Source organism: Lolium rigidum, chromosome 1, assembly GCF_022539505.1.
Source record: "Lolium rigidum isolate FL_2022 chromosome 1, APGP_CSIRO_Lrig_0.1, whole genome shotgun sequence".
Classification (NCBI taxonomy): domain Eukaryota; kingdom Viridiplantae; phylum Streptophyta; class Magnoliopsida; order Poales; family Poaceae; genus Lolium; species Lolium rigidum.
In genome coordinates, this window is record NC_061508.1 from 26,577,887 (window position 1) to 26,704,527 (window position 126,641).

At 47.5% G+C, this 126,641-nt stretch overlaps 6 protein-coding genes across 7 annotated transcripts; 2 read left to right on the top strand and 4 right to left on the bottom strand.

Annotated features, from left to right (window-relative positions):
* Positions 1-48,822: 48,822 nt before the first annotated feature.
* LOC124670032 (36.4 kDa proline-rich protein-like) lies at positions 48,823-49,614 on the bottom strand. The gene has a single exon (XM_047206549.1). It carries the CDS (start codon positions 49,612-49,614, stop codon positions 48,823-48,825), a length of 792 nt encoding a protein of 263 aa, XP_047062505.1.
* Positions 49,615-51,491: 1,877 nt separating this feature from the next.
* Positions 51,492-55,581, bottom strand: LOC124685109 (serine/threonine-protein kinase PBL36-like). Its single transcript, XM_047219419.1, has 7 exons — positions 55,428-55,581; positions 53,834-54,150; positions 53,619-53,754; positions 52,811-52,944; positions 52,607-52,730; positions 52,051-52,401; positions 51,492-51,883 (listed from the first exon to the last, which is right to left on the bottom strand). The coding sequence occupies exons 1-7, from the start codon at positions 55,579-55,581 to the stop codon at positions 51,867-51,869; spliced, it is 1,233 nt and encodes a 410-aa protein (XP_047075375.1). The 3' UTR covers positions 51,492-51,866.
* Positions 55,582-64,549: 8,968 nt separating this feature from the next.
* On the bottom strand, positions 64,550-68,177 carry LOC124685110 (zinc finger CCCH domain-containing protein 40). The gene is made up of 4 exons (XM_047219420.1): positions 68,041-68,177; positions 67,266-67,535; positions 66,640-66,863; positions 64,550-65,607 (listed from the first exon to the last, which is right to left on the bottom strand). The coding sequence occupies exons 1-4, from the start codon at positions 68,143-68,145 to the stop codon at positions 64,746-64,748; spliced, it is 1,461 nt and encodes a 486-aa protein (XP_047075376.1). The 5' UTR covers positions 68,146-68,177; the 3' UTR covers positions 64,550-64,745.
* Positions 68,178-68,408: 231 nt separating this feature from the next.
* LOC124685111 (adenylyltransferase and sulfurtransferase MOCS3-1) lies at positions 68,409-73,238 on the top strand. Of its 2 annotated transcripts, XR_006997297.1 has the most exons (12): positions 68,409-68,679; positions 68,765-68,857; positions 68,981-69,036; positions 69,349-69,413; positions 69,548-69,622; positions 69,711-69,789; positions 69,984-70,022; positions 70,107-70,215; positions 70,617-70,735; positions 71,401-71,571; positions 71,609-71,647; positions 72,171-72,654. XR_006997297.1 is itself a non-coding variant. In XM_047219421.1 (11 exons), exons 1-11 carry the CDS (start codon positions 68,409-68,411, stop codon positions 73,055-73,057), a joined length of 1,407 nt encoding a protein of 468 aa, XP_047075377.1. In that variant the 3' UTR covers positions 73,058-73,238. The 2 variants fall into 2 exon arrangements, 1 of the variants encoding a protein (XP_047075377.1); XM_047219421.1 differs by lacking the exons at positions 71,609-71,647; positions 72,171-72,654 and adding an exon at positions 72,677-73,238 and having other exon boundaries at positions 71,401-71,520.
* A 366-nt stretch (positions 73,239-73,604) lies between these two features.
* LOC124705925 (nicotianamine aminotransferase A) lies at positions 73,605-76,511 on the top strand. The gene is made up of 7 exons (XM_047237611.1): positions 73,605-74,008; positions 74,147-74,486; positions 74,575-74,793; positions 74,867-74,926; positions 75,322-75,477; positions 75,839-75,932; positions 76,381-76,511. Exons 1-7 carry the CDS (start codon positions 73,605-73,607, stop codon positions 76,509-76,511), a joined length of 1,404 nt encoding a protein of 467 aa, XP_047093567.1.
* A 4,774-nt stretch (positions 76,512-81,285) lies between these two features.
* LOC124705934 (WAT1-related protein At1g25270-like) lies at positions 81,286-114,679 on the bottom strand. Its single transcript, XM_047237618.1, has 7 exons — positions 114,456-114,679; positions 112,754-112,816; positions 82,667-82,783; positions 82,258-82,495; positions 82,005-82,163; positions 81,542-81,693; positions 81,286-81,391 (listed from the first exon to the last, which is right to left on the bottom strand). The coding sequence occupies exons 1-7, from the start codon at positions 114,677-114,679 to the stop codon at positions 81,286-81,288; spliced, it is 1,059 nt and encodes a 352-aa protein (XP_047093574.1).
* Between the last annotated feature and the right edge of the window lie 11,962 nt (positions 114,680-126,641).

A 126,641-nucleotide genomic window follows, 5' to 3' on the forward strand; every position in this document is an offset into this window, starting at 1 on the left:
CTATTCTTTGCCTTTGCAATATATAGCTCATGGGACAAATAGCCTTAAAAACTATTGTGGTGAAGAATATGTACTTATGTGTCTTATTTCTTAATAAGTTGCTTGTTGAGCGGTAACCATGTTTACGGGGACGCCATCAACTTATACCTTTGTTGAATATCATGTGAGTTGCTATGCATGTTCGTCTTGTCCGAAGTAAGGGCGATTTTCATGATCAAATGGTTTGAGTATGCATATTGTTAGAGAAGAACATTGGGCCGCTAACTAAAGCCATGATTCATGGTGGAAGTTTCAGTTTGGACAATTAATCCTCAATCTCTTATGAGAATATTAACTGTTGTTGAATGCTTATGCATTAAATAGGAGTCCATTATCTGTTGTCTATGTTGTCCCGGTATGGATGTCTAAGTTGAGAATAATCAAAAGCGAGAAATCCAATGCGAGCTTTCTCCTTAGACCTTTGTACAGGCGGCATAGAGGTACCCCTTTGTGACACTTGGTTGAAACATATGCTATGCAATGATAATCCATGTTAATCCAAGCTAATTTGGACAAGGTGCGAGCACTATTGGTATACTATGCATGAGGCTTGCAACTTATAGGATATCTTATACATAACACATATGATTTATTACTACCGTTGACAAAATTGTTTCTTGTTTTCAAAATGAAAAGCTCTAGCACAAATATAGTAATCCATGCTTTCCTCTGCGAAGGGCCATTCTTTTACTTTATTGTTGAGTCAGTTTACCTATTCTTTCTATCTCAGAAGCAAACACTTGTATCAACTGTGTGCATTGATTCTTACATGTTTACCTATTGCACTTGTTATATTACTTTGTGTTGATAATTATCCATAAGATATATATGTTGAAGTTGAAAGCAACTGCTGAAACTTATATCTTCCTTTGTGTTGCTTCAATGCCTCTACTTTGAATCTATTGCTTTATGAGTAACTCTTATGCAAGTCTTATTGATGCTTGTCTTGAAAGTATTATTCATGAAAAGTCTTTGCTATATGATTCATTTGTTTACTCATTGTCTTCACCATTGCTTCGAATCGCTGCATTCATCTCATATGCTTTACAATAGTATTGATCAAGATTATGATAGCATGTCACTTCAGAAATTATCTTAGTTATCGTTTACCTACTCGAGGGCGAGTAGGAACTAAGCTTGGGGATGCTTGATACGTCTCAAACGTATCTATAATTTCTTATGTTCCATGCTACTTTTATGATGATACTCACATGTTTTATACACATTATATGTCATTATTATGCATTTTCCGGCACTAACCTATTGACGAGATGCCGAAGAGCCGCTTGCTTGTTTTCTGCTGTTTTTGGTTTCAGAAATCCTACAAAGGAAATATTCTCGGAATTGGACGAAATCAACGCCCAGGGTCTTATTTTTCCACGAAGCTTCCAGAAGACCGAGGGAGATACGAAGTGGGGCGACGACACACTAGGGCGGGGCGGCCCAGGCCCTGGCCGCGCGGCCCTGTTGTGTGGGTCCCTCGTGACGCCCCTAAACCTACCCTTCCGCCTACTTAAAGCCTTCGTCGCGAAAACCCCAGTACCGAGAGCCACGATACGGAAAACCTTCCAGAGACGCCGCCGCCGCTAATCCCATCTCGGGGGATTCAGGAGATCGCCTCCGGCACCCTGCCGGAGAGGGGAATCATCTCCCGGAGGTCTCTTCATCGCCATGATCGCCTCCGGATCGATGTGTGAGTAGTCCACCCCTGGACTATGGGTCCATAGCAAGTAGCTAGATGGTTGTCTTCTCCTCATTGTGCTATCATGTTAGATCTTGTGAGCTGCCTATCATGATCAAGATCATCTATTTGTAATGCTACATGTGGTGTTTGTTGGGATCCGATGAATATTGAATACTATGTCAAGTTGATTATCAATCTATCATATATGTTATTTATGTTCTTGCATGCTCTCCGTTGCTAGTAGAGGCTCTGGCAAGTTGATACTTGTGACTCCAAGAGGGAGTATTTATGCTCGATAGTGGGTTCATGCCTCCATTAAATGCTGGGACGAGTGACGAGAAAGTTCTAAGGTTGTGGATGTGCTTGTTGCTACTAGGGATGAAACATCGATGCTTTGTCTAAGGATATTTGTGTTGATTACATTACGCACCATACTTAATGCAATTGTCCGTTGTTTACAACTTAATACCGGAGGGGGTTCGGATGATAACCTCGAAGGTGGACTTTTTAGGCATAGATGCATGCTGGATAGCGGTCTATGTACTTTGTCGTAATGCCTCGATTGAATCTCATAGTACTCATCATGATATATGTATGTGCATTGTTATGCCTTCTTTATTTGTCAATTGCCCAACCGTAATTTGTTCACCCAACATCCGTTTATCTTATGGGAGAGACACCACTAGTGATCCGTGGACCCCGGTCCTATTCTTTACATATGAAATACAAATCTACTCGCAATTGTTCTTTACTTGTTCTTCGCAAACAATCATCATCTTCCACACAATACGTTTAATCCTTTGTTACAGCAAGCCGGTGAGATTGACAACCTCACTGTTACGTTGGGGCAAAGTACTGTCATTGTGTTGTGCAGGTTCCACGTTGGCGCCGGAATCCCTGGTGTTGCGCCGCACTACACTCCGCCGCCATCAACCTTCAACGTGCTTCTTGGCTCCTACTGGTTCGATAAACCTTGGTTTCTTTCTGAGGGAAAACTTGCTATTGTACGCATCACACCTTCCTCTTGGGGTTCCCAACGGACGTGTGTTTCACGCGCAATCAATAGCAACCAATCTTTAGCTCTTCCTCTTAAGGAGAAAGGAAACAATTTCAGTTTTATAATGTCTTTCATCTACATCCTTATACTTTTGCGTTTCACAAAGTTCAACAAAATTATTAAGATGGGCAGCACCATCATCAGAACTAACACCAGAAAATTGCTCTCTCATAACAAGATTTAGTAAAGCAGGTTTAATTTCATAAAATTCTGCTGTAGTAGTAGGTGGAGCAATAGGAGTGCATATAAAATCATTATTATTGGTGCTAGTGAAATCACGCAACTTAGTGTTCTCAGGAGTATTCATTTTAACAGTAATAAAAATAAACTAAGCAAAACCGAATTAAGTAAAGTAAAACTAGTAACTAATTTTTTTTGTGTTTTTGATATAAAGAAAGCAAACAAGACAGAAAATAAAATAAAGTAAAAACAAGTAACTAATTTTTTTGTGTTTTCGATATAAGGAAAGCAAACAAAACAGAAAAAAATAAAGTAAAGCAAGACAATAAACAAAGTAAAGAGATTGGATGTGAGAGACTCCCCTTTGCAGCGTATCTTGATCTCCCCGGCAACGGCGCCAGAAATTTAGCTTGATAACGCTTGAAGCACACGTCCGTTGGGAACCCCAAGAGGAAGGTGTGATGCGTACAGCAGCAAGTTTCCCTCAGTAAGAAACCAAGGTTTATCGAACCAGTAGGAGATGAAGGCCACGTGAAGGTTGTTGGTGGAGGAGTGTAGTGCAGCGCAACACCAGGGATTCCGGCGCCAACGTGGAACCTGCACAACACAATCAAAGTACTTTGCCCCAACTTAACAGTGAGGTTGTCAATCTCACCGGCTTGCTGTAAACAAAGGATTAAACGTATAGTGTGGAGAATGATGTTTGTTTGCGAAGAACAACAGAGAACAGAGTTTGCAGTAGATTGTATTTCAGATGTAAAAGAAAGGAACGGGGTCCACAGTTCACTAGTGGTGTCTCTCCAATAAGATAAATAGCATGTTGGGTGAATAAATTACAGTTGGGCAATTGACAAATAGAGAGGGCATAACAATGCACATACATATCATGATGATTAATATGAGATTTACTTAGGGCATTACGACAAAGTACATAGACCGCTATCCAGCATGCATCTATGCCTAAAAGTCCACCTTCGGGTTAGCATCCGCACCCCTTCCAGATATTAAGTTGCAAACAACGAGACAATTGCATTAAGTATGGTGCGTAATGTAATCAACACAAATATCCTTAGACAAAGCATTGATGTTTTATCCCTAGTGGCAACAACACATCCACAACCTTAGAACTTTCTGTCACTGTCCTAGATTCAATGGAGGCATGAACCCACAATAAATACTCCCTCTTGGAGTCACAAGTATCAACTTGGCCAGAGCCTCTACTAGCAACGGAGAGCATGCAAGATCATAAACAACACATATATGATAGATCAATAATCAACTTGACATAGTATTCCATATTCATCGGATCCCAACAAACACAACATGTAGTATTACAAATAGACGATCTTGATAATGTTAGGCAGCTCACAAGATCTAAACATGATAGAACAAGAGGAGAAGACAACCATCTAGCTACTGCTATGGACCCATAGTCCAAGGATGAACTACTCACGCATCAATCCGGAGGCGAGCATGATGATGTAGAGTCCTCCGGTGATGATTCCCCTCTCCGGCAGGGTGCCGGAGGTGATCTCCTGAATCCCCCGAGATGGGATTGGCGGCGACGGCATCATAGTCTGTTTTCTCGTATCGTGGCTCTCGGTACTAGGATTTTCGCTACGGAGAGTTTATATAGGCGAAGGGGCAGAGTCGGGAGGCGGTCGAGGGGCCCACCCCATAGGCCGGCGCGCCCCCCTTACAGGCAGCGCCGCCCTAGGGGGTGGGGCCACCTTGGCCCCTCTCCGTCTCTCCTTCGGTGTTCTGGAAAGCTCCGTGGAAAATAAGACCGTGGGCTTTTGTTTCGTCCAATTTCGAGAATATTTCCTGTGTAAGATTTCGAAACCAAAAACAGCGAAAAACGAGAACCGGCGCTTCGGCATCTTGTTAATAGGTTAGTGCCGGAAAAGGCATCAAAATGATATAAAGTGTATATAAAACATGTGAGTATTGTCATAAAACTAGCATGGAACATAAGAAATTATAGATACGTTTGAGACGTATCAGTTGCTCGCACGTGAGCCACCCCCAGATAAGGCCCTCCTAGATAATACTCCCCCAGATAAGGCCCTCCTAGATAAGACTCCCCCAGATAAGGCCCTCCTAGATAATCCTCGTATCTTTTGTCCCGGTTTGAGCCCCCACCCGGGATGAAAGTTTCCCACGCCACTGCGTTCCCGCCTATTTTCTTTCCGTGCTTTCCACCGCTTCCCGCCTCCGTCTTCCTATTTTTTCACTATATATATGTAGGCTTGGCCTCCATTTACATATCACATATAGACTCATATCTGCAAACCTCATCACCCTCTCCCATGGCTTCGATCGTATCTCTAACACCCCGGGAGGCGGAGGCGCTTTGCGCCTCGAACTACCCCTGCCCGCCGGGCTACCGCGTCCCGGCCGGCTGGTTGCTGAGCGTCGGAGGCGTACCGGTCCCTCCTATCCCTCTAGGTGTGGCGCGCGAGATGGCCATCACGAACCACTACTACTTCTAGCTCACGCCAGAGCAGCGGAGGAATCCCCAGTGGCATCCCGACTACAGCCCGACTTGGGACAACTTCTTCATCAATCGGCGTGAGAGTGCGCTTGCCAGGTATTTGGAGGACGGCCCGCCTCGTTCGAACTTCAACGAGGCCGGCCGTCGGCTGTGGTGACGCGGCCGGACTCTCCAGAGCGTCATGGCCTACCGTGGCCCCCGCCTGCGCTACCCTCAGTCCCAGCCAACGCATGCTCACCCGCCGAGGTTCGACAACCGCGACCCCGATGCTAACGACGATGACGTCGGCGACTACGATGACTACAGTGGCGACGTTTATAGGGCTAGGCACGACTATGACTGAATGACTCCAACATTCGAATCTGGCCATGTATCTTAATTTTCAGTTGAGCTCTGTACTTTAATTCCAGTTAAATCGTAATAAAATTTCTCACAACGACTTTATTGAAAACAACCCACAACGTCTTTATTGAAATTACAATTAAAATAGATAAACGACTAGTCTAGTCTCTACTCGTCGTCGGAGGTTGTCTCCGTCCAAATGTCGTCCCACCGAGGGTCGTTTTCGGCCCAAGTTGTATTCGGGTTGTCGAGCTCGAACTCGGCGACGGCCCGACGGTGGCGCCTGTTGGACCTGCGTTGTGCCCTGAGGTCAGCGAAGAACGCGTCGGTGTTGTCGACGTCGTTGGGGAACTGCGCCCTCCACTGGCGCATCAACTGCTCGTCGTGGTCGGCGATGGCGATCCGGCGTTGCACCTGGCTGTGCCGGCGACGGTCCTCTTCGTCGACGAGGCATGGTGCTGGCGCCAGGAACTCCGCCTCCTCTAGCGATTCAACATCCGGGAAGTTCATGTCGCGCCGCCGCCGTGGCCGTCGAAATCTCCACGCCGCTGCATCGTAAGTGCGTGCCGCCAGCTCTGGCGTGTTGTACGTGCCGAGGGTGAGGCGGAAGCCACCGGCGCGTATCTCGGCGTAGAACCTACCGCTCGGACGCCACGGAAACCGGACGACCCGCGATAGCGTGGTGGCATCCCGGAGATGAATGAGCGGAGGCGGCGGCGACGTGTGGTTGCGCGCGCACGCGGCGCTTTATATAGCGCACGCGGGGCATGGCACATGTAAGCCGGGGCTACACGTCGCACGCCAGCGGCGGGGCGAGGCACGTGGAAGCGGCGGCGACACGTGGCACGGGGGGGGGGGAGGCACGTGGAAGGGTGAAACATACACGACTATCAACGTTTGATATGATGCGAGATGCAAATAGGTATATGGATGTCATATTCATGTTCATTAGCTTTTTCTGATCAATTTTCATATATAAAACATTTGTATTTGAGTTACTATTTAAAAGTTACTAGTTGAATGCCCGTGCGTTGCTACGGGCTCTTAGGAGAGATTGAACAATCATTATCCTAATTATTTTGATGATATTATTAGTGACAGATTCTACTTCTGCCATGGAGTTCTAAAATATCAAGTAAGATTCAAAAATAATAATCTCAGAAGGTTCAAAATTCCAAAGAAGGATTTAATTCACTTTCCTTTTTTCTGAATCATAGCATGAGAGTAAAGAGTTGTTCAGCTCATAATGAACCTCCTATCTCAGGATTAAACTAACCGGCAAAAATAACTGAGAATAAAAATTATCCCATGACTTAGGAGATTGCAACAATCAGCATCCCAGTTTAAACAACATTAATCGTGACGGTGCCTACTGCCGCCTCGGAGTTCGAAAATATCAGGCAATATTCTAAAATAATACCCTGGGGTCCTTTTATTTTCTTAATCATATCATGAGAGCCGAGAGTTGTTCAACTAATAAGAAACCTCCTATGTAGAGATTAAACTAACCCAGAAAAATAATGTAGCGCAAACAATAAATAAGAATCTAATCTTTTATGAAGAATTTTCAAGAAAGAGCTTAAGGCTCTTGATTTATATAGAAAACAAACAAGTACGGCCGGGAAACCCATCTTCGATTAATTGAAATTTGGAATTCACATAATTATGTCTTTGAAAGGATGAGAAGTAACAGAACATAAGACATCCTAAAAATAACAGTGTCTCATGGTTCAGATTTTTCCCCTCCCCAATAGGAATTTTCAAGTATCAGTTTATTACACTGAAATTCAATCAAGATTATGTTAAAGTTTGAATACCAAACTAAATAGGAAAGAATTTCTGACTTTAGAGTTTGTTCACTTTAACATATGGTTTTTGAACATGTATTAGCCATGAACTCACACAACTGATAGTTGTGTGGTATGCCAAAAACTTCACTCATGCTACAACATTCCCAAGAGTTTATCTCTACGAGCTACATACCTTAATTGATGCAAAATGCAGGTGTTCAGACTTCAGAGGATACATTGCAACGTACTATTAGCTATAAGCAGCAATACCATGGTTACAAACCTCGAGTGCGCGAACCAGTTATTTTACCTGGGCCACGAATGTCAACCTGCCGCTTCCGATACACGACGACGATAAGTCCAACCATATCCACTGCCAAGAAGAGAACGCGCCTAGTAGCACGCTAGACTTCTGACCGTCATGCATCTGCATCTCCGCACTATCGAACACCTTCTATTATCTTTACTATATTAGGAAGGTGACATACATGATACCCAATCTTGATGCAAGGAGGCATAAAATGAAGAAAGAACTGATCCATGATACTTTATGGTGATAAGTGATCGTGTCAAGTTTCTATATAATCAGAAGTAAGGAAGGATGAAACAAAGAAAATCCAATAGCATGTGTCTGCCCATTAATTAACATATCTACTATAAAAGAAGCAGAATCATTGCAGAAGAAAAATCAAGATCACAGAGAAACACAAAAAGCAAATGTGCAGCTATAATCTTGATTCTTAAAGTTGAAGTAGCGGTTATAGTTGGTGGAAATAAATTCATCTAATTAAGCATGTCTTCAATGTGCATTGTAGTGAATGAATTTGATTTCAAATTGGACGACCAAAGTTTTGTACCAGCAGTCCCATACTTCAGTTAGAGCTGTAATCTTAGGAATGAGCTTTTGAGGACCAAAATGGCGTGTTTATACATATCACACCATATATCTCTTAGCCAACATGTAATATTGCATAATAAGATCTTACCACGGTCCAAAACTTCATCTAGAGACCCTGTCATTTTCACAACCACAATAAACAATAAATATGAAGAAAGTGGTGTTTTGTGTGTGTAGAGTTTTTATAAATGATACCCTCAAGAATCAAAGTGAGGATAACATGAGAGTCATTATGTTACACAAGTCTACTGTAACCTATTAAAATTCCACAAGTTATTATATTTTTCTATTGGCCAACCCAATAATTTTATTTTAGTTGTGAAACATCAAAAACAAGTACCAAATGGTGGTCTACCGAGGAATATGAAAGATATCTATTATTAGAAGAGAATGAAATTAATCTTGCGATTTCCATTTCCTTCTTAATCTCTAGTGCCCATATCCTAGCAATGGAAAAGACTCTCATTACCGTACCAGCAAAAGCCATATGCGAGGCTGAAATAAAACCAAGATGAACATCAAGCAATTAATCCGGCATTTTTTCAAGAACTACATATTCAGTAGTTTATCTAATTATTCAAGAACCGCACATACACCAAATTTAACTTTGGTAGTTTTGAAGGTTAAAATAATTGAAAAAAGGCATAAGGTGTCGGAACATAAAAATAGACATAATTTAGCTAATTGTCCAATAATGATAATCAAAACAAACTTACAGTTATACATGAAATGCTGTGGTAGCGTGCTATCAGTATGGTCAGTGGCGGACCAAAAAATTTAGAGCCTGGGCACACTTTGATCTTCCAAAAAACACGCATATCACATATTTGTCTGTCTCAAGAAGACACGAGCAATCGAGCGATCCCATTTTACTTCTGCCTAGCTTTCTGTACGTGAGTAGTTGGTCAAGTATGTGGTGTAGAACACAATGGGACAAGTTGTGCTGCTAGGAAACATGCAAACATGTCCAAGTTAACATGCAAACATGTCCAAGTTAGCATAGTTGAAGTGACACACGCTTTTTTTTGAGCTGGCTCTCTTCTAAAACGAGAATTTTGAGCCGATTCTTGCCGCTCCAGCTATGTAGGCCGTCCAGGGAGCTCGCCGGAGTCCGCGCGTGTAGGCAGCGCCGCCGAGCCCGGGCACGTGCCCAGGGTGCCCGGGCGGTAAATCCGCCCCTGAGTATGGCACCCATGGAAATGGAAACTGGAATCCTCAGATTCTTGTAGATTTTTACATTTTTACAAAATTCAGAGTAGAGAACAACCAGAGTACACATTCGCGAAAAAAACCTAGAGTACAAAACGTAGTGGTACACTTGACTAACCACAAAAAAATCCAGATTCTTCAATTTATCTGCATATAGTTTCCTTCCAATTAATAGAAAGAGAATAATTTCCTGCCTTTTTTTCTCTTGGGAGATGCATGCGTTAATAAACAAGGAAAGGAAATTAAGTTCTGATTTTTTCTATGTGCATTGACATGGAAATGATCGATACACAATAAATATGTTTCTATTTTTCATAAGCGACGTGGAAACATTATTTCCAAGGACGTGGGAACAATATTTGATGGGCGTTTTTTGGGTGATCAACGGTTAGGATTGCTCCAATGTTTGACATCAAAGTGACACCATCCCCAACTCCAATTTAATAGTAAAGATGACCGTCATGAATCTGCATCTCCGCACTATCGAACACCTTCTATTATCTTTACTATATTAGGAAGGTGACATACATGATACCGAATCTTGATGCAAGGAGGCATAAAATGAAGAAAGAACTGATCCATGATACTTTATGGTGATAAGTGATCGTGTCAAGTTTCTATATAATCAGAAGTAAGGAAGGATGAAACAAAGAAAATCCAATAGCATGCGTCTGCCCATTAATTAACATATCTACTATAAAAGAAGCAGAATCATTGCAGAAGAAAAATCAAGATCACAGAGAAACACAAAAAGCAAATGTGCAGCTATAATCTTGATTCTTAAAGTTGAAGTAGCGGTTATAGTTGGTGGAAATAAATTCATCTAATTAAGCATGTCTTCAATGTGCATTGTAGTGAATGAATTTGATTTCAAATTGGACGACCAAAGTTTTGTACCAGCAGTCCCATACTTCAGTTAGAGCTGTAATCTTAGGAATGAGCTTTTGAGGACCAAAATGGCGTGTTTATACATATCACACCATATATCTCTTAGCCAACATGTAATATTGCATAATAAGATCTTACCACGGTCCAAAACTTCATCTAGAGACCCTGTCATTTTCACAACCACAATAAACAATAAATATGAAGAAAGTGGTGTTTTGTGTGTGTAGAGTTTTTATAAATGATACCCTCAAGAATCAAAGTGAGGATAACATGAGAGTCATTATGTTACACAAGTCTACTGTAACCTATTAAAATTCCACAAGTTATTATATTTTTCTATTGGCCAACCCAATAATTTTATTTTAGTTGTGAAACATCAAAAACAAGTACCAAATGGTGGTCTACCGAGGAATATGAAAGATATCTATTATTAGAAGAGAATGAAATTAATCTTGCGATTTCCATTTCCTTCTTAATCTCTAGTGCCCATATCCTAGCAATGGAAAAGACTCTCATTTACCGTACCAGCAAAAACCATATGCGAGGCTGAAACAAAACCAAGATGAACATTAAGCAATTAATCCGGCATTTTTTCAAGAACTACATATTCAGTAGTTTATCTAATTATTCAAGAACCGCACATACACCAAATTTAACTTTGGTAGTTTTGAAGGTTAAAATAATTGAAAAAAGGCATAAGGTGTCGGAACATAAAAATAGACATAATTTAGCTAATTGTCCAATAATGATAATCAAAACAAACTTACAGTTATACATGAAATGCTGTGGTAGCGTGCTATCAGTATGGTCAGTGGCGGACCAAAAAATTTAGAGCCTGGGCACACTTTGATCTTCCAAAAAACACGCATATCACATATTTGTCTGTCTCAAGAAGACACGAGCAATCGAGCGATCCCATTTTACTTCTGCCTAGCTTTCTGTACGTGAGTAGTTGGTCAAGTATGTGGTGTAGAACACAATGGGACAAGTTGTGCTGCTAGGAAACATGCAAACATGTCCAAGTTAACATGCAAACATGTCCAAGTTAGCATAGTTGAAGTGACACACGCTTTTTTTTGAGCTGGCTCTCTTCTAAAACGAGAATTTTGAGCCGATTCTTGCCGCTCCAGCTATGTAGGCCGTCCAGGGAGCTCGCCGGAGTCCGCGCGTGTAGGCAGCGCCGCCGAGCCCGGGCACGTGCCCAGGGTGCCCGGGCGGTAAATCCGCCCCTGAGTATGGCACCCATGGAAATGGAAACTGGAATCCTCAGATTCTTGTAGATTTTTACATTTTTACAAAATTCAGAGTAGAGAACAACCAGAGTACACATTCGCGAAAAAAACCTAGAGTACAAAACGTAGTGGTACACTTGACTAACCACAAAAAAATCCAGATTCTTCAATTTATCTGCATATAGTTTCCTTCCAATTAATAGAAAGAGAATAATTTCCTGCCTTTTTTTCTCTTGGGAGATGCATGCGTTAATAAACAAGGAAAGGAAATTAAGTTCTGATTTTTTCTATGTGCATTGACATGGAAATGATCGATACACAATAAATATGTTTCTATTTTTCATAAGCGACGTGGAAACATTATTTCCAAGGACGTGGGAACAATATTTGATGGGCGTTTTTTGGGTGATCAACGGTTAGGATTGCTCCAATGTTTGACATCAAAGTGACACCATCCCCAACTCCAATTTAATAGTAAAGATTAAAATAATAGTTTTGTTAATTTAAAATAGAAAACAGAAAAGGGTCTGAGAGGAAAAGGGCTGATCCGCGTCCAACGGCTCCAGGCCGTTGGATTCAAATGGCCGGAGCCGTTGGATGCAGTTCCCACGGATCAGCTCCTACCCCTTTTGTCGCGGGTGGTGGCTCGACCCGCGACAAAAGACCCAGCCTTTTGTCGCGGGTCGTGCCACCACCCGTGACAAAAGGGGGGCCTTTTGTCGCGGGTCTTGGCACCACCCGCGACAAAAGGGTGTCTCCTATATAACCTCCGCGTCGCGGGCGGAGCCACCACCCGCGACACTGGAGGCCAAATCCTAGCGAATTAGCGCCGCCAGGCTGCCGGATTTCACCGCGCCGCCGCCGCCGACGCCAAGCTCCACCGTGACCACCATTGGGACCGCCTCGTCGTCCTCGTTCACCCTGCAACAAGGAATCGACGCGGGAGGCTTCGAATCGCCGCCGCCATCGCCATTTCCGACCGCCACCAGCGGCCACATCGTCGCCGATTCGTCCGCCTGTAGGCCTCCTCCGGCCTTGCCGCCTACGTCCTCGCGCTCCTGGTGAGCAGACGGTGCTCAGGCCGCCGCCCCCTCGCTCCCCTCGCTCTACAGCGTCCCCGCGACGCGTGGCTCTGGCCGCCGCCATTAGGGCTCGTCGTCGGCCAAGCTCCGGCGACGCAAATAGAGCGGCGTCGCCTCCCAAACGCTCACCGCGAGCTCCTCTTCCCGACGCGCTACGTCGCGCTGCCCCTCGCGCCCTCCTCCGCCGCATCCGTGCGCGACCATAGGAAGATGCCGTTGGCTGACGTCATCATGACGTCATGCCGACGTCATTTCCCCTTTTTACAATTTCAGAAACTGTTTAATTCTTGCTTAAATTAGTATATGTATTTAGTATAGTTTTTAGTATATGTATATAGTATATCTATTTAGTTAGTAATTTAGTATATGTATTTAGTATATGTATTTATTATATGTATTTACTTAGTGAGTGTATAGTTAATTAGTATATGTATTAAGTTTCGTAATTTAGTTTCGTAATTTTCGAACCCGACGCCAAACCCTAACAGACGACTCCTCCACCGACGAACCCGACACTGACACCGGCCCTCTCCATCTCGCAAACACCCGTCGCTGACTCCCTCTCCCTCTCGCAAACACTCGTTGTCGACACCCTCTCCCTCTCGCAAACACCCATCGCCGACATCCTCCCCCTCTCGCAAACAACCGACGTCGACACCCTCTCCCTCTCGCAAACAACCGACACCCTCTCCCTCACGCGCCCTCTTCTCCCTGCTCCACGCCGCCTTCCCCTCCTTGAGCCTACCCCATCCGTGGTTACAGTTAGGGTTTGTTTAGTGTTTGGTTAGGGTTAGGGTTGGTTAGGGTTAGAACATGTACTTATCAATTTAATTTTTTGCAGTAACAATGGATCCATTAGAATTCAATCGAGACTTGGAACAGGAAGACCTAGTCGAGAACATAATCCTCGGCTCCGGTGATGGAGAAGACTGCGGATCCGGTGATGGAGAAGACCGCGGCTCCGGTGATGGAGAAGCCGAGTGCTCTGGTGATGGAGAAGCCGAGTGCTCCGGTGAAGGCGAGGTATACGATCACTAGAGGCATTAATGGAATTCTATATGTACATATGTATATAAATTAATTAATTTTTGTTCTCTTAGGCCTCCGAAGATAAGTTGGAGAAACGAGGCCCGACAAAGAAGTTGACCAAGAAAGACCACTTCACAATTGAAGCTATATCACCTAAAGGCAAACCGGTGGCACCCCAATTTGTCGCAACGAAATTCAAAAATCAGTGCGGAGTTCTGGTTAGGGATCGCATCCCGATCACTATTAAAGAATGGAACAAGACCAAGAAGGTGTCTGAAAGTGAGGTTGCCGATAGGTACAAAGACACGCTTTTTGACGACCTCATGGCACATTTTAGTTTGCCACAATTGGGATCGGAGACTGAGATGAAGAAGCAGAGGGCACTAGTGAAGAAATGGGCTCTTCAGAAGATGGGGGAACTTTTTCGGGAGTGGAAGAACCGGTTATGGGCAACTTATAAGGCCGAGAAGAAGCGTCCAGTATTCGAAGGCTATCAATCAAAGCAGGAGGACAACTGGGAAGAATTTGTGAAGTACAAGAGCTCAGAGGATGCTGTGGCATTGTCAAAGAAAAACAAGAAGAATGCAAGCGAAAAGTTATATCACCATCATACGGGGCGAGGGGGCCTAAGTGGGATGCACAAGAGGCTGAGATGAAGAGGAATGGGATCACTCCAGAACCCGAGCGAGAAGGATGGGACACTAGGGCTCGAAATTGGTTCCTTGGGCATGGCTGTGAGTATGACATGAAGACAGGGGACCTTGTTGAAAGTGATAGCAAGGTTAAGATACCCAGGGGAAATGGATTGAAGTGACGACAGATATTAAAGCGGGAAAACTGAAGTTTGCTCCCGATAGAGAGAAAGACTTGCTGACGCTTGTCCTCGGTAATCCTGAAAAGGGAGGACGAACAAGAGGCTTCGGCCCTAGTGTTCTGTGGGCGCTTGGGTTTCTGAACGACGCGGAGACTTATAGATGCCGAGCAAGAGCAAAAAAATGCGAGCTGGAGGTGCAGAATGACCGGATGACTGAGTTCCAACGCCAACTAGACCAGCAGAAGCGGGAGATTCATCAGCAGCAGCGGGAGATTAATGAACTTAAAGGACAGCGCGAGCCAGATAATACCGCCGGCATATCTCAGCGACAAGACTGCAGCGTGGCCGACTCGGAGGCCCCGCCTACACGGATGATAGATGGCGGTCCTGGCGACCCCGTGGATGGAATCAAGGAGAAAACACCTTGTGATCTCCATGAGGTGTTCAGGAACATGTTTGTTAAGGTGGCGGTCGACTATGTCTTACCTGCATTTGGACCTGAAGGTGAGCCGGCAACATGGCATGGCAATGAGATTCCAGCTGGCTATGCTCGTGTCGGGGTGGATACAGTTGTACCGACGTGGGAGTCATTGGAGCTCGTAATCGCCGGAGGTGATGGCCGGGATACACTCGGAGACGTATCGTGAGAAATCATTCTTTGGGAAAAGAAAAACATCAAGCTTCCGAGCATGGTAACCTCTACTAGTCGTCCCACCAGGTCACCATCACCTCCTCCAAATGATCGAAGGCCACCATCACCTCCTCCGACTGATCACATGTCGCCACCATCACCCCATGACTTTGACCACCACATCCCTACTCCATCTCCATCTCCTGCGCCGCCGCCTGCGCCCACTAAGATTCGGAATGCACCCAAGAGGAAGCGTGTGAAGAGTCCTGTCCGCAAAATGTTGCCCCTACCAAGAGTACCAAAGCTTCCCCCCCCCCCCCCGTGCTTACGATCTTACCGAAGAGGAAACTGAGGCCGCTGTCAAGAAACACAATTATGAACATTTTCATAAGGAGAAACCCAAGGCCCCAGCACCATACACAGAGAAGCAAAAAGCATATGCTCTTAGTTTTCTGAACACACCATCGTAATATGACTTACACGAGAAGAAGGATGACTATGCACGCACACTTGCGAAGGTAATTGAGGACAAGAAGGATAGTGCTGGTAAGAAGAAGGATAGTGCTAGCACGAGCAAATCATTAGCAAGAACTGTAGCCGGGAAGAAATCCAGTTCAACAAGTGCACCCCTCAAGGCCAAGCAAGCGACAGCAGGCAGAAAAGGAAAGGAAGTTTCCCAGCTCGGAGCACAGGCCAAACAATCGATCCCACCACTCAAAGTGTTGCAAGTTCCCTTGGCGTACCAGGAACTTGGTCCTTTCGATATGGACGAAGCTGCGACGCTAGCGGCTGATGACCCACAAGTATAGGGGGTGTATCGCAGTATCTTCGATAAGTAAGAATGTCGATCCCAACGAGGAGCAGAAGGTGTTGACAAGCAGTTTCGATGAAGGATTCACTCGTAAATGCTCACGGACAAGTATTCGGGGGTTTTGATGTAACGGATGAATAAAGTACGAGTAAGTAAAGTGCGAGAGTAATAATTGCAGCGAGTGGCCCAATCCTTTTTAGCACAAAGGACAAGCCGGTTTGTTTACTTATATTAACCAAACGTTCTCGAGGACACACGGGATTTTAGTCTAGTGCTTTCGCTACATACGGCTAATTAATCTTCATTGTTTTGATAAGTGTTGTGTGGGTGAACCTATGCTAATGTACCGCCCTTCCTAGGACTAATACATACTTGTGATTATACCCCTTGCAAGCATCCGCAACTACAAGAAAGTAATTAAGATAAATCTAACCACAGCCTTAAACTCGAGATACTGCTATCCCTCCCCGCATCGATATACCAACGGGGGCTCAGGTTTCGTCACTCCGGCAACCCCGCAATTGGCAAACGAGTACAAGATGCATTCCCCTAGGCCCATAAAGGTGAAGTGTCGTGTAGTCGACGTTCACACGACACCACTAGAAGAATAACACCACAACTTAAATATCATAACATTGAATATTACTCAACCATACTTCACTACTAACATTTAGACTTCACCCATGTCCTCAAGAACTAAACGAACTACTCACAAGACATCATATGGAACATGATCAGAGGTGATATGATAATGAATAACAATCTGAACATAAACCTTGGTTCAATGGTTTCACTCAATAGCATCAATAACAAGTAGAAATCAACACCGGGAGAGTTTCCCCTATCAAACAATCAAGATCAAACCCAAATTGCTACAGCGGTGACGAGGTGCAGCGGTGGAGACGGCGGTGATGATGATGAAGATGATGGTGATGGTGATGGAGATGATGTCCAGCTCGATGACGGTGACGATGGCGTCGATTTCCCCCTCCGGGAGGGAATTTCCCCGGCGGATTCCTGCCCGCCGGAGAGCTCTTTTCTCTCCGGTGATCTCCGCCCCGCGAGGCGGGCCGTGGCTCTTTCGACGTACCCCTCCGGCTTAGGTTTTCGGGACGAAGGCATACGCGAAGAAAAGGAGGCGAGAGGGGCCGTGGGCCTCCCTCCTCACAGGGCGGCGCGGCCGGGCCTTGGGCCGCGCCGGCCTATGGGGTGGGCCCACCTCGGGTCCCCTCTTCTCCCCTTCCGGCTCCCTTCGTCATCTGGAAAAATAGGATTTTTCATATAATTTCCATCAACTGTTGATCTTCCGAAATATTGCACTCTGACGGTGCTTTTTCCAGCAGAATCCTGGCTCCGGTGCGCGATCCTCCAATAATCATGAAACATGCAAAATAGATGAAATAACATAAGTATCATCTCCAAATATGAAATATATCAATGAATAACAACAAATTATGATATAAAATAGTGATGCAAATTGGACGTATCAACTCCCCCAAGCTTAGACTTCGCTTGTCCCCAAGCGAAACCGAACTCGGTAAACAGGACCACATGTTTATGGAGTGAAGAGTCGATAAATAAAATACGGACAAGAAGCATCATATTCATTCACACAAGACATTCTAGTAAACAACTTCCTCATATAATTCAACTTGAAACAAGTATAAGGTAATCACAAATAAAGGTGCATAAGAAATCATAGTTGGTGATGGCAAACTTCGTTCTTGGTCAGAGAACGATTAACAGATTATACTTATCTATTGAGCAGCGCTCTTATGTTAAAGCTTATGGTAAACTTGCATACTCAATCATAATGATCATTGATAACTTGCAAAGCTATATTCATTCAGATAAAACTTGTACTAAACAAGGAAGAGTAAAGACATGATGAAGCAAATCACAATATAATGGTTTTGATCACAACAACTCAAATGCTTGCTTGAGATGGAGGGGAATAGTTTTACCGACTCAACATAAAGTAAAAGACGAGGCCCTTCGCGAGAGGGAAGCAGGGATTAAATCATGTGCTAGAGCTTTTTCAGTTTTGAAATCATATAAAGAGAATAAAAGTAAAGTTTTGAGAGGTGTTTGTTGTTGTCAACGATCGGTAGCGGGTACTCTAACCCCCTTGCCAAACGAGACCTCCAAAGAGCGGCTCCCATGAAGGACGTTATCTCTACCAGCAAGGTAGATCATCCCTCTTCTCTTTTGTTTACACATGTACTTTAGTTTATTTAAGGATGACACTCCCCCCAACCTTTGCTTACACAAGCCATGGCTAACCGAATCCTCGGGTGCCTTCCAACAATCTCATACCATGGAGGAGTGTCTATTGCAAAATTAAGTTGCTTACCGATGAATCGGGGCAAAACATGTGAAGAGAATTATTAATGAGAGTTGATTAATTGGGGCTGGGAACCCCGTTGCCGGCTCTTTTCGCAAAATTATAGGATAAGTGGATGAAGCCACTAGTCCATTAGTGGAAGCTGCCTAACAAGGCTGAAAGATAAAACACCACATACTTCCTCATGAGCTATAAAACATTGACACAAATAAGAAGTAATAAATTTTGAATTGTTTAAAGGTAGCACATGAAGTATTTACTTGGAATGGCAGAAAATACCATGCGGTAGGTAGATATGGTGGACACAAATGGCATAGGTTTGGGTTCGAGTTTGGATGTACGAGAAGCATTCCCTCTCAGTACAGGTCTTTGGCTAGCAAGGCTAATTAGCAAGCATAAGAGTTGAGGGAAACAAACAAATATACATGTGATAGACATAATCATGCATCTTTCTTGCAAGCACAAACAATTTTAACTTCAGAATAATAAGCTATGAGCTAGCAAGAAAGGAAGACAATGAAACAACTATATGTATATTTCTCTTTTCTACTTAAACCTCAAGGTGTTGTTGCTATTGACCAATGCTAAGTTTGCCAAAACCAAATAGATTTACTCAATGCTCCCAAAGTGGTACCAAATACTAAAATCAAGATCAATCATATAATAGAAATTGCAAACTAAAATAAGGTGTGCAATATGTAAATGATGAGACTTCTCATTAATATTTCATAACGATAACTCACACCAAGGGATACATAGACAACCAACTAAAGGAGAGATACTTCCACACTGCAACCCATCTTATATGATAACTTCCCTACTCATGATATGACACTACTTGATAGAAAAAAGTAAAAGGTAGTGATCATGTGATACCGCGGCACTCCCCCAAGCTTGGAACAAACCAAGGGGATGCCAATACCGATGATGAATTACTCCTTTGGCGGTGGTGGTGATGAATTCCTCCCGCGCTTCTTACAGATCTCCTTCAGCTTCAGCTTCTCGACTTAGCAATTCCGCACTAAGACTCGAAGAGATTCATTGTTATCTGAAGTTGGCGGTGGCGACCTTGTGATGGGTATCGAGTAATATTCCAGCATTCTACGGAGTCGGTAATTCTCCTCCTGGAGTATCTCCACTTCTCTTCTTAGTGCCCGATATTGACCACAAAACTCATCAGTAGTCCGTAGAGCTTCTTCCAGCACAGGGAAAGAGTCAAGGCCAAGAGCAGGTGGTAAGGGTCCCTGCAAGTTATGAGAGAAAGAACGTCGAGTGTCAACGGATCCCACCAAGATTTGCTTACTCCCAACAGCTTGTTGCTCTTGTTTTGACGACACCCTTTTCACTTCTTCCTTCGAAGGCCCTTTGCCCTTGTTGTCGGAGGCCATGGTGCTATAGATCAAAGACAGGTCCTGGCAGAAACAGCTCAAAACAAAACACGTCGAGAAAACGATATACGGACCTCCAGGGGTCCGGGGGATTATATAGTAAAAATTTTCACAACAAACGGAAAGTACCAGGTCGAACCAGAGTCGGAGAGGGGCGACGAGGCGGTGTCCTCATAGGGCGGCGCGGCCGGGCGGGGCCCGCGCCGGCCTATGGGGGCACGCCCTCGTGCGTCTCCCCCACTCCGTTTCGATCTCATAGTTTTTCATATTTTCCAAAAACAGCAAAAACATTGTTCGGAAAGTAAATCGCGAACTTTTTATTACTTGTACTGTTACCTATTCACAGTCGAGTTACGGCGGATCGTCAATTTGACCTTTGATGAAAGCCTCCGGTGTTTCCACTCGAATAACATCAACATCTACATTATAAGAATCACCTGAGATATAATGCTTGAGTCTTTGTCCATTCACCACTTGTGTGGCATTGCCTTGGAGAGAACTAATTTTAATTGCTCCGGAACGATACACCTCCTCAACAACATATGGTCCTTCCCATTTCGAGAGTAATTTCCCTGCAAAGAATCTGAGACGAGACCGATATAATAGGACTTTATCCCCAATATTAAACTCTCTTTTGATAATCCTTCTATCATGCCGTTTCTTAACTTTCTCTTTAAAGAGTTTAGCATTTTCATAAGCTTCACTTCTCCATTCATCTAGAGAACTTAATTGCAGCAACCTCTTATTACCGGCTAGTTTAGGATCTTTATTTAGTTCTCTAACAGCCCAATAAGCTTTGTGCTCTAGTTCTAAAGGTAAATGACAAGCTTTTCCATAAACCATTTTATAAGGTGACATTCCCATGGGGTTTTTATAAGCAGTTCTATAAGCCCATAGTGCTTCCTTCAATTTACTAGCCCAATTCTTTCTAGTTTTATTAACAGTCTTTTGCAAGATAGATTTAATTTCTGTATTTGATAGTTCTACTTGCCCACTAGTTTGAGGATGATAAGCGGAAGCAATTCTATGATTAATACCATATTTAGCAATAGTTTTTCTAAAACCACCATGAATAAAATGAGAACCTCCATCTGTCATAATATATCTAGGAACTCCAAATCTAGGAAAAATAATATCTAAAAGCATTCTTAGAGAGGTCTCACCATCAGCACTTTTTGTAGGTATGGCTTCCACCCATTTAGTAACATAATCAACGAGCAACAAGTATATGAGTGTTACCTTCGAAGAGGGAAAAGGTCCCATGAAGTCAAATCCCCAACAATCAAACGGTTCAATAACAAGAGTATAATTCATAGGCATTTCATTGCGTACTGGAGATATTACCAACCCTTTGACATTCATCACAAGATAAAATAAACTTCCTTGCATCTTTGAAGAGAGTTGGCCAATAAAAACCTGATTGTAGAACCTTTTGCGCGGTTCTATCTCCGGCGTGATGTCCTCCATAAGCACTACCATGACATTTACTCAATATCTCTTGTTGTTCATATTCGGGGACACACCTTCGCAGAATACCATCCACTCCTTCTTTATATAAGTGTGGGTCATCCCAAAAATAATGCCTCAAGTCATAAAAGAATTTCCTCCTTTGCTGAGCTGAAAAGGTTGGAGGCAAGTACTTGGAAACAATAAAGTTAGCATAATCGGCATACCAAGGACTGTCTCGCGAGCTCACCTTTATTACAGCCAATTGTTCATTTGGAAAACTATCATTAACAGGAACGGGATCATAAGCAATATTTTCCAATCTAGACAAATTATCAGCAACCAGGATTATCAGCACCTTTCCTATCTACAATATGTAAATCAAATTCTTGCAAAAGAAGTACCCATCTAATAAGTCTCGGTTTAGCATCTTTCTTTGTCATAAGATATCTAATTGCGGCATGATCAGTATGAATTGTAACTTTTGAATCAAATATAAGATCTAAACTTACCACAAGCAAAAACTACAGCTAACAATTCTTTTTCAGTTGTAGCATAATTTCTTTGAGCAGCATCAAGAGTTTTACTAGCATAATGAATAACATTCAGTTTTTTATCTACTCGTTGTCCAAGAACGAGCGCCTACAACAAAATCACTAGCATCGCACATAATTTCAAATGGTAAGTTCCAATCGGGAGGTTCAACTATAGGAGCGAGTTGTTAAGGCTTTCTTTAGAGTTTTAAAAGCTTCCTTACAATCATCATCAAAAACAAAAGGTACATCTTTTTGAAGAAGATTAGTAAGAGGCTTTGAAATCTTAGAAAAATCTTTAATAAATCTCCTATAAAACCCAGCATGACCAAGAACACTACGAATACCTTTAACATCCCTAGGATAGGGCATCTTCTCAATTGCTTCAACTTTAGCTCTATCAACTTCAATACCTCTCTCGGAAATTTTATGTCCCAATACAATTCCTTCATTAACCATAAAGTGGCATTTCTCCCAATTAAGAACAAGGTTAGTTTCTTCACATCTCTGCAAAACTTTATCAAGATTCCGCAAGCAATTATCAAAAGAATTTCCATAGATGGAAAAATCGTCCATGAATACCTCTACAATACTCTCACAAAAGCCATGAAAAATAGCAGACATGCATCTTTGAAAAGTAGCAGGAGCATTACATAAACCAAAAGGCATACGCCTATAAGCATAAGTTCCATAGGGACAAGTGAAAGTGGTTTTCTCTTGATCTTTAGTTTTAACGACAATTTGTGAAAATCCGAATAACCATCAAGAAAGCAAAAATGAGTATTTTTAGATAACCTTTCTAACATTTGATCAATAAATGGTAAAGGGTAATGATCTTTCTTAGTAACCTTATTAACTTTTCGATAATCAATGCACATTCTATAACCTACAACTACTCTTTGAGGGATGAGCTCATCATTATCATTAGGCACAACAGTCATTCCTCCTTTCTTAGGAACACAATGCACAGGACTAACCCATCTACTATCGGCAATAGGATATATAATACCAGCTTCAAGGAGTCTTAATACCTCATTTCTTACCACATCCTTCATCTTAGGAATTAGACGACGTCGAGGTTCAACAACGAGGCTTCGCATCATCTTCCATATTAATGGCGTGTTGGCAAATAGAGGGAGAAATCCCCTTCAAGTCATCAAGAGTGTAGCCAATAGCACCTCGGTGTTTCTTGAATATTTCCAATAACCTTTCTTCTTCAAACTCTGAAAGCTTAGAACTAATAATAACAGGATATATTTTCTTATCATCAATATGAGTATATTTAAGATTATCGAGGCAATGGTTTTAAATCAAAGACGGGATCTTCCTTTGGTGGTGGTGTTGTACCCGGATCTTCCACTCAGGTAAATCATGCTTAAGAATAGGTTGACGAAGGAAAATTTCATCAAGTTCATCTCTTTCTTCCACGAAAACTTCACTCTCACTATTCTCCAAATGTTGTTGCAAAGGATTACTAGGAGCAAGAGCAATAGATGCACAGCTTGTTCAACTTTAAAATCACTATTAGGCGAATCAGTTTTATAAGGAGTTTTGGTAAATTTAGAGAAGTTAAACTCATAAGATTCTCCAGCAAATTTAGTCAAAATTTTCTCTTTCTTGCAATCTATAATAGCTCCACAAGTATTTAGAAAAAGGTCTACCAAAAATAATAGGACAATATTTACTAGCAGCAGAACCAAGTACCAAAAAGTCGGCAGGATATTTAATCTTACCACATAAAACTTCCACATCTCGAATAATACCAATTGGAGAGATAGTTTCTCTATTAGCCAGCCGAATAACCACATCAATATCTTCAAGTTCACAAGAACCAATTTCGTGCATAATCTCCGTGTAAAGCTCATAAGGAATAGCACTAATACTTGCACCAATATCACATAAACCATAATAACAATGATCACCAATTCTAACAAATAGCATAGGAACACTAGCTTCCCTAGACTTATTAGGATGCGAAACAATATTAGAGGCATCTTCACAGAAAATAATATGACCATCCTCCACATTTTCAGTCACAAGATCTTTAATAATTGCAACGGCGAGGTTCAACTTTTATTTGTTCTTCGGGTTCTATAGGTTTCTTTTCACTTTTATGAACCGCACTATTTATAACAGAGTACTCCTTCATTTTAGCGAGGAAAGGAGTTTTTTCAATATAAGCTTCGGGAATAACATGATCAACAGTTTCAACTACAACACATTTATTTATAGATGAATCAATTTTATCTTTATACGGTTCATGATACTTATCAAAGTTCTTCTTAGGCAATTCATAATGAGAAGCAAAAGCTTTATGAAGATTTGCGGCAACTTGAGAATCAAGACCATAAGTAGCACTCATATTACGAAATTTATCGGTATCCATAAAAGCTTCAATGCATTTATAATCATAATTTATACCGATTCTCTATCCTTGTCGTTCTCCCATCCTTCGGTATTTTCTTGGATCCGATTAAGAAGGTCCCTTTTAAACTCTTCCTTGTTGCGTGTTAATGATCCAGAACAAGAAGTATCCGGCAAGGTCTTGTCTTGAAAAGAAAGTCTTGCATAGAAATTATCAATAATAATATTACCGGGAAGCTCATGAATGGGGCATTTGAGCATTAAAGACTTCAATCTCCCCCATGCTTGGGCAATACTCTCTCCTTCATGAGGCCAAAAATTATATATGCGATTCCGATCTTTGTGAATCTCACTTGGAGGATAGAACTTAGAATAAAACCGGGGCACAATATCATTCCATTCAAGAGAATCCCCATTATCCAGTAATTTATACCAATGCGCCGCTTTACCAGACAGCGATACGGAGAATAGTTTCTTCCTCACTTCATCCATAGCAATACCTGCACACTTGAATAAACCGCATAATTCATGTAAGAACAGTAAATGATCTCCAGGGTGGACAGTTCCATCCCCTGTATAACGGTTACCCACTACACGTTCAATAATTTTCATAGGTATTTTGTATGGTATTTCTTCCTTACCTGGCGCCTCATCCACTACCTTTGCAGTAGTAGTATATTTCCCAAATAAACACTCAAGAGAAGATCTCTCCATAATGAATTATAGCGAGCGAGGCAGAAATAAAATCAGCACAAACGGTAGAAATTTCCCTTACCAATTCCACTTACCAATAGCGCTTCACTCCCCGGCAACGGCGCCGGAAAATAGTCTTGATGACCCACAAGTATAGGGGGTGTATCGCAGTATCTTCGATAAGTAAGAATGTCGATCCCAACGAGGAGCGAGAAGGTGTTGACAAGCGAGTTTCGATGAAGGATTCACTTGTAAATGCTCACGGACAAGTATTCGGGGGTTTTGATGTAACGAGATGAATAAAGTACGAGTAAGTAAAGTGTGAGAGTAATAATTGCAGCGAGTGGCCCAATCCTTTTTAGCACAAAGGACAAGCCGGTTTGTTTACTTATATTAACCAAACGTTCTCGAGGACACACGGGATTTTAGTCTAGTGCTTTCGCTACATACGGCTAATTAATCTTCATTGTTTTGATAAGTGTTGTGTGGGTGAACCTATGCTAATGTACCGCCCTTCCTAGGACTAATACATACTTGTGATTATACCCCTTGCAAGCATCCGCAACTACAAGAAAGTAATTAAGATAAATCTAACCACGGCCTTAAACTACGAGATCCTGCTATCCCTCCTGCATCGATATACCAACGGGGGCTCGGGTTTACGTCACTCCGGCAACCCCGCAATTGGCAAACGAGTACAAGATGCATTCCCCTAGGCCCATAAAGGTGAAGTGTCGTGTAGTCGACGTTCACACGACACCACTAGAAGAATAACACCACAACTTAAATATCATAACATTGAATATTACTCAACCATACTTCACTACTAACATTTAGACTTCACCCATGTCCTCAAGAACTAAACGAACTACTCACAAGACATCATATGGAACATGATCAGAGGTGATATGATAATGAATAACAATCTGAACATAAACCTTGGTTCAATGGTTTCACTCAATAGCATCAATAACAAGTAGAAATCAACACCGGGAGAGTTTCCCCTATCAAACAATCAAGATCAAACCCAAATTGCTACAGCGGTGACGAGGTGCAGCGGTGGAGACGGCGGTGATGATGATGAAGATGATGGTGATGGTGATGGAGATGATGTCCAGCTCGATGACGGTGACGATGGCGTCGATTTCCCCCTCCGGGAGGGAATTTCCCCGGCGGATTCTCGCCCGCCGGAGAGCTCTTTTCTCTCCGGTGATCTCCGCCCCGCGAGAGGCGGCTGTGGCTCTTTCGACGTACCCCTGCGGCTTAGGTTTTCGGGACGAAGGCATACGCGAAGAAAAGGAGGCGAGAGGGGCTGTGGGCCCCCTCCTCACGGGCGGCGCGGCCGAGGCCGTGGGCCGCGCCGGCCTATGGGGTGGGCCCACCTCGGGTCCCCTCTTCTCCCCCTTCGGCTCCCTTCGTCATCCGGAAAAATAGGATTTTTCATATAATTTCCATCAGCTGTTGATCTTCCGAAATATTGCACTCGACGGTGCTTTTTCCAGCGAGAATCCGGCTCCGGTGCGCGATCCTCCAATAATCATGAAACATGCAAAATAGATGAAATAACATAAGTATCATCTCCAAATATGAAATATATCAATGAATAACAGAAAATTATGATATAAAATAGTGATGCAAATTGGACGTATCAGCGGCTCAAATTGGCTGTACCGTGGAGGACATGATGTTCGCCGATGCATAGCTCGTAAATTTATCCGCGACTTGCAGGAGATTCTCTAGACGGATTTTCAATCATTGTCGCGCTATATCTTCCGTGAGATATCAATTAATCATCCACTCATTCTATCATTCTTTTGCCTGGCAGGGTTTGGACATCTTTCAAGGAGATTATTACGGGTAACTTTGCAGAACAGCTAACATTTACTATTGTACTGTGCGCCCAGCTGCCACATGGGACGAATCTATGTGGATACTACGTTTGCGAGTCCATTCGCATGTTAACCACTGAGAAGCACAACGATAATAGATTCAACGTAAGCAATAATATTCACAACTTTAATTTATTATCGTCAATATTTCGTTATCAAGATTGATATAATCATATTCATCTCATTTTCCTATATAGGTCGACTTCATGCGGGAGAACCTCCAACCACAGGAACACATGCTAGGAATTACGGAGGAACTGGCATCATTTCTGATGAGAGAAGTAATAGACGACAACGGCCGGTTTAGTCCAAATAGGCGCAACAAATGATCCACATGTATTAGTTCGAATAGACGACGGGCTTTTGTCCCGGTAGTAGTGAGCTCCATGTATGTATATATGTAAGGGGAATCTACGAAGAGACTTTTGCTTCCAATATTTGTTTGCTCGATCTATATATAATAAATGAACGTGTATAACTTGTAGTAGCTTATAAATATATGCAACTTTTATTTTAAAATGAAAAAATGAAACAAACGGGGGGCGGTGGCGATATGGGGGGGGTTTGTTCTCACCCCTCAAACCCTAAAACAAGAGCGCTCTGCGCGCGCCACGTAGAGGCCCTTTTGTCGCGGGTCGTCATACCGCCCGCCACAAAAGGGTGTACCCCTAGACGCCCCGTGCCTTCCACGTGGTGAAGCATATGTCGCGAGTGGTAAACGACCCGCGAGAAAAGGGTGCACCTTTTGTCCCGCCTCCGTTGTCGCGGGTGGCCACTATAGGTCTGTTCTCCACTAGTGTCTTCTTCCTCGTGGGACCTGAGTCCTGACCATGTCCTCTCCCCCAATATCCTCCGCCTACCTCCTCTGCCGTCGCGCGCCGCTCATGCCCCGGCGGAAGCTGCCCGTCGTCCCCCTCACCGGAGGTATCCCACAATCTCTCCCAATCTCCGCCGCCGCTGCGCGCTTGTATTTTGGAATTCTCCATGTTCCTCTTCTTCTGAGCGGTCGTGGCACTGCCGCCTCTCACGCCGCTCCTCCCTCCATCGTCTTCCACCTGCGCTTCTAACCAGAGGTATCCCTCTTCGAGCTTCGAACACCGCCATGCCTGCACTCATCTCTGGCTGCAGTCTCCCCCGTGGCCGGGATGAAAGCTCCCGTGCTCCGAACGGCTGTGCGCACTACCTCGAGGGCGGACGGCAGCACTGGGAGGAGGCCCCGCCGGCCGCATGCGCGAGTCAGCGTTCCACGAGATCTCTCCGTCTAGCATGGCAGATTCCAGGAAGGCTCCGCTGGCGCCAAATCTGGGCGTCGTGAGGGCATGAGTAGCACATTCCAGGCCGGCTTTGCCGGCACCAGATCCAGGGATCGTGAGGCCAGGAGCACCAAATGCTTGTGCCTTAGGTGGGAGAGCAACGACAGATTACAACATGAGGAGCTGCTGCAACTCAGTTGTGCGACGCTCCCATTCGAGACCATGGTGGTCCCAAGGCCTAGGCTCTTCCCATGGTGACCTTCCTGTGTGCACAAGCGAGGCGACCAGAAACAGCCGTCGCACCCCCGGAGCAGAGGCTCCAAACACGGGACCATCGAGACAAACATTCGATGTGTGCTTGCGCCTGGCACGACGGCCAGACGCCCGGACCACGCGGCGTGCGCGAGGTGAAGGCCCTGTTGAAGTTGTTCCTTTCAATTCTTCCCTTCTCTTCTGTTTGCATTATGATGTGCTGAATCCCTTTGTTTTGTTTATTTGCTTTGCAGAATTGCAGTACAAGACTGCTGCAGCTGGTGTCAACTGTCAAGTGTCAAATAGTTGTAGTGGTGTAGTACTCAAATTGGAGGCTTCTGATTTTTCCTGCTCTACCGGAGTGTCGGGGGGAAGACCCCGGGTAGGGCAATGGACGCGGAGCAGCCGGCCGAGGTTGGCCGGCTGGCGGCAAAGGCCGGCTGAGGAGCAGCCGGCTGGAGCCGTAGCCGGCTGACCCGGAAGCCGGCTGGCTCTAAGTCCTAGTCGGCCCGGCTACGGCCTTCAACGCTGTAGGCTGGGCCGGCTTCTACAAGCCATATCCGGCGGGGTTCACACCTCGGACCGACTCGAGGCTAGCGAGTCTTGCACGAGAAGGAGCTGAGCGGGTGGTCCGGGTTCAAAGGTCCACGCCGACCTCATCTCCCGTAAAGCGCGGGGCACTCGTGGAGCAACGGTGCCACGCGGCGGACAAGCCATCATGGCGTACGTCGGTCCGTACCGGCTACGGGGCATGATGGCGACGGAGACACCTCCTCGCCATACCGGCTGACTCCGGCGGGCGGATGGGACAGAGCCATGATGCCTCAACGGCTCCCTGACGTCAAAGCCTCGGGAAGGAGCGGAAGCCGGAGCCGGCCAAGCCGGCCACTAGACTATAGGGACTTCTATGTAAAGTGCCAGTGCCTATATAAGCTGGGCTACCCCCTCGTGCGGGGGACGATCGATCATTCTCACTTCATTCTAGTCTTAGCGCTACTCTGGGAGAGAGACCTTCGTCTACCTTAGCCTCCCCGAGCAGCCGGATACAGCTCAAAGAGCACCATTGTACTGTGTGATTACCATATACACTCATAGCAGGAGTAGAGGTGTTACCTCCATCGGAGGGCCTCGAACCTGGGTACGTCGACCGTGTCGCTCATCCCCATACCCGCATCCGGATACCGCCGTGAGACCATCTAGGAACCACCTTCGATTAGCCACCCTATGGCATATGCCGTGACGATACCACGACATTTGGCGCCCACCGTGGGGCTCTCAGCGTCCGCGGCCGGTGTCTTCATCCGGACGGGCCTCACCATCACCACCGGCGAGCGGGTCGCTTCGAGGCTTGATGCGGAGATTCGGCTCCCTCGGCTGCGTCGGCGACAACGCGGCTGCTTCGCCGACGAGGCCCTTCCCGGCCGGCGGCAGCGTCATCTCCTTCGGCGGCCACGACGTCTACGTCGCTACCGTCGCACCGCCGCGCTACCCGCGGCAGGTGCTGCGCTGCGCAAGCCCTCCTCCAGGAGCCGGCATCAGCAGCGCCCTCGCCGACCCCTGCATCGTGCAAGTCATGGCGACCGGCGACGAGCAGCCCACCAAGTCCACGCGCGTCCGTGGCCCGGACCTAGAGCGTACCGCCGCGGCCGGCGCGTCCGGCTTGGGCCCAAAGCCACCGCCACCACCATCCCGGCTGGACGAAGTTCGGGCAAAGCTGAGCACCCCGCTCACGACTGGCGCCGACGCCACCGCCATCGAGGCGGATTTGGAGGCGCACCGCCTGCTCCTCCTCAAGCAAGGCGAAGAGCGGCCGCTGCCAAGCGCCGGTGGGACATCACCCAGCGCGAGTACAACCGCGCCCACGGCCTCACTCCAGGCGGCGACGGCCCCAGCCGAGCCGGCCAGATCCGCCGCAGGGGCCGCGACCTAGGTGCCGAGCTCGACCGCGACGGCGTGGAAGCGCCGGCTCCGTCAACAGAGCTGCCCCTCTACAACACCCCCGACAAGAACATGCTCGCGGCCGAAGCCGCCGCAGAAGAACTGCACCGCCTCGAAGGCGAGGAGATACGCCGCCAAACCGCGCGGGTGACTGAGCTGCTGAAGGCTGCCAATCGGCAGTCAAAGGACCCCAGGTACGCCAACGCTCCCAGAGCTTCTCACGCTCGTGGTACCGCAGGCAACGCCAGGGAAGGTGCCAGGGACACGGCCGAGTCCGCCTCCCCAGCACCAAGCCGGCACCGTGACTCCCGGGCCACGCACGCTAGCTCAAGCCGGCCGAGCCACCAGCCGAGCGGCAGCAGCAGTCGCAGCCGGCCTCCACCAAGCCGGAACCATGAGCAAGACTCCGAGCCCCGCCACCAGCGCCGGCCGGCTCCAGAAGCAAGTGGCGCACGCTAGGCGGCACGATCCCGGCTGGGCCCGCGCATCGAGCCAACCGACGCCCGAGAACGCCTCGACCGGCTGGTCGAATCCCGCATTGCGGAAGAAGAGGCGCCAGCCGGCCCAAAGTGCTTCGGGCTCCGCATCGTCAATGAGCCCATGATCGACGACTTCCAGCTCCCGCGCGACACCCCCAAGTACGATGGCACCACCAAGCCGGAGGACTGGCTGCTGGACTATTCCACCGCAGTCGGCATCGCCAAAGGCAACAAGCGCTGGGCCGTGCGTTACTCCCCCCTCATGCTGCTCGGCTCCGCCCGCACATGGCTCAACAACCTGCCAGCCGGCAGCATAAACGGCTGGCTGGACTTCGAAGAGGCCTTCGTCAGCAACTTCACCGGCACCTACCGCCGGCCGGGTCGCCCCCAGCAACTAGAGATGTGCAAGCAGGGCCCGGACGAGACGGATCGCGCGTACCTGACGCGCTGGTGCGAAATGCGCAACTCCTGCGAGGGCGTGCACGAGGTCCAGGCCATCAGCTTCTTCATGGGAGGCTGCCGGCCCAACACCATGCTGTGGCACAAGCTACGCCGCAGCGACCCCAAGTCGATGGCCGCCTTGATGGCCATCGCCGACAAGTACGCGCCATGCTGAAGAAGCCGGCAAGGCTCCGGCTGAAATTTCGCCGGCCCCCGCCAGGCGGGACAACAACAAGCCGGCCGAGCACAAGCCGGCCGAGGGCGGCTCACATGGCAGCCGGCGGGACAACTACCGCGGCAATCGACACAGCGACCAGCTGGACCGCCGGTACGGTTCCACCCAGGTGGCAGCCGTGTCGGACCATGCGGCGGCTGGCGGAAGCCGGCGCCAGAAGCAAGACCGGCCCTGGAAGCCGAAGTACACCTTCGAGCAAATGCTTGACTCGCCGTGCAAGTACCACAGCGGCAAGAACCCCTCCAACCACACCACCCGCGACTGCCACTTCATGAAGCGGCTAACAAGCGGCGAGCCTCTCCCGCCCCCACCCCCGCCTCCACCAGCCGGCGGGCCGGGTGGCCAAGCCGGCGCAGAGAACGCCAACCTCGAGCACCACGAGGCTAACCATGTGCACCATGGCCGCTACTTGGCCGAGGATGCTACCTACATCATCTTCACCTCCGAGCCCGAGGACAAGACGAGCCAGCAGAGCCGTTCCCTCGAGGTTAATGCGGTCATACCGCCGGTCCCCCAGTACCTGAACTGGTCAGAGCAGGCCATCACTTTTGATCGCCGCGACACACCGGCTGTCCTATCGAAGCCGGGCAGCTACGCCATGGTCCTCGACCCCACCATCGGCACAACCCGGCGCAGCGTGCGCTTCTCGCGCGTCCTCATCGACGGGGGCAGCAGCATCAACATCCTCTACCGCGACACCGCCCGCAAGCTAGGCATTCAAGAAGCCGAGTTGCGCCCCACCCCCACCGTCTTCCATGTCATCGTGCCGGGCCACTGCTGCCAGCCGATCGGCCGGATCACGCTGGAGGTGATGTTCGGGAAGCCGGATAACTTCCGCACCGAAAGGATCGAGTTCGAGGTGGTGGACCTCGTGAGTCCCTACCACGCGCTCCTGGGCAGGCCAGCCCTGACCAAGTTCATGGCGGTGCCCCATTATGGGTACCTGAAGATGAAGCTACCTGGCCCTAAAGGAGTCATCACCGTAGCCGGCGACTACCGCCGTTCCATGGACTGCGCCACGCAGAGCTCCAAGATGGCCCAGACGCTGGTCATCGCCACCGAGAAGCAGCTCATCCACGACGCCGTCGCCCTGGCTAAGGCCGCGCAGGCGGACATGCCGGCTGTAGGCAACCCGGCTGGGACGACTCACTTCCAGCCGGCCGACAACACCAAGAAGATCCTGCTCGACCCTGCGCAGCCGGACAAGTACGTCACCATTGGTGCCGGCTTGAGCAGGAAATAGGAAAGCGAGCTCACCAGCTTCCTCCGTGAGAATCGGGACATCTTCGCATGGTCTCCAAGGGACATGCCGGGTGTGCCGAGGGAGTTGGCTGAGCACCACCTCCACGTCAGGCCTGAAGCCAAGCCGGTGAAGCAGCCCCTCAGGCGCTTCGCCGAAGAACGAAGGAATGCCATCGGTGAAGAAATCGCCCGGCTCCTCGCAGCCGGCTTCATCATGGAAGTGCTGCACCCGGACTGGTTGGCGAACCCGGTCCTGGTTTTGAAGAAGAACGGCTCCTGGCGCATGTGTATCGACTACACTAGCCTCAACAAGGCGTGCCCGAAGGACCCCTTCCCCCTGCCGCGCATAGATCAAGTCATAGATTCGACTGCCGGCTGTGAACTGTTGTCTTTTCTAGATACCTATTCAGGCTACCACCAGATTCCTTTGAATCCGGCTGATCAAATAAAGACTTTCGTTCATTACCCCGTATGGGGCTTACTGCTACACGACTATGCCATTCGGCTTGAAAAATGCAGGCGCCACCTACCAAAGGTGCATGCAAAAGTGTTTGCATGATCAAATCGGCAGGAATGTTCACGCATATGTGGATGATGTCGTTGTAAAAACCAAGGAGATGCCTACCCTCCTTGATGACCTGAGAGAAACCTTCACCAATCTGCGAAGATTCCGGATGAAGCTCAACCCGGCCAAGTGCACGTTCGGCGTGCCAGCCGGCCAACTCCTGGGCTACCTCGTCTCTCAGCGAGGAATCGAAGCCAACCCGGAGAAGATCAGTGCCATTGAGAAGATGAAGCTGCCGTAGTGCCTCAAGGACGTCCAGAAGTTCACCGGATGCCTGGCCTCCTTGAGCCGCTTCGTCGGCCGAGCTGGGGGAGAAGGCACCGCCCCTGTACCGATTCTTGTCGAAGAAATCGGACAAGTTCGTCTGGTCACCGCAGGCGGATGAAGCCTTCCGTGACTTGAAGCGCGTGCTCTCGACCGCGCCCATCCTCGCATCGCCGGCTTCAATGGAGCCGATGCTGTTATACATCGCTGCCACCAATCGTGTGGTTAGCGTCGTCCTGGTGGTGGAACGCAAGGAAGTTAGCAAGGAAGCTGGCAAGGAGCAGTCGGTCCAGCGCCCAGTCTATTACCTTAGCGAAGTGTTGTCCCAGTCGAAGCAAAACTACCCCATTACCAGAAGGTCACCTACGGCGTGTACATGGCGGCCAAGAAGCTCAAGCACTACTTCCAAGAACACCCCATCAAGGTGGTGGCCACAGCACCCCTGGCGGAAATCATCGGCAGCAAAGACGCTAATGGCCGGGTTGCCAAGTGGGCTCTGGAGCTAGCCGCCCACACCATCATCTACGAGCCGCGCACGGCCATCAAGTCGCAGATCCTCGCGGACTTCTTCGTCGACTGGGCCGAGATGCAATACCTGCCGCCGGTGCCCGACTCCACACACTGGAAGCTGCACTTCGACGGCTCGAAGATGCGAAACGGCTTGGGAGCCGGCATCGTCATCACCTCTCCCAAGGGGGACCGGCTGGACTACGTCCTACAGATCCACTTCGCCGCATCCAACAATGTGGCGGAGTATGAAGCGCTCATCCATGGGCTGAAGCTGGCCAAGGAGATAGGCGTGCGTCGCATTCTTTGCTTCAGCGACTCGGACTTGGTCATACAGCAAGCATCTGGCGATTGGGACGCGAAGGACGCCAACATGGCCTCATACCGCTTATACGTCCAGCAGCTATCCGGCTTCTTCGATGCCTGCGAATTCCATCATGTGCCGCAAGCAAACAACGAGGCGGCTGACGCCCTATCCAAGATTGGCTCAACCCGGCAAGCCATTCCGCCGGGCGTTGCCTTGGCGGTCCTCAAGAAGCCGTCCATCATACCGTCACCGGACTCAGATTCCATATTCGTGCCGGCTGACCCGGGGGCTTCTCAGCCAAACCCCGGGGCTTCATCGCCCATGTCGGGGGCTTATCAGCCAAACCCGCCGGCTCCACAGCCGAACCCGGGGGCTTCTCAGTCCAACGCGGGGGCTTCTCAGCCAAACTCGGGGGCTTCTCAGCCGAACCCGCCGGCTTCTCAGCCGAACCCGGCGACCATGCAGTCGAATCCGGAGGCTCCGAAGATGGAGGCCCTGGTGGTCAGCGTGTTTGAAATAAAATGCGTACCATCATGGGCACAAGAATTCCTCTCCTACCTCACCGATGGTGTGCTGCCCAATGACAGGGTCCAAGCCAGGCAGATTGAGAGAAGGGCCAAGGCCTATACAATCATCAACCACGAGCTGTACAAACGCAGCGTAAGTGGGGTGCTCCGACGGTGCGTAGAACCGGCTGAAGGGATTGAACTCCTACGGGAAATCCATCAGGGAGAGTGCGGCCATCACGCCTCCTCCAGAGCCATAGTGGCCAAAGCCTTCCGGCACGGTTTTTACTGGCCGACTGCGCTCAGAGATGCAGAAGAACTGGTGAAGAGGTGCAACGGCTGCCAATGCTTTGCCAAGCAAAAGCACACGCCGGCTTCCGCCTTGAAGACCATCCCCATTACCTGGCCGTTTGCCGTATGGGGCTTGGATATGGTGGGCCCATTCAAAACATCCCGAGGCGGCATGACTCATCTCTTGGTGATGATTGATAAATTCACTAAGTGGATCGAAGCCAAGCCAATCAAGAAGCTGGACGGCTCCACAGCCGTCACATTCCTCAAGGAGATCATTGTAAGATACGGCTATCCCCATAGCATCATCACCGACAATGGCAGCAACTTCGCCGAAGGCATCTTCAAACGTTATTGCGGGGAGATGGGGATCCGAATGGACCTATCGTCCGTGGCGCATCCGGAGTCAAACGGCCAAGTGGAGAAGGCAAACGGCTTGATCCTAGCCGGCATCCGGCCCCGGCTGGTGGAGCCGCTTGAGCGCTCAGCCGGCTGCTGGATTGAAGAGCTGCCCAGCGTACTACGGAGCCTGCGCACGACGCCAAACCGCTCAGTCGGCTTCACACCCTTCTTCCTCGTATACGGGGCCGAAGCCGTCCTGCCAACTGACATCGAGCACGACGCGCCAAGGATCAAGCTATACACAGAAGCTGAAGCCAAAGAAGCTGGTGAGGATGGAGTCGACCTGGTCGAAGAGGTCCGGCTTATGGCCGAGTCCAGGTCTACCGTATACCAGCAGAGCCTCCACCGCTATCACAGCCGGAAGGTCCAGTCCTTAGCATTCCGAGAAGGAGACCTAGTGCTCCGGCTGATCCAACGGACAGCCGGACAGCATAAGCTGTCATCCCCATGGGAGGGTCCCTTCATCGTGAGCAAGGCAGTAGGCAATGATTCCTACTATCTCATAGATGCCCAAGAGGCTAAGAAAAACAAGGCGAACAAAACTGACGAGGAGACTAAACGTCCCTGGAATGTCAGGTTGCTTCGACCATTTTACACTTGAGAGCAGGAATGTATGTATCCCTTGTACTCCCTTTTGTAAGCTATGAAAAAGCAAGCGCTAAGAGCGCCGATTCTGACAAGTTTTTCGCGTACTCTATTGTTTTCGCCGATTGGCTAACACCCTCTCACGCGGCCGGCTTAGTAACGTGATCCGGTTTCCGACAGCCGGCTTCCGACCAGCTACAGACCGCAACCCGGCTGTCCGGCTGGCGGGAGTAAGTGCCTAGGGAGCCGACACGTGAAAGACGGTTAAGGGAAAGAGTGAAAGCGAATCGATTCTTGCATAACTCTTCATAAAAGTGCCGGACTGCCAAATTCGACTCGTTCGACTGAAATACTGTCGGCCTCACCCAGCGGCCCGCTCTTGATCCGGCGACGGACCGCAAGTCGGACGTACGATCGGCAAGGGCAAAGCCAAAGAGTGGGGCGGATGGGAAAAAGCGAACAAGTTGAAAGAAAGCAAGCCGGCACACAAATGATTAACAAACACATTAAAGTGTGCCCTAATAAAAGGATAATAACATTGTCTTACATATGCACCCGGCATCCCGGGGATTTAACGAATTGTCTTGTCAAAAGCAACATCTTAACAGATACATTTAAGCACCGGCTGGATCAGGACCAGCCGGGGGAGCATCAGCGTTGCCGGCTGCTGGGTCCGCCTCAGGCGTGTCCGCATCATCTTCCGTCTCCTCCTCGTCGTCAGACGGCGGGTTCGGATCCTCGATGAAGATACGCTTGTCGACGAAGTCGGCGATGGCGCAGGCGCGGGCAAGCCGGGCGGTCTTGTTCTCCGCCGAAAGGCTTTCCTCCACATCGGCCCGCCGACACTCCAGCTGATCAAGGTTGACTTCGTCATACCAGGGAGAGCACGAAGGAGAGGGCCATATCGGCTCCGGCACGCGCAGCCGACTCCTTCCCGGTCAAGGAAGCGGTCGGGCGTCGTCTCCGGCCACTTGATGAGGTTGGCGAGGTCCTGCGGCAACGTCTCCGTCGGCCACAGCAGCCGGATCAGCTCCTCCGCCGCCTTCCGGAGCTCCCAGCCAAGCTTGGTGATTGGCTCCACGCGGGCGGCCATAGACGCCAGGTAGTCCTCCATGGTGAAGCAGGCAGAGCTTTGCTCCCCAGTGGCCTGCCGGCGCTCCTCCCGCGCCTTGCCAACGGCCGCTAGTGCCGCATCCTGCGCCTCAGGGAAGGCCGCTGCAAAGAAGAAGCACGTTAGAAGCCTGTCAAAGGCAGAGAAATGCAAATTTTCAAAGTAAGACTGGCTGCAGCCGGCAAGAACCGACTGCCCCCAGCCTGAAGATGGAGATTGTCGAAGTCTCAGTAAAAGAAGAGACTGGCGGCAGCCGGCAAGAACCGACTGCCCCCAGCCTGAAGATGGAGATTGTCGAAGTTTAAAAGACTGGTGGCAGCCGGCAAGAACCGACTGCCCCCGCCTGAAGATGGAGATTGTCGAAGTCTCAGTAAAAGAAAAAACTGGCGCAGCCGGCAAGCACCGACTGCCCCCATCTTGAAGATGGAGATATCGAAAAAATCAGTTTCTGCTGCCGGCCGCTAACCTAAGCCGGCGGCCGACAGCCGAAAGCCGGCAAAGGGGATGGAAAGAGAAAAATAAAGACTCACCCGCCAAGCCGCGGTCGAGCGCGCTAATTTCATCTACCCACCGCTTGGCGGTGGCCGACAGCTCATCAGACTTAGCGGTCACCTCTTGGTGAAGCGCAAGCCGCTGCCGGTCCACCTCCTCCAGCCGCTTGCTCGGGCCCTCCAGCTTCTCCTCCCCATCCTTTTTGAGGGCGGCCAGCTCCTTGAGGTGGTTATCCTCAAGTCGGCGTAGCCGCGCCAGCTCCCCATCAGCCACCTTCAGCTTGGCGGCAGCAGCCCGGCCCGCCTCTTCGCTCTCGGCGCATTGGGCGCGGGCGGCCCGAAGGTCCGACTCCAGCTGCGGGACCCGAGCAGCCTCAGCTGCAAGTCGACAAGAAAAGTCGTCAGCCGAGTGAAATCAAAGAAAAAGAAGCTAAGTCAAAAGGAAGAAAACCTTACCCTTGGCAACCTCCAGCTCGCGAGCCAAGCCGGCCCGCTCAATTTTGGCCTTGTGATAGCTGGTCACGACTTGGTTGTACAAGACGGTCGCCGCTCCGCCACCACCTGAAAGAAACAGTCAGATATCTAGGCGAAACCCGGACCGGCTCCGAACAGCCGGCCCATGCCTCGGGGGGCTACCAGGATAACAACAAAATTGCAAAAAATAAGATAAGACACCTACCTTGTCAGCATCCTCCAGCGTTGCCAGCTGGGCAATGGTCTCGGCAGCCTTGGCCTTGAGGCTGGCACGGTAGCCGGAGAAGAACATCTTCATGGGCGCCACGCCCGGATGCCCCTCCCGGCTGGTCACCTCGCAGGCATCCGCCTGATGCCACGCCTTCTCCATGGTGCCAGCCGAGCCAAGGCTGGAATCGGAGGCGGACGGCACGTGCAGCAGCCGTGCTCCCTTGGCCACATGGAGGCCTTCAGATGGGTCCGGCGGGCCCTCCTTCCTCACCAACGCCCGGGAGCCGGCGTCCTTCGAGCGCGCTGGCTCCTCCCTTGCCGGCTCCTTCCCGGCTGGCTCCTCCCTCGACGGCTCCGAAGTCGGAGGCGGCGCAGTCGAAGCAGTTGGTCCGATGGGGGCCGCCTTCTCCGGCGTCGGATGCGTTCCCTCAGGCGGCGCAGCCCCGCTGGCTCCAGTTTCAGGCGGCGCAGCCCCGCTGGCTCCAGCTCCAGTCTCGGGCGGCGCAGCTCCGCCGGCTCCAGCTCCGGTCGCTGGCGGTGCACCCTTGCCGGCCCCGGCCGCAGTCCCCAACAATGGAGCGTGGCGTGGAAACAATTCATCCAGAGTAGGCCGGCGGACCGACTCACCCTGGGCGCCGCGGCCAGGCGCCGCAGAAGGAGGTACAGCTGAAGAAGACGCCCCCGCGGAAGGCGGCGTAGCCGCGGGCGGCACGACGACGACAGGCGGCGCGCGCGGAAGCATCGAAGACTGCGGGGTTGATTCCCTCCTTTGCCGCGGGAGCGTTGGCACAACGCGGGGAGCCAGCCGAGAGCCGCCACCCTGGGTAAACTTGATGGCAGCCCTAGCCGAACAAACAAGAGAAGATAAATAAAAAGAAAGGAAAGAAAAGGAATCAAACAACGAAGAAAAGGGACTCACCCGGCTGCCTCCGGAACCTTCTTGGGCTCCACCCGGCGCTGCTTCTTGGCCTTAGCCTCCAGCTTGGCCGTGGACCCGCCGCCGGCTCGCTTCTTCCCCTTGGGCGCAGAAGTCGCCGAGGCGGCAGCGGCCTCACGCGTAGGGGCACCGCAGGGATCGGCCCCGTACCGGACTCCGCCGGCTCCTCCTGCTCCTGCTCATGCTCCGGCGAGGGCGGCGGGTTGTGCTCCCCCTGGCCGCCTTGGTCCGGCACCTCCGGCAGATCGTCGTCACCGGCTTGGTCGCCGGCTTGGTCAGCCGGATCAACATGATCCGGCGTCCAGACCTTCTCCGCCAGATCGCCGTCCTCGGTGCCTTGGCGATCGAAAAGCTGAAGACAAAACACAGTAAATATCAAGTCGGCCGCGCAGCCGCAAGCCGGAAGTCGGCCAAAAAACAAAAGCTTACCAGCTCAGGCGGCGACGCCCGGTCGTGAGGCATCAGTCCCCAATCCTAGTTCTCCGGCATGTTGGCCTTGGTGACGTTGTTCACCCGGCGGGCGACCTGGGCCTTGGTGAGCTCGAGCTTGGACGTCCGGGTTGGATCAAGCCGGCCAGACATATGCCCGATTTTGTGGACACGCATCTGGAGCGGCAGCACGCGGCGCTCGGTGTAGGTGCAGAGGAGGTCCTCGGCGCTCAGCCGGCCCTCGGAGACGCTCGCCCCCAAGAAATCCCACAGAAGATTTACCTCTGCGTCCGGGTCCGTTGTCCTGGCGTTGTGGCCCCAGTTGAGCCGGCCGACTGGCGGCGCCGGGTTGTACTCCGGCAAGTTGAGCCGGTCGAAGGCCGGGTTGTCATTCCGCACGTAAAAGAAAGACATCTGCCAATTCTTCACCGAATCCACCGTCGGGATCCTCGAAAATGGCATGCCCGTGCGGGAGTATATCGAGGCGGCGCCGCAGGTCCTCAGGTGGCCTTCGGTCGTCTGCGCCTTGATGTAGAAGAGCCGGCTCCAAAACTCTACATCCGGCCACAAGCCGGCGTAGCCTTCCATGAAGGCCACGTAGCAGCTGAGGAGGATGCAGGCGTTGGCCGGCAGGTGGTGAGGCTGCAAGCCGAAGAAGTCGAGAAACCGGCGAAAGAAATGCGAAGCCGGCAAGCCCAATCCTCGATCGAAGTGTGCTCCGAAGACCACACGTTCGCCGGGTTCCGGCTTGGGCTCGATCTCCCCGCCGGGCACCCTCGTGATCACCTCCGCGGGAATCCGGCGGAGGCGCACAAGACGCGCGATGTCGTCCTCGCGCATGTACGAACCCCTCCAAGAACCGCTTGGCTGGGCCATTGACGAGGAGGAGGAAGAAGAAGACCAAGAGAGGCGAAACGGCGAGGAAGAACCGCTCCTCGCCGGGGGAGAGCGCGGTGGAGACGAGCTTACCGTTGACACGCGCGGCCCCGTGGCGCCGGATTGGCGGAGTGGCGGCGGCGGCCCGGCGGAGGAACGTCGGGGCAGCTGCCCGCCGGAGTTCGCCAGGGAAACGGTGGAGGAACCGCGCCGGAGCAGTGAAGAGCTCGAACGAAGAGAAGGAGCGGAGCAGGAGCGCGAGGAGGAAGAAAGGGGCAAGTAGCCGCCTCGGTGCCTCCCCCGCGGCATTTATAGCCTCCTGCCACGGACGGTTGGCCTCCAAGTGGCGAACGTGGGCCACGTCCCCGGATTTATTGCGCCGTAACTCCGCCCACGACCACAGCGGTTACCGAAAACGGCCACACCACGTCCCCCACTACCACCCCGGATCCGGAGGAGACATTGATGTGACCAGACGAAATGGCAGCAGGAGTCAGCCGTCAGACCGGTCAAGTCGGGCGCAGGGCCCGAGGTGGCGGAAACTCCGGCGCGGCCAAGCCGGAGCCGGACATTAAATTCAATCTGGTCCCGAACTCTCCCAGCAAGGCGGAGACATCATCAATACTTGTAAAAAAGCAAGAGCTGCTGAAGCGAAAATAGCGTCCGGCTAGGAGCAGCTGGATGGGGCAAGCCGGATGAGGGTGCAGCCGGCTGAACGGAAATTCTCAGTCGGCCCCTCCAAGGGCCGCCCAACACATTCGAGAGGTATCTAAAGCCAGGAAAACCTGCCTAGGTCCCTCTTAACGCAGGACCTTGCCAGCTTCGGGGGCTAATGTCGGGGGGAAGACCCCGGGTAGGGCAATGGACGCGGAGCAGCCGGCCGAGGTTGGCCGGCTGGCGGCAAAGGCCGGCTGAGGAGCAGCCGGCTGGAGCCGTAGCCGGCTGACCCGGAAGCCGGCTGGCTCTAAGTCCTAGTCGGCCCGGCTACGGCCTTCAACGCTGTAGCTGGGCCGGCTTCTACAAGCCATATCCGACTGGGGTTCACACCTCAGACCGACTCGAGGCTGGCGAGTCTTGCACGAGAAGGAACTGAGCAGGTGGTCCGGGTTCAAAGGTCCACGCTGACCTCACCTCCCGTAAAGCACGGGGCACTGTGGAGCAACAGTGCCACGCGGAGGACAGACCATCATGGCGTACGTCGGTCCGTACCGGCTACAGGGCATGATGGCGACAGAGACACCTCCTCGCCATACCGCTGACTCCGGCAGGCGGATGGGACAGGCCATGATGCCTCAATGGCTCCATGACGTCAACGCCTCGGGAAGGAGCGGAAGCCGGAGCCGGCCACTAGACTATAGGGACTTCTATGTAAAGTGCCAGCGCCTATATAAGCTGGGCTACCCCCCTCATGCGGGGGACGATCGATCATTCTCACTTCATTCTAGTCTTAGCGCTACTCTGGGAGAGAGACCTTCGTCTACCTTAGCCTCCCCAAGCAGCCGGATACAGCTCAAGGAGCACCATTGTACTGTGTGATTACCATATACACTCATAGCAGGAGTAGAGGTGTTACCTCATACCCGCATCCGGATACCGCCGTGAGACCATCTAGGAACCACCTTCGATTAGCCACCCTATGGCGTGTGCCGTGACGATACCACGACACGGAGGAGAGCGGTGGAGCTAGGCACCGAGATCGAGGCGCGTGACAGAGCTTCTAGGAGATGGTTGCTACTTGCTGGAATCGGGCAGCACATGGCGGCTACACAGGCGGCCGGGAGAGTATCGAGCTGCTAGGGCCTGCTGCCGCCGGTTAGCTCTGTCAACGGGAGGCTGCAACACTTAAGCGGCCATCAAGTTCCGAGGTACCTTGAGATGGGTTGAATTCATCCAGGTTCATTGAGATGGGTTGAATTCGATTTTTTCCTACCGTACATGCATCTTGGTTTGAAACGAAGTGGATTCTTTGTTTGTCATACAATTTTCCTAAACAGATTCACGACAAGTAAATACCAGTGTAGATGCCAATCTGGAGGACGATGCTCTGTTTTTGGGTCTGTACTTAGTGCCCTTTCAGATTAGCATGAAAGCCATGCGTGAATCACTGCTGCAATTTTTTTTAACATGTTTCAGTGACCTAATGATCAATACAAATTCAATGCCAATATATACTGGTTTTCAGTGACCTAATGATCGATAGAAGTTCAATGGCGATAAATGTTAACATTGGACCTTGTGGAGTAGGTCGTGAAAGTGCTCAACTTGATGATAGTTCGGCATAGTTCAATGCCAATGTACTGACTTCCAATTCTCCTCCATTGATTGTATCCTCAGTGGATTTAGTTTAAGCCATGCAGGAGGACAATCAGAGAACTGCCCCTACATTCTTTAGGTTTAGTTCATGTACCCAGCCAGATGCCCACACTTCAGATTTCAGATTGTCAATTTTCTTGAAAAAAAACATTAACATCAATTGACTGACTTGCTTTTCCTATGACACTATGTACTATTGGACAAGGGCAGCTGGTACCGCAGACAAACAAATTACACCAATTGGTTATCCAGTGAATCGTTGTTGGAAAAATCCGGCGTGAGTATGTTTTTGCTACTTACTAAATGGTATAGAAAATCAAATAGTAATATATCCATACTTATTATGAGTTAAGGTCTCATTCCAATTTTTTCTTGAATCTAATTAAGCTCCTCACCTCCAACGAATCAGAGATCGTCCACACATAGAAATATTACTGTGTGGCGCCCCTTCTATTAAATTAGCTGTCAAAGTTATTCACACATGATTTCTTATGCTAGAGTAGTTAATAGCTTAATGGTGAAACTATGGGTCACCATGTTACTGTGCAGTTGTTGTTTTATTACCAACTGCATTACAGATATCCGCAATCTTTCTCAATTGTAGTAAGTATATTAATATTGCGTTTCAAAATATCGAATTTGTATCAATGAAAATGAACATGCACCGCAAGAGTACAATAGGCAAAGTGAAGGAAAGGACCCGAAACAAATCAGGCCAGCTAGGGTACAGACTGAACTGTCAACACTTTTGAGATATTTGTGATACTCTCCTCTAATAAGATTGTTGGCCATATACGGTGACCACCAATTTCATGCCCACAGAAGCTTTGGGTAGGGTTGGCGACGCGAGAAATCCTCTGTTCACCCGACTAAGAGCAACATGCAACATTCCAGATCTAAACAAGATCTTTGGTGAGTCAACCATTGTTTTAATTTTTGGGGAGTTGGTTAACGTATTCGAATGCTTCTTACATTTTTTTTTTGTCTGTGTGATCTTTGGAGAGTAGCAGTGGTGAAAACAACTTGATGTTTGTTGCACGTGTAGTTAGTGCAAAACATGCTTTAGACACACTTGACACCCTCTATCGTCCACAGTTTTTTTCGTGTACTAAGTCAACCAGTTAAGTTGTAGTGTTTTTGGCATATGTCCTACTTTATTATCCACATCTACTTCATAATAGCAGGATTTGCATTCTATGAAACCAATTCTACTTACTGGTGTGAAATATGATTCTTTAACTGCCGAGCTCATCTTTGGGTCTACTACAAATATTTGTACACTGAACTTCTTCTCTGGGTGTTCAGAAGTAACAACAACATACCAATGGAAGGTTGCTGCTATAAATGCTGGGGTGTTTTTACCTTGATGTTTATAGTATAGAGGTTTTTTGGATATGAACTAATGTCAGGTTTAGGCAGACAAATAGTTAACCAGGTGAGGAGTTAGTTCTGTTAGACTATAATTTCGTAGTGATAAACGATTCACTCTTTAGTTCTGCTACCAAATCTGGGTGTTGTGCAGTTCGAGTTTACTAGGAACTTTAGAGTTGATATCATCTTGATTTATATCATTCTTCACATTGGTTCTTAACTCTGTATTAGTAAATGATCATCAGCACTACTGATTACTCAAAGTCAATATATATACCAATTTTTGTCTCATGATATTCTTCAGTTTCCATTTTTTAACAAGGGAAGGCGCCAGAGATGCCAAAATTCATTTAACTCATAGACAATGTACATCGTGAATTACAAAGCTCTGAAAATGAAGGGATTGCAAGGCTAAATTGATGGGATGGAGCATGTTTCTATGAGTTGAACTTAAGTAAATGTAGACAGGCTTAGACAAAGCTTGTCTGATCACCTGATCTCCGCAGTCATGGGCTACTCCATTGGGATATCTTGAGATGAAACACTGTTGAATGGAGAGAAGTAGTGCTCTGTAGGTAATCAGCAATAGTTTTCATTATCTCTCACTGAACCTGGGGTTTTGATGCATCTGAAGAGGTTGCAGCTCTGGCAAGTATGGAGGTGTCCATTAGAAATGTCACATCATAAAGATGGAGAAGGAGGCCAGCTGCTTCCGGTTGGAGGATGGATGGCATTAACGTTGTGGAGAACTGAATGAAGATAGTAGTGCTTTCTTCAGGTCCCTGTAATTGGCAATAAATCCCGAGATACCAGCGTCTTATCCATGTAGACCTGGGACCTTCTACGTTTTCCATTCCGCATCAGCCTCTTTTTTTTTATCTGCTGATTATCATGTCAGACGTGATGGTTTCTACAGGCTGAGAGTACATGATTGTTTTCCATGTTGCTGTAGAGAGGAAATAGCAAACGGCTCGGTCGGCAATCACGTCTGGACCTGCATAGCCATCTGATGAAAAACATATTATGACCCACATGAACGTGGCTATCAAGACCTCTAAGACCTAGCGCACCATAGGCTTGAAGCGCGCATGTCCATCTAGTATACTAATAATTTCTTACACCTTTACACTCTACATGTTCCCAACAACAATAAAATAGGAAGAAAAACGTCCCATCAATAGAAAAATTAGGAGGAAACTTTTCAGCAACAAGAAAATATGAAGTGGACATCATAAAGTAAATTTACTTCGAAAAATGGTTGTGGGAGCATTCAAAATGATTTGGAACTTTTGAACGTCATGTTTCATGTGCAACAATTTTAAGTTAGTACGTTCAATAATGTAACATTCTTCTAAGATACCAGAAGTTCCTAACATTGTTCTAAGATATTGATGTAGTATATCTTTAGATCAAATGAAGACTTTATTAATTACCATTTTTTTTTGTAACTTTTTGGTCTTTTTTGGGTTATATGGTTACAAAATTATAGTTCGTGCGGTGTACTTTCACATTTCTAACATGAATCACCCATTTTGTAGGTTTTCATCAAATTAACTTAGTTAGCGAAAGTATTATGAGGTTATACCCTTTTAAGATTATATGAGTGGTGTGCTAGGCGATCTCGGTCGTCAAGTGGCATGCCATATGCGAGTATTTCCTTTTCTTTTTCTTTTGGCATTTTTCACGCTGAACCCTTTCCCATTTCAGGCAAGACTGGCTCATTCTGGGCCAATCCAAGTGACAAACCGGATGGAGCGCCAGACAAAAAACCACAAGTCTAGAATAAATTAAAGAGAATAATTGCCAAGCTAACATATTAGTCCAAAAAAGTTAGAAGGACAAACTAACAAAAGTTTCACGAAATCGAATAATCTAGACGGAAATTAGCTAAATAAAGTAATTCGTGTAAAAAAATGTGAAAGTAGAGGGTATAAACTCCTATTGCCTTGAGGGCACTTGTTAAATAACATTTTTGTGACCGGCGTGATCAGTCAAGTACTCTGCCTCGTCTGACGGGAACTGGTCATTTCCCCCCTCCTCCTCTCTCCATCGGCTACAGGGTTTGAGAGTCGGCCGTCGGTGGCCGGGCCGCTCCAGGGCCTCCTCCGCCGGAATAGCCGGCCGGAGCTGGTCAGGGAAGGGCGCCGGAGTAGCTAGGTGTAGATTTAGGTCTAGATCTTCTGTTTTTCTTAGTATTACCCCTGTGGAGACTGGCGTTATGCCCTTGAGGGCTTGGCCACGCCGGAGTTCGAGCTGCTCCCGGTGGCTGGTGGTGGTGTGGCTGCTGTCCGCGGCGCTCCGATTGAAGGAGCCACATGCGGATGGCGACGGCGCTTCCTCACCCCCAACAATAAAGCTCGTCGGCTTCTCCTTCGATCTGGACAGATCTGGCTTAGATCTTCTTCTTCATCGCCACCATGGAGGCGGCAATGAAGATGAAATCTTTGTCGGTGATGTTCTTGACAGATCGACGGAGGGGCATCCTGGAGCTGCTCTTCCTCGCTCCATCTCTGGCTGGCATGGGCGACCTCACCTCTTCTTCTACTACTGCGACGACCTCTCCAGCGGCTGGATTCATGGTGGTCTCCAATATCCTATCCAGCCTGCTTCATGGGTGGCGCGTCTGCTTCTCCGGCTTCTTCAGGCTTCGCCGGATCTATTCCTCGCCCCCTCCTACAACCTCCGGCGGGAGGCCCTCTTCATCTTGCCATTTGTCGGCAAGGACGCGGCTGGCGATGGTGGCAATTGCATCGCCGGCGAGGTCGGGATGGGCATGAGGACCCGATGGCGTTTAGAATTTTCTTCTAGGGTCCTTTGTGCAAATCGGAAGGACTTGGTTGTAATTTCATTTTCTTTCTGGTCTTTCCTGCAGTACTGTAATAATTTTGTTTATTAATGCCAGTTTCTGGGACCTTCGGGTCCCTCCCCCTGTTCAAAAAAAAAAATAACATTTTTGCTAGTTCTCAACTAGATGATAACTAACTTAATTCTCAGTCAAGTCCTACAACATCAGATTTACATCGTGATTCGTGCACTTGAGTTGCAAACTGGGTTGTAAGTTTGATTTTTCATTTGCAAGTCAGGTAGTAACTAGAACTAAGCCTCATAACGTTAGATTTGCTTTGCTTCTTCTTGTTAACGATGAATTGCTATTAGATTTACATGATTTGTGCACTTGAGATTTTTTAATGCAACTAGGAAAATACTTTATAGCGTTAGATTTTTTCGTGATTCATGTTATCCGTGCCAATGGTAAGTTGCTACATGTATTGCTAAAACAAAAGTATTACAAAACCAAAGTATTAAAATGCCGTGCAAGGAGATACTTCATTTTCTTGAAACAATAGTTTTTCTCAGTTTTTGACAAAACTGAGATGCGTTTGACAACTTCAGTTTTACCGTAGTTTTGAAGCTTGAGTAATCAATTTTATTGAAGGATAGAACTTTACACTTACACACCGACTCACATGAAGCTAGCAAGAGCCTAGAGGAGTGCAACTATTACTAGCTCAATTACTCCATACGTTTTGTCTAGTGCACTAAGACAACTAGTAGGAGGTTAGCTTGAATAACTCCGGCTTGCCGTACAGAGTGGCGCCTGGTGCCGGAGTACCGGCCACTCGGTACTGCAACATAAGCCGATACATCTTCTTGGTCTGGAGCTTGTACAGGATGCCGTTGGCGAGAGAGAGCACATTCACGCGGTGACATAGCGGCCACGGCGACGGCTTGGAATAGCGAGGGATGAGTGATACTTTTTTTTTCTTGTTTCACAGTTCAGAAAAAGAGGGTCGGACCTCTTTTTTCAATACTTCAAAATAACCACAGTTTTAGTAATACTACAGTTTTTTAAACTGAAGTATTAGCCCGAACCAAACACCTCAAATTGTTTTAAACTGCAGTATTTCTAGAAACTGCAGTATTCTCAAAATACTTCAAATATACAGAGCTATCAAACGGGGCCTAAGTTTCAAAAAGGGATTCATATTATCCGTGCCAATGGTAAGTTGCTACATGTATTGCAAGTTTGCAACTAAGATTCAAAAAGTTAGTTTTGCAACTGAGATTGAAAGAGTTAGTTTTCAGTCGATTGAGAATTAGTCACACACCTTAAATAAACTGTTGCACATGTCCTTAGCTGCAAATGGTCTTTGGCCGCTCGTATTACAAATTTACAAATCCGAATCTGACGAAAAAAGTTGGTGGACACAGATAATCTAGCAGAGCTAGACGTTAAGATAAGAACTGCCGCGGCAATGAACCGCCAAAAAATAAATTTTTTCTTGAACTCAATGGCTGAATTAGCTTCAGATTATTGTAATCTTAACAAACATGGACAGTAGCACACGTTAATTGAACTACACTTGATCGGAGATCATGGACTACACTCACTCATAACCTCACACACGGAAGAAATAAAATCGACCGGTAAACACAAATCGTGGCCAGGCACACACATCACTAGAGAGTAAGTAATTAAGCTGGCTAGCCAAGCATGCAGCTCGGCTAGGCGTCGAGGACGGTGGGGCAGTTGAAGCCGCTGGGCGGGTGCTTGCCGCAGGTGATGAGCAGGCGGAGCGCGACGGGGAGGTAGATGTTGATGTTGAGGAGGCGCGCCCGGATGGTGGTGCAGAGGCAGAGCGCCGCGTCCAGGTCCGCTATCCCCTGCACCAGCGGGCAGCACTTGGAGCGCGCCTCCCGCCCGATCACCAGGTGCACCAGCCCGCCCAGCAGGTCCACGCACGCGTTCAGCCTCAGCGCGTCCACCGGGCACGTCTTCCCATGCCCCGGCGACGGCGGTGTCGGGGACGGCACGTACGGCGGCGTCGGAGGCACGTATGGCGGAGTCGGTGGCACGTACGGCGGTGACGGCACGTAGGGAGGAGTCGGTGGCACGAACGGCGGCACGTACGGCGGGATGTATGGTGGAGAAGGCGGGACGTACGGTGGCGACGGCGGTACGTACGGCGGCACGTGTGGTGGTGGCAGTGGCGTTGGTGGCCCGTACGGCGGAGTCGGGGGGATGTATGGTGGAGTCGGCGGGGCGTAGGGTGGTGGACGCAGCGTCGGTGTCGGTGGCGGGTGGCACGGCGGGCATTTGGGGCCCGACGGTGGGCCGCCGTGGTGCTTGGGCGGCTTGCCATGGTGGGGCGGGTGTTGTCCGCCGCCACCACCACCGCCGTGGCCGGGGTCCGGCAGCGGGCAGTTGCTGCGCGACCCGTACGATCCCGGTACGAGTACCAGGACGGCGACGATGGCAGCGAGCAGGAGCGAACCAACGGAGGCGAGGCTGGCCATGGCGCCGCGGTGGTGTGCACTGCACAGTGCAATGCCGTGAGCTAGCCCGTGACCGATCGGCTCATTTTATAAAGAGGAGATGCCAGGCGACGCACGCGCCGTGCGGCGCGCCATGTGTTCGACGGGAGTCCACCTGGCGAGGACGCGCGCGCAAGACGCCACGGCGCGGACTCACGGGCCGGCATGCGCGCGCACTGAGGCTGGCGTTGCCTTTCCCGGCCATGCACGCGCCGGTGCCATGGCTAGCTAGCAGCGCGTATGAGCCCGAGAACGGGAACGAGACTGACATCAGGATTTGTCCGCGCGCGCCCGTGACCTGCCAGGGTTTGGCGCATTCGGCACCTGGACGGACGGCTGGACGGTGGCACCCAGCCTTGCATGAAGAAGCGGAAAATTCCATTCCACCAATACTTGGGCCGAGTACCATCCTTTCGTCAAGATTTAGCGTGATTCCTTGATTCAGTGAGAACTACGGGTCTGCCGCGTTTCTAGTCTTACCGTGTTGCACCTCTCCTTTATTTTCACATGCATGTAACCATGTATACCAACAAATACAAGCATGAGATAAGTAAGATTCCTTTGATTTGCAATTTGTCTCTCAACTCGTGTTGCACCCAGCCTTGCATGAAGCCAAGCTACCTTCTTAGATAATGTTTGGCCATAATCAACTATGCTTATTCCTCACTATGAAGGCCCTGGCATTTTGCAAAATGATGAAATTGCACAAATCACCAACCGTTGGTGTTGCCTTTGCGTGGAGCACCAACTATATTCGGTTTGTCAATCGCGGTTTAACTTAGTTGACGACGATTCTATCGACTAGGCCCCACAAGTCGATGGTTTCATGTGATCTCAAAAAAATTCAGATTTATTAGTACAAACTTATTGAATTATGGGAGTTTTACATACTTTTGGAAAAGTTTAAAGTTTTGATATGCTCTTGGGTGAATCTAAGCGATAGAAAGCAAATTCAAACCGGTCGGTGAAAATGGGATTTGTGTTTGGCTGCACGGATGATATGGGCCCGAATCAGCCGTCTCCCACATTGTTGAATCGACTTAAGTGATAATCGCAACAGGAAACACCCACGAGTGTCTAGGCAACAAACATCATATATATGTTTACAACAAACATCATATATAAATAAAAAAAGTAAACTTGCCAGTCTTTTTTGGGTGTAATATACTGCACGTGGTTGATGTGCCAATTAAACTAATCGCGTATAGAGTTTACCGAGCTTGGCCAATGGTAAAATGACTAAGCCAATTCTGGTTCAACTCATTTGTCTATATGGGTGCCCAAGACAGTTCTAATCAGCAAATCTGTAATCCCATTGGATCCATCGCACCTGTATGTATGATCAGAGGCCAGCCATGCTATATCCTATCGTAACTAATCTCTACTTATCACGTGGACATGAAGCTGATAATTACACTAGTTTAGAACATTGATAACAAGCAGATAGTAAGAACTCAGAATAAAAAAAATCTGATACGACATTTTTGCAGCTAAGTGAAGTATAGACAGAGGAAGGTAATCTGAAGAAGTCATCGCCTGCTGTTTCGGAAGAAAAGAAAAATGGAACACTAGTACGTTCAGCAGAATGCACTTCATATTTTTCTACTGCCACTTGCAATATTTTTTCTCTAGAAAGGCACACTGCTATGGCTTGTCTTGCAAATTGCTTATAACACTGTAACACTGAACCTTTCTTGTTCTACTAGAGGCCCATGCCAGGAGGTGTGTCCCTTGTTTGGAGTCTGGAACGTATATCATTATTCACCAATTCCTGTGAAACCAAACCGTCTCATGTAAAATTTCTGCGCTCCAAGCAGGCATCAGCACAGACATCATCCAAGCAAGAAGCCTACGGGTAAAGAGGAAAGATATTAACATGTTGGAAAATCAGGCCGAGATTATGTGTATCTACAGTAAGCACCACTACCTGCCCCAACCTAGGCATCAACCACAAAGAAAGCAATTGACCAAGGATTCTCGTGGCGATCGGTCTCATCTATCTCAATCAGAAAATAACTCGTTTTGATATTATTACTACAAATTACAATATCGCGGTCAGATTTTTCTGTTGTTTCGCCTTCGCAATCAGCCAGATAGTGTGATTGACTTAAGCGAGACATCTGGTGGGTGTCCCGGCTCCAATTGTTGCCGATGAACATGGAGCCCAATTTCTTATGTACAGTTTAACAAAACCAGCATCCAGCAATGGGAAGAAAGGCATCACGATCTGGACATCACCGACGAGCCTTTCCTGTCATGAGAAACACAAACACTTGCAGTTAGCTTCATTAACTAACTATTGCTGGATCCCCCTTTTTAGTTTCTAACAAGGAACATTGGGGTGCTTTCATTCTGATGAAAAAAAGGACAAATAGTTGTTCATTCTTCAGTGACAGCGAGGTATGTTATGCTACTCACCGCGAGGAGACGATCGAGGCCTATACGACGTTGCAGCCATGTCATTTAGGTCCTGCAGAGGCGTTAGGTGTTTGATAACTTCATCCATCATTGGGCGTGACTTGCTGTCACGGTTAAGGCAGTGGTGGCAGATCTGAGCTACCTTCTGCACCCCTCTAATGGAATAGTTCAGCCCCAAGCGAGGATCTACGAGCTGATAGAGCCTTCGCCTGTCGCTTAGATACGGCCTTGCCCATGCCACTAGGTTCTGCTCCCCAAGAGGCCGTTTCTTGTCGATTGATCTTCTGCCGGTCAATACCTCGAGCAAAACAACTCCGAAGCTGTAGACGTCGCTCTTAGTTGTTAAGTGGCCTGAACGAACAAGTGCACTTGACATTAGAGATGAACCTTGATATGTCCATTGCCAAAAATAATAATCATAAACCGCGTTTTATTTTTGTTTGACATTATCACAGGCAAGAAGCTAGAAGAAACATTGTAAAGTACCAACTAGTAACTGCATCCTGAAGAATTGTTGACAATGTAGCTACTGACACCAAAAGCTTTTGCTGAATACCTGTCATTACATACTCAGGTGCAGCGTAGCCATAGGTGCCAAGAACTCGAGTAGATACATGGCTTTTATCGCCTTGGGGACCAGCTTTTGCTAACCCAAAATCTGACAGTTTCGCATTGTAATCCTGTAGAAGCAGAACTTTTACAGTTAAAGCAACAAGCTACATAGAAGTACAGGAGCAAAAAAATTGACAAGATATATTACCACATCAATAAGAATATTCGATGTCTTAAAATCCCTGTAAATAACTGGTTTTGGACCAACATGCAGAAAGGCTAAACCTTTAGCAGCACCAAGAACAACCTTCATCCTATAGGGCCAAGGTAGGGGGAGAGTCCCTTCAAGATTTAACAAATTAAGATGAAAAGGAGTATAAAAAGGGAGAGAACAACACAAGATATTACCAACAGTTAAACATCACATAGTAACAAAATGTAGAAATAACAAGGCAGGGACAAAAACCAATAGTTAATATCGAAGAAATCCCACAGAGACCATTGTTTCTGTAAGGATTTGTATGACAAGTACCAGTTTTAAATAACAGTTAGCAATTAAATGCACACCACCAAAAACCAGTGTAGGATTAAGTCTTAAGGTTCAAAAGTACGGTTTATTATTGTTCGGAAGTTTGAACTGCAAAAAACAAGCTAGAGATAGTAAACCATGACCACCTTGGAACAAAAAGGTAAACATGCAATTGCTAAAACTTATATTGTTTTTGCATCTTTGCAAAGGAATATTAATTGTTCTTTCAGATATTAGACATGTTGAATTTCAACAAAAGGTTCCTCAAGATATGATAATATCTAGATGTCCAGATGGCATTATTCGTTTCCTTTTGAAATGAAAGATTACATAACTACACTGGTTCATGAAAGCACACATATATCAGTTGCATGAATTAAAATTATAATGTCACTCTCATTTCAAAAAAGCATTCCAAGTATCAGGACTAAATGTATATGCAATAACACTAAGATTACAATACTAACACTTGTAGCTGGTCACTCACTTCTGAAAAGATGATTTTCTAGACTTCCGCGTGCCATGAATTCATATACAAGCAGCCTCTGCTCATCCTCGATACAATATCCAATCAGCTTAACAAGATGTTTGTGATGCAGCTGTCCCAGAAAGTCAACTTCCGCCTGCAAATTGATTTATTCGGAAGTTATAATTCCTCATAATATATATATTGATGACTTATGAGGCATGCACAATACTTACCACCCATTCTCTATGTCCTTGAAGAGCATTTTCCTTCAAACTTTTGACAGCTACAGTTAGACCAGTGCCAGGTTTTGCAGGAGCTGTGCTGTCTGGCTCAATCCACCCCTTGAAGACATACCCAAACCCACCTTCGCCAAGGATACTGTCTGGCCTAAAGTTAACAGTGGCAGATTTCAACTCTTGGAAAGTAAATTCAAGTAGCTTGTGTGGTGTTTTCTTTTCAGTTGACGCGTTAACACCATTTTCGTCACCGAAGTTTCTCTGAAACTGATCACCAAGATCTCGATTGCTACTATTTAGGTATCTCATCTCCGCTGTCATGAAAGGAAAAAATTGTTGCTTGAGCATTTCATTCGAACTGCAAATCTACTACTAATAGACTACATAGCATGGCTGTATACTCTGAGATGCAACATGAAAGCACTATGCTGAACTAAGATCGAATTTGTAAGCTCAGATAAAAATATGTACATGCCAAGGCTAATATTTATTAGCTAGGATTCCGCACATATCCAAGCTGCAAGTAGATAGACACTGACCCAACTACCCAGGACCAAGAGAATTATCTATATATTAGGCATATACTCATCACCAGCTTTTAATAAGGACAACCCATCTAGCTGAATCGAAGTGCGAGAAATAGTCAAATATGGTTTCTATACTATCAAGGCTAATCATATGCATAATGTCAATGATCAGTGTCAGCGAAGAAAGCAACACAAGTAGATGTATTTTACTCCCTGAATGCAAGGAACAAGGACTTGCTCATGCTTCTGTAGTATTTACCACATGTGCTTCTTCAGGCATTTCACATGGATTGGGAATTGCAACCTCCTAGTTGAAATTTTATAACAATGAATTGCATAACACATCACCTAAAAGAAATGAATTGCAATACACTACTCGCATGGGGATTTTCGATCTTGGGATAAAACAAAATAGTACATCTTTTGCTTACCCACACATAAAGACACAAGCTCAAACTGTTCAATATTTAGGACATCAACATCTAATGTAACTCGGCAAGATAAGCGAGGTTAATTCAAATTAATAGGCTTTATTGACGCCCCTCGTTGATCAGGTACCAAACAAATGCATCCAAATTCAGGGTACCATTCCGCCCAAAGATGTTTGAGAAATCAGTTCGTTATGAGCATGAATGGTTTGAGTCGAGAGGTTGAGCACTTACCGGCAATCTTTTGCACTACTAGTAGCAAGGACATGATCCTTTTAGCGATTAGCAACATATGGAAAGTCTATTTCAAAATTTTCAATCCCACGGACGAAGCTTTACTTCCATTTTCCAAATCATCTAGCTTCCAGATTTCTCACGTATGTTGAACTGTGAAAGTACTAAAGCCAAATTCAACCGATTCCCCAGTAAGCCCGATGTAAGAAGACTGTTTATTTCCGTTTTGCTCGACGAACAACATCATACCAGTCGCATCATCGCAGTAGTGGCCAAACAAACTGTTGCCCGCTAAATCCCAAAGCAGCTGACCGTTCCCAGAAGCAAACAAACAGATTTGCACCAACCAGAAAAAGAAATAGAACTAACCTCGGAACAAAAGCAGGGATTTTGATCAGGTACCTGCATCGTGGACGAGGCCGGCTTTGACGGCGGCTCCGGCAGGGGCGGCCGCCGCCGCCGCCGCCGGGCGGAAGCAGGAGCCGCGCAGGCCCCGCGTGAGCACGGCCCAGCAGCCGCACCCGCTCTCCTGCCGGTGCCGGGAAGAAGGAGGCATCGATCGGCCTTGCCTTGCCCGTCTAGGCGGCGAGGCCAAGCACCGGTTCTCGCGCCGTCTTGCTCTACCCCCACCTACCACTGCAGCAGCTCCTCACACGACCGGCTCTCGTTTCTTTCGATCGATCGATCTCCCCCACCTCGCGTGGTCGCCGTCGGAACCCCGGAATAGATAAGTGCGCGCGCGCGGGCACAAAGACGAAAGCGAGAGGAGAGGGAATGAGGGAGAGGGTCAGAGGGAGAAAGGTCGCGGCTGGGCTGGCGGTGCGTGGTGGGAGCACACAAGTCGGGGAAGCAAGCAAGCAAGCGGGATCGATGGATGGCGCGAGTGGGAAAGGAGTGGAAGTGGCGGCAGTGGGTCGCACTCGGACGCCACTGGGCTGGGCACCGCTGTGTGTCGCCGTCGTCGTCGCCGCCGCCGTCATGGTGACGAAGAGGAATTGTTAAACTTTTTAGCTGCCTGTCTGCCTGAGCCGGAGTGGTGGAAGCTGCCCAACCATACCAGCGCGACAGGGCGGCCGTTATTTTACCCTCTCATGTCATGCGTGCGACGGTGCGAGCTTCTTTTTCTTCTCCTTTTCTTTTTCCCGGCGGATTGATTCGATTCCCCGAGAACAAAGAGAGAGAGAGACTTGCCGCTTGCTCCTTGGTAATTAGGTTGATTCAAAAATCTATACATTAAAATATATCTACTACAAATATTTCTGTCTAGACAAAATTACGACACTTATTTTGTAACAGTTGGTCCTTGCAAAAGTCTAATTTTGATCTCTTAACTTTGTTTTAGTCTAAATCTGGCCTTAAACTCTTAATTATGTCCAATTTTGGTCCTTGGTAGCGGTTTAATGATGATTGACTGGTTTTTAACTCTCTTTTTTACCACTATGGACAGATTTAGACAGGTTTAGTCCACGTAGGACCATCTCACCTTGAGATAAGTTCTGCATTTAGCTTTTTGAATGTTCGCCGGTGAGATCATGATAATTATTCATTTGTCGTAGTAACCCTAACTCTTCCGCAATACCTAGCGATGGCGCCTCACACTACTATGGTGGATAAGCCGCGCGAGAGAGGCGAAATCGACGGACATGCCAGGGCTTTTGCATAAGGAGAAAGGCGGAGGCGGCTGAAGTAGCGAGGATTGCTGCACCAAGCGAGAAAGGTGGACGCGGCACACATATGTGTTAGGGCAAGGGTATTTTTCTATTTATTGAATGAGGAAAAATGATCATAGGTAGATTAAAACCAGCCAATTATGTCCATGATGGCAGAAAAGGAAAGTCAAAAACCGGTCAACCATCATTAAACCGATGTTAGGGACTAAAATTGGGCTTCATTAAGAGTTTGAGGGCAAATTTAGATCAAAACAGAGTTGAGGGATCAAAATTAGACTTTCACAAGACTTAAGGACCAAAAGTGAACTTAACCCTATTGTTTTTGTTTTAAGCTTCAATTTGGTTGTTTCCACACTTGAAACAGAGATATTTCCTCCAGTTTTGAATACAGTTGGCGTCTCAATGTTCAATATTCCATCTAGTTCTGAATACACGGCCAATACAGAAATTCAGTTTGCAACTATATAAGGTCACTACCACTTTTCGAGAAGAATTGATTAGATTTCTATCAAAGATAAAGATGCATCACACGCAACATGTTTATTAGCACTCATAGTTTATCCAAGTTATATACTCTGCATTAAATTTTAGAGCTCGTTTCGCAACCATCATTTCACTTCATTTGACATTGATGATATCATTTTATTTGGCAAATCCACAGAAATGACATGGTACCGAAAGGAATTAAAGTTAGGCATGGGATGAAAACTATGAAATTCTCAATTGAATTCCATAACCTATTCCGTGGTAGCCAATTTTTTTTTCTTTGAATCATAAATGATTTTTTTATTCCTACGCAAAATGATGGGATTCAAATGAGCTCTTAACGCATTTTGAGGCGACGCTGAACCCCACGGGCTCACCAGGTCCCATGGTCTCATGAACCACCCCCCAAAAGGAGGATCAGTGCCCCCTACTACACTGGCCAATCGCCGGTCCGTGCCTCCTCTATCAACCGCTCCAGCGATGGGAGGGGTGGGGACATGGAGTGTCGGCTCCGGTCTGCAATTAGGGTTGGCCAAGTGCTTTCTTTGGATGTTGTTTTTATGGAGGAGACTACGCCGCATCAGAATAATTTCCCTTTGCTTTTTCCTCCATCTCGGCGTCGCTCCAACAAGTGGTGTTGAGGGCACTACAAGAAATATGCTAACTTGCGACCCTCCATATTGGTCAGTAGATGGTCATTGTCCACCATTAATGACCTTGTTGTGACTAATAACAGTTGGTCGACAGTTGAGCGTCACTAACGGATCACAACGACCTTTTGTTTTGATTGGTCGTAGAGGAGTATGACCAAAATCGATGGTCATGGATTCTACGACCAATATTGTGGTCACAGGCAATCTGTCTTGTCCATGTCAGATCTGACGTGGCAAATCCTACGTGGAAGATCTATGACCAAGGCAAATGGTTGTGGATTAAAATCAGCCCAGTCCAGTTCGGTGCTTCTCATGGGCCTAGCCGAACAATTCAGCCTATTATAAAGAAAAATTCTGATATTTTTTGTCCGCTACATGGGCCAGGCCCTTTTTATTTTCTTGTTGTTGCGTTTTCAGCCCACCAATTTCAGTTTTTCGTTTTTTTTTTCACAATTGGTCCAGTAGTCAGGTGTGTATTCCAGTTTTAGATTTTTCATTTGTTTTTTTGTGTCCACAACACAGTTCCAGTAAATTAATTCCAGAAATGATTCATTCAATATATTCAGAAAATTAGTAGCGACATCACACATTAAGTTACAGCAGAAACCAAGAACAGCTTATATACACACAAGCATCAAAAGATGATGGCCTTATCAACTAAAAACTGCAGTGCACCATCTTCACGCATCTTCCCATCCTTTGTCACAATGACTCTCTCCAACCGTTCACATCCTGAATGATTTCCTAATACGGATAAATGACAATATGATAGGAAAGTGAGACAAATGGCAAGGCCACAAAAGCAATCAGATGAGAGTAAGCTAGTTCACATATTTTTTATTGCTGCACATTTTTCTTAACTTAACAACGACCTGCAAAGTATTTCAGATTCAAGATCACATCAATTATACCTCTTACCTGTGTTCAAATAAAATTATTGTAAAAGATGGACTGCATATATGACATAGATTCAGATAGGGGAGGGATCAGATGACCTCATTGAAACCACTTCAGCAGATGTTTGGCAATAGAATATCTCTTTTAGACTTTCTCCTATGTTTCTTTACTTTATGCAGTTGCAAAGCCAACTAAATGTGATTCAGTTTATTGTTTCCATGTTGTGCAAACAACACAACTCCAAAAGAGCAAATGTTACAGATTATGCATCTCTAGTTCTCTAACAGGGAAATGGACAGAATAGCCTCACCTTGTTGCTTGCCAGTAGGGCAATAGAACAGGGGTTGACAAAAGGAGAGCCCAGGCTGCGCATAGTGAAGTCTCATCTGCATCAATATAACTATGAGTAGCAAGTACCTCAGATCATATTACTTCTCAGAATATACCAATAATTATATATACTATTTCATGCATGTATGGCTATGCACTAGCATCTTGAAACCAGAGTTATGTGTATTGTTAAGCCAAAACCAAACAAGACTTATGCTTCTTTGTCACCTTGGCGAGCAGCTTGTCATGCTCAGAGAGGACAGAGGAGAAATCTAAATGCATGGTTGATGAATAATAATCTACTAACAAACAAATGCATGGTTGATAAACAATAATCTTCTAACAAACAGGATTAGTGTTAATGAAAAAACTATAGTGTTATGGCGGTAGAAAATACACTTAGAGATATCAGGACATTTGGTTTCATGGAACAAAATACCCAAACAACAAACATACCATTTAGAAAAGCCTTGAAGCCCCATACGAGATTTCTATCAAAACTATGCAGTATGAAGAATTTTGATCAATGAGTTCAGAGAGTACCAGCGTGGTTGCCAATGAGCTCTCACATATAATAGAACATCATAATAGAACAACACTCCCAATGAGCAAAAATAATGTGCATTCCAGTAAATACAACAGGTGGCCATACAAATGAATTAAACATATTTGATCAACAGTTTACACATTATTATATTACTATGCTACGAATGAGCAAACATAAACAGCAAATATACAGGTGGAATCAGTGTCAGCTACTTCCGCCACTCCGCTAATTCAGCCCAGCAGTACACAATAGAGCATATAACAGAAAGTACATGAACCAGGGAAAACATAGTACATCCATGGTTCCTGCAGTACACATGCACGAATCATTCTAGCCAACAAACACAGATAGCAACAGACACTTAAACTTATGAGAAAGCAAGGAATGAACCTAGACAATGTTGGCAATGTTAGCTAGTTCTTAAGGTTGATCTTCACCTAGTTCTTCTTGATCTTGTCGTTGAAGTTCCCCAGCTCCAGATTGTTCAACTACAGCTCACTGCTCATCCTACACCACCCGCAAACAAGCAGCCATATCAGACTACTGTAAACTCACGTACAAAGAAATATACTACAGGTATACGTACGTAAGAAAAAATTTATCATCTGAATTTAATATACTAGCAGGAACTAACTACCACATACTGAAGCTAGATCTGTGGCATTTGTAAAGCACTCAAATGGATATGGCACAAACTGTATGTTGATGGATTATTCATGTAATGTATGAGCTATACAATTTCTTGCTAATGTATGAGCAATACAAAAAACAGTAAGTTAGATTAGATACATGCACTCGTTAGACACATGCACTGTTCACTACACTAGTTTATCTTGAACATGCTTTGATTATCAGAAGTAGTAAAGCCCAGCTATCTCTACTGTACTCCCAAGAAAATGAAACTACAGAACAGGCAGAAACTTAAAGTGGGACCATGTCGCAGAACACCAACCTAAAAAATGATTACTCTTTCCTTGAATGTCTTCAAACGGAAAGCAAGCAGAACAACTTGATTTGGTTGATATGGTCATCTTATTCTAACTACCCTGTAAGAAATGGAGAATAATGAGAATGAGTAAATTATATATAGTTCTGGCAATAGACAAATATTGAGCTAATGGAAATGCTATTAATCACAAGACAACCTATCTAAAATATTGAACATGCGAGAGAACAAAAAAGAACAATCAAGAGAGGGATGAGAAAGAGCATACTCTTCAGTCAACGTTGCAGCAACAGCAGGGCGGTTCAGCGATGGATCGGCTTCAAGACGAAGTTTGTTTGTTTAGCGCAAGTTTCATATGTTCATCAATTTGCTCTATAATTGTAGGAGAATAGACCATCGTCTGCCTTCTTTTAGGACACATGTGAATATGTGATTATCACTAAACAAAAGCAGATTATGGACAAACCTATTGAAAAGGTTGTAGATTTTCAGAGTAAGAGCAGAATTTAATATGCAGGGTCCGCCACCCATCGCTCCACCACATCACACTAGGGGCATAATTCTGCAAGGGTCACTACTCACTACTACATGGCATGTACATATAGTAGCCGGAGGATGAGCACTCATAGCAACATGTACTAGGTATTTTTTAAAATTTTAGGAGTCGTGAACAGAGTGTTGATGCAACGGGGAAGAAATATATACTTGGAGGAATCATAATAAGCAGACTAATCAACTTTACCTCAATAAAATACATACTTTATGTCAGTCGACGCTTTTATATCATCTAATTTCAAACAAATGATCTATTATCACAGCATAAACAAAGCACATCAGCAGGAATGCATTGAACTGTATCACATCCAACTATACCCAGTTATGAAACAATAATGGAATCTATGCATCTTTTTCTTTCAACACAAAGTTGTTTTTCTTTCATCCGCTTAGGACATTAACATCAATGGCAGCATTCTTTCATCTGCAATTCAGTAGCTGGGTAGCAATTTCAGAAGACAACATCATGCAGAAAAGTATCTATGAATGACAGGATTGTTGTAGAGCTCCGTATATCTCCCTTGGGGGAATATGAGCTACTGGCCTAGAAAAAGAAAACGATAACAGCTAGTCATCTGCCTATCAGTGTACCGATCCAATGGTTGGGTGGGAGACTTACTATCATGAATGATTCATTTTAACAGTTGGTTTCACGTTTCAGTTATCAAGCACATGCATTAATTTTCTTAGTAACTCTTACAGAGAATCACAGAAACTTTGTTGACTTTTTCTTTTCATCGTGAGAAGCAATAAGCTCACGTAACCACCATTCAAATAACTAGCTAACTATCTGTTAACTTATTACAGTTCATGTCGAAGAACTAATAACCTGAAACTGATCAGCAAGGCAAAGCAGTAGCTACCAGAGGACTGTTCGAGTAACCTGAAAACGTTTTATACAGCATGTCTACACAACTAAACTACGGATCAATTTCCAGTCTACCTGTGTGCAAACCAAATTCCAATCCCTAATTATCACCCACGGACGGAGAGGATCGGGAAAGGGGAGTTCAGTTATGACTCACATCGATGTTGGTGATCCACGGAGCACATTGGCGAGATCCTGGTTCATGGTGACGGCCTGCGGATTCCGAATCATGGTGACGACACGCCCCCGACATCGACTTATCAAGGTAGCGAAGGCGAGCGCGACCATGAGGGAGCCCGCGGCGGACGACAGCCTACCGCCCGGATCCGGATCTCGCGGAGTCGCACGAGGCCGTGGGGCGGACGGAATTACGAGCGCCACCGTTCGCGAACGACGTCGTCCGAGCTTGCAAGCACCGCCGCATCTCAGATTCGCATGGGTGCTTCCGACCTTGGTGCCATGGCGGCGCGGTGGTGGGGGGCCCGGGCGGCGCGGTGGTGGGGGCTAGGCAATGGCGGCGCCGTGGTGGTGGAAGGCCACGCGATGGTGGGGGCTAGGCAATGGCCGTGGAGCGGGAGAGATGCTTTTGCTGTCTCGTGCCGAACTGGTGATGGGGATTAGGGTTAGCGACTCCCTGCGCGGAGGAAGGAGTGTGGCGGCGCGAGGAGGAAATGAAGGGGGTATTTGGGGCTCGGGCTGCCGCGCGCGTGTCTAAATTCTCGGATGCCGCGCGCGTCGCGTGTCTAAATTTTGGGATGCCGCGCCCGCGTCGCTCATACTCCGTACTCCGTTTTTCGGTCAACTCGCACATTACAGCCATATAAGATGCCTACCAAGTTTCTAAAAAATAAAGGTAAATACAAGATTTCTACCAAGCGTCTAAAAAAATAAAACTAAATACGTGGTAGTAATAATTATAATAATAAGAGGTTCACCTAGTGTTAAATGTGTAGAAAGAATAATATTTTTCGGCAACTCATACCACTAATGGAATAAGAAAGCAACTTCATAAAATAAAGTAATTAAGTGTCAGTCTAGTCATCAGTGCTAAGAATCTTATAGATGGTATGACCATCAAAATTGGTCGTCGTCGGCCGAATTAAGGTCGTGGACCATATCATTTTCACTATGACCAATTCTTCTCGAGAAAACCATGACCTTCCAAACTAGAAAGGTCGTAGAAAATTAGGGTTTGGACCCTCCCATACGGCCTACGACCAATTGCTGCAAAATGGTCGTAGAGTTATGACCGATATATCTGTGGTCATTGTCAGAAGGTCATTAGTTAACACATTCCTTGTAGTGGGGGCTGGTGGCGTGGTCGTCTCGCCAATATCTAGATCCCGTAAGATTCATGTCTGGTGGCTAGCGTTCGGCAGTGTCGGGGGTGACGGTCAAGCCGACAACTACAGTTATGTGTGGCGTCTTGCATTTGGGCGCAAGGATGACAGTAGGCAGCGGCATTCCTCTTTTTCGATCCTGTTATGGGACCACGGGGAAGATTCCTGCCCGATGTGCCACAAAGTCTTGGGCTCGTAGCTACGCTTCATCGGCTCAAAAAGCATCATTGAATGCGATTGTGCTCTAACAAATGTAGGTGTGGTGGTGGTTCGCCTCTTTTTTCAGCGCTACCACGGTAGCGGCGGAGGACGATGAATGCCATTTTGGCGAGATGTAGGTTTCTCCAGAAATGAAATTCTAATTTTACTTACCGTGGTTTTCCTTGTGTAAAGTTGCTTGACACACATATTTATCTTGTGTGGTGACCATATGTGTAATCTCTGCAAACAAGTTGTCTAATGAAATATATGTTTACATAGAGAACTCATTTTGAGGCTCATATTCTCGATTATGACCATGAGCAAATATGTTAGCTACTATTACATGCAAGGCAAATTAGGATAAGGCTGTCGCTCTCCATACTGTATGAGTTTTTGCTCTAATGGAGATAGCCATTGTTGCATTTTAATTTTGAACCGCGGAGATGGGAGTAGTGGAGGGGAAACACGTGAAATAGATTTGAATAGCTCCACTTATCGCGACTCTAATAAAACTGGCTGTAAAAAGGTTTAACACAACCACCAAAAAACGTTACTCATACCACGATCAGAAACTGTGGCACACATTGATAGCAGCTGCGGTTGCGGCCTGTCACATTTTTGCCCCTTACCTGACATTTCATGTAGGTCACTACAGAAAGTCAGAAACTGTGGCTTGTCGCACTTGCGACACAAAAAGAAGTGTCAATTTATTTTAAACCGAGGCAACAGTTCATTAGAATCATACCACGATCGATGATGACAGCCAAACATGCTACTAGTCAACGGCGCGCGTGTTTACCGGGTCCTTGTGCCGGCGTAAGACGTGATCCATGACAGCATGTCCTCGAGAGGTGCAGTGCCTGTATTATTTCTTTTCCAAAATTGAGTCACAAGCTGATAACACAAATTAAGTAACCAGCAATATCATATATGCTAATTATACACCTGAATGAACTGGCATCTCATTCCGAAATACAAGAATATACTGAAACATGACTTGGGGTCCCGTTTCAAAAAAAAAAACATGACTTGGGGGTAAAGAGGAATTTCCAAATTGACAAAACAAAATCTTGTAGGCCGGATAAATCCAGTATAGCTGTCAGCTTTAGATTCAGATAAACAATACTACTGCAAACGTTCACTGCTAATCACAAATTTGGAATACAAAAGGCTGGTAACCAGCAGGAGTTACAATAGCCTTCAGTTCAACATTTCTAATAGAGGACTTCAGTTCTGGGCGGCTGGCTGCTGAGTAGGAGGGGCCTGAGTCTGCTGCTGCCCTGGTGTTGCTGGCTGCTGGGATGAGCTCACTTGTGGTTGTGCTGGCTGCGGCAGCATTGGCTGGTACGGAGGATACTGGGGCGGGTACGGCATGCGAGGTGGAGGCATGTAACCGCCACCATATGGTGGGTAGTACGGAGGGTACTGCTGACCACCAGGGTAGTAAGGTGCCGGCGGCCGCATAGGATAGCCCTGTCCCGAGCTGCTTGATGGCTGACCTTGCCCGGCATGCTGTGGCCCTGGTTTGCCATCGCCCTCTTGTGACCTGACTACAGCACCCATCCTCTGGGGGTCCATTGAAGGGTACATCCGCTGCTCCGCTCCTGGAGGTGCTGGGATATTGAAGTAGTGCGATGTTGGCGCCACTTGATGCTGGCCCTCCATCCCAGGAGGCTGAGGCTGGTCGCCACTATGTTGCTGAGATATAACTGCCCTAGGGAGCAACCCTCCATGGGAAACATGACCTTGCCTCCCAGCATCATCACCATCTGGCCTTTGTGCTTGAGGCTTGCCCCACATGAGCTTCAGGCGCACACCCTTGATAACTAGCTTGTTTGCAAGCTCCTCTGCAGCTTTCTCAGCACCTTCTCTTGTTGTGTATGTCACAAATGCACAAGCACGTTGGATTACCATCCTGATGGATTCAATCTCACCATGTGCATAGAACTGATCCCTCAAATCCTGCTCACTGACTCTGTTATCAAGTCCACCAATGTAGAGGGTCCTTATAGTCTCATCATCGGGTGGTGCCAGGGATGGCATCTCACCTGCCTTACCCAAAAGTTTCATGGCAACTGGATCATTAACGCTGCAAAGAATAACAAGGGAAGATCAGAAACCAAACCAAAGAACATGTAAAGTGGGCAGATCAAGATGTTCACCCAACAATCTACAAGGAACAATTCATCTACTCAATCCAACTCAAGAGGTTGATGTATGATGCCTCAGTGCTTTGATACCATGCTATAAAGAGCTACATCATCTAAGTATGGATAGCTCCATGGCCCAAATACATGAAAATTTCATACATGCACCCACTAATATTAATTCATGTTAGGTTCATTAATCCTGCAGATGCTGTTTCCACCATCAGAAACTATTACAGTAATGCTACCTCCATCCCAAAGCTTAAGGCTTATATTATTTTTAGAAAGTCAACTATGACAAGTTTGATTAAGTTTTACCAAAAACCATTAACATGCAAAATACAAAATCAATATCATTAGATAGATAATGAAATATATTTTCGTATGGCATCTACAAAATATTATATTTGTTGATAGATTCTTCTAAAAGTTTGGCCAAACTTCCCTTGGTTTGAGTTTTCAAAAAAAATATAAGCCTTAAGCTTTGGGATGGAGGTAGTATATTTAAGTTTAGCTGTGCCATCTCCTTGTCGAATCAAACTAGAAATTAATGGTCAATACAATAGAGGAAAGAAAGGCTAATCTCCTTCTTAGGATATGTCAGTTAAGGTCCAAGACTACTAAAAAATACATATAATTGTAAGATACCAATTGTTCTTGGCTTGTTGCAACACTCCAAAAGAACTATGCTACAATTTTATGGACACGAGAATTAGTGATATTATATAAAGTTAAATAAAATATAATAAAATCTTTAACTCCATGTATAATTATGCATCGAAACATTCCAAAAACAAGGTTTGTGGATGCATGAGTCAATGTCTAAACTAAGTCTGAGGTTCCTATGTCTGCCAAAGTTTTAACTCACGCATAATGATCATGAGTGAACTACCTCCAAATGTAGTACACTTATATCTGTTAGAGAGCTAAAAGCATGCAAGTAAAAGTTCTGCATGCAGAATCAAATGACATACCCATAGTAACGATCTTTGATGTTCTGCTGGGATAACTCCCCAGTCTCAGGCATCTCATGGCGGTATGGGCACTCGGCGCCTCTAGTACATTCACCGCGCACAAAGAAACTGCAAACATGAGCTCGGTTCCTCTTGTAATACGGTGATGTCCTCTGAAGCTTCAGAATGGTATCATTTGGACGGGCCTTTCCATATGAAGAATCATAGTCTATGCCAGCTGCAGCCTACATTCATATAAAGCACGAACTTCCATTAGGAACAACTAATCATAGATTCAAGACTCGTGCATAGCAGCCAAGAGATCACGGGAGAGATAAGCATAGAATGCGCAGGTCCTTATTGCGGATTAGAGTACAATTATTACAATATATAGTGCTTATTACTATTTATCCATATACTTTTAAGTACATCTATTTCACATTGTTAAAGACCAAATTATGGTAGATCACAAAGCCCATTGATTTTTCTAGTGCCATCGAATCATAAAACAAGTGACTTGGATAGACAAACTCAATGCAGTAGAAATGATAAGAGGGGACATGGAAAATTAGTGCTGAGCTATAAGAAGAATCACATTTATTCAGTCAAGATGGCAGCAAAATTAAGCTATGAAAAATAAAACATACCTTGCGATCATGCTCTTCTGCGAAGTACTCACGGTTGACATCACTCCTTGGAATTGCGTCATTCGAATTGATGGCGAGCGCAGTATCCCGAACCTGAACCGGTAGACCATACTCAAGGTCTAGCAGGCAGACCTGGCAGACGTTTTTCAACTTGCAGCACGTCTGGCAGATCTCTGTCTTCTTATACCTTGCATCCCGACCAGGTCTCCAACGGAAAACAGTAAAAGGGCGCGCACAGATTTTACATTCCTTGTCATAATCTGCTTTCAACTGGCAAGACAAACAAGAAAACTAGTAAATTTCGTGTCTTCATGAAGAACTGAAAGCAGATTAGATGCAGAATAAGGAGCATTAGATGTATCAAGTCCACGTCTGTTGGCTTGGACCCTTACACCATGCCTTGTATAATTGCTAATTTCTTCCTGTTTTGCTAGCTAGTTATTGGCTTGCTTACATCCAAATCACCCGTCCTACTGAATTACTGATATAACAGTGGGGACAAATTATCACACCATACGAATCTTGACATGCTCCTTCGTAAAAAAAAAATCTTAAAACGCAACAGCTACAACAACCCATATCGCAGAGCTAAACAGACACCTAGCTTCGTCTCCGATCTACTCCCCAGCGCACACACAGACACCTATCTTCAGCTCAGACCAAGAAGTTGGCCACGGGGCGGGCCAATCGCGCCAACTCCGCCAGAACCACAACCAGGCACGCGAATCAGCAAGATAGGGTTAGGGTTTGGGGGGAGGGTGGGCGCGACTCGTACCATGCGGACGTAGGGGTTGTCGCCGAGGCATGACTCGCAGATGATGGGGAAGTCCGACCGCTCCCAGCCGTCCGCCTGAGCGTCCCGGAGCAGCCGGTGCGCCATCTCCGCCGCCGCCGCTGCAGTCGCCGATGGGCAGCGAGAGAAGAGACCTCGAATAGACGACGAGCTATCGGGCTGTCTTTTTCCTCAAGTTGGGTTGGCTGCCTCTTTTAAAGGGCCGGGCCTCAGTTCGCTTCTTCGTGGGCCCAACCGACGTAGGATTGCCCAGGCCCAAGATAGTCAACTGATTGGTTGGCCCATTGAGAAAAGTTAGCTCGGCGGCTCAGGCGACGGGGCCGGCAGAGAGGTTATCGAGCTGCGGCGAGATGGACGGCGGCGGCGGCGGCGGCGGAGTGGGGAGGAGCAGGAAGGCGGCGGAGGGGGAGCTGGAGAGGCTGAGGGCGGAGAGGGACGAGCTAGACATCCGCATACGGCTGCTGGAGTCGGAGCTCCAGACCGGCTCCGCCGCCCCTGCCTCGCCCGCGTGCGGCGACGCGTGCCAGGCCCTCCGTGGATTCGCGCAGGACGACGCCCTCCCGGCCGACATGATCTACCGGTACAGCCGCCACCTCCTCCTTCCCGACTTCGGAGTCCAAGGTTAGTCAGCTCAGCTCAGCTCAACAGTGCCGTATGCTAGGGACAGCTCGTTGCCGCCTCTGACGCTTTGCCAACGACGCTGTAGGCCAGCGGAAGCTCTCCCGCTCTTCGATTTTGGTGGTCGGCGCCGGAGGATTGGGCTCGCCCGTAGCGCTGTATCTAGCAGCTTGTGGTGTTGGTAACTAACGCTCGTGCCTGTTGCTTCTCAAGCCGTTTTGGCTATTATGAACTTGGATGTTTCTCCTAGGCGACGCAGTTCTTGTTTGTCATTGACATACTGCTTTACCTGCTATCTTCCTAGGGGTCTTGGGCATTGTTGATGGTGATGATGTTGAGCTTAACAACCTCCATCGACAGGTACAGATAATTTAGGATGCTCCTCTTATCTTCTGCTATCTAATCTTTATATTTTCAGCCTTCTGACTTATGTTGGTGATCATGCTATCTCAAAACAAAACTGAATGATGTAAGTTAGGAAGTTGGCGATATTCTAATTCACTTGTCGGGATATTACCTAGTATAAAATTCCTAGTCACTAGGAGAACTTTGCTTGATAAAAATGGACCCGTTGAACACAACTGCCCATCAGAAACTGATGTTACATCGAATATTTAATAGTCGTGTGGCATACCATTAATGATATTATATATTTTCTCTGAATTCTCTTAGATAATCCACCAAGAAGCATATATTGGAAGATCAAAAGTGAAGTCAGCAGCTGACGCTTGCCGTGCGTAAGATACCGTCCTTACAAACAAATTTTATGTAGCCGTGTCCCATTTTAAATAATGTTTATGGCAAAGAAAAACTCTTTATCACATTTGAAGCTTCTGTCTAACTAATTTCGGTTGTGCTGTTTTGAATTCAGGATTAATTCATCTATTCAGGTGGTAGAGCATCATCATACTTTGAAACCAAGCAATGCCTTGAAGGTTGTGACAAAGTATCCTTCAGTAATCTGATTTGATCAGCAAAGGAACACCATATCTGAAAAAATCAATACTCTTGTTTTCAACACTAAACTAACACAGATATGACATAGTTGTTGATGCAACAGATAACCTTCCTACTCGGTACATGATCAGTGATTGTTGTGTATTGCTAAACAAGGTAACACACTTTTTTTTGTTTGCCCTAATACTTCACAATCTTGTAGTCCTGATTGTCTGTTGTGTCATGTTAGTGGTTAGCAAGCCTTCTCCTAGGTTTTTATGCATTAGCTTGCACAAAAAAAATATTTATCTGTATTTCACTTGCACTGGCTTTCGTTAGTCAAATGATGACATGTTATTTGATTCTTGCAGCCTCTTATATCTGGTGCAGCATTAGGTTTAGAAGGACAGGTAATGTCCTTTCTTGCAAAAGGTCTTGTATTTTGATTGCCCGCCTTAGTATTATTTGTATTCATTTGTTGATGTCTTGAATAGCTGACTGTTTATCATCATAATGGAAGTCCATGCTACCGGTGTCTTTTTCCAAATCCACCACCAGTGGCAGCTTGCCAGAGATGCTCGGACAGCGGTGTTCTTGGGGTTGGTAAGTAGTCTAGTAAATAATGTTCATGGCATAACAACAGCACACCGATGTACGAAATAGCATGAAGTATAGTATTCACTGTAAACATTGTCCGGGTATGTGTGCATACATAACTATCTGTTATGGAAGCAAATGAAATCATGATTAATTAAGTTATTACTCATCAAACATATAATGTAATTTCAAAATTTATTATTCCCACCTTTGCTATCGTGTGCTTAGATTGTTTCAGAAAATAATGCTTCCTTTTGTAAATAGAGCACACATTTACCACTGTAGCTCTAAAAAATGGCACGAAATAGGATGTATGTATGTTGTGCTTATTATATGCAATATGGGCTTCATATCTTTTTTGTTCATAACTAGTTTCTACTGTAGGCTCACTACTTTTTGTTGACTAGTTCCGGGAGTAATTGGCTGCATGCAAGCTCTAGAGGCTATAAAGGTTGCAACTGGTGTTGGTGAACCTCTATCTGGAAGAATGCTACTCTTTGACGCATTATCTGCTCGTATTAGAATCGTAGGTTTCTCTACTTTTGGACTATTACTCCTTATGCAACCCTGACCCTTTTCATTTCCATATTGTACTGTACACAGTGAGATGCGTTATTTACTACTTGTACTACCCGTTTCATAAATTAGGATTGTAAAAAATAGTTGATAAATTCTACTTTCCATCTGAGTCATCTGTGAGTATACACATTGTAGTTCATGTGCATTTTGATAAGGAACAATCTGTACTTTACAGTTTATTCCTCGTATGCGAGTACACTGAACATGATAGTCTTATATTTACAGCTGCTGCAGCACAGACAAGGGTACAAGCGCCATATGCTGTCTGCCACAACTTAAATGTTCTCTTCATTATCTTTTTGTATAGTTGAACCAATCTAGCCATAGCTACAATAGTACAATTATCTGAAAATGATTTTTTAAGAAATTTGGTGTTTATGTGGAGATTGTAAGCTGTAACAGAATTAGTTGGGTACTTGGGTTTGATAATAGATTATGACCAGTCAGCTCATCCTGCACTAGCCATGTTTGATCTTTTGAATCTGTATCAGTTTCTTGAGGATAAGCATACAGAGGACAAGTTCAAACCTGCTTATAAACTGTTCTTATTCTGCTTGATTTATACTAAACAAATTCTATGTATTTCATTATCAAATCTTCTAATTCCTGTAGGTTAAGATTCGAGGAAGCTCGCCTGTTTGCAGCATATGCGCTGAAAATTCTGTTTTCACGCAAGAAGATTTTCAGAAGTTTGATTATGAGAGCTTCACACAATCCCCGATGTCTGACAAGGTAAGTTTTCCTTCCTGTATTGAGATTCTGGCTTGATTTTACTTCCTCTGTTCCTAAATATAAGATGCTTTCGCAGTTCAATTTGAGCTGCCAAAACATCTTATATTTAGGAACAGAGGGAGTAATAGTTAAGCGCAGTGGCGGACCTAGGATTTTATAAATGGGTATGCCGCACCAAAAAAATTGACAGCAATTTTGAAAAATATTGCATTGCAAAATGGTATAGAATCAACAAATTATTATATATGGTGGCAATTTTTTTATTCAACTATATTTAATATTTATTATCTAAAGATGATATACTAGATGAATCTATAAATTCAGAAAGATCAGCTACTTGAATAATTGCCTTCGGGCGAATGAGACTTGCGGGCGTTGATTATCCTGGTTTTGTGGTCAAGGGCTAGCGTCGGTCGCCGAAAGACAAGCTGGTCTTCAACCTCACGGGGCGCCGGCATGTAGAAAATTCGCAGCCTGTCGTATGAGAAGAGAATTGATCATTTTCTACTGCCACACGCACGGCACAATCAGCTAAGCTGGCCAGTTTTGCATGCAATGATCGGCGCTTTTTTCCTACTGCTGATACGCGGAACGGCCGGACTGCAGGGTATGCCGCGGCATACCGGGCATACCCTGTAGGTCCGCCACTGGTTAAGCGGGCCTCAGAACATTGACTTCATAATTTGTCTTTACTGTGATCGGTATTTTTTGTAAATAAAGGGAGTTGTAAACCAACAGGGCTTCCGTACTAGGCAATTTTCGCTAATTTGTAGTCCCATACACAGATGTGGAGTGATAGTCCAACACAGATGTGCGCTGAAAGCATTTTATGAGCATCCTCTAGTACCTCGACAAACTGAGTTGGAATATGAGTTTGTGAGATGCCATAAGGCATTCTATGTCCAGTTTATTTCCTTTTCTTTTTGCGGCGGAACCTCCGACCCAGTTTAGATTAAGCTAGCTGAGTTATGTTTGAGTTCAGAGAGTGATAGAAGTGAATTTGAATAGTGTAGGTCCTTACATGAATGCTAATTCTTCAGTGTTTCTCTAATACCAAATAAAATCTTTCAAGCCTAGTTTTTCCACTACTAAATCACTTTGTCAGATTAAGAAGTTATGATATTTCACCTTTGACCTATTGTTCTGATTAATGCAGTCGGCTCCGAGCCTGAACCTGCTACCAGAGAGTGCCCGCATCACTTGCACAGAGTACAAAAGTCTGATCGACAAGGGTGAACCTCACGTGCTGCTGGACGTACGGCCCGCTCATCACTTCCAAATAGTTTCACTTCCCCGGTCTCTGAATATACCACTCTCCGCTCTGGCGGAGAAGCTGCCTATGCTCGAGACCTCACTGAAGGAGACGATGGATTCCTCAGACGGACAACCTGCTGTGTATGTGGTCTGCAGGAGAGGCAACGACTCGCAGAGCGCCGTCCAGCTTCTTCGTGAGAAGGGCTTTCATTCCGCGAAGGACATAGTCGGTGGCCTCCAATCTTGGGCACATGACGTCGATCCCAAGTTCCCCGCATATTAGTGAGTGCGTTTTAGGCTTTGTGCTGAAGTTTCAGCCTTTGTATTGAACAAGGACGTGGAGGTCGAGACAATTGTTTTGCATGTCGTTGGGCTATGCTTGAGCTTTCCTGTGATAGTTTCATTACATTATTGAGTTGGGTACGTTACGCCAGCAAACAAATGATATCGACTGATTTTGCATATCCAACAGCTCACATGGTGGACTTTGAGCAGAACTAAGTAGGACTGACTGACTGAACCAATCAGCACCTGGGTGCAGTTGACAAGCATGGTTCATGCGTCCTGGTCTGCCGCGGCCCTGCCCCCGGTGCGCCCGTTGCCGATTTTTTTAGGGGCTGGTAGCCGCTGCATAAAACCAAAACACGATGGCCCAAACTATGCCACGTGAGCGTGCGTGCTTCTTGCTGCTCTGGTGCCACCCCGGTTCATGCTATCCGAGTCGGTCAAGGCAACGGCTATATATGAACTCCAGCGTGCGTTCCAGGGGAGTCAAGCACCACCATACAAAACACTACTCATCTTCTGCTACTACCACTACTCGTTTCCTCATGGCGACGCACCAGAGCAACGGCCACGGCGCCGCCGCGGAGAACGGCCACGGCAACGGCAAGAGTAACGGCCATGTGAAGGTGGCGACGCACCAGAGCAATGGCAAAAGTAACGGCCACAGCAACGGCCATGCGGAGGAGGTGGACTGGAAGTTCGCGAGGGCCAAGGACGGCGTGCTGGCGACGACGGGAGCCAAGAAGAGCATCCGGGCGATAAGGTACAAGATCAGCGCGAGCATTGAGGAGAATGGGCCGCGGCCGGTGCTCCCTCTGGCGCACGGCGACCCGTCCGTGTTCCCGGCCTTCCGCACCGCCGTCGAGGCCGAGGACGCTGTTGCCGCCGCGCTGCGCACCGGAGAGCTCAACTGCTACCCCGCCGGCGTCGGCCTACCCGCCGCACGAAGGTAACGAAATTGGCTTTCTCATACATTGCACACTAGCTAGTTTATCTATGTGCATGTGCCGCTGCAAGTGTCCAGTGCTCTTCCCTATGTAGCTTTTAGCTCCATAATTTAACTTCTACTACCTTATAAAAATAACAGTGCTGTGGCGGAGCACTTGTCAAAGGATGTGCCTTACGAGCTATCAGCCGATGACATCTTCCTGACGGCTGGGGGAACCCAAGCCATTGAGGTCATAATCCCTGTCCTGGCCCAGCCCGGCGCTAACATCCTGCTTCCTAGACCAGGATATCCAAACTACGAGGCTCGTGCAGCGTTCAACAGGTTAGAAGTTCGACATTTTGATCTTCTTCCCGAGAAGGGATGGGAGATCGATATCGACGGGCTGGAGTCTATCGCCGACAAAAACACGGTTGCTATGGTCATTATAAATCCGAATAATCCGTGTGGGAGTGTTTATTCCTACGAGCATTTGGCCAAGGTTGGGATCCTTTACCTTGCTGATCGATTTATTTAAATGTGCTTTGCATTTGCCAGCAGTATTGTGATCGTGTACTGATGCCATTTAGGTGGCAGAGGCAGCAAGAAAGCTTGGGATATTAGTCATTGCTGATGAGGTATATGGAAAGTTGGTTCTGGGCAGCGCTCCGTTTATCCCAATGGGTGTGTTTGGGCACATTGCCCCCGTGTTGGCCATAGGATCTCTATCAAAGTCGTGGATAGTGCCTGGATGGCGACTTGGTTGGGTAGCTGTATACGATCCCAAAAGGATTTTGCAAGAAACTAAGGTAACTCTCTGGCGCTCTTTTCATATGTTATTGTGGACATTAGCATTTTTCTAATCTTGTTATTTTATTTTAGATTGCTACCTCGATTACGAACTACCTTAATGTGTCAACAGACCCGGCAACTTTCATTCAGGTTAGTATTTTTGTTTTACCCATTCTAGTCCTATCTTATGTGGCTATGTTGTAGCTACCACTTACCACATGCTCGGTAACAAGTTACTATATTTTTGTTCACTTTACATTATTTAGTTATTTGCCTTTTATATATGATTTGATAAATATAACATATATAAATTAAGCTAAGTTTTTAATATTCAAAAGCTTAGAAGATATACATTGTATTGCGAACACACTATTATTCAGTCAAGTATGCACTTTTTAGAAGTGAAAGAATTTATCAAATGTTCTTGCATTTCTCCTTTACTCTAGCAGCTTATGTTATTTTTAGTATTGTTGCTATTGATGATCTCTTATACATTTACTTAAGATAACTATTTAGTGATTTTTTTTTACTTTCAAAATGATAAGGGGGCTCTTCCACAAATTCTTGAAAACACGAAAGAAGATTTCTTCAAGAGGATTATTGGTCTGCTTAAGGAATCGTCAGAAATATGTTATAAAAATATAAAGGAAAACAAATACATCAGTTGTCCTCACAAGCCAGAAGGATCCATGTTTGTTATGGTAAGTCTATTTATATAATAAAGTATATTCTTAGAGAAGGTCAAGTAGGAAGGATTAATTTGAAACTGCAACCATTACAAAAATTTATGTAAGTGCGTAAGTCTATTTATATAATAAAGTGTGTTCTTTGGGGATGTAAAAAACAAGGATTATTTTATTTTTAATTGAGAATATACATGTATTTTGAAGAGTAACGATGGTAGTCAAATCTTATTGTAGAGACTAGTCATGTCAATAAACTTCGTTCGTATTTTTTGTTACTATGCAATGATGATGTAAACATTATGTTACATTTTTTTTGTTATTTTCTGGAAATATTGAATGATTCTGAGTAAGCTTGTATTAAAATTAATGTAAACAGGTGAAACTGAACTTACATCTTTTGGAGGAGATCCATGATGACATTGATTTTTGTTGCAAGCTCGCAAAGGAAGAATCGGTTATTCTATGCCCAGGTAGGAATGTATATGCTTATTTAAGGAAAACTTACAGGAGGAAGGTCCTACTGAATCACAGAATACATCATTTTTTTATCATAACAAATAAAATATACCAATGCAGTGAATACTTTGGTGAGCATACTTATCCTCGTAGTAACATGACACACATAAATTGCGAGAGGAAGGAACCTATGCATTATTGTAGTTGTTCATTACGATCGCAAAGCATATCACCTTTCAATCATCTCTAAGTGCACTCAACAATAAGTATACACACTTAAATATAGGGGCTATAGACAACATAGTGTATAAATTGGTTAATACATGCAGGAAAATATGAACCGTATCCTTTAGTAGATATGATTTTTATTTGTTCCACTCTTTCAAAAATGAAGGAAACGTGATTATGGTTCTACTTTTATGTATATAACCCAACTTATATACTTGTGTATCTGAAATGTAGGGAGTGTACTCGGAATGGAAAATTGGGTGCGCATTACATTTGCCATTGTTCCATCTTCTCTTCAAGATGGTCTCGAAAGGATCAAAAACTTCTGTCAAAGGAACAAGAAGAAACCGATTACTGATTACTGATTGTACATCAGATTGAAGATTTTAATCATCTTCAATTATCTCTCCATTGTATCTTTTGATAAAATGGAACTTTGAGTTGCATCTGAATAAAATGAAGAAGACACCTTGAAATAGTGTATGGCTGCAATGGTTTGGTTGAAACATAGTTACTATAACAGAACTAAAGGAGATAAATAGGATATTAACAAATTTTAACCAAATTGGAGTAACTAACATTTAAGCAACAAGCAAGCAAACTAGATCTAACATAAAGATGAATAAAGTAATATGCAAGGAGTAAAGGGCTACATGCAAAAACATCTAATGACCAAGTTCAAGTTGTCGGAAACAACTATACATCTTTGTTGGGGCCTCAGAGAGACCTATAGTTCACCTTCTCCTTGAGCTAAGTTCACCTAGAAATCGCTCAATCACGCATAGTGCGTCTTGAGGTGATCCCATGCCTCCACAAATTTGTCGACGTGGATCTATATAGTTGAGGCTCTCAATCTACACCTAGTAAGCTAGGAAGATGTCATATACAAGAACTACTCTAGGCTTAGTGGTGCTTTTATTGTTCAACTAAGCGCAATCTCACTCACAAAGATTTCCCTACTCACGAAAAAGAGAAAGCTTCTACGGGAATCTCTTTGACTTCTTCTCATTTGACCTCCTAATTTTTCAAAAAACATTTAACAGGTCTGGAAGGTTCCTATAATAAAAGAATATAAGAAAGGTTTTCCTCCTTCTGAAGGTTAATAGAAATTCATTGGTAATCTAGTCCAAATATTTAATAAAAATAGTAAACTCAATACAAATATTCTATTAAACTTTAAAAAGAATATGTATGTATATATTCGTATTAGTTGGATTCTAGATTTGCTAAGAACACAGACCCCAAAACCACTCGCACTCGATGGAATCCGAGGCACCTCCTACATACATGGGTACTCCGTCGGTCCCCATTTAAAACAAAAATAATAGTATAGCTAGCAACCGACTATAATATAAATTTTTGCCATGTCATCAGGTGCTATGCTTGTACAAAGAGTTGATAAATAAGGTTGGCTACTAGGTTGGTACTTTTTGTTATGTTTTTATCTGCGTTCTCTTTCATCTAATTTAATGCATTTACCTAATGCCTTTCACAATATGTGTTTCTTAGCGTAATATACTAGGTATTTTGCTTATGTGGCATCCTATTTAATGATGAAAAAGGGTAGTGTTGTATCTTACACTCAAAGTCAAGTTTTCTTAGGTTTTAACAAAGATATAACAAAAAATGTCAACATTCGAAACTAAAAATTTATGTGATATAAAAATACATTTGAAGATGATTCTAATAGTACTTATTTATATTTTACATATTAATATTTTTCATATATATTTACTTAATCTTTGTAAAGTTTGACTTTGCATAAACCTAAAACGCAGGGTAATTGTGAACGGATGGACTAGCTAATATACACTGCTTTCATGCATCGCAATCAGATGCATACATAAGACCGAAATCATTAAATTTAGATACGATACTAAGGAAAATTGCAGTGGAGTACTTATCTCTTAACATGCATAGCTGCATAGGATAGTGCGCTAAGAAATAATGCATTGTGAAAGACCTAAGAGCATGTGTAGAGGCCTACTTTTGCATGAGAGATCACTACTTTTTTTTCTTTCTTATCTCTCTCCTAGATCATAGGAAAAAGTGCATGTAAGCACGCTTATAAGACTACTTATAATGAGAGTAACATAGGTACTAACATAAAATTTCATGCAGTGCGAACTAAGCATTTTTGGTGACATGGCAAGTCATTGATTGAAGAAAGTTATGTAACCACAACACCACACTTTTCATAGTGGAGGACCACTCTTATGCCCATGGGGTCGGCAGCGATGACGACGACTCATTGGCGTGGCTTCTCGATGGCTTCCTGGAAAGGACCAGGGGCAGGGGACTCGCCGTGTCCGGGTGGGCGCCTCAGGTAATGCCGCTTAATAGTTATTTTAATGTTTTCTTTAAAGAATGGTTAAATTATTATATCTTTTGGCACTAATTGTGATTCTTATATTCTTTTGGCTCTAAATGAAAATGTCAGGTATTTGTATACATTTGTATAAATTTGTATGTACCTATACACTAAATCGCCTCATTATATATTCAAAATTTGACTAATCTGTGACATCCTTTCTAGATTTTTTTTCGATAAAGGGAATATATTAATATCGAGAGATATCAATTACACCCAGCCTCTGCAACAACGCACCACCCTAATGGCACTACGGATGCACACAGCCAAAAAAAGGGAAAAGAAAACTAAGAAACAAAAGTCCCGCTACAGTATCACGGACCTAACAACGAGCAATACATCCACCACCATGACAACACCTGAATTGCGGACTCTCCAAAAACGACGCCTCCAAGAAGGGAACAGTGCTTCAGCACCGTCGTCGCCCGATCAAAGATCTTAGGTTTTCACCCTGAAGATAGTCCCCACTCTCAAAACAATGCCTCCACCAAGGTCACTGCCAGGCACAACCAGTTAAGGCCAGACCTTGGGTTTTCACCCCGAAAGGTAGGACTCTGCGCTTCACATGTGTTGTCGCCCCCACTTTCATACCGCTGCTATGAAGCCCGGACACCAAGCAAGCCCCTCAACAGCGCGGAGACTTGAACCTCCCTTAGCTAGTCCTCCCCTCCGGCCTTCATGAAATTCTCTTCTTCCGACTTTCATCATGGATCCATAGTCACTTGATGTCAACACAGAAAAAGAGCTTCGCGCCGCTCCCTCCAGAACCAAATGGTCGGAATAAACGCATGGGTGCGCACGACCGAATACCTCTGATCCAGCAAACTCCGGGCAAAGCACCTGTTACATTCGCCGGCGGAGCCTTCCGGAACTCAACCCTCCGGCCGGATCACGAGTCCGGGCCTCCGGTAGGTCCTCCTCTTCACGCAAGAGAGGCCCTAGGACCGCCGCCTTTATTCAGGCCGGACCCCCACGTCGGCGACCATCCCGGGCTGGCCAACCCAACCCTCCACCGGCGACACCATCGCCGGCTTCCATGCACCTCCATCTCACCGCCGGATGGTGATGATAGATCAAAAATCCACCACCACCAACCGCAGGCCGACCCTCTCCGGCGAAGAAGAGGCCACCTCCTCCGTCAAACCCAAGGCTGCTGCCTCGGGCGCCCTCGTGTCGCGGAAGATGCCCGAGATCGCCTCCACGCACCAACGAGAGGCGGGGATGGATGGCATGGCGCAGACCGAGGGTCTGGCCGCCGCCCACCACCAACCCCTGCCGGAGTGCTGCGGGAAGCCGACGAGAAGAGGGAGACCGCAGCGCCGCCCATCCCACCCGCGCCGACCGGTCCGTGGACAGCCGACGGGAGGAGGGCCGCCGCCGCCGTCGCCCATCCCACGCGCGTCTGCTGCCCAAGCATCGAGGAGGTGGGGATCCGGCCGCCGATCTCCACGCGGCGACGAGGAAGGGCCCCCGCCGCCGCCACGCCCCGAGGGACTTTGCCCCGGCGGCGCTACCGGCAGCGGCGGAGGGTTGGGGGCGGAGGGTTAGGTTTGGGGGCAGAGGGTTGGGGGCGGAGGGTTTGCGTAGATATCTTCTCATCCTTTCTAGATGAACGGAGTTATATTTGTGTTTCCGCATTTTGATTGATATTGTATTTGAAGTGTATGACGTACGGACAAACGTTTACAACATTTTGGCCATGAGACCTAATTGAACAAAAAAAAGGGCATCTGGATATATTATATTTGAGGCAGATTAAGTATATAAAAATCACTAGAATTCAAAAGATATGTGTTATTTTGAAGATGTGCGTTTGCAGCGTGCACATTTACTAATAGGATTCAAGTTGGCATGCTATCCTAATCCTAAAGAGTCTTTATTCTTATACTACAAATCCTAAAGCATATGGGTGGGAAGTTTGTCGCGACAAATATGACAGTTGCCGTTCGTAACAAACCAGGAAAAGATGCGCTTCCCGTGTAACAGGTGTTTGCATGCCCGGAGATGCATCGTTGTGTGCTGCAACATTGCCTACATGCATATACTATAGTGATTGTTTTCTGGCGCAACCTTGACCCAATCGCTGGGAAGTTGGTGATGAGCTTGTAGTCCCACCTAAGGGTAAGATCGAAGTGGAGGCCATTGATCCAATGACACACCTTGTACCAAAACCGGTGCAGAACGTCGTATGACATGATGATGTCTCGCCGCAGTGAGGTGCAAGTTCTTCATCAGCCATACTCAACCAAGAATCTTGCACATAGTTTATATGACCTTACCCCTGTTGAGCAACTTCCTCAGACGCAAGTTGAAATCCAGCACCATCACTTCAGAGGGTTTACTGTGGTAACACACCACTAATTAATTGGTTCCGCTAAGCATATCTCTACTAGTGCATCTAGCATCTAGTATACACAAATGATGAACAACCCACACAGAGAAGGTGCACTTGAAATCGTACCTAGTGTTCATTTGTTCGATAGAAGTCAATCCAAAATACACTATTACCTTTGATCTCCCATTGAAAGAAAATACACTGGAAAATATCGTATGTTGTTTATTTGGGACAATTTTTTTACCACCAATTAAATTTACAACTTGTGTAGTATCAAATTGTACATACAAATAAGTTTGTTATAATACGAACCTAATATTGTTAATTTTATGTCCCACGAAATATGTACTTATAGAGTAATATTGGGAGAAGACTTAACCTACCGAAAGCTAATACAAAATATATTTTGTAACGTGGGAGTAAAATTTGTACGCTATGAAATGGCTGCTTCTTTTATGATCTCTTCGTCTCGTACTTCTTTTGATTTTGCCCATAAAAAAATGAAGAGTCCAACGACGACCGTGATTGTGCCGATGAGGCTGCACATTCAAAACAAAGAAAAAATGTCGGAATGTTGTTGTTTTCTTATATTAGAGCTATAGAAAATTATACCACTACCAATCAGAAACAAGTTACTTTTTTCCAAAAATGGAAGACTCGCATTGGGAGAAGAAACCAATTAAACATACCTTCCCGCTTTAATATCGTGACCAATGAAGATGGAGTCCAACAACATCGTGAATACCGGCAATAATGGGCTGAACATAGGGGGATATGCCGGGCCTCTTCTAGAAACGGCCCACGAGTTGAGACTATATCTCCCTGCTGTTCCAAGTGCCCCCTACACTCAATGGTTTCATAACAATTTCCAAATGAATAAATTTTCATCTAGGACTTCCGTTAAAAAACAAACGGTTTCATACAAATTTACAAATGAATGATTTTACATCTAGTATTTCCTGTTACTATAGTTAAATTTTCATAGAGGGTTATACTGCTGTCTAAAAGACTTTTAGTCTGACGAAGAGTGTTGTTTCAGAGATTACTGAGATTGGGTTAGTTACTACATCGAGTTTGAGTTTCTTAGCTTAATACTTATGTCAGGTTATTGAGTGTTTTTCTTATAAATGTTTACAAAATGTGAATACTCACGGAGAACAAAACATTCACAAGGTCCAGATCCCATCCCAACTTCCATGCATTAATGTCTCGTCTCAGTAGTATTCCAAGAAGTGCTGTCTGAAATCCTCCAATCAAGCATGTTGCCATGGACGACCAATATATGTACGGGAACACCTTGTGAACCTTTGCCTGCAACATCAAGCTAAATTGTTTAATCTCAGTTGAAACTTCATAATTTAAGTAACACAGTTGAATTGAAAAACAAGGATACTAGCAATGTCACCTGAAGAAGGAACCAGCAAGCATAGGCGAAGGTGCTGCCTACCAAGTAGATTGTCCCTCTTAGCTGATTGCCTGCAATATCGGCCGTATGTTGTTCCTTGTGCTGCTCCAGAATAGGATCCCAGATATGAAGCCGCTTCCCCTTGTTTAGGATGATGACCATCGCACCAGCAACCGAAAGAAGAACGCTTCCAATTTTCAGTAATCCAGCCACGGTACCAATTCGTAGTGTCTCCAATCTAACATATACGTATGATTTAAAAATGAGACGGAACAAATCTGGCTTGGATTGATGATCAGACTATTTTGCAGGAGCACAAAAAATTAATCTGAGCTCCAAAAAAGTAATATGAAATTTATCATGGTATGAGAGAGAAAATGAGAGAGAGGAGTAGGGGAGAGATATGTACCTTAAGAAGATGGAGAGGATGAAGGTTACGAGAGGAACTATATTCAAAAAGATAGTTGAATAAGCTGGTGCGGTATCCAGAAGGCCGTAGGAGTATAAGCTCATTGGAACCGCATACCTGCGTGCCATGATATGTTGTCATCTAAACTAAAAAAGATACCCCGCGTGAGGCTATAAGAACTTCATTTTGTGAATGTGCTATAAAGATGCATGGAATATGAAATCATCTATACGAACATGCAAGATTATATTGGTCACAATAGTTGCATGGATAAGAATATTCAAAGTAAAATAATTGTGTATTTCAAAATTAAGTTCGATGTTGCACGTAAATTAGTTAGAGACATAGTCAATACAGGTAATATGGATAGCTTGCATGAAGATATGCAATGCATGTTACTTCATAATTTTTTTGGAAATTTCTTAAGCGGTTACATATAAAAGAGTAGGCAATCTCGAATAGCAGTTAGATGATTTTCATCACTGAAAATAATTGCCAGAAAATTTGCTTGCTAGCTGAAAAGATCAAAGAAAAAACTGTGACGTTCCAGTTGCGAATCATTTAATTTTGTTTTTGCGTTCCGTGATGGTGGGATCTCATCTGTTCGACTTCTAAAAAGGAATGATTTGGAAAATTGGATGAAAAGAAAATAGATTATATATGTTGATAGTTTGCAAATAGACATAGATAAATAATGATGTGCAGAATTGAATGGGCAAAATAATGAAAGATGATAAATGTTTGTTGGGATGAGGTGGACAGTTGGATGGTTGGAACGAGGAGTGATGACATGGATAGCTTGCATGTTAAAATACACTACTATAAGTACATCATAGTTGGCTTTTGCTTTATAATATACTAGAAGGATACCCTGCGCTTGTCGCGCTAATTTCTTTATTTTTTTTTGTTTTACTTGCTAAATAGAAATATGCAAAAGTAATTGGGACACTCAACGTGAAATGGTTTTGTGTTTGACCAATTAAAGGTCGCCAAGATTCTACTAATTGATGTTAGTTGAGTGCACATTATTTGAAGTCGTACATAGTATGTAATGGGATTAAGTAAGAGTCATCGAATGTCTCAGCGATCTTGGCTATCCAAGTCTTCCTGAAAGCATCTGATGGGCAGCCCTAGAGGCCTCCTTCTCCTACCCCCTCCCCCCGAAGCTATCTCACGCGTGTGTCTTGCCTGCGTCGCTCGGCTTCCACCGTGGGGAGGGACCTCACGCGATGGTGGCCTCTCCAGGCTGTTCCCGTTTGTTGTGGGTATACTTCATAGGTGTACCATCGACAGTGCCTAGATCCGGCAAGCCCGGGTGGCCCACAGACGGTGATGAGGCATGTGGCCCATCGGGCGGCCCAGTTGCTGTTGATCATGAAGGAAGAAGTCCAGCCCGGGATCAGCGAGGCCGGATCCGTACCGACATAGAAGTAACCCGGATCCATGGAGGCCCATGAGGAACCCGGATCCGGTACGACGTATATGGAAGGCGGATCCGTGACGTGCACGGCAAGATATTGTACCGTAGTTAGGCTATACGTAATCCGGCTAGGACTCTCCATGTAAACCCTAGATCCGTGCGCCTTTATAAGCTGGATCCCGGGAGCCCTAGAGGGACAACCACAACTCATTGTAACAACGCGAAAGCGCCCGGATAATTCCGGACAAGCGGCGGTAGGCCCTGTCATCGTGCAGGTGTTCGAGAAGCTGGGTAACTCGCGTACCACCGTCCCGTGTGCACTCCGCCCTATGGCCCCTACTTCTTCTCCCCCTCGTGAGGATCCCTCCTCCGAGGTACCGTCGATGAGGCAACGACGGTTGGCGCCCACCGTGGGGCCTGTGGCGTACGGAGGCCGGAACCGGGAGGGTTCCGCCATGGGAAGCTACGACGACACCATCGGCTGTGGGGCGAGTCCTCTACGCCGGAAATCTGCCGATCGTCCCTCCGGATGAGTGCTGGATTCCGGCTAAAACCGACCCCATCAAGCTCTCCATCGTCCCAGTTGGCGGCATACACATCTTCATCGGGGAAACCGTCGATTCCGATGGAAACCCAGCGGTAAGTAGCGCCGACGCGACCGCCGCTGAGCAGGGACGCGGTCGCGAAGATCCGATCCGAGACGCTCGGAACTTCCTAGTGAGGATTCCGCCTTAGATCCGGAAAAATCAAAGCCCACCCAATCCGCCCCGAGCGAGGAAACAAAGGTGGAAGACCAATGCGGATCCGCTGGGTTTCCCGAGGTGTTAGAGAAGCAAAGGTGTCACTTCGTACACTTCTTGGCCCATACCGCCGGAACCGCCCCTCAAGCGGTCGGAGCTGGTCCCGAGCGGGAAGAGGCACCGGAAAACGTCGCAGATCCGGGTCGAGGCTCAGCTGTCGGAGAAAGCAAAGCTCCGGGTGAAGAGTCGATCTTGGGCAACTCTGAGCCCAATCTCCGGTGATACCGCGTCCATGGAATCCGATGACTTCGTCCGAAAGCTTGAGGAGTACGGCCGCGACGATCAGCCTGAGGTCGATTCCGCCTTACCTAAGCGAGGTCCTCGCAACCGTGGCACCGGCTGGAAGAGCGAGGAAGGTGAAGACGAAAACACCGCCTCCGACCCCGGACCGTCCAATGTCGGATCTCCGCTAGATCGGATCCGTCCCCGAGGATGTCCTTGTCTCCGGAAGAGCTGGTCGAACAAGCACGCATGGACCTGGTCGCAAAGTCTGGTGTCCTCAATAAACCAATAACCCCTGATGATGCCGCAGATCCGGAAGCTCTAGAAGCAACAAGACAGGAGATGCTAGCTACTGCCAAAAAGTTCGCAAATACCGCAGCTGCGATGCTGGACGAGAGGACAGAAGCAGCCAACTTCGTGGAACACTTCAAGAAGAAGGACCGCGAGGTCGATGAATCTCTTGCAAAGGTCAGGGAGCTTGAGAAGCACTGGGAGGCCAAGGTAAAGTTCGTCGAAGAGGAGGAAGCTAGGATCAGGCGTGAAGCCATCCCTCCCCGCAGGATTACCTTCGCCACCCCCACAGTACAGCAGCCGCTCGCAACTCCAAAGGACAATATGAAGAAGGCTGCTGAGATCTTAAAGAAGAAGAACGAGGAGATTGACATCGACTTCGTTCGCACGCTCGTTGCTTCGGCGGTGAAGCGACGAGCAAGGCCGACACTTCGACGGCGAGGGCGGAACCACGTGTTTTCTTGATGCGTATTCGGGTATCATCGGATCCGGATGAAGGAATCCGACCAAAAGGCGACTTCATTCATAACCCCGTTTGGTACTTACTTGCTATGTTACTATGCCTTTTGGTTTGAAAATTGCAGGTGCTACTTACCAGCGTACGATGCGGCGGTGCACGAAGGACCAAATTGGCCGGAACGTGCACGCTTACGTCGACGACATCGCGGTCATGACCCGGAAAGGATCCGACTTGATCGGCGACCTCACGAAACCTTCAACAACCTCCGCAGGTACAAGATGATGTTGAATCCGCTGAAGTGCGTTTTTGGCGTGCCGGCCGGAAAACTCCTTGGCTTCATAGTCTCTCACGGAGGCATTGAGGTGAACCCGGAAAAGATCAAGGCAATCCTGTGTATCAAACGGCCAACTTGTCTCAAAGATGTGCAACGACTAGCCGGTTGCGTTGCAGCAATCAGCAGGTTTGTTAGCCGTCTTGGCGAGAAGGCGCTACCTCTCGTACAAGCTGCTGAAGAAAACGGACAAATTTATGCCGGGACGACGCAGCCGACGCAGCTCTCCGTGGGTTGAAGGAAATACTAACCTCCCCACCTATCTTGGCAGCCCCGGTAGAGTCGAGCCAATGCTCCTTTATCCGGCGGCTACCAACAAGGTCGTCAGCCTCGTCATCGTGGTGGAGCGAAAGGAAGAAGGTCATGAATATGACGTCCAAAGACCTGTCTACTACATAAGCGAGGTGCCTGACGGAGTCAAAGCAAAGATACCCTCACTTTCGAAGCTAGCTTATGGAGTATTCCTAGGCAGCCGGAAATTGAGACACTACTTTCAAGAGCACCCGGTAACGGTTGTGAGTAAAGCTCCGCTCGTCAACAATTCTCAACAACGCCGACGCAACGGGACGAACAGCTAAATGGGGCATCGAATTATCCGCCTTCGACATCGCTTACAAGCCAAGGACTCGCGGTCAAATCCCAAGTCTTGGCAGATTTCGTTGCAGATTGGACGAAGCTCCGGATGCAAGTCCGGAGCCGGAACCGAAACATGGGTCATGCACTTCGACGGATCCAAGCAGCATCAAGGCTCGTGGAGCCGGAGTCACCCTGAAGTCCCCTACCGGAGAAGAACTGCAGTATGTTCTGCAGATCCACTTCGAAGCTACAAATAACATGGCGGAATACGAGGCTCTACTGCACGGTCTGCGCATCGCTAAGGAAATCGGGATCAAGCACATCATATGCTTGTGGAGATTCCGACCTGGTGGCACAACAAGTAGCCGGAACCCGGAACGCCGAAATTCCGTCATGGCGGCCTACGGAGACGAAGTTGACGAGCTCGCCAAGTGCTTCCTCGGATACGAAGTCAAGTACGTCGAAGAGACGACAATACGGCGGCGAGATATGCTATCCAAGCTCGGATCCGGCGAGAAGACCAATTCCGCCTGGAATTTTCCTAGAGCATCTCCGGATACCCTCGGTGAAGGGCGCTAACCCGGAAAACCCAGAAGTGGCAGTGTCTCCGGCTAAAGAGGTATTAGCTACCATTCCGGCTTGGACACAGCCTTTCCTGGACTACCTCATCGATCGGAAGTTGCCAGAGGACGAGGTCCTCGCACGCCAGATCATCAGACGAGCACGATCCTACACAATTGTCGATGGACAGCTCTACAAACGAAGCGCAACGGGGGTATTTCTCAAATGCGTCTCAAATCAAGATGGCATTGAAATCCTCGGAGAGATCCACGCAGGGACTCGCGGGCACCATGCCGCCCCCGGATCACTCGTTGCAAAAGCTTTTCGGCTAGGCTTTTATTGGCTCACGGCTAAAGAAGACGCCGATAAGATAGTCAAGACCTGCCGAGGTTGTCGGTACTACGCTACTCAACCAAACGCTCCAGCCCAAGAGCTGAAGACCATACCTATCACCCGGCCATTTGCAGTCTGGGGGCTCGATATGGTTGGTAAGTTAAAAAGATCATCTCCCGGTGGTTGCGAATACCTCCTGGTCGCTGTTGACAAGTTCAGCAAGTGGATCGAGGCCAAGCCAGTGAGAAAAGCCGACGGTGCTACGGCACTAAAATTTGTCATCAGCCTCGTAATGAGATTCGGCATCCCACACAGCATAATCACAGATAATGGCACAAACTTCGCTCAGGGAGAATTGAAGGATTACTGCGAGACAATGGGGATTCGATTGGACCTTGCATCTGTGGCTCACCCACAATCCAATGGTCAAGTCGAAAGAGCTAACGGTCTAATATTATCAGGAATCAAGCCACGTCTCGAAGAACCGCTGCGACGAGCAGCCGGAGCTTGGGCCGATGAACTGGACGCTGTTTTGTGGAGTTTGCGAACTACCCCTAACAAGTCAACAGGGTTTACCCCTTCTTTCCGGTATACGGATCCGAAGCCGTGATTCCCTCCGACATCATCCATGATTCACCGCGAGTTTCCGCCTATAATGATGATACGGTCGACGAGGCTAGACAGCTATCTCGTGGACCCGATCGAAGAAGCTCGGAACCTAGCCGATCAGCGCTCCGCCATCTACCAGCAGAGGCTCCGACGCTATCACAGTCGTCGAGTCCGGAAACGCTCCTTCATGGCCGGAGACTTGGTCCTCCGCCTTCGACAGGTGAAAGACCATAAGTTGCAATCTCCATGGGAAGGACCCTTCGTCATCAGCAAAGTGCTTCATAACGGATCGTACTACCTTGTTGATTTCCGCGAGCTGAGGGATAGACCCGCTAACTGGCGCCGGAAACGCAAGCGTGAGGATCCGGATGACATATACGACGAAACAGATCGCCCTTGGAATATAGCACAGCTACGTCCTTTCTACACTTAGCATATTTTTCCGAGTTACAAACTCTGTAATAGTCATACATGATCAATGAAATAAAGCTTATGGTTCACTCCTTGAGTCTTTTACCTCCTTTACTTGTTCATTTTAGATCGTGTATGTTTTTTCCGACTAAAACCGCAGAGTCTGGATGTTTTCCGCCTAGGCGTGTATAAAAGTTGTGATTTCTAAAATCGTCCTTTAGGACGTAAGCTTAAGTTTTCTCGATTAAGTGGTTATCCGTTGCGAACTCGTGGATTCCTAGTAGCGATTTCCGGCACCTATGCACGGGGGCTTGTTTCCGCGGTTATGGACGGATTGCCATTGGGCTTCGTCACCGCTGGCGAGCGTCTCCGGCTAAGGTTTTCCGGCTCGCGGAAGGTCAAGCGGGCAAGCCGGAGAATAACGAGATCAGCACTTGCTTTCCGACAAAAAACGAAACATGCACATAATATTAAACGGATAGCAGGATAAAGTGTTTCCGCCCCATGCATAATCGTTTCGTTCCTAGCTACTTAAAGAATTTAAAGTCTTATTACAAACCCTCGCTGGGGTCAAAATGATGCATTGTTTTTTCCCGCAGGAATAAAAGTTCTCATTCCCCCTTAGCCGGAGAAGTCTTGCCTTCTGGATCCTCGTTCCTTGGCGCCTTCGGCCGGAGAAGACACGTCTTCATCACTTTCTTCGGAGGCAGCGGTGCTGGTCTTGGGTTCCTCTTGGGGAGTATTCTTCGAGCTGGTCCGAGTAAACCGGGTTCCGGATTCCGCAGGTCGCGCCTTGGCAGCGAGTTCCTTATGAAGTTCTGCTTCTAAGGACTCGTCGGCAGGAAGGACGACCTTGTCGTAGAATTCCTCATGCCGGATCCTACGCGCGATACGGGTGTCGTAGCCGCTCACTGCATCCAGGAGAGCGCTAACATCCGCATCTGCAGGAACGCCCGTGGTTACCCGATCAAGATCAAGATCCGCATGATGCGCTAGGCACATGGTCAAGGCCATCGCAGCTGCGCCTCGGGCTGACGACGCTTGCAGATCCGTTACCAGCTCCGGCAGAACATCCATCTTTCCAATAAGTTTCCGGACGTCGCAAGTACGACTCCTCTTGATGGATAAGTTATAGCATATCTTGCGGGAGGCGGAGATGAGATCTTTGCAGTCATCGCCTGCAAGTTGAAGAAGGTCATCTCGCGGGAACAAATTCCGGCGCTCTTCGGAATACCCAAGCGGTTCTGCACACAACAGTGAGGACATAAGCATAAAGTAAAGTGTCGGAACAAATATCTGGGCAAGGTTCTAGTATCGGTACCCAAGATGTTCTCATTGAGCAAATCCCGAGTGCTGTTCTGCGGTCTCCATATACTTCCGGAGTCCATTGAGCTCTTTTAGCTGAGATTTGATAGTTTCACTGTCAACGTTTAGCTTCAATTTCAGCTCCGCTTTCTCCTTCGCATGCTCGGAGTTTTTCTCCGCTAGCTGCTTTTCGGCTTGCTCTTTCTTAAGTTCCGCCTCCTTTAGCTTCGTCTCCAAATCTTGGTACGAGGAGCGCAGGTTCTCAAGTTCGGTCGAGGCTGTAGCAAGGGAAGAGGATGCGCCTATAATAATATAAGTTAACAGTAAGTTCAAGGTCGGAAATTGGTTAATGACGAAGAAGGCGGAAACCAACCTTGGGCGTCCGCCAGTTGTTTAGCCAAATCTGCATTCTCATCCTTCAGGGTCCGGATACTTTCCGCCTGACTCAGAGTAACGCGGCGCTGCAAGGCAATGTTCTTGTGCAGCTCGTAGTGCAGCGCCTGCTTGTTCTGTAAAATTTACACGGTGCAGGAATAAAGAATTCCGCCTGTAGCGATGGTTTCTCTTAAAAGCATCATTGCCGGAACTTTTCCGCCATAATGCTTGGGGGCTACTTGGTTCATTCTAAAAAACTTTCCCGGAAGTAATTTTTCTCTAAGCATCTAAGCGCTAACTACTTTTTCAGTTTCCGCTTACATGCTTGGGGGCTACTGGGGAGTACCTTTTGCTTACAGACGAGCTTGTCGAAGAACTGGCCGACATCCTTTTTAAAATCTTGAATCTCCGATGTCGCGGCATCGGGTTTCCCCGGGCGTTGTTCGGCATGGCGTTGAGCAGGTCTTGTTCAAGCTCCCATTTCTCCGCCTCGGACAGCTTGTTGAAGAACTTGGTAGCATACGCTTTGGGGGTGGAAGTGATGTCAGCCGGATCTCCGAAGTTCTTCGGAAAAACGACGATGTCGCCAGCGCCATCTCCGGCCTTCTCAGAAGAAGTGACTTCAGCCCCTCCTTGGCCTTGTTCTCCTGCATCTTCTTGGGCAGGGCCTTTGGCCTTGGGATCTTCTCCACCTACCTTGTCGCTGCTGACCGGAATAATTTCCGGTGGAGTGTTGGTGGCGGGAGGGGGAGACGGGTCAGCTCGAGGAGGAGATGGCTGAGGAGTGGGGTGAGAAGCACTTGGCGGAGCCGGAGTAGCTGGACCGACTGCCGGAGATTTCTTCATGTATTTGGTAATGGGCTCTGGCTGGCGGTCCGCGTGGCGGCGGGTTTCGGGTTCCCGCAAACAGGTGAAAGGATTCAGACAAGAGATAATTTCGTTAAGTTAAAATCACGTCATGACTCGGAAACTTACGGGGCGCCGGGGATGATGGGGCGCGTGCCTTGGCCGGCCGTCGAAAGCATCCTTATGCGTGCACGCTCCGCTTTTCTTGAGTCTAGCGGAGGTGGTTTTACCGTCTTCAGTTTCTTGGCGGAGGCCTCGCCGCTAGCTCCGGCTTCAGAGCCGGAAGCCTTGGCGCGGGGACGCTTTGTAGGTCGAGGGGCCGCCTTGCGGGGCGCTTGTTCCTCTTCCTCCTCGTCGTCGTCCGGAACCTCCTCCGCCGTGTCTTCGGTGACGGGGACGCGGAGAATGGCGCGAAAGTCTTCCTCCGCCAAAGCATTGAGCTGGAAGGAGGATGGATAAAAGCTAAGTTAAAACATCTAAATACTTATGAAGTTTGAAGCACTGAAAGGAACAGAGCTTACCGGAGGACACCGGTCGTTTGTAAAAATGTCTTTGGTCAATTCCGGGACCTGTTGGCCCCTCGGAATCTTCACCAGCGTCTTGATCCTTCTCTTCAGAGAATCGGCCGGAAGGTCGTGGCGGGTTACTCGGAGAAGATCATCCGCCCCGGTATAGGCGCACATCAGGCGCGCGTTATAGCGCGAGAGGCTGGATTCTCCGAGAAAACCAGCTGAGTGTGAGCTGGGCTCCGGTTAGTCCGTCGTGGACTAGCCAAGAGATTCTCCGCGCAGCCTTCTCCAGAGTGGGGTGCGGGCGAGCGAAGGAACGAAGCTCCGGCTCGCAAGCTCTTCGGAGGCTCGTTGACGAGCCGGGGAGGCCTTCATGGACCTTCGGAGCCGAAGCATTCTTCTCATAAAACCATCCGGCGTTCCAGATACCGGACGGATTCGTGTGAGTCATGGGGAGGGTACATGCGACTAGGGCGGAGCATAAACGTCATGCTTCCGCAGTTCACCATAGCTTTCTCCTTGGTTTCTTTCTTCACCCGGAAAAGAAGCTGCCACAACTTAACGTACGGCCGGATCCCAAGATGTCCTTCGCGGAGAGTCACGAAGTTGGACAGAAGAAGGTATGAGTTCGGGCAAATGTTGTGGGGCTGGAGCCCGTAGGTGCTGAGGATGGAGAGAAAAAATTCCGAACAAGGAAGTGAAAGTCCGCGTTCCACCCAAGCCTTGGTCATAACGACTTCTCCGGTTTCCGGCTTGGGGACGACGGAATCACGTGTGAAGCTCCGGTGTGAGGAGATCATTCCTTCGTTCCGGAGCTCTCTAAGCTCCACGTACGTGGTTTCGCGGGGCCACTTGTTGTGGGTATACTTCATAGGTGTACCATCGACGAGTGCCTAGATCCGGCAAGCCCGGGTGGCCCACGAGACGGTGATGAGGCATGTGGCCCATCGGGCGGCCCAGTTGCTGTTGATCATGAAGGAAGAAGTCCAGCCCAGGATCAGCAGGCCGGATCCGTACCGACATAGAAGTAACCCGGATCCATGGAGGCCCATGAGGAACCCGGATCCAGTACGACGTATATGGAAGGCGGATCCGTGACGTGCACGGCAAGATATTGTACCGTAGTTAGGCTATCTGTAATCCGGCTAGGACTCTCCATGTAAACCCTAGATCCGTGCGCCTTTATAAGCTGGATCCCGGGAGCCCTAGAGGCACAACCACAACTCATTGTAACAACGCGAAAGCGCCCAGATAATTCCAGACAAGCAGCGGTAGGCCCCGTCATCGTGCAGGTGTTCCGAAGCTGGGTAACTCGCGTACCACCGTCCCGTGTGCACTCCGCCCTATGGCCCCTACTTCTTCTCCCCTCGTGAGGATCCCTCCTCCGAGGTACCGTCGATTAGGCAACGACGGCTGGCGCCCACCGTGGGGCCTGTGGCGTCTGGAGGCCGGAACCGGGAGGGTTCCGCCATGGGAAGCTACGACGACACCATCGCCGTGGGGCGAGTCCTCTACGCCGGAAATCTGCCGATTGTCCCTCCGGATGAGTGCTGGATTCCGGCTAAAACCGACCCCATCAAGCTCTCCATCGTCCCGCTTGGCGGCATACACATCTTCATCGGGGAAACCGTCGATTCCGATGGAAACCCACTGGTAAGTAGCGCTGACGCGACCGCCGCTGAGCAGGACGCAGTCGCGAAGATCCGATCTGAGACGCTGGAACTTCCTAGTGAGGATTCCGCCTTAGATCTGGAAAAATCAAAGCCCACCCAATCCGCCCCTGAGCAGGAAACAAAGGTGGAAGACCAATGCAGATCCGCCTGGGTTTCCCAGGTGTTAGAGAAGCAAAGGTGTCACTTCGTACACTTCTTGGCCCATACCGCCGGAACCGCCCCTCAAGCAGTCGGAGCTGGTCCTGAGCAGGAAGAGGCACCGGAAAACGTCGCAGATCCGGGTCAGGCTCAGCCTGTCGGAGAAAGCAAAGCTCCGGGTGAAGAGTCGATCTTGGGCAACCTGAGCCCAATCTCCGGTGATACCGCGTCCATGGAATCTGATGACTTCGTCCGAAAGCTTGAGGAGTACGGCCGCGACGATCAGCCTGAGGTCGATTCCGCCTTACCTAAGCAGGTCCTCGCAACCGTGGCACCGCTGGAAGAGCAGGAAGGTGAAGACGAAAACACCGCCTCCGACCCCGGACCGTCCAATGTCGGATCTCCGCTAGATCGGATCCGTCCCCCCGAGGATGTCCTGTCTCCGGAAGAGCTGGTCGAACAAGCACGCATGGACCTGGTCGCAAAGTCGGGTGTCCTCAATAAACCAATAACCCCTGATGATGCCGCAGATCCGGAAGCTCTAGAAGCAACAAGACAGGAGATGCTAGCTACCGCCAAAAAGTTCGCAAATACCGCAGCTGCGATGCTCGGACGAGAGGACGAAGCAGCCAACTTCGTGGAACACTTCAAGAAGAAGGACCGCGAGGCCGATGAATCTCTTGCAAAGGTCGGGGAGCTTGAGAAGCACTCGGGAGGCCAAGGTAAAGTTCGTCGAAGAGGAGGAAGCTAGGATCAGGCGTGAAGCCATCCCTCCCCGCAGGATTACCTTCGCCACCCCCACAGTACAGCAGCCGCTCGCAACTCCAAAGGACAATATGAAGAAGGCTGCTGAGATCTTAAAGAAGAAGAACGAGGAGATTGACATCGAATTCGTTCGCACGCTCGTTGCTTCAGCAGTGAAGCAGCAGAGCAAGGCCGACACTTCGCGCAGGTTGGAATCCAATCCGGATCAATGTGTATCTACCGCGCAGAAGGACGCCCGTGTCAATCGCCACCCTGATGATGAATCACGCACCGGATCCTCGGAACGCAGAAGGAAAGTCAGGGAACACCCAAATCCTATCCCCGTACCGTCAAAGACGCCACCGTCAGATCCAAGAAAGGGAAAGGATGCAATGTACTCTGGACGTGAGAAGTACCGGAACCCCTCTCCTCCGCCTAATGGTTACCCGCGACCCCCTCGCCGCCGTAGTCCAGCCGGAAACACCAGGCCCCAGGGGCATGGTGGAATCGTTATCCGCGACAACGTGCTGCCAAGAAACGAAAACAGGGAGCGCTCGCCGGAACCGCGCCGGAACCGGAACATCCCTCGGGAGCCGGAGCCCGGGAGGAGTCGGAATGAGGAGCGCGACCCAGAACCTCGCGGTAGTCGCGACCCAGAGCCTCGCCGAAGCCATAACCCGGAGCCCCGCCGGCACGACCAAGGCAGCCAACGCCACGGCGAAGGCAGCCATAGGAGCCGGAGTCAGCACCGAGAGGGGCGAGGAGAATCAGAAGCCGGAAGCAAGAAAGCAGACCGACCACCTCGCAGGTCTCCCTCACCTCCACCTAGCGGTGGTGGCGGAGGTGGAGGCGGAGGCGGCGGCCGAAGATCTCGCTCTCGCTCAAAATCTCCACGTCACGGCTCGCGCGACGCGCGGGACCGCCTCAACGAGTACAGAACTGACTACATTGGTCCGAAGTGCTTTGGCAGAATGATTCGAGAAGAACCAAAGCCAAGGAGCTCCCTCAAGCTACCCGGAAATCTGAAGCATTATGATGGCACTGAAAGGCCGGATACCGGATTGAGGACTACTACAATGCAGGTAACCTTCGCCGGAGGAACCCCTAACATCGCCCGCCGCATGCTCCAGTTGTACCTTGTAGGACCAGCCCGGATCTGGCTCAGCGACCTCGAGAAGAACTCCATCTTTTGCTGGTTCGACCTGAAGACCGCTTTTGAGAAACACTTCAGGGGCACCTACAAAAGACCTGCCACAGCAAGCGACTTACAAGCTTGTATCCAGAAGAAGGGAGAAACCTCAAGAAACTTCCTCACACGATGGTTGGCATGCAGGAACGAGTGCGAAAACGTCGATCACACCACCTGCCATGTACGCCTTTATTGGTGGACTGCAGAGAGGAGGATTGCTGAGACATAAGCTTACATGTTTGGCTAACGCCAACAAACCGACTTGGATGAGATGATCTCCATCGCCAGTGATCACACTGCCGCCGATGACGACGCGGGCGGTGACATCGCAGCTACAGCAATCCCCCTGCACCAGCAAAAGAAGAACCGTGATAACGGTAACAACAGCGGCCACAAGCGCAAAAACCCTGATGACCAGAAGAGTGGCGGATCCGAGATGGTCGCCATGGCGTTCCAACGCGGAGGTTCAGGAGGCGGAAGAGGACGCGGCCGTGGAGGCGGAGCCGGCAGGGGTCAGCAGCATGGCACTGAGGTCACCGCTGGCGGATCCCGCGCTCCGCAAACCTACGAGGAGTACAGAGACATGCCTTGCCTGGCCCACTTGGATCCGGCTACAGGGAAGTCCACTCACACCAACCGCAACTGCAAATGGGTCAACGACCTCAAGAACGACCCGGAGGCAGGATACAAGCGAGCCCGGAAGCACCGCCCACGCGGCAAAGGAGGCAAGGGGAAGAACAAGGACAAGGAGGAGGACAGCTTCCGAGGCGATGGACGAGGATGATAACTCGCCGGATCCCAAAGCCGGAACCGCAGGAAAATCCAACCCCTTCGAGAAGAAGAGCGTGGGGGCTTACCACACCTTCCTCGGAACCCCCACGGTCCGCGCCGCAAAATCAGCTACCCGGTTCCCGAACGCCACGGTTCCGGCTGTGCCGCAGTATGTCGGTGGTCGGAAGTTCCGTGCACATTTGACAGGGCGGATCATCCCGCCTCCGTGCCAAAAGAATATTACGCCTTGGTTGTGAGTCCCCGCATAGACGGGTATGACTTCTCCAAGTGCCTCATGGATGGCGGAGCCAGCTTGAACATCATGTACCCGGAGACTCGGAGCGGATGAACCTCACCAAGGAACAGCTCAAACACAGCACAACTGAGTTTCACGGCGTGGTTCCGGGTAAGAAGGCGAACTCCCTCGGCAGCATCACACTTCCCGTGGCCTTCGGCGATGTTCATAATTTCCGCGAGGAGAAGATCACGTTCGAAGTTGTGCCCTTCAAGAGCTCCTACCATGTCATCTTCGGCAGGCCCACCTACCACAAGTTTCACGCAAGGGCGTGCTATATCTACAACAAGCTCAAGATGCCGGGTCCCAATGGTATGATCACCATAACCGGAGACTATAAGAAGGCTCATGAGTGCGAGTTGGGCGAAGCCGCCTTCGCAGAGTCTGTCATATCCGGAGAAGAGCCGAAAGGCTACAGGGCCGCGGTGGATCCGACTGAGATGCAGACCACCAAGAAGCAGATCTCCGAGCAGAAAACCTCCTTCAAGCCCGCGATAGAAACTAAGAAGCATGACCTTATTCCGGGTGACTCTTCCAAACAGGTTTCAGTCGGGGCAAACATGGACCCTAAATAGGAAAGCGCGCTCGTCGAGTTCCTCCGCGCTAACATGGATATCTTCGCATGGCAACCTTCCGACATGTCCGGAGTACCTAGGGAACTCGCCGAGCACTACCTCAACATCAATCCGGGGGCTAAACCAGTGAAGCAAGCTATGCGACGCTTTGGAGACAAGAAGCGCCGCGCCATAGGAATGGAACTAGCAAAGTTACTAGAAGCAGGTTTTGTAATAGAAGTTATTCACACCGATTGGGTCGCGAATCCCGTCCTTGTACCCAAAAAGAACACTGAAATACTAAGAATGTGCATCGATTACTCTGGCTTGAACAAACATTGCCCGAAGGATCCGTTCCCCTTGCCGCGCATTGACCAAGTCATTGATTCGACGGCAGGGGCGGAACTTCGTGTTTTCTTGATGCGTATTCCGGGTATCATCGGATCCGGATGAAGGAATCCGACCAAAAGGCGACTTCATTCATAACCCCGTTTGGTACTTACTCGCTATGTTACTATGCCTTTTGGTTTGAAAAATGCAGGTGCTACTTACCAGCGTACGATGCGGCGGTGCTCGAAGGACCAAATTGGCCGGAACGTGCACGCTTACGTCGACGACATCGCGGTCATGACCCGGAAAGGATCCGACTTGATCAGCGACCTCACGTAAACCTTCAACAACCTCCGCAGGTACAAGATGATGTTGAATCCGCTGAAGTGCGTTTTTGGCGTGCCGACCGGAAAACTCCTTGGCTTCATAGTCTCTCACGGAGGCATTGAGGTGAACCCGGAAAAGATCAAGGCAATCCTGTGTATCAAACGGCCAACTTGTCTCAAAGATGTGCAACGACTAACTGGTTGCGTTGCAGCAATCAGCAGGTTTGTTAGCCGTCTTGGCGAGAAGGCGCTACCTCTGTACAAGCTGCTGAAGAAAACAGACAAATTTGTCTGGGACGACGCAGCCGACGCAGCTCTCCGTGGGTTGAAGGAAATACTAACCTCCCCACCTATCTTGGCAGCCCCAGTAGAGTCAGAGCCAATGCTCCTTTATCTGGCGGCTACCAACAAGGTCGTCAGCCTCGTCATCGTGGTGGAGCGAAAGGAAGAAGGTCATGAATATGACGTCCAAAGACCTGTCTACTACATAAGCGAGGTGCTGACGGAGTCAAAGCAAAGATACCCTCACTTTCAGAAGCTAGCTTATGGAGTATTCCTAGGCAGCCGGAAATTGAGACACTACTTTCAAGAGCACCCGAGAATGAGTTGTGAGTAAAGCTCCGCTGTCAACAATTCTCAACAACGCTGACGCAACAGGACGAACAGCTAAATGGGGCATCGAATTATCCGCCTTCGACATCGCTTACAAGCCAAGGACTGCGGTCAAATCCCAAGTCTTGGCAGATTTCGTTGCGGATTGGACAGAAGCTCCGGATGCAAGTCTGGAGCCGGAACCAGAAACATGGGTCATGCACTTCGACGGATCCAAGCAGCATCAAGGCTCAGGAGCCGGAGTCACCCTGAAGTCCCCTACCGGAGAAGAACTGCAGTATGTTCTGCAGATCCACTTCGAAGCTACAAATAACATGGCGGAATACGAGGCTCTACTGCACGGTCTGCGCATCGCTAAGGAAATCGGGATCAAGCACATCATATGCTGTGGAGATTCCGACCTGGTGGCACAACAAGTAGCCGGAACCTGGAACGCCAGAAATTCCGTCATGGCGGCCTACAGAGACGAAGTTGACGAGCTCGCCAAGTGCTTCCTCGGATACGAAGTCAAGTACGTCAGAAGAGACGACAATACAGCGGCAGATATGCTATCCAAGCTCGGATCCGGCGGAAGACCAATTCCGCCCGGAATTTTCCTAGAGCATCTCCGGATACCCTCGGTGAAGGGCGCTAACCCGGAAAACCCGGAAGTGGCGAGTGTCTCCGGCTAAAGAGGTATTAGCTACCATTCCGGCTTGGACACAGCCTTTCCTGGACTACCTCATCGATCGGAAGTTGCCAGAGGACGAGGTCCTCGCACGCCAGATCATCAGACGAGCACGATCCTACACAATTGTCGATGGACAGCTCTACAAACGAAGCGCAACAGGGGTATTTCTCAAATGCGTCTCAAATCAAGATGGCATTGAAATCCTCAGAGAGATCCACGCAGGGGACTGCGGGCACCATGCCGCCCCCAGATCACTCGTTGCAAAAGCTTTTCGGCTAGGCTTTTATTGGCTCACAGCTAAAGAAGACGCTGATAAGATAGTCAAGACCTGCCGAGGTTGTCAGTACTACGCTACTCAACCAAACGCTCCAGCCCAAGAGCTGAAGACCATACCTATCACCTGGCCATTTGCGGTCTGGGGGCTCGATATGGTTGGTAAGTTAAAAAGATCATCTCCTGGTGGTTGCGAATACCTCCTGGTCGCTGTTGACAAGTTCAGCAAGTGGATCGAGGCCAAGCCAGTGAGAAAAGCCGACGGTGCTACGGCACTAAAATTTGTCATCAGCCTCGTAATGAGATTCGGCATCCCACACAGCATAATCACAGATAATGGCACAAACTTCGCTCAGGGAGAATTGAAGGATTACTGCGAGACAATGGGGATTCGATTGGACCTTGCATCCGTGGCTCACCCACAATCCAATGGTCAAGTCGAAAGAGCTAACGGTCTAATATTATCAGGAATCAAGCCACGTCTCGAAGAACCGCTGCGACGAGCAGCCGGAGCTTGGGCCGATGAACTGGACGCTGTTTTGTGGAGTTTGCGAACTACCCCTAACAGGTCAACAGGGTTTACCCCCTTCTTTCTGGTATACGGATCCGAAGCCGTGATTCCCTCCGACATCATCCATGATTCACCGCGAGTTTCCGCCTATAATGATGATACAGCTGACGAGGCTAGACAGCTATCTGTGGACCTGATCGAAGAAGCTCGGAACCTAGCCGATCAGCGCTCCGCCATCTACCAGCAGAGGCTCCGACGCTATCACAGTCGTCGAGTCCGGAAACGCTCCTTCATGGCCGGAGACTTGGTCCTCCGCCTTCGACAGGTGAAAGACCATAAGCTGCAATCTCCATGGGAAGGACCCTTCGTCATCAGCAAAGCGCTTCATAACGGATCGTACTACCTTGTTGATTTCCGCGAGCTGAGGGATAGACCCGCTAATCGGCGCCGGAAACGCAAGCGTGAGGATCCGGATGACATATACGACGAAACAGATCGCCCTTGGAATATAGCACAGCTACGTCCTTTCTACACTTAGCATATTTTTCCGAGTTACAAACTCTGTAATAGTCATACATGATCAATGAAATAAAGCTTATGGTTCACTCCTTGAGTCTTTTACCTCCTTTACTTGTTCATTTTAGATCGTGTATGTTTTTTCCGACTAAAACCGCAGAGCTGGATGTTTTCCGCCTAGGCGTGTATAAAAGTTGTGATTTCTAAAATCGTCCTTTAGGACGTAAGCTTAAGTTTTCTGATTAAGTGGTTATCTGTTGCGAACTCGTGGATTCCTAGTAGCGATTTCCGGCACCTATGCCTGGGGGCTTGTTTCCGCGGTTATGGACGGATTGCCATTGGGCTTCGTCACCGCTGGCGAGCGTCTCCGGCTAAGGTTTTCCGGCTCGCGGAAGGTCAAGCGGGCAAGCCGGAGAATAACGAGATCAGCACTTGCTTTCCGACAAAAAACGAAACATGCACATAATATTAAACGGATAGCAGGATAAAGTGTTTCCGCCCCATGCATAATCGTTTCGTTCCTAGCTACTTAAAGAATTTAAAGTCTTATTACAAACCCTCGCTGGGGTCAAAATGATGCATTGTTTTTTCCCGCAGGAATAAAAGTTCTCATTCCCCCTTAGCCGGAGAAGTCTTGCCTTCTGGATCCTGTTCCTTGGCGCCTTCGGCCGGAGAAGACACGTCTTCATCACTTTCTTCAGAGGCAGCAGTGCTGGTCTTGGGTTCCTCTTGGGGAGTATTCTTCGAGCTGGTCCAGGTAAACTGGGTTCCGGATTCCGCAGGTCGCGCCTTGGCAGCGAGTTCCTTCTGAAGTTCTGCTTCTAAGGACTCGTCGGCAGGAAGGACGACCTTGTCGTAGAATTCCTCATGCCGGATCCTACGCGCGATACGGGTGTCGTAGCCGCTCACTGCATCCAGGAGAGCGCTAACATCCGCATCTGCAGGAACGCCCGTGGTTACCCGATCAAGATCAAGATCCGCATGATGCGCTAGGCACATGGTCAAGGCCATCGCAGCTGCGCCTCGGGCCGACGACGCTTGCGGATCCGTTACCAGCTCCGGCAGAACATCCATCTTTCCAATAAGTTTCCGGACGTCGCAAGTACGACTCCTCTTGATGGATAAGTTATAGCATATCTTGCGGGAGGCGGAGATGAGATCTTTGCAGTCATCGCCTGCAAGTTGAAGAAGGTCATCTCGCGGGAACAAATTCCGGCGCTCTTCGGAATACCCAAGCGGTTCTGCACACAACAGTGAGGACATAAGCATAAAGTAAAGTGTCGGAACAAATATCTGGGCAAGGTTCTAGTATCGGTACCCAAGATGTTCTCATTGAGCAAATCCCGATGCTGTTCTGCGGTCTCCATATACTTCCGGAGTCCATTGAGCTCTTTTAGCTGAGATTTGATAGTTTCACCGTCAACGTTTAGCTTCAATTTCAGCTCCGCTTTCTCCTTCGCATGCTCGGAGTTTTTCTCCGCCAGCCGCTTTTCGGCTTGCTCTTTCTTAAGTTCCGCCTCCTTTAGCTTCGTCTCCAAATCTTGGTACGAGGAGCGCAGGTTCTCAAGTTCGGTCGAGGCTGTAGCAAGGGAAGAGGATGCGCCTATAATAATATAAGTTAACAGTAAGTTCAAAGTCGGAAATTGGTTAATGACGAAGAAGGCGGAAACCAACCTTGGGCGTCCGCCAGTTGTTTAGCCAAATCTGCATTCTCATCCTTCAGGGTCCGGATACTTTCCGCCTGACTCATAGTAACGCGGCGCCGCAAGGCAATGTTCTTGTGCAGCTCGTAGTGCAGCGCCTGCTGTTCCTGTAAAATTTACACAGTGCAGGAATAAAGAATTCCGCCTGTAGCAGTGGTTTCTCTTAAAAGCATCATTGCCGGAACTTTTCCGCCATAATGCTTGGGGGCTACTGGTTCATTCTAAAAAACTTTCCCGGAAGTAATTTTTCTCTAAGCATCTAAGCGCTAACTACTTTTTCAGTTTCCGCTTACATGCTTGGGGGCTACCGGGGAGTACCTTTTGCTTACAGGTGAGCTTGTCGAAGAACCGGCCGACATCCTTTTTAAAATCTTGAATCTCCGATGTCGCGGCATCAGGTTTCCCCGTGCGTTGTTCAGCATGGCGTTGAGCAGGTCTTGTTCAAGCTCCCATTTCTCCGCCTCGGACAGCTTGTTGAAGAACTTGGTAGCATACGCTTTGGGGGTGGAAGTGATGTCAGCCGGATCTCCGAAGTTCTTCGGAAAACGACGATGTCGCCGGCGCCATCTCCGGCCTTCTCGTAAGAAGTGACTTCAGCCCCTCCTTGGCCTTGTTCTCCCGCATCTTCTTGGGCAGGGCCTTTGGCCTTGGGATCTTCTCCACCTACCTTGTCGCTGCTGACCGGAATAATTTCCGGTGGAGTGTTGGTGGCGGGAGGGGGAGACGGGTCAGCCCGAGGAGGAGATGGCGGAGGAGTGGGGTGAGAAGCACTTGGCGGAGCCGGAGTAGCTGGACCGACTGCCGGAGATTTCTTCATGTATTTGGTAATGGGCTCCTGGCTGGCGGTCCGCGTGGCGGCGGGTTTCGGGTTCCTGCAAACAGGTGAAAGGATTCAGACAAGAGATAATTTCGTTAAGTTAAAATCACGTCATGACTCGGAAACTTACGGGGCGCCGGGGATGATGGGGCGCGTGCCTTGGCCGGCCGTCGAAAGCATCCTTATGCGTGCACGCTCCGCTTTTCTTGAGTCTAGCGGAGGTGGTTTTACCGTCTTCGGCTTCTTGGCGGAGGCCTCGCCGCTAGCTCCGGCTTCAGAGCCGGAAGCCTTGGCGCGGGGACGCTTTGTAGGTCGAGGGGCCGCCTTGCGGGGCGCTTGTTCCTCTTCCTCCTCGTCGTCGTCCGGAACCTCCTCCGCCGTGTCTTCGGTGACGGGGACGCGGAGAATGGCGCGAAAGTCTTCCTCCGCCAAAGCATTGAGCTGGAAGGAGGATGGATAAAAGCTAAGTTAAAACATCTAAATACTTATGAAGTTTGAAGCACTGAAAGGAACAGAGCTTACCGGAGGACACTGGTCGTTTGTAAAAATGTCTTTGGTCAATTCCGGGACCTGTTGGCCCCTCGGAATCTTCACCAGCGTCTTGATCCTTCTCTTCAGAGAATCGGCCGGAAGGTCGTGGCGGGTTACTCGGAGAAGATCATCCGCCCCGGTATAGGCGCACATCAGGCGCGCGTTATAGCGCAGAGGCTGGATTCTCCGAGAAAACCAGCTGAGTGTGAGCTGGGCTCCGGTTAGTCCGTCGTGGACTAGCCAAGAGATTCTCCGCGCAGCCTTCTCCAGAATTGGGGTCTGGGCGAGCGAAGGAACGAAGCTCCAGCTCGCAAGCTCTTCCGGAGGCTCGTTGACGAACTGGGGGAGGCCTTCATGGACCTTCGGAACTGAAGCATTCTTCTCATAAAACCATCCGGCGTTCCAGGCATCGGACGGATTCGTGTGAGTCATGGGGAGGGTACATGCGACTAGGGCGGAGCATAAACGTCATGCTTCCGCAGCTCACCATAGCTTTCTCCTTGGTTTCTTTCTTCACCCGGAAAAAGAACCGCCACAACTTAACGTCCGGCCGGATCCCAAGATGTCCTTCGCAGAGAGTCACGAAGTTGGACGAAAGAAGGTATGAGTTCGGGCAAATGTTGTGGGCCGGAGCCCGTAGGTGCCGAGGATGGAGAGAAAAATTCCGAACAAGGAAGTGAAAGTCCGCGTTCCACCCAAGCCTTGGTCATAACGACTTCTCCGGTTTCCGGCTTGGGGACGACGGAATCACGTGTGAAGCTCCAAGTGTGAGGAGATCATTCCTTCGTTCGGAGCTCTCTAAGCTCCACGTCCGTGGTTTCGCAGGGCCACCATTGACCCCGTTCTCCTTCGCGGATCCGGGCCTTGGACGCCTTCTTGCTTTCCGCCTCCTGCACCTTTGCCGCCATCCGAGCTTGTCCCTCGAGTTCCTCTTGGAGCTCTTGAAGGGTAGGAATCCGGCTTGGAGCGGCGCCGGAAGATGCGGAAAAAGGTTGAGCTAGTCTTAAGTCGGAAATATATGGTGGCAGGAATGATATGGGATCCGGGCATATGGGTTCTATTTGGTTGAGATCCGGGCTACTCGAAGAGCTACCAGGTGCAAAGTGACGATTCGAGTGGCATGCTTCCGGCTGCACCCATACAAAGTGTTTGAGTACCCGGATCACCGAACCTATCTTCTACACTACGTTGTCTTCTACAAGGCCGGCGTACTTACCGCTAATGGCGCGGTGGCTCGACGGAGCTCCGGCGGAGTTGAGGTCGCCGAACTTGGAGGAAGTCGACTCGCGTAACCACGAATCGGCGGCGGAGCGAGTTTCTCGTTCAAACGTGATGATCTTGGTGCGAGAGGAGCCTCGGTTTGGCGGCGCGCGAGGTTCACCGTGACGAAGTTCGCCGGAGTCTAGATCTGGCGGGCGGCGCGGCGCGAGGAGGAAGACGATGTGGTGAGAGGGGGTGAAAGAATGAATTTTTACCGGGCCGCGGGGTATTTATAGGCCGCGCTCGGAGATTCGGGATCCGGATCCAACGGTGGAAACCGAACGGTCACGCCGTTGGATGGATGACACGTGTTTAGGTCAAATGCGGTAAAACGACGTGGAGGTAATTTAACCATGCACTCCGAAAATTCCGGCTGAAGATTTGCATCCGCGAAATTTTAGCGCGGGAAACAAGGAAGTTGCGCGCGGGAAATATGGAATTTCCGTTGTTGAGCATGATCCGAAGATAGAGGATTTCGAAGCCGTTTGAGTCTTTTAAGATTCCGGATATAGTTTGTCTCTCATTCGAGCAGGGGGTAACCCGGAGATGTTCTTTTGAATGTCGATGGATGAAGTCCCGCGAGGTGGGAGCATTTTCCGACTATAAGTTGGAGTTCTTCAAGTTTTTCCGCGTTACCACTGTTTGCCGGAGATTATAATGAACCAGCAAGGCGGAAACTGCAGGTGAAACTCGGAGAACTCTGGGGGCTACTCGTTGTGGGTATACTTCATAGGTGTACCATCGACAGGTGCCTAGATCCGGCAAGCCCGGGTGGCCCACAGACGGTGATGAGGCATGTGGCCCATCGGGCGGCCCAGCTTGTCGTTGATCATGAAGGAAGAAGTCCAGCCCAGGATCGGCAGGCCGGATCTGTACCGACATAGAAGTAACCCGGATCCATGGAGGCCCATGAGGAACCCGGATCCAAGTACGACGTATATGGAAGGCGGATCCGTGACGTGCACGGCAAGATATTGTACCGTAGTTAGGCTATCTGTAATCCGGCTAGGACTCTCCATGTAAACCCTAGATCCGTGCGCCTTTATAAGCCGGATCCCGGGAGCCCTAGAGGGACAACCACAACTCATTGTAACAACGCGAAAGCGCCCAGATAATTCCAGACAAGCAGCAGTAGGCCCCGTCATCGTGCAGGTGTTCCGAAGCTGGGTAACTCGCGTACCACCGTCCCGTGTGCACTCCGCCCTATGGCCCCTACTTCTTCTCCCCCTCGTGAGGATCCCTCCTCCGAGGTACCGTCGATTAGGCAACGACAGCCACCATTGACCCCGTTCTCCTTCGCGGATCCGGGCCTTGGACGCCTTCTTGCTTTCCGCCTCCTGCACCTTTGCTGCCATCCGAGCTTGTCCCTCGAGTTCCTCTTGGAGCTCTTGAAGGGTAGGAATCCGGCTTGGAGCGGCGCTGGAAGATGCGGAAAAAGGTTGAGCTAGTCTTAAGTCGGAAATATATGGTGGCGAGGAATGATATGGGATCCGGGCATATGGGTTCTATTTGGTTGAGATCCGGGCTACTCGAAGAGCTACCGGTGCAAAGTGACGATTCGAGTGGCATGCTTCCGGCTGCACCCATACAAAGTGTTTGAGTACCCGGATCACTGAACCTATCTTCTACACTACGTTGTCTTCTACAAGGCCGGCGTACTTACCGCTAATGGCGCGGTGGCTCGACGGAGCTCCGGCGGAGTTGAGGTCGCTGAACTTGGAGGAAGTCGACTCGCGTAACCACGAATCGGCGGCGGAGCGAGTTTCTCGTTCAAACGTGATGATCTTGGTGCGAGAGGAGCCTCGGTTTGGCGGCGCGCGAGGTTCACCGTGACGAAGTTCGCCGGAGTCTAGATCTGGCGGGCGGCGCGGCGCGAGGAGGAAGACGATGTGGTGAGAGGGGGTGAAAGAATGAATTTTTACCGGGCCGCGGGGTATTTATAGGCCGCGCTCGGAGATTCGGGATCCGGATCCAACGGTGGAAACTGAACGGTCACGCCGTTGGATGGATGACACGTGTTTAGGTCAAATGCGGTAAAACGACGTGGAGGTAATTTAACCATGCACTCCCGAAAATTCCGGCTGAAGATTTGCATCTGCGAAATTTTAGCGCGGGAAACAAGGAAGTTGCGCGCGGGAAATATGGAATTTCCGTTGTTGAGCATGATCTGAAGATAGAGGATTTCCGAAGCCGTTTGAGTCTTTTAAGATTCCGGATATAGTTTGTCTCTCATTCGAGCAGGGGGTAACCCGGAGATGTTCTTTTGAATGTCGATGGATGAAGTCCCGCGAGGTGGGAGCATTTTCCGACTATAAGTTGGAGTTCTTCAAGTTTTTCCGCGTTACCACTGTTTGCCGGAGATTATAATGAACCAGCAAGGCGGAAACTGCAGGTGAAACTCGGAGAACTCTGGGGGCTACTGTTGTGGGTATACTTCATAGGTGTACCATCGACAGTGCCTAGATCCGGCAAGCCCGGGTGGCCCACAGACGGTGATGAGGCATGTGGCCCATCGGGCGGCCCAGTTGCTGTTGATCATGAAGGAAGAAGTCCAGCCCAGGATCAGCAGGCCGGATCTGTACCGACATAGAAGTAACCCGGATCCATGGAGGCCCATGAGGAACCCGGATCCAGTACGACGTATATGGAAGGCGGATCCGTGACGTGCACGGCAAGATATTGTACCGTAGTTAGGCTATCTGTAATCCGGCTAGGACTCTCCATGTAAACCCTAGATCCGTGCGCCTTTATAAGCTGGATCCCGGGAGCCCTAGAGGGACAACCACAACTCATTGTAACAACGCGAAAGCGCCCAGATAATTCCAGACAAGCAGCAGTAGGCCCTTGTCATCGTGCGGGTGTTCCGAAGCTGGGTAACTCGCGTACCACCGTCCCGTGTGCACTCCGCCCTATGGCCCCTACTTCTTCTCCCCCTCGTGAGGATCCCTCCTCCGAGGTACCGTCGATTAGGCAACGACACCGTTCGTGCAGGAGACCGACTCTCATTTATGAGCCATGTAAGCGTGAATTTGGCGCTACTCCATGCCTCATGTGGTACAAGCGCCATATCTCAGGGGTGCCTCACATGTTGTTTCATCATAGATTTCGCGCCAACGCATTGCCTATATATAACATGACTCACGATCTTTTCTCCATGCAACAATTGAAGTGTGCCCAATATTGATCGTGCATCACGCATCTTGCCGTCGAGCCATCGCCTAGATGCCAATGCACACACTTCCGAGTGGAACTAGCTAGCACCCACCATGTGTGTAAATGAATGTTGAGGACACATGCACCAATGGCGCGTTTGGTAGGCTGGGCTCCCCGTGGCTCATATCGTGTTAGCAAAAAGAGGCCCGTTTGGTTTTCCAGGCTCGCCCACGTTGTTGCATGAACTACTTCTCAAAGCACCCTCGGGTCGTGACCTAGAGGAACGTCCGAATCGGCCTTTTCCAGCGGTGCAGACACATTCTCTTCACTGGAGCTCTCGATGGATGCAACCTTGGTACATGAAGGAGCTTCCGCCCACTCTCAAACTAGTCCACACAACCTCTATTCAAATCAGCACAAACATATTTCGAATCAAAATAAGTTGTATATAAAAAAGATGCATGTTGATGATATGAATCAATTCCGACAACCGGTTTTGAGTTTCGTCAGTTGTAATTATGTGTATGAAGTGAACGATTTTTTCCAAATTCGCCGTACATGGTCAACCATTTGAAATTTCCTTTGAGGTCCGCATGACTTTCATGTTCAAAGGTTTTTATTTCAGTGGACATAGATGGATAGATAAATGACTCGGTAGTATATTATAATTCGTACATATGTGTGAGTATAGTTTGAAGTACTCTTGATCAACTTCTCACTTGCCATCTTCATGGACGGCGACGCGTGATGACATGTGAGAAGTGAGAGGTGATAATCCATGGTGGTGGTGGCATGGTGATATTCGTCTTCGTGGTCGATGACGTGGTGATGCTTGTGACCGACGATGTCATGATGGTATCCAACTTCATGGTCGGCGACGTGGTGATGCTTGTGACAGGCGTGAACGGTGGTGTCATGGTGATGTTCGTCGCGACATGGTGATTCTTGTGACTGGCGTGACCGGCGGTGTTATGGTGGTGTTCGTCTTCGTGGTCGGCGATGTGGTGATGCTTGTGACATGCATGCTAGACAAGTTTAAAGTTTGAAGAGTTGGACGAGAAACTCGTATTCCCAGATATACCGACCTGACCTTGTTAGTACTGGATGGACCAAAAAGCATCTAAAATGGACATAATCCGGAGGTAAGAGTAAGGAATACTTCGAGGTTTGTATGTTCATAACGACTAGTTTTCGTCTTGGGAATGTACATACTTGATAGTTCCAATAGAAGATAAATTTGGTGGGTTCAGAAAATTAACAAACGCTCTCTGAAAGGATATGGATATAAAACTTCCTTTTAGATTACGTCAAAAGCGTACCATATTTTTATAGAAGGCAGAGGTTTGACTAGTACAAAAAGGCTACCACTCACTACAAACAACGAGCGTAACACTACTCCCACACCGGCTAGTTCGAAGACAGTCACCACTGACAAAACAACAACAACACAAGAGAGCCTGTCCTAAGCTAATGAACAAAGCCACGTCTCAATCGATGCTAGACTTATCCGAAGAACAACAACTCCGAGGACTCTCCTTGTTAGGACTGGATGGACCAAAACGCATCTAAAAACGGACATAATCAAGGCTTGATGGTCCTTTTTGCATTCCTCCGGCGATCGCCGCGGTTCGAGGTCGATCATCAAGGGCAAGTTGAGAAGAGTAAAAACTCATGTATATGTCTAAAGCTTTAGCTACCTATCCTTAATCCTACCTCATAATCTTACACTCAAATCCTTTGAGATTCATGGTGCTTTGAGAGACTATTTCTAAACGCTTGAGGAGTGGTTTTTGCACTCATGTTTATCTTCGTTTAAACCGGATAATTCTCAAGATATTGATGGGACTATTCCTCAAGCCCGCCATTAATCACTAATTAATGCATAGATGTGCATTTATCTTTGGTGCTTTGTTTTCTTGTAGAAATGGGCATTTGTACGACGATATTTGAGCATATATAATGGAATAATCTCGTGATGGAGGGATATCTAAGTCAATAGGACCTCAGAATGGTGTGAAACTGGATTTAACGACAACTTGTACAACATGCCCTGACCGTACCATCCCGCCGTACCAAGTGTTGGTGGATCCGCACGGTCAAACCGAACAACTTTAATGAAGGACTATACTAGAAATTCACAACTGGAGACCTTTGAAACCCTATGCTCGTCCACTGCCTTGTAAGAAGAGATCATGCCGCAACCACCAAGAGACTCCACATCAATTCTTTGACGCTAAAGTGTGGCCTCTACATGACCCTTCGTGGCCCGCTGGCCACCATGCACTTGCTGCCTCTAGGATGCAAGGGTATTCATCTCCTCCCACCGGTGTCTGGGGCGCATCCCATTTTCAATTTTTTCGACAAAGAGCATATATTAATATCACAGAGATATCAATTACACCCAACATCTGCAACAACACACTGTCCTAGCGACATTACTGATGCACACAACCCAAAAAAAGAAAGAAGAATTACCAAAAAATAAAAGCCCCGCTACAACGATCTAATCCTTTAAAACAACAACACTAACACCACCAATACAGCACCGGAAGTTCAGCTTCTCCAAAAGAGACGCCTCCAAGAAGGTAACAGTGCACAAGCGCCGTTATCGCCCGATCATAGATCTTAGGTTTTCACCCTGAAGAAAGTCCTCACTCTCAAAACAATGCCTTCAACAAGGACATTGCCAGGCACAACCAATTAAGACCAGACCTTGGATTTTCACCCCGAAAGGTAAGACTCTGAACTTCTCCTGTACCGTCGCCCCCACTCGCATGCCGCTGCTCCAAGTCACATATCACCAAGCTGAATCCTCCTCGACACCAAGACTCGAGTCACCGTTGCAAGACCTCAGATCTCGGCTTCCATGTCATTCTCCGCCAGCACCACAGAACGAGAACGTGTTCCATGATAATAACCGCCAGCAGAGCTTTGAAGCGCTCCCTCTGAAACCAAACGGCCAGAGAAAAACATGGGTGCGCACGACCGAATTCCACCCGATCCGGCAATCTCCAGGCTTGATTCGCCCAATGGACCGCCGGCGGAGCCTTTCGGAACACGACTCATCCGCCAGATCGATGAGAACAGGTACCGGCAAATCAACATCTTGGCGCGAGAAGAAGCCTGAGGACCGGCACCATTATTCGCAAGACTAGTAGGTCCCCACACCGCTGGCCGACTCCGATGCAGCAAAGGCAGAAGAGGAAGAAAAGGGGATCTAGTGGAAGACCGGACTAACCCCACGATCACTGGATCGGGCAACAACCATCCACCAGATCAAGCGGATCAGGGCGCTGCCACGGGCGCCTCACCCCTCCTCCTCGACGCCTCCCGCCGGAGACCTCAAGCGCCGGCCATGGAGCAGCCGCGCCGCCCTGCGCCCCTGAGACGATCTCCCACCTCCTCCCGTGAAAAACCTCCAGGATGCGCCTCCCCTGCCCACCAACGGGTGAGCACCGCCACCGCCGCCGGTGAGGGCAGCAGCGATGGCCAGGAGGCCAGCGGATGACGGCCTTGTATGCGGCGGCGGGGGGCGGGGTCCCCCGGAGTCGCTCGAGAGGGGAGCGACTCGGGAGCATCCCATTCCCAATATGTTCTTTCTCCCGCTCCTGCCCCTTCCCCACGAGGGGTAAGGAAGGGAAGGCGTGGTGAGTCGGCGGCTCACGGAGTATTAGCAGTTGGACCGGGCGAACGAGTTGAAGGACTAGTTTCTGGCAGGGTCACCAACCACACCAACCAAGCCGTGCCACCGCAAGTCTGCTGAAGCGAAGGTGTCGTCCAAGATGGAAGGGGTTCTCGCAGAGGATTGAACAATGAGTTTTTTCCTCCACCATACATAGACTATATATAATTTCCCCTCACGGAAGCATTTTTACCGAGAAGAAAGAGCTGCTCCCAGATAATAGAACAAAAGGAAGCAATCCTCCACCACACGTAATGAGTGGAACTTCCCCACGTATTAGAGTTTGTATAAGCCATCTTAGTCAGGGGAGCCTTTTGTCGTGTGCTAGGGCCTTCCTGTATGTGTTTTGAGAGGTGCTCCCTCACTTCCTATCATGTATTTATATCGTGCCGTTATGTGTACTACAATTTTCCCCGCTGTCTTTACGTATGTTCCTATGTTTTTTTTTTGTCTTTGATTGTTCCACAACGTTCATCTGCATGTACGTACCGTCGTCCCTTCTTTAAGCACATGTACCTCGATCAACCAGGTAGTCAAACGATATAGGTTTTGGACTGATTGGTTTCTCTGAAGTGTACTTTTAGACATCATAGTTAGTGAGTACGAGTGATAAATAACATCAATAAAATAAGAAAACTACTGTTTGTATACTATCTAAAATATCATTTGTATACTATCTAAAATATCATATAGACTTTTTTTTTACGGAACCTCGTCAGAAGGCGGGGAGTTCCCGCATTGCATTATAGGAAGAGGGAAAGTGGTCCAGTTAATAAGAGAAACCGGACCCAAAGACCATATATACATGCACGGTTAATTAAGGGAAAACCGGCGAAGACCCCGCACCTCACACCTACAAACAAATTATTTCTCACTAAATTTTCTCTTTCATTCACATCAATAAAATTCCTATGTGGAAACCATACCGACATCTCACATAGGCCTATTGTACATGCCATAATGACACCTACTAAAACCACTTAAACCTATTGATCACAAGTATTTCCAAGTGTAAAAATAAGTAAATGTCTCACTGCAACAAAATCAAGACAACAAGCAAAACAGTGACAACAAAGCACACATAAGGAGTAGAAATACACATTATCTCTATTTTTCTTCACACAAATCCTTTTGCCAATTAATGATGACCCAGTTCGATAAAAAAAATAAGATACAAGCTACCAACTAACTTTTTTGTACTTAAACACATATTGACTTATTATAAGTATCATTGAAAGTACATCGCTATGAGATTACTGTAATTGTATTGATTATCGTGTAGAAACTTACCCGATGGAGGCATTCAGGAAGATCCATCCCATGGCGTGCCAACCTGCCTCCCTCCACTTCTCCCTACATAACATATATAGAAGTTATTTCATATTACCCCGAAGCATGCATGTTAATTATTTCATTGATTATGATTTGTATTTTTATATCTATATACTACTGGAAATTCACTTTTGATCTTGGTGCATGTGCTCATGCCACCGGAAAAAAACATTCTAAATGTCAAGAATTTCTGAATCAAAATTTTCCGCGTGCAACTTGATGTTCTATGTGCACATGCCAAGTTTCACGGAAAACCAGCTTTTTCTATGTCTTGGGTAAAAATTATAAACAAATGTTTTGTGAAAGGCTTTTTCTGGCACCAAATTTTGTCTTTTCATACACGATATAAAAAAGTATTGGTTTTTCCTCATAGAAGCCAAAGGAGGCACGACCCATACAACTCCACGGAGGCATGACTCAGTGGAAAATAATAGTCGGAAAAACACGACCGAGCCCAACCTAAGGTAGAGCAGCCAAAACGGCACACGGCTATTTAAAAGTTTACATCCACAGCAAAGCCAATAAACCGGACGTAACAAACTGACCCTTATCAACGACCTTAATGACAACAACCGCTGAAGCGTGGACATTGCCAGGGTGGAATCACGAGAAGCCATGGACCATACCAACTACACTAGCAAAGGCATCACATCTTCAAGTCACCAAGTGACCCTCCCAACGCCGATGGACATGCCTCCCCCCAGACCATAGAAGACGGGCCAAGGAGGTGGATGGCAGCCTGAACAGAGCCAACAACCTATAATCATGACCAAGACCACCCATCGACCATGTGCGAACTGTGTCGATGTTGTACTTTGCCGGTGTACGACACTATGGCTTCATTAATTTAAAAACTGGGCTCGTCTCAAGTCTTCCATCTAAAAAGAAAGACCACCTATCGGCCAAAGCTGGACCAACATGAGGCCGAAAAGAATGATCCGGTGGCTCCACCGCCGAAAGATGACCAAGTGATATAGGGTCACGACCATTTACAACCACTTACGACCAAGGAACAAGGCAGCAGCAGCCATATGCTAGAAACACATCTCCAGAAGCACAACTATACCAGATTTGAGATTTTTTTTTTCAAAATGGGAGCATCGCTCCGACCTCTGCATACCTCGCCGCCGGCAACACGGCCAATGACACACTAACCGGCCAGAACTGGCCGACCGAGCAGCTCAAAGGTCCAACCATGCAGCATCATGACTATCGCATGGATGCCGCCGTCGTGTGCCTTATCTGGGGCCGACTGGCCCCGATCTTTTGGCCCCATGGCTTATGCTAGACATGAGTTGCTCTGTAGGAGCCGCGTTTTGGCTCGCAGTTTTTCAGCTTTACTCGGGCTGGCTCGCTAGGCTGATAAGCTGTGAAAATGAGCTTGGCTTGGGCTTTACGAAAACTTAGTGTGGCTTTGGGCTGGCTCGCGAGCCAAGCATCATTAGTCACTGCCAGGTAAGCCCATTGTAGAAGAATGGATGAATTGCCAGGAGGGGGCGACCCAAGGGGGTGGGAGGGAGAGAGAGCTAGCTAATTCACGGCAATAATAATAGCAGACAAACAAGTACGGAGTACTATTCCGTTTCGAAAAATGATCCTTCTTGGAGAGCTAAAAGGGTTTATATTTTGGAGCGGATGTAATAGACGCGAGCAGCCGTACCTCTGGAAGATGAGCGCGAAGGGCAGGATGAAAACGGCGCCAACGAAGCTGCGGTAGGTTAACAGTGCAAATATGAACATTCCGCCGTTGATGGAGACCTTGGATAGCAGAATACTCGCTGTGACGATCAGCTGCACCAGTAACATCGACGACGGTGTCTTCCAGTCTGCGGAGCCGAAGGATGCCGCCGCCTTGGTCGGCAGGATGTCCCCTTTGATGTCCATCGCCCTTGATCGCAGCCTAATAACTACCAGCTCTTCGTGATGGAAAGAACATGCCCTCTCGCGTAGTAGAGCTAGGTATTGATCACCCGGACGCTCCTTTTCAGTGGTGACGGTACTAGTACGCTTGTGTTGTTGAGAGCAGCACGTAGGGGAGAGCCGTTCAGACTTGAGAGCACGTCCGATAAATGGCTATTTTGTTAATTAATTGTCAGAACGCATGCCAGAACGCATGGGCATGATCCATGATTTTCGGTTGCACATGTGTAGATTTTCTCTATATAAAATGGTTTCTACCAGATACTCATACAGTACTACAGTTTATAATGCATAAACTCAGGATATTTTGACATGATAAGTCTCACACTATCACCATAATATGATACTATTCGATGATCCAAATAATCGAAGATATCTTAATTAATATAACAAATCTCACAGTATCACCATAATGCTATACAAGTCTATGACCTGATTGCCTATCATTGGATCTAGCAAAACCCCGTTTAACTAGATTTTGCTTCAGTATCCCCCTTTCCAAACTTTTGCATCGAATGTACGGCCATGATCTTCCAATACCCCTTTGCTAGGAGGCTTGAGGCTAACTTATCACTTCAACTTTAGTGACGAGGCGGGAGACCAAGGTTATATGTTTACCTAGATCTGTTGAACAACTATGTTTCCACATCAAAATTGGTAAATATAGAAATTATTTTGCTGACTATATGAGGCACGTACAAATCTATTTATATATTTATTTAGTTTTGATTGGGTTTATGATGTTAATGATTAAAATGTTGACGAGATGATCTGTATCTCCCTAGTTCCGTCGAACAACTATGCTTCTACGTCGAACGTGGTAGATACAGATTCATCTCGTTGACTATATGATGCACATATATTGTCTTTACATTCTTATGATATTCTGATGTTTAACCACATCTAACTCCATCTCTATTCTATACACTTGGTCGTAGGGATCTTATTTTGGTAACTCTGCATAAGATAAAGGAAAGCAAAGGTCGACGTCGCAAAGATAAAGGAAAGCAAAGGTCTGCGACGTCGTGTTCGCGATCACTTTTCCTCGGCGTTCCGACGTATGCTTACTAATCATTTGGACTTTAAATCATTGGTAATTATTTTCTTGTTAGCATTTTCTCACTTTCTTGTTAATTGTTTGCAGGACATGCAATTGCACGGTCACAAAAACATGGAAGGAACTTCGTTGCAAAACAATAAGGCGACACACTTTAAACTTCTCCATTCATACCTCCACGATAAATGGAGTAATCTGGTATCCTTTTGGAGAGATAACTTGTTTTCATTTGTGTCTTCGTAAGGATAAGTGGAGAAATATAGTATCCTCATGAAGATGTAGAACCGAAAGAAATTTTCACCTTTCTTTCCTCACGAAGACAAAGATGTAACCAAGGAATGCTACATATTCTCTTCCTCTGTGTATCTTTTTTCTACATATGTCACTAATATATCAGATGTGCAATATAATTAGATTTGGTATTGTATTTGCATGAGTGTTCAGCTGGGCATACACCTGTTAGTATCATGGTTCTGCAGCTACAACGAGCCCATTCTGTCTAAAAATCATTTGCGATGTTTTTGTAAAGCAGATGATTCACGTAACTATACTGTCTTTAGTTGTCAGAAACACAGACGGGAGATCACAACATACCATTTGCACGGGCCTCTAAATAGCACACATTTTTTTAAAAGAACGTGTGCAACATGGTGATCCGTCGCACACGGTTCCACGAACCGTGTGGTTTGTTTTGGCATATCGCCACCCTTACATAGGGACAGCTAGATTTATTGTGTGCAACGGGCTATTTCAGCCGTGTGCGAAGGCCCAATCTGTACTAGTGAAGGTATGACCCATACAAAGCCAGTGAGGCATGACTTAGGGGAAAACAATAGCCTGAAAATCACAACCTAGACCAACTTAAGCTAGAGCTGCCAAAACGACACATGACTATGTAAAAGTTAACATGCACATCAAAGCCAATAAACCAGACGTGAGCGCTCATTCTTATCCTCCCCTCTCTCTCTCCTGCTACAGTAACTGAGAGGGCTCTCGACCTAGCCGGGCCAATCCGAAGCCAAAGGCCGATCGAGGGAGGCGGAGGAGCGGTGCCGGAGTTCTTTCTATACATAGTAGATGTAGGGTTCGGCCTTGTGCCTGTAGGTGGCGTTATGCCAGGTGGTCTTCGTCGGTATCTCGGCCAGATCCGGCGGCGGTGGATGCTTGATACGTCGCAAACATATCTATAAATTTTGATGCTCCATGCTTGTTTTACACCGGTTGCTATATGTTTTGTTTACACTTCGTTGCACTTTTACATGATTTCCGGCACTAACCTATTAACAAGATGTCACAGTGCCAGTTCCCCGTTTTCTGCTGTTTTTGTATTTCAGAAAAGTTGTACATGAAATATTCTCGGAATTGGACGAAACAAAAGCCGAAGTCAATATTTTACCGAAGCAAAGACGAAGTCCGAAATGGGGGGGTCGAAGAGGCACATCAGGGCACCCAAACCACCCCTAGGCGCGGTCTGGACCTGGCCCACGCCTAGGGAAGGTGTGGGGCCACCAGGCACCCCACCGACCTAAATCCTTCGCCTATTTATACATCTTCTCGGAAAAACCCTGAATATACAAAATCTCCGTTCCAGAAAAGTTCCGTCGCGGCCGCCATCGTCCAGAGAAGATCCGGGGGGACAGAAGTCTCTATTCCGGCACGCTGCCAGGACGGGGAATTGCATCCGGAGCCATCTCCATCGACTCCACTGCCATCTCCATCGCCGTTGTTGACTCCTACGATGAGGAGTGAGTTGTTCTCCCCCGAGGCTGAGGGTCTACCGATAGCTATGTGGTTAATCTCTCTCTCTCATGTACTTCAATACAATAATCTCATGAGCTGCCTTACATAATTGAGATCCATATGATGAGCTTTGTAATCTAGATGTCGTTATGCTATTCAACTGAATTTTACTTATGTGATCTCCGGAGACTCCTTGTCCCACGTGTGTAAAGGTGGAGTGTGTGCACCGTGTGGGTCTCTTAGTCTATATTTCACAGAATACTTGTTCACTGAATTATGATTTGAGTTGGATGTCTCTATAAAATTGTGGTGTGTTAGTACCGCCTATGCATGCTCATAGTACATCGTGAGGTGTTTATTAGTACTTGGGAATACATCTTTGAGGTTTGCTTTTGCATCCCTACACGGTGAATTAGTGTTCGTTATCCAGCCAGAGAGTAGTTTAGAATAGCATAGTGAAGTGCTTATATTTATATTCCTTTATGATATCATTGTTGAGAGTGACCACTAGTGAAAGTATGATCCCTAGGCCTTGTTTCCAAACATCGAATCACCGTTTATTTACTGTTCTACTTCATGTTTACTTGCTGCCATATTTATTTCAGATTGTTATTACCACTCATATTCATCCATATCACTTGCATTTTCCTATCTCTTCGCCGAACTAGTGCACCTTTACATCTGACAAGTGTATTGGGTGTGTTGGTGACACAAGAAAATTCTTGTATCGTAATTGCAGGGTTGCTTGAGAGGGATATCTTTGACCTCTACCTTCGTGAGTTCGATAAACCTTGGGTGATCCACTTAAGGGAAACTTGCTGCTGTTCTACAAACATCTGCACTTGAAGGTCCAACACTGTCTACAAGAATAGAAGCGTTCATAGACATCAAGCTCTTTTCTGGCGCCGTTGCCGGGAAGGTAAGGTAAAAGGTACTCACATCCTCTGGCTACTAAGTCTTTTAGTTGCTGGTGAGTGTTCGAAGTTATTTCCTTTAGATTCTGCAATTACATCTTTTTGTTTCTTGTTTTTATTTTCACTAGTTAGGCTTAATGGAAAACAACAACAAAATTAGAGAGCTTTATAGTATTTATCTTATGTTAGGACATGAGGTGTTTGAAGAGAAAATTAAAAAATCTATGGAACTTTACTTGCATGCTAGTAGCAATGTTATTAGTATGAATTTGTTGAACATCATTATTGCTAATGCTATGGAAAAGTCTAATCTTGGGGAAGCTGGTTTTGATGAGCATGATATTTTTAGTCCCCCAAGCACGGAGGAGGAAATTTACTTTGATGATACTATGCCTCCAATATATGATGATTACAATGATGAATGTGATATTTTCAGTCCACCTACTATTGAGGATAAAAGTAATTATGATTATAATATGTCTCTTTTATTTGATGATTATGGTAATGATAATAATAATGATAGCTATTTTTTTGAATTTGCTCCCACTACAATGAATAAGAATGACTATGCTTATGTGGGGAGTAATAATTTTATGCATGTGGCTCATGATAAGAATGTTTTATGTGATAGTTATATTGTTGAGTTTATTCATAATGCAAGTAATTATGAGAGAGGAAAATATGGTTGTAGAAGTTTTCATGTTACTAAAACACCTCTCTATATGCTGAAAATTTTGAAGTTGCACTTATTTTGCTTTCCTATGCTTGTTACTATGTGCTTCTTTGATTTATTTTCTTATAAGATTCCTATGCATAGGAAGTGGGTTAGACTTAAATGTGTTTCATATTTGCTCCTTGATGCTCTCTTTTACTTCAATTCATATTTCTTATGTGACCATCTTCTCAAATTACTGCTGAAAGGATCGTATGCCGCACCTAGAGGGGGGGTGAATAGGTGCTAACCAATTTTTAGTTCTTTTTCAATTTAGGCTTGACACAAAGGTAAATTCTCTAGATATGCAACTAAGTGAATTTACCTATATGACAAGATAAGCAACTAAGCAAGATATAGCTACACAATATAAGAGATAGAATAGGATAGAGGTAACGAGAGTGGAGCACGCGATGACACGGAGATGATTCCCGTAGTTCCCTTCCTTTGCAAGAAGGTACATCTACGTTTGGAGGAGTGTGGTTGCTACGAAAGCCAAACCAACAGCCACGAAGGCTTCACTCGGATCTCTCGTGAGCAACGCCACAAAGGCCTAGCCCACTTCCACTAAGGGATTTCCTCGAGGCGGAAACCGGGTCTTTACAAGGTTCTTGGGGCACACATCCACAACTGAATTGGAGGCTCCCAAATGCTGTAACAATACAACAATCAACAACAACACATCAACACAAATCAACTAGGGAACCAAATAGGAACACTAGCATGAGATCCCTCAAACAAATGAGGGGGAAATGAAGAATGCTTCGGTGAGGATGTAGATCGGTGTCTTCTCCTTTGAATCTCCAAAGATCAAGAGTTTTGGTTGGGGGAGGAAGGAGATCTTGCAAATCTTGTGTTCTTGAGGTGGCTCTAATGGTGGTGAAGCTTGGCAGATTTTTCTTGGAATGATTGAGCCACCTGTCCCTTTGGAGAAGAGAGCTATTTATATGATTGGAGCTCTCAGATCTGACCGTTGGGGCAAAATCCACTAACACCGGAAGTTCCGGCCAGGATGGCCGGAAGTTCCGCCGGCACTGACAGTACCGGCCGGGAGGGCCGGAACTTCCGCCGAGGAAAAAACTTCGTCGGACATCCGAGTTTAGCATATGTTTGGGCGGAACTAGGGCGGAACTTCCGGTGGCCGGAAGTTCCCGCTAAGTCCGGCCAAGTTCGGAATTGTGAGAAAACCTTCTTGGACTATGCTGAGCCACAATTGCCGATCTCCGGAACTTGCCCGGAAGTTGGGCGGAAGTTCCGCTGACCGGAACTTCCGGCCACCAGCATCGGAACTTCCGGCCAGGGAACAAAAACAGCAAGCAAAACTGTGATGAAGGGCCTCTGCAGAACATACCAGGGCGGAAGTTCCGCTTGCTGGGGCCGGAACTTCCGCCAGAAGTAAAAAGGCCTTCAGAACTTGAGCGAGGCAAACCATCTCGCCGATCAAATATATATTCCGAAAACTTGTACTGTCTACATCAACACACATAAATATATACCTAGTGTTGACATCAAACACACAAAACCCAAAAGGGCGGGAAATGTTCTTTCAATCTCCCCCTTTTTGGTGTTTGATGACAACACAAGTATTTGCAAGGAATGAAGCATGTAAACCAACAATGTGCAAGATGTAGAGGAGCTCCCCCTAGATATGAGCAATGGTACATAAGAAGCTCCCCCTATATCTTGCAACCGCCTTCCATGGGTTAGCAATAAGATCATGCACAATACAATATAGTGATAGGCATATGGATAATAAGATCATGCACACATAGGTAACCATGGAAAACTTACATACGGAGTTTACCATACACATAGATAAGGTTCCAAACACATAGATAAAGTTTACAAGCCAAATAAACTAAGACATAGTTCGACACCACAAGGATAAATAGAATCACAAGCGATAAAAATCAAAGCCAACACGAGCTTGTGACTCCCCCATGCAAATACCCAACGGAGAGCAACCTAATAAGGTTCTCACTCTCCCCCTTTGGAACCAAGGCACCAAAAAGGGAAAGGAGAAACTACACGTCCCAAGGGTCGGCGTTAGCCCAGCCGGGAGGGAGGTTCGATGTAGCGCCGGGGTAGGGAGGAGTGTGAGGAGGAGACTCGATCTCAAGACCATGCGGAGGGAGAGGCATGCCATCGTCGAGAGACCCACTCAGCCTCCGGAGTGATGTTCTCCTCGGATCCGGGAGGAGACACTTCCACCTCAAGAGCCCTCATGATGCTCTTCTGACGAACCCGAGACTTCTTGGCTTCGCATGCTTGCTGATGCGACGGTGGTTGACTGCAGAGGTGAGGCAAAAAATCTGTCTCATGCGGCGAGCAAGCTTAGAAGCCCAGCTAGGTGGCTTCTCATCCATGGGTGGAACATCTTCTATAGGGGAGTTGTGGCGCTTGGTCCTCAAAACTTTCACTTCATGGGATGTGATACTGAGAGAAATAGAGTGAATGAGGGTACTCTCATAAGTTTCAACCCAAGTGTCCTCAATGAGCTTCATAATGTATGGGGCAAACGCGGGAAGCTTCTTCTCCATCACACATGACCACATATCATGATAGATGTAGTCCATCACATCAAGCCTCTCACCGGTGCCCTTCTTAGCAAAAGAGTTTGCCATAAGATCCACTTCATAAAGATGTAACTCATCAAGGTTGCCACCCTTTGGTCCAATGGTTCCCCGTAGACTCTAAGCATAATGTCCCAAGTAGAGAGAAGATCCGCACTCTTGCCCGGAATACCCCAACCTTTGATGTAGAGGTGCTCCAAGACTTCCCTTGTTTGAGCAAATGAGCTATCATGGCACCTCCAACCATTTGCATCTATGCCCGGGTAGCGAGGGTATCCAAGGGCGCTTCCAAACTTTGCCAAGTTAGACTCAAGGAGCCTTTCATGAGACATCCACCGGAATGTTCTAGCTTCATCCGATTCAAAGTGGACGGTGGCATAGAATTGTTGGATCAACCCGATATCATAATCCTTGTTGAGCTCCATAATGGGATAGAGCCCAAACTCACCACACATAGCATAAGCTTCTTGAAAGTACCTAGAAGCGGCCATCTTTCCGGTGTCAATGGCATGTTGAGGGGCCACCCCCTTCTTGAATGGCACATACACCTCATAGAAAATCTCCTCTTGAGTCTTGTTGTGGAACCGCTTATCCCCAACCCTATTGTTCCGAGGGGTGAGGTAGGGGTTTATGTCACAGAGCTCCTTGTACTCAAGATACTGCATGTTCTTCACGGATACATGGATATTCTTGCCTCTCACTGCGGGTGTCTTTTGCCTTTGAGCGGATTGCTGACGAGCGGTGAGCTTGGATGGTCTAGTTTGCTCAAGTTCTTCCTCAATCTCATCCACATGACCCTTGCCTCTCTTCTTGGAGCTACCTGGTATGAGATCAACATGATAGGAAAGATAAATGAGTGCACACTAGCAAGGAGGCCAAAACCAGAGCCTGCACAGGATATCGAGTAACAGCAGTAAAACTTGCCAGGCCGGAAGTTCCGGTGAGAACCGGCGGAAGTTCCGCCCCGGGGCGGAAGTTCCGGCGTGCGAGCCGGAACTTCAGCTGTTCGAACATGACGGCAGTTTCTCACCAGATCTGCGGCAATGGCTTGGTGAACCGCATTACCTCAACATCCTATGCAAGATCTAGTAAAGGAAAGGCATCTAGAGATGTTCTACCATAGCTTTGCCTAGAGTATGCCCTATAGTTCATCTAGTGAGGTCTACCCACACATAGAGAGGAGAGGGCACAAACCGGGGGGAGCCATGGAGGAGGAGAGGGAGGGGATGCCAATCCACGGAGCCGATCCGGCGGAGGTCGCCGGAGGAGGGAGATCCGGCCGGAGGGAGGAGCAGCCACCACAGGGAGAGAGAGGGCTTGAACAGATCTTGGGTGGGGGAAAGTGAGGGGGCAGGAACTGCCTCCCCGTTCCCGACCAGATAAATAGTGGTTTCGTAAGGGCGGAAGTTCCACTCGTTGGAGCCGGAACTTCCGGTCCCCCAGAAACCACACCAACTGATCAGCAACAGCGGGCAGGAGCTGGCAGAAAATTCCAGCCGGAAGTACCGGTCAGAACGACCGGAACTTCCGGTGAAACCGAAAAAGCTGTGCCAGGAACAAGTTTTGACAGGAAAGTGGTGCACTCGGAGAGGGAAGAGGATATGGCTTAGATGAGATAGGCTTAGGACAGATGCGCCAAACTGTGAGATGGTACATGATCACTCATTTTTGCAAAAAGTGCAAATGAAGGCCAAAAGTGAGTGATTTCCCATAAACAAAGAGATGTCAATAAAATCCAAAGAAGATTCAAATAACTCCAACTCTTCTCAAAGAAGAGTGTGGTGGCCTAGGCCACCATATATGAGTGTTATGGTATGGCACCGCGAAGATATATCTTGGGTCCAAACCAATACTCATCATTGAAGCTCATATATCAACATATGATATAACGAGAATGAAATCTTTAATGTTGGCATTATGGGGGGAGGGATAGCTCAATAATTTAAACCGCACTCCCCCTATCTCCATGCCCACATCTAAACCAAATAATGTTTTGAGACGAAGGTGTGTTTGCAAGATGGTCAAGCTATACTCCTTGAATCAATGATATTTAGCTCATTCCTCAAATAAGTGAACCTTGCTTCATCAAGAGGCTTCGTGAATATATCGGCAAGTTGGTCTTTGGTAGGAACATAGATAAGCTCAATATCACCACGGGCAACATGATCCCTAATGAAATGATTCCGGATTTCAATATGCTTCGTTCTTGAATGTTGCACCGGATTATAGGCAATCTTGATGGCACTTTCATTGTCACATAATAGAGGCACTTTGTCACAAATGACATTGTATTCCTTTAAAGTTTGCCTCATCCATAACAATTGAGTGCATCCACTTGCGGCGGCAACATATTCGGCTTCGGCGGTGGAGAGAGATATACAATTTTGCTTCTTAGAAGACCAACACACCAAGGACCTACCAAGGAATTGGCAAGCCCCGGAAGTTGATTTCCTATCATCCTTGTCACCCGCCCAATCCGCATCGGTATAACCATTGAGAATAAAACTTGAGCCTTTGGGGTACCAAATACCATATCTAGGGGTATCAACCAAATACCGAAAGATTCTTTTGAGAGCCATCATGTGGCTCTCCTTAGGAGAAGCTTGATACCTTGCACACACACCAACACTCAACACTATGTCCGGTCTAGATGCACAAAGGTAAAGCAAGGATCCAATCATGGAGCGATATACCTTTTGATCCACCTCTTTACCATTGGGATCTAGTGCAAGATGACATTTGGTAACCATAGGAGTGGCCACACCCTTCATCTCGGTCATCTTGAACCTCTTGAGCATGTCTTGGAGATATTTTGCTTGATTGATGAAGGTTCCTTCCCTCAATTGCTTGATCTCAAAACCAAGGAAGAACTTCATCTCTCCCATCATAGACATCTCAAACCTATCGGTCATAAGCTTTGAGAATTCATCATTGAAAGCTTTGTTAGTAGAGCCAAAGATAATGTCATCAACATAATAATCTTTAAATAAAACATAGTGAGGGTTAGCGATTCCCGCATCATCATCATTTATGGTTTTGCCCTTGGGGGCTTCACCATTAGTGATGGCTTTCTTCTTCTCTTGTGCGGGCTTGGCCTTTTGCTTGTTTGCCTTCTTTGCCTTGGCATTATAACCAAGGCCCTCCTTCCCATTGTTTGATCTTTGCTTACTCAAAAGATCATCCAAAGAAAGTTTACTTTGGGGAGAGGAGGCCTTAGCAAGTTCATCCTTCAACCTAGCATTTTCCTCAATAATATTTGCATGATCACATGAAGGAGTAGAGGTACTAGGTATGTCATATGAAGCGAGCCTAATTTGAAGTTGCTCATAAGACTTGGAGAGGAGAGAGTATTCACTCTTCAAGGCTTTGTGTGCCTTGTCTAGATCATCTAGATCTCTCACAAGTTTCTCATGATCAACACCAAATTTGGCCTTTTCCTTTGAAAGCACTTTAGTCTTAGCTCTAGCAAGATCTCTAGCTTTAGTAAGCTTGTTAATTTTATCTTGAGGATCTCCAAGATTCTCTAACCTCTCTTCAAGAGAGGCTATGGTTTCTTGGCTTTCCTCAAGGGCATTTCTAAGAGCATGTAGTTCAAGAGCATCTTCTCTTTCTATTTGGCATTTTTTCTCAAGAGTACCATTTAGTTGAGCCATACGAACCATGAGATTTGAAACATGCTTTTTAGTATTACCTTGTAGGTTAAGAATGAAATCATCAAACTCTAGCATTTCTTGTTTCACTTTTAGACTAGCAAGATCAACCCCTAGATCACTTGAAATGATAGGCATAGAGGGGTTAGGGGATGATACCTCGGAGGATTTAGCCATGAGGCAACTTTCTTCCTCCACATGAATGACCTCATTGGGGGATTCACTTGGTGATGAAGAGTTAGTGGAGAGGGAGGCAAGAGCGACCAATCCATTAGAGGTTGCATCTTCTTCATCATCAACATCATCATCTCCGGAGGTATATTCTTCATGAGTTGATAGCACAATAGATGTGTCCAAGGAGGACCTTGCCATGAAGCAATGTGCATTCTTGATATGAGGATTCTCATTGGGAGATTCAAAGAGAGATGAAGAGGGAATGTTGGTGGTGACGATGGCGGCCACTTCCTTTGAGCTTTCTTCATCTTCATCATCACTAGAGCTTCCAACTTCATCGGAAGAATATTCTTCCCTAGTTACTAGCACAATTTTTGAGGGCCTCTTGCCCTTCTTGGTCTTGTTGTTGTAGAATTTCTTCTTGGGGGCTTTTGAATATTTGTCCTTTGAATCTTTGCTCTTGTCCTTGGGAATGAGCCTTCCACCATGAGTTTCCCTATTCTCATAGGGGCACTCGGCAATGAAATGGCGCTTGTCATTACAATTGTAGCAAGATCTTGTCCTTGGGCCCGAATTTGTGGACCCCCTTGAGTTGTTTCTTTTGATGTTGTCTTCCTTGGCCTTGGATGGGTCAACCCAAAAAGAGTTGGCATGGAATGCCATGTGGTCATGGTAGAGGTGTTCCAAGTCTTCCGGATAGGACATACTCCAAGATGCCCTATAAGATTCTTGAGGAAACACTTCATCAACGGAGTTGACCGCCAAGGCAAGGTTGGACCCTTTTGTCATCCCAAGAGCTCGATTGCGAGAATCATGAGAGTTTTGCTCAAGCACCTTGAGGGCTTGCATCTCGTGCACGACTTGTTGAGAAGTGAGAGAGGAATAGCATTCCCTCCCGACAAGAGTCTTGACATCAATGGGTACAAACGGCATCATGCATTCAATGTACTTCTCCTTGATCCAAGAGTCATTGATGTGGGTGGCACCAATAAGCCGGAAGGCATCGGCAACGGTGAGAAGTCTTCCATACATGACTTCATGATCTTCATCCGGTAGCCTCATGAAACCTTCAGCTTTATTCTTAAGAGCATTATACTTGTTCCTCC

Coding starts and splice junctions, on each gene's coding strand:
- LOC124705925 (XM_047237611.1), top strand. CDS start 73,605: ATGGCGACGCACCAGAGCAACGGCCACGGCGCCGCCGCGGAGAACGGC. Junction 74,009..74,146: donor GGCCTACCCGCCGCACGAAG/GTAACGAAATTG, acceptor TAAAAATAACAG/TGCTGTGGCGGAGCACTTGT. Junction 74,927..75,321: donor ACCCGGCAACTTTCATTCAG/GTTAGTATTTTT, acceptor CAAAATGATAAG/GGGGCTCTTCCACAAATTCT.
- LOC124685109 (XM_047219419.1), bottom strand. CDS start 55,581: ATGCCTCCTTCTTCCCGGCACCGGCAGGAGAGCGGGTGCGGCTGCTGG. Junction 54,151..55,427: donor CGGCCTCGTCCACGATGCAG/GTACCTGATCAA, acceptor CTTTCATGACAG/CGGAGATGAGATACCTAAAT. Junction 52,402..52,606: donor ACCTGAGTATGTAATGACAG/GTATTCAGCAAA, acceptor TTGTTCGTTCAG/GCCACTTAACAACTAAGAGC.
- LOC124685111 (XM_047219421.1), top strand. CDS start 68,409: ATGGACGGCGGCGGCGGCGGCGGCGGAGTGGGGAGGAGCAGGAAGGCG. Junction 69,623..69,710: donor GCCTTGAAGGTTGTGACAAA/GTATCCTTCAGT, acceptor AAACTAACACAG/ATATGACATAGTTGTTGATG. Junction 69,790..69,983: donor GTTGTGTATTGCTAAACAAG/GTAACACACTTT, acceptor TGATTCTTGCAG/CCTCTTATATCTGGTGCAGC.
- LOC124705934 (XM_047237618.1), bottom strand. CDS start 114,679: ATGGACATCAAAGGGGACATCCTGCCGACCAAGGCGGCGGCATCCTTC. Junction 82,496..82,666: donor ATCCTCTCCATCTTCTTAAG/GTACATATCTCT, acceptor CGTATATGTTAG/ATTGGAGACACTACGAATTG. Junction 82,164..82,257: donor CTTGCTGGTTCCTTCTTCAG/GTGACATTGCTA, acceptor TTGATGTTGCAG/GCAAAGGTTCACAAGGTGTT.
- LOC124685110 (XM_047219420.1), bottom strand. CDS start 68,145: ATGGCGCACCGGCTGCTCCGGGACGCTCAGGCGGACGGCTGGGAGCGG. Junction 67,536..68,040: donor ACAACCCCTACGTCCGCATG/GTACGAGTCGCG, acceptor TTGTCTTGCCAG/TTGAAAGCAGATTATGACAA. Junction 66,864..67,265: donor CAGAAGAGCATGATCGCAAG/GTATGTTTTATT, acceptor ATATGAATGTAG/GCTGCAGCTGGCATAGACTA.
- LOC124670032 (XM_047206549.1), bottom strand. CDS start 49,614: ATGGCCAGCCTCGCCTCCGTTGGTTCGCTCCTGCTCGCTGCCATCGTC.